A 129,291-nucleotide genomic window follows, 5' to 3' on the forward strand; every position below is an offset into this window, starting at 1 on the left:
GAATGAGATTCACATTGAAATCAGTGGCTGAAGCAGATTGCTCCCCCCATGGTGGGTGGGTCTTGTTCCATCAGTTGAAGGCCCAAATAAAACAGAAAAGGAAGTAAGGGAAAATTTACTCTCTCTGTCTACCTGACTTCAAGGTGGGACATCAGTCCTTCCCCGCCTTGGAACTCAGACTCCAACTGGAACCTACACTATCAGCTCTCCTGGGTCTCCACCTTGCAAATGGCAGATGGTGGGACTTCTCAGCCTCTATAACCATAGGAGCCAATTCCTTGTAACACATTCTCTTTATAAGTAGGTAACTAGAGATGATACAGCAATAGATACAGGTATCCTATTGGTCTGTGTCTCTGGAGAGCGTGGATTAACACCAGGCAGATAGACTACCTTCCAGAAGCTTCCACCCTCTGCTTGGCAAAAACAAAAATCAAGAAAATGCAAAGGGCTGGATAGTGTCTTTGAAGAGGGGAAGGGAAACAGACAGGGTGAATAATCACCAGGGAGTCTCGGTAAAGAATCCTGCCTCAGGCTAACAACGTCATATCAGGTAGCTGAGAGCTGCTGAGAGGGTAGATCTAACAAGTTCTCATCACAAAAATAAGTTAATTAAATAATTTGTAACTATGTGAGGTGATGGGTGTTAATTAAACTTACGGTGGTGATCATTTCACAGTGATACACACATGTATCAGATCATCATATTGTATGCCTGAAATTAACACAATGATGCTATCTGTCAATTATATCTCAATAAAACTGGGGGGGGGATTAAAGTTTTTAAAGAAGAACCCTGATGCAGAGACACCGACACCAGAGGAGTGGGTGGGGTTTGAAGGATGAAGGGGCAGTGCCTGCATGCAGGGCAGGCGGCACATGAGGTCCGGCGCCGGAGAGTGGCCAGCACGTGGCACTGGTCCCTGGGGCAGGGGTGCGGGCCGGCTGCCTTTGACGTTTCCCAGGACGTGTCATCTTGGGGCCGTCATTTTACAACTGTGACGAGTAACTATTGAGTGCTTCCTGAATGCCAGGCGCTGTTCTAGATTCTGGGGACACAGTGGGGAGGGGTCAGAAATAACTTCCCAGCCCTCTGGGCCCAGACCGGCTTCCTTGGGAAGTGCCGGGTGTTCTGAATGCCAGGCCGACTCGCTTTATGGCTTAGCAGAGGCATGGACGCCCGTCCCCAGAAGACAGAGGGACATGGAAAGGTGGGGGCGGGTGATGAATCTGGCTGGGATACACGGGATGGACCAGAAGCAGGAAGAGTGTCCCCAGAGCGAGAAGAGAAACCCTCTCCTCTGTGACGGCTCAGCAGAACTGCTCTGAGTAAATGATAATAACCCTGCTGGTCTTCCTGCTAGCAGTCACAGAGCGGGATTTTTCTTCGCGGCTCCCACCCCAACCGGAGTCAGGCATGGCTGTGTGACTTGCCCGGACCAATGGGATGTGAGCAGAAGTAATGTAAGTTGCTTCTGAGAAGCAGATGGAAGACCCAGCACAATCTGCACCACCCCACCCCACCCAGTGATGCTCGTCTTGGGGGTGGGATGCTCCACTTGTCTGGGTCCCAGAGGAGGACATGACAGGGCAGAGCCCCCAGACTACCCACCTTGGACATGCAGCATAAGTGAGACGTGAACTCTGGCTGCTATAGGCCTTGAGATTTGGGGGCTGTTACTGCACCATAACTGAGCTGATACTGACCACCCCGCCTCCACTTCACGGATGAGGGAACAAAGTCTGGAAGAGATCACACAGCTAACCCAGAGTCAAATGTACGGGCACGGCTAGGGCTCAAGGCCTGGTGTGCCCACGGCGATGTTTCTGGAGATGGGGTGTCTCCATCTGAAAGGGCACAGCCAAGCCCCTGGTTGCTAACCCCTCCCATGAAAGCCAGTTTCAAGGTTTCCCTGTTTCTAAGTGAACAGCCCTGATTGCATTGGTAAAAGGCCCTGTCTGCTCAGGCTGCTTGTGGTATCAGAAGCCACCGACAAGATAAATGGCCCTGTAACTTCCCGTCCCATTGCAGGGCACCACACTGCACGCTGCCAGGAATAAATCATACCCGAGCTCCCGGGAGCCAGGCAGCGCTCCGAGGAGGCACATTGGAGGTGGGGAACGGCTGGGAGCGGCCGCGGACCCTGGGGGACTTCACCGAGGACCACAGCACTGCTGCAGGGTCCTCGTGGGACCCCAGAGGTCTGGGTGACAACTGCTGGTCTTTTCTCCACCCAGCATCCACTCCCCCTTCTCAAGATTTAAGAGCGGCACTTCTTCAGGACAGCCGTTGCTCCTTTCCTGGGAGGCTTCAGGTGGGGTCCCGCTACAGGGCGTGGACATGCGATCTCGCCCAGCCAGCCAGAGCCCCGTGTCCTGTCACTGTCATGATTAGTTCACTGTGGGTATGCGTCCCACGGTGTCAAGACCCGATTCTCTGCCTTCTGTTGAGACTCTAGGAAAAGAGAATCTTTTTTAGCAGAGGGTGCTCACAAAGGGAATGTCTTTTTCATGGTGGTAGCTCCAGCTTCCCACACAATTACAGGCACAGAGCAGGAGAGGAACAGAACAGTGCTGAATGAGTGAATCCGCCAGCCGGACGCAAGGCAGCTGGGTCCTTCTCTGGGCTCCACCACATGAACTCTGCAACATCCAGAGGTCTCTGTATATCTCTGGGCCTCCGTTTCCCTGCCTATGGAGAGGGCTTAATAATAGCTGGTTGTATCAGTGAGCTACTGCCAAGCACAAAGCTGCATAACAAATGACCTCCCCACTCGGTGGCTTAAAACAACAGTCATATGTTAGCATTTACACACCTGCCAGCTAGCTGATCCACCTGTCCCCCATCCTCCTTGGATCAGCAGGGTCACCCAGGGCGTGTTTGTCTCACACAGACGGCAGAGGTGCAGAACAATACAGGGTCCGTAGAGGGCCACGTACAGAACTAGCACAGCCTCACTTACACTTGATTCTTTTGACCAAAGCAAGTCTCCTGGCCACACCCAAAGTCCCAGGAAGAAGTGCCAAGTGACACAGCAGAGGGGACATCCGCAGGAAGGGTGAAGACAGAGACCGATGCACTTTCTACCACCAGATGTGACTGTCTCTGTACGTCCCCTCCTTCGGCATCTGCTTCTCCTTGGAACAGGACCTCCCCGACCGAGTGCATGGCCCTCCATCTGCTCTGTGCACCACAGTCCCTCCAGCACCCAGCACAGGGCCTGCGACAGAGGATGTGCTCAGCAAGTTGGCTCCCAACCTCCCAAACCCAGCCCCTTGGGTCAGGAAGATCAGGTTCAGCTCAGTGTTGAGGACACAGATCTCTCCCAGGAGAGAGGGACAGTATCCTGTGCCTGTGGTTGGCCCACAGTTCCTGAGGTCACAGCCCTGCCTGGTGTGGCTTTCTCGGGCCCTCTCTCTTAACCTGGAAATGCTGAGGTCGCCGGTTCAAAACCCTGGGCTTGCCCAGTCAAGGCACATATGGGAGTTGATGCTTCCTGCTCCTCCCCCCTTCTCTCTCTCTCTCTCTCTTCTCAAACATGAATAAATAATAAAAATAATTAAAAAAAAGAAAAAAGAAAACAGCAACATCACCCACCCCACGCCCCTGCATGTCTGCCCTTCCCTGAGGCGCTGCCCCACCTCCTCCCTCTGCATGGCCATCCCTCCAGGGGACAGGGCCCCAGCTCAGCACGGCATGCTGCTCCAGCCACCTAGCACTGCACACTCCAGCACAAAGCTTCCCCCCTCCGCAGGCCCAGCCGAGAGAACCAAATGTTCCTGTTACACGAGCTCCTGTCTCTTCCTGCCGCAGAGCTGCAGGCTGTGTGTGCGGGGGAGTGTTCTGGCTGAGTCAGGGCGCTGGGCCTCTGCGGCCGGAGCCTCTCCCACCTGCCCTGCTGCCCCGGGCTGCACGGGCACCTGTCACCAAACATGACCCAGCCACCCTGAGGTCTGCCCAGGGCGGGCCAGCTAGGGTCCCCTGGGACAGAGATGGGGCCTCACTCCTGCCCTTGCAGCAGCCACGAGACTCCCCGCTGTGGTGGGGGCGTGGGGGAGGCAGAGACAGAGGCAGGACCCTCAGGCTAGAACTCTGCATGCAACCGCCCATAGGGGGCACTCACTGGGCACAGGCTGAGCCAGGCAGTGGGCCACACACCTCGTCACTCCAGGTTCATCGTCTATGAACAGATGCTGTTCTTATCCCCAGTTCACAGAGGGGAAACGGAGGCTCAGGGCCCGGGACTCGGCTGAGAACTTTCCAATTAGGAAGCGACAGCTGGGCTCCAAACCCAGCCGCGTGGCCCCAGAGTCTACGGCTCTGTCCAGCGTGCGGAGCAGCTTCTGTGTCCCACAGGGTTTCCCCAGCAGGCTAGCCCCCCGCCCCCCACCACCCAGCCACCCCACTTTGGGGGTTGGTGTTGAGTGAACGGGTGGAGGCCTGGGACAAAGGGCTGTGTTTTGAAACAGGGTCTAAAGAGGCATCTGCACCCCTATGTGCACAGCAGCCAACAGGGAGGAGCAGCCCAGGCTTCCAAGGCTTGTGAGGTCAGGGAAGGCTTCCTGGAGGAGGGGTTGTTAAAATGGAAGCCTGAGAAAGTAAGACAGCCAGGCAATGGGTTGTGTGTAGCAAGAGCAGAGGGTGTCTCAGGAGGAAGGAAGGAGCGAGGGGAAAGGGACAGGCTGGCTGCAAGGACATCGGGAGAGTTGTGCCGGCCATTTCGGAGGGGAGACTTTATCCTGAGGGCCCCGGGAGCAGATATTTCATCCGCACAGCCCGATCAGACATGTAATTCAGAAAGATCACTCGGGGCAGCAGTGCAGAAGCCGTGTCTGCCAAGCCTGTGATTGAGCTCGGCCGTGAGGGCTGCCCTGAGAGCGGGGGTCCCTGTGCCAGAGCGCACCGCCGTTGGTCCCCGGCCGGCTGGCCGGCTGGCCGTCAGGCATCCCCAGTGGCCTGTTGGCTCAGCTGCCTTCTCCCATGCCGGCTCCCTCCTGGGTAGCCATGCGGAAACGGAGGTTGTCCCTGGGTCTCCACTCCATCATCATGCCGACTGCCCAGGGACCTGTGTGGTGGCAGAAAAGAGGACCTCTGCCAGATGCCCACCCTCCCCCCCAATCAACTGGCTGTCACCGGCTGCAGGGGCCAGGACACCCCCTTGCAGGCCACCTCCAGTGCAGGGGGGGATTTGCTGATTCTGCACAGTGACTGGGGGCAGCCAACCCCACCCAAATGTGGCCACATGGCCCAGCTCCCAGCCCCCCCAACCCCCCCCGGGGGGTCCGGTGGACCTCCCCGTGGCTGTCAGGACCTCCATGCCACGCCGGTCAGACAGCACCATCCGCTGGCATCCATCACTCCAGGGAAGAGAAATCCAGACACCGTCAGTCGTCCTGGGATTAATGTCCCTGCTGTGAAAACAAACCTCGCGTCTTCCCGCCAACGTTTATTTTTGATAAATGCTGTGACTTTGCCTTGACATTTCAGAAGCAGCGGGAGGCCATTACCCGGTGACAATGTTCTATTCCACTGACATTATCTCTTAATTATAATATGCAAGTAATGCTGGAAAAAATGGCCCATAAATAGCTCATTTGGAGTGGCTGCATTCTGCCCTGTCGGGAAACGCTGAACGATTTCATTCAGCCCTTGCAAATGAGGGAAGACAAATGGAGCAGGGGAGCCTGCGTGTGTCCTGCGTCTTCAATGACAAAGCTCACAGATGGGCGGGCGGGTGGGCCGCAGGACCTGGCGAGCAGGCGGGGATCTCAGGTCATCAGCTGGGCGTCCACCCGCCCCCAAGCCCCTCTCCTCCCTCCTCATCTCAGAGATCAGAGGGAATCTCACCCACATGGACAGGAGGAGCCGCCTGGGTCAGCCCTGCACAGGGGTGTGCTGTTCAGCACAGAGGGAACAGGTGGAGTTGTTTTGTTTTTGTTTTCTTCACCAGGAAATTAATTCTGTCCCAGGGCAAGGAGGTCAAGGGAAGAGCTTCTGGAGGAAATCCCACTTTGCAACTCCTCTGGGTCCTCAAGAGCGGAATAAACATTGCCCGAGTTCAGAGGGAACGGTTCCAGGGGACAGGCCAACTGCGGCTTTGGAAGGCGAGGGGGAAGAAACATGAGCTCACCTTTAGAACTGGTGGGTGGGCAGTGGAGCAACCAGGAGTCCCTCCCCCCCCCCCCCCCCCCCCCCCCCCGCCTCGCTCCCTGCTGTGCTTCTTGCTCCCTGTTGCTTCTGCTGGGCTGAGAGACAATTGGAGGGGGGGCACACATGGCCAATGGGTCCTCAGCATGTGTCCCTGCATCCCTGCGGCCTTCCACCAGCTCCCAGAAGTCTGTTCCAAGAGTTCAGGCTCAGTGCAGGGTCGCTGGCTCAAATGCTACCAGGACACAGCGGCATTCCGGGAGGAAGGCCAGCCCGGGAAGTGACATGGAACATAGGATGACCCTTCTCAGACCCGCAACCGCCCTGCAGGCAGCTGCCAGGCAGGTGTGAGGCCCCAGTGTGACCGCCTCTTCTGATTTTGAAAAAGTAGCTGAAATGCAGATTTACTGTGAAATCCTTCAGTTTTTAAATATTGGCCACTAATTTAGGGTCCCCCCCCTCTTTAAACACCGTGTGAGCCAGAGTCAACAGGTCGATAGGCCTCTAGCTTGCACCCTCTGGCCTGGCCCAAGTCTCATTCCTCTACCAGGGGAGATGACCCCACACAGGCCTGGAGTTACCCTAGAACTCATCATGCTCCCGTGGCCAGAGACAACGAACCATGACGCCTCCCTGACAGCTGGCCCCCAGGGGACAGACACCTAAAGTTCACGAACACTTTTCACTTGCCTCTGACTCCGCTCTGTGCACCCAGAGTTCCACACCAAATCCGTTCCGCAAAGCCACCCCCAACCCGCTGGTCACCTGTAGTGTCTGTATTTCTCTCAGGTTCCCAAGGAGGTCACGAGGAGTCAGCATCGGTGACACACAGGTTTGGGAAAAGACTTGGGTTTGAATCCCAGCTGCCTAACTATGTCACTGTGCAGCTTTCAACAACTCGCTCAGCCTCTCTGAGCCTCAGTTTCCTCATCTGTAACATGGGGTGAGTTCCTCCTTGTAAAATGTTTGTTGGGGACTGAAAGACAGGAGGCAACGGCAGCATTGGGCCCACAGGAAGGCACTTATGGGTGCCAGAGCCCTTTCCAAAGTCCCCCATGCCCTCTTCCTGCCTCAGCTCCTGGTTGACGCATCTATGGGGCTGCGGCCTGAACTGTGAGCTTCACGCCCCTAGGCTTTCTGAGATGTGGGTGCCTTCCTGCTCACCTTCTGGCCGATGCTTCACAGAACAGCTCACCAGGCAGAGTCAATACTGGCCTCCGCTAGAGGCTTGACTCGTAACTGCCGTCACTGTTACCGTGGACAGCCTGGGGTGATCTGGCCTGAAACACTCCTGACTGCCACAATCTGCCTGCTGTTCCCTCCGACGGGAGGGGCTCCCCCAATCCTGCCAACCACTCAGACTTGCCTCTCAACCCGCAGGGAGCCCAGAGCAAAGTCAACGGCTCTGCTGTCCTGCAGCCGCTGAGGGAGGAGACAGCGCCATCGTGTCCCTACAGTGGAAGGTCCATGGGTCAGGGACTAGGGTCTGCTTGTTCCCTACTCTATCGCATACCAGCACAGCCTAGACACCCAATAGGTACTTGTTGGATGAATGAAGGAGACTCCATTGTTTACTGAGTGCGCGTCATAGGACAGACACTGTGCTATGCCCACTGGATGCGTTATTTCCCGGAACCCTCATCACACGCCAGGAGCTGAGCTGTCTCAGTCAGGGCGGCCTGGGCTGTGCTGCATAACAGATAGTCCCCCAGGTCTCAGCAGCTTAACATAACAAAGGCTTCCTTCTTGCTCACCCCACACAGGTCCACATGGGCTGTGCTCTGGAATCCAAGCGGATGGAGCAGCCAGCACCTCTGTTACTGCCTATCACCATGGCACAGGGACAGGAGCTCAGACGGTTCTCACCACAGCAGTTCAAAGCTGCAGCCCAAGGAGTCAGACAAGTGCGCCCAGAAGGCGGAAGGTAGGTCCAGTGTACACACCGCTCAGGGCTACCACATTGGCATCTTTATTATCCCCACTTTTTACAGATGAGGATGTCGAGGCACAGAGAGGTTAAGCGACTTGCCCAAGGTCACACAGCTAGTCAATTCATACCCAGCTCCCACTGACTCTAGAAACTGGTGTCTCAGCTGCGACCGTTCATAAGCCCCAAAGTAGGGTCTCTGTAATCCTGTCTGTGCATAAGATAAACACACTCAGTCGATTGGGCTGATGAGCCCCCACCTCCACAGCTCCTGAAGGAGGTGTGTCACTCAGACGCCTGTACCGAAATCACACAGCTAACCGGCAAAAAAAAGTCCTGGCCCAAAACTGACAGACGACATCCCATCCAAGAAATGTTTCACTTGGCCTGCGTACTATTTTATTTCATTGGGATTTGTTGCCAATAATTAAAAATCAGTAGATTTCATACTTTTAAAAGCCATCTTCCTTTAAAAATTAAGAAGAAGAAACCCGGAAGACTTGGCGACAATGGCCTGCCTCCCCACAAGGCCGCCATCAGCATGAGGGAAGGCAAAGCCAGGTTCTCAGGGGACAGAAAGGCGGCCAGGCTGGATCCTGGAGGGGCCGGTGTCATTAATCCCAGAATCCCAGAATCCAATGCACAGAACGCTGCTTCCTTGAACCAGAGGTCTAACGGCCTCATTTTTGCACTTGAACATATTTTCATCACAGTCTTAACAATAACGGTGTCCACTGTGTACCTCTGAAGTGTTGAAGAAGTGTTGCTTTGGGGGGAGGCGGAGCATCGACCGCATCCGCCCACCCCCACAGGCTCTCCTGCCAAACCTGGGGCAGGACGGGCTGCTATCTCTAGCTCACACTCGGGCCACCCCACCACTCAGTGGACAAACACCTGGCCTCCACACATACTTATGTTGTTGCCTCTTGGCTGTTTGGGCATTTGAATTCACCTCTGCTGAGCTACATGTATCACATAAAGAAGATAGTTTTACACATACAGGAGAGCCACACAATGACCACACTGGGGTGGGGGCAGGCAGAGATGCCCATGAAGTGTTTGATGGCAACGCCACCTGGTGATGTTTGGTATCACAGCCCAGCTCCAAAAAACCTCATAAATACAGTAGGTCCTTGTTGTTTTTTAATTTTTATATTGATTTGAGAAAGAGAGAGAGAGTTCAGTTTGTTGTTCCACTTATTTATGCATTCATTGGTTGATTCGTGTATGTGTCCTGATCTTGGACTGAACCGACAACCTTCATTTATCAGAACAATGCTCTTACCAACTGAGCTTACCCGGCCAGGGCAGGTCCTCATTATTAGTAATGTCATGTTGTTCAGTGTCATTTTGTTATCATCTTGATGAGATGCTGTAGCAACGTATGCCTTGTTTATACCAATGAGCCTACAATAAAACTGGTGTCACTGTTTGCTTTGAAGTAGCAAAACTTATCAACGCCTTTAAGTGCAGACTTACTATACTTAAACTGTGTCCTGGGCATTGGGGTTGATTCCCCAACTACTTTGTGACACATCTCCAGGTCTTCACTAATCATTTCCAGCCTGGAGTGCATAAAACATCCTTCTTAAAATCCTCATGAGGACCTGTGAAATAAATGAGGCGGGAATTGGAATTCCTGTTGGAGACAGAGGGGTCAAAGAAACGTGTCTGAGGGACACGGGGCGTCCAGGTCTCTTCAGCAAACAGCCCTGGCTGCCAAACCCTGCCTCCCACCTAATCGCCGAGGCTGATATCATGGGAGAAACCACGTCCTCCACTCAAACAGCTGTCTGCGGGAGTCAGAGACCACAGGGCTGGGGGCAGCAGCACGGAGCAGGACCGGAGCTGTCCCATCTGGGAGTCTCCACCCGCCCCATGAAATGGAAGAAATTCCTGCGGCCTAGCGAAGGGCAGATGGGGCGGGTCAGGGAAACAGACAGAGCATCCCGGAGGCCGGAAGCATGTTCCCCTGTTCTGAAAATCTGCTGCGGGCCTGGCCGCCACGTCCGTGCCTTCCGCACCACGCTGTTCCCATCCATCTGCCAGGATGTGTTCCCAGGGGAGAGGAAGTCCCATTTCGTAATGGAAGCTGAGGAGGTAAATGAGATCTCATTTGTGGAAATGTGCATTGTGGCAAACAGTGCTCAAACATCTGTTCCTCAAAGCAGACGACGAACAGCTCAGTCTTGGAGGCCCCCTCTTCGGCCTCAGTCGGGGACTTCCGGATGTTGTGACATTTGCCACGGCTAAGGCTGTGCCCTGAGATCTGGAAACGCTCACGACTCCAGACTCCAGGACACTGCCATTTGGTCTACACCCTCAGGAAAGACACGCCAGGCCTGGGGCCCTCAGGTGCTGTCTTCAGAGACAGCGGAGAAGAAAGTCAGAGAAACAGTCCCCAGCAAAGCGGTGGACCTTCATCAAAAGTCTGGACAGCTTCCTCCCATCTGGTCTGCCCTCTCTCTGCAATTCTGTTGTGGGTTCTGGAGAGCGAGGCACTGCTCTGGGATGTTTATTCCCAGTCCGTTCCTTCCCCTCCCATTCTCAGCCTCTCTGGAAAGAGCCTGGATGCTCCCCTGCCAGGGCCTTTCCAGGGCAGCTGGGCCCTTGCCTGGCCCGGTGTGCACAGCCTCATCCTAGAGCTGGGACGACGTCTGAAGGAGACAAGTCTTGCGATCTTCCATCTCCCAGATGCCTCAAATCCTCCAGGATCAGGACCTGCCTAGGCCTCCGGCTGGGGTCGACGCTGCTGGAAGCTGGCCTCCCCAGTGCAACTCCGAAGGGACAAGAGGAGGCAGGGGTCTCTGGTGGCTGGCGACAGCCTGCTTCTTGCCGGGGGTGAGCTACAGTGAGCCACATGGAGCCCTGGCTGAGCACACATGCCTGGGACCAGCCGCAGGGGTTCAACTCTAAACTGGGACACTCAGCAGCCATAGAACCCTGTGCACTGATGTCCCCTCCCCATGCCTCAGCTCTCTCATCTGTAAAATGGGGGTGATAGTCATCACAGCCCTTACCTGGGTTACGAGGAAAACAGCAGGCACCCACGGCAAGCAAACCAGTGCACGGCCCTCCTAAGCACTGGATGGGTGTCAGCGAGGCCCGTTTCAGGGGAGGGAGCCTGCACGCCAGGGCCCAGCTCAGCCAGCCTGGTGGGGCAGGCCAGCCTCTGAGATTTTACAAAAGTGCTGCAGGGCATGCAAAGTTTGGCCAGGAACGGGCTAGCCCCTGAGGGAGCAAAGGCAGTTGCCTGGGCATTTGTTCGGGTAACTCCACCATCAGACTCAGGGCCGTACTCAGGACAGAGCTGAAGGTACTGTCCTAGTGCCCCACCACCCAGAACCATTTCCTGTCGTTACCATATCCTGCCCCCACTGGAGGCTGTTCACTGACATTTCTACAAACGCCATAACTTCACACAGGTACACCGCGGGGCACTTTTATGTGTGCAACCTGTTAACTCATTAAACGTAAACACACAGGAGAGCAGAGTGTGTACGGCCGTGGTCCACCAAATTTTCATTTCTTACTCTTACTACATCTAGAACCTCGGCACAGAGCCGCCGCTCAGCAGGCTGAAGACCTTGGCATCCGGGACCCGGAAAGCCCGGCGGAGGGCGGGCCCACAGCTCCCCCTGGTGGCCGTGACTGCAGGCAGTCCTGGCCTCCGACAGGTCCTGGGCGGGACTCCGGGGGCCCAAATACAAGATGGGGGAGGGGAGAGAGGGAGCAGCTGCGGAGATGCCGGAGGGGAGGGTTTCAGGCCCGGGAGGTGCAGGGAGCAACAGCCACACCCAGGCGGGCTCTGCGTTCTCTCCTCCTGCAAGTCACGTCCCAGAATTCCTCGGCTCCCCATCCTTTACCAACAAAGGCTTGTTGGCACACACACGGGAGGAGCCAGGCACCATGCCAGGCGCTGGGGTCGCCGGGGAGCCCCCTAGAGGACGCCGGCCCTCAGAGCATCCAGTCTAAGGAGGGAGGCTGAGCACAACCAAGTAAGGATCAAAGTGCCAGAGGCAGGTGCAGGGGCTTGAGAGGGAAAAGCAAGGAGCTGCAACCTCCTCTAGAAGGGTCACTTACGAATAAGGTGACCGACCAATCGTCGTCCTTTAGGGAGGACAGTCCTTCTTTTATAAGTTCCATCCTCCCTCGTGTCCTCCTACATGTCCTCCTTTCTGATATTGGAAGACTAATCTGTAAATGTCTGTATTCCATTGATGCAGAGTCGATCCATTGCATGTGATGTGACATATTTGTACTTGACATGACAATTTGTCAAGGATCGGTACAGTGTGGCCAGACACGTGCGCTCCGCATGGGAGACCTTGAGAGGGCATGCGATTATACTAAGCGCACAAATGGCTTTGTGTACTTACTGAAACACGACACGGCACATACGACATTGTAGACTCACGATTATTTCTTTCTCAGTGAGTATTAAATCATAGACAGGAAAGCACAATTCATGTAAAATTCAATATTAAGAATATTTCTTGTTCAGATATTTCCAATATATTGTTACAAGAAGATACATTGACAAAAAATATTCATTCAGTGGAAAAGTACTCATTTAGATAATATTACCTAAATTTCTTACAATTACTATTAAAAATAAATAGGCATGTAAGCATAATTACAATATAAAATATTACAAATGTTTTTATTATGCATTTATTGTATCATACTGTATTATTGTTGCAATGAAAAAAATGTTTCTTTTATTTACAATATTGTTTTGTTCAATTTTTGTCTTCCTTTTCTAAAAAAGTTGGTCACCTTACTTAGGAAGCAACAAGGAAGGTGAAGCAAGGAATGTGACTCAGTTTCCTCACCTGTAAAACTTGCCTCAATCTCCTGCCCCAGCCCTCTCCTTGGTGCTCCGAGGGTCCCTGGGCAAAAGCAGAGGGCAAGAGAGGCTTTACAAACTGTAGAATACCTCCTACTGGATCCCTCTGCATCCACACCTGCCCGCAATGCGGCTCCCATACAGCCAAAGAGCCATCCAGTCCCCCTCCCGCACACACATAAAACCCTCCAGCGGTTTCCCATTGTATTTAAGATCCAAACTGTAGGACCTGCAGGTCTAGCCCCTGCCTCACTCTGCAGTCTCCTCCGACTGCACTCTAGTCATGCCCCCACTCGTTTCTGCTCTGCAGATTGCTACCTTATGGCCTTTGCACATGGAGTTCCCAGTTCCTAAAGTGCTCTATTCCCAGTTCCTTCAAATCCTTCAGGACTCAGCATAAACAGCACTTTTCAGAGAACGTGTCTAGAAACACTGATGGAAGTAGCCCCTTCACCCCATCACACCCCCTCACATCACGCCACTTGGCTTTTCTCTTCCCTGGCTCCCGCTGTTCTCTGCAGTTGTCTTCCTCACTCATTTACCTGTTCACTGCCCCCCCCCCCCCTGCCACTAGAATGCAAGCCCACGAGGCAAGGACCACTCCTGCTTTATCTGCCACCTTACTTCCCAGGTGGATGATGGCCAGGTGGATGATGCTGGGGCCCTGTCAGATCCACAGAGATCCTTTTGACTGTTTCTGTACACCCTGTGTGCTTTCACATCCAAAACCCAGTACCTGCTGGTCTTCCTTGGAAAACTGCCCTGCTAGGACACTCCTTGGCCAAGAATCTTTGTCTCTGCGTCTCCAAATAGAGGACCTACCCCAAAACAAGTCCCATTATATACACAGGGGCCTGATACACGATCGGCACCCAGAAAACATGTTGAATGAATGCATGGACACAGCCCTCTCAGAGTTTGACTCTGCGGGGCCCAGCAAGCACTCTGCACACAGTAGGTATCTCATAAACGCTTGCTGGAGGCTCAGCACCTGAGTATCTTTTGGAATAGTCCTTGAACCCACAGAGAGCACTCACACATCCATGGCTATTCCACCCTTCCAGGGGTCCTCTGAAAATCACGGAGCAGCCACCTTTACTCCCGTGGGTGGAAAACGGGAGACAGAGAGGGGTTCCGGGTTTCCCCGGGCTACCCAGCGGCTGCAGTGGGGGCAAGGAGGAGCAGGCCGTCACCTGCCTCCACAGCCACAGTCTTTTCCCTGACTCGCTACTAAAGAGCCAACATCACACGGCTCTGGCTTTTATTTTCCGGCTGTTATCCTTGACCACGAGGTCCTTAAGAAAACAACTTCCCAGTGGGGAAAAATGCCCAGACATACACATAAAATGTAATGTCTTAAGGTTACCAGTTCCTAGAGCCAATCTGTGACCTCAGGCAACATCCACCCCTAACTTAAGGAATAGTCTCGAGGTCACCCACAGCACCTCTTAGATGGTTGGCCTGTGACAACCTGTGTGCACAGTGCGTCCCCAAGTGGCTGAGTCAGGAATTGCCCAGAATTACAGCACCATGGCTAGCCGGAGAGGGGACATTTTCCCAGCAGCCTCTGAGAAGGGACCTGATTTTCAGGTTGGGGAATTCCAACCTGAAATTCCCTGTGGCGGAATTTCAGCAAGGGGTGAAACCTTGTAACAGCGTACATTTCAGAAGGCCCCCTCAGGTCACTGCATGGAGAACGAACTACACGAGACACATGTGAGAACTGGGGACCCGTGGGCCAGACTGGCAGATAGTCTAGAGGAGAGACCCTGGGGGCATCTACCAGGACAACTCCATAACACAATGGTGGCAGGGCTGGAATGCAGAGTCCCTGTCCCTGAACCCATCCTGAGGCACCACCAACCTGGGGAGCTCCATGCTGTCCCAGGGTTGGGGGTGGGGGGCTGCCTGCAAAAGTTAAAAGTTTGATGAGAAAAATCAGTATTCCTCCCTGTGGATACCTAACTAAACTTGAGAACACTGGAACTTTGTCCTTTTTCCAAGGACAAAGAAGGTAGGGACTTTTAAGGAAATCATCTTCTAAGCCTGGACTCCCTGAGAGCCTGTGGCAGGCTGATGATGTCCTCCAGGGCAGGCCCAGGCCACAGTCCTGAGCCCTTCATGAGGCTGCCCACCCGGCCTGCAGCAGACAGGCCAGCGGCAGACAGGCCTGCGGCAGACAGGCCAGCGGCAGACAGGCCTGCGGCAGACAGGCCAGCGGCAGACAGGCCAGCGGCAGACAGGCCTGCGGCAGACAGGCCAGCGGCAGACAGGCCAGCGGCAGACAGGCCTGCGGCAGACAGGCCAGCGGCAGACAGGCCTGCGGCAGACAGGCCAACGGCAGACAGGTGCAGCGCTCCCCCACCCTCTGGTCTCCCAAACACGGGTTTAGAGAACTGACCGAAAGATCGGGTAATCCTTTGGCAACCAAGTCAGCTGTTTCCACTTTCCTGCTTTCTGTACAGATGTGAAGAAAGGTCAGATTCATCCACTGACAGATCAGTAAAAACGCTTTTTAGAAAACAGATATGATTTCTACCCGTGACTTGAGTGGGACACAGCTAGCAGGACATTCCTTCTGCTCCCCGCTACTTATCTATAAGGCTTCTCTGGCTTCTATCTACAGACGTAAGACTAGAAATGATGACAAGCTTCGTCTCATCCTGGCAGTAAGATTCATTCATGGACACTGGCACTAACGCGGGGTGGAGAGGACATCTCATTCATCTCCTGGGGAGAGGTGTGTCCACACAAATAAAAACCACAATGAGATAGTGACAGATGACTAACATGTTTAAAAACGGAAAATACCAAGGTCCCGGTGAGTACCCGGAGCATGTGAAACAATCATACCTTGTGGGCGGGAATGCAGAACAGCACAGCTATGGCGAAAACAGTCTGGCAGAGCCTGTGAAGGTTAAACACAGAGTTACCGCGTGACCCAGCAGTCCCGTCCCATTCCTAGGTATTTGACTTAAACGAAAACTGTGCACAAAAACTTGTCATGTGTATACCAGCTTTATAGTCATCATTACCCCACACTAGAAACCTTTTAAACGTGCACTCCTGAGTGGCTAAAAAAGAAAACACTGTAATACGTGCATCCAGTGGAATTCTACTCAGCAACAAAAGGAAACGAACTAGAGACACAGGGGACAATATGTATGAATCTCACAGTATTATGTTAAGTGAAAGAAGCCAGCCAGCCTCAAAGGGCCACATACTGTATGATTCCATGACCCACAAAAATCAGATCAGGGAATGTGCAGATACTCCAGTACTTTCAGCCTTTTGTACAGTGCATTTTCACTAATGAAATAAAAGTTGGTTTTGCATCTCATTTGCATAACTGAACAACTTTCTTTGACTTGTCATTTGCTTTTCTGATGTTCTTGTTTAATAAAAAAAAACCTCAAATGCTTCTTTTTTTTTATTGCTTCATATTCATGTTGAAATATTCTCTAATTTTTGTGAGCAGTGTATATGACATCCTGGAAAAGGCATAACTACCTGGTTGCCAAAGGATAGGTCTTCCTTGAGGATTTGATTACAAAAGGAAAGCAGAAGGAAATTTGGGGGGGGGGGCACTGTTCTGCACCTGGACTGTAGGGGCAATTGCTTGGATCTGTGCATGTCCTAAAAGTGCTAGAACTGTACACACACACACACACAACAATTCTACTTCGTAAATTTAAAAATACACATAAACAGAAGGTGCAGTCCAATCAAGTTTTACTTTTTTTTTTTTTGACACAGAACAAAACATGGAACATACCGATATTGTTCTGACCAGTTGTGTACCTAGAATCGAATGACAATCCCGACCCAAATACGTTTTAACCTTTTATAGTCACAAGAAAAAAAACCGCACAAATCCATTTCAACTTAGGCATTTATTTATTTATGTTACAGAGAAGTGCAACAGAAGGGTTACTAAGACCGGAAGGCATCAATTATAGGACATTTGGCTAAAATGTTCTAGAGGAAAGAAGAAAAGACACGTTCAAGGGTGGGAGGCTAACACTTCTGACGACTACAGCTTGTCCGTGTATTATTTTTTTTAGTAGGACTATTCTCTCCCCATCATATTTAGATCTCATTGGGCCCATTTTTATTAAAAGAGTGATGACGTGTTTTATTTTAAAACATCGACAAGAACAGGCAGGCGGTGGCACAGTGGATAAAGCATCGGACTGGGATACAGAGGACTCAGGTTCAAAACCCCAAGGTTGCCAGCTTGAGTATGGGCTCACCAACTTGAGTGCAGGGTCGCTAGCTTGAGCGTGGGATCATAGACATGACCTCATGGACGCTGGCTTGAGCAAGGGGTCACTTGCTTGCTGGAACCCCCTGGTCAAGGCACATATGAGAAAGCAATCAATGAACAACTAAGGTGCCGCAACGAAGAACTGATGCTTCTCATCTCTCTCCCTTCCTGTCTGTCCCTATCTGTCCCTCTCTCTGACTCTCTCTTTCTGTCAAAAACAAACATTATAAAACATCGACAAGGACAGACGACAGTAAGCAGAAAATCTTACCCACTGCAACTATGCAAGAGTGCTTCCGCATGCATTCCAACGCGGTGTAGGAGGGCGCCCAAACCCCGCAGGTCCTGCGTCCAAACGCACCGCCGAGGAGCCACCCTGACACTGGAAGGTTCCAGGCAAGGCCTCCCGCCCCAAGGCTTTCACCTCACCACAGCACCTCTTGTGTCAGCAAAGGGCCTCTTGTGTCATCAGGGAACCCCTCTGGGTTATTGCGGTGCCTCTAGCATCATCACAGAACCTCGCAAAGTAATCACAAGCCCCTAACGTGGCCTCAGCGCCACCTCCATCGCCACTACACGGAACCTATCACCGCATGCTCCGCGTCCCGATGGAGCAGCTTTTGTCATCACGGCTGCGCCCACGTACACACAGCTGGCGCACTTGCGTCATCATAGCAGGGATGCTTGAGTCATCACAACGATGCTCACGTCATCTTGGCTGGAGACGCTTACGTCACCAGAGTGACACACCTGGTACAGGAACGGATATGTGATCACTATGTCGACACACACGTTGTGTCTGGTGATGTTCACATCACCATGGCTACCTAGTTACCAGGGCGCTGCTACATCACCAGGCCTGATGACGTCTGCATCAATACAGCGACGCTCATCATCTCATATCATATCATATCGACACTAAGTCCCACAATGACCCCCTACGTTACCACAGTGACGCTTACAGCATGACAGCTGGCGTCATTTACGTCGCCATGGCAACACCTGCATCCTCACTGGGCTTCCGAATGGAAATGATTTGTTTTTCCGGACCCCCTGAGGACACAGCACCGTTTTTTAATAGCGCGCCCCGTGTTTTGTATTAATTAAATCCTGGCCAACGGCACGGGCCGTGCTAAGAGCAGGACCGTTAAACTTAAACAAGGTGAAGCGCTCAGGTGCCCAGGAGGCGGAAGCTTAGCGGCTTCCTCAGGCCCCTTCCTATATTAACAGTATTTAAAATTACACTTAACAACAGCGTTGGTGTAAACAGGAATATATTAAGATTTAAAACATTTTTTCCAACCTAAAACTTTGAGGTTTCTAAAAAGACGTGGCCATATTTTTGTGGGCCCCTGAAAGCACCGTGGGACCATGTTGTGTGCCTGCCCTGCCTTGTGGGTGTGTGACCCTGGCGCATGGCCTGGAAATACATCTGTTGGTCAGCAGCTGGGAACCCATCCTGTGGATGTAAGAAACGTCCAAACCTATCGAGAATTTTTTAGTTTATCCGAGCCAAACTGACGACAGCTGTGGGGGAAGCCACCTCAAGGGATTGAGAGAAGGCTCCCAAGAATCGAAGTTTTTCAGCTTATTTTATATTATACATTAGAATCCAAGGAGAAGTGTGGAGGAGGGTTATGAGAAATCAATGGGCGGTAGATGAAAGGGTGCTAGCGAAAAGGAAGGGGGAGGAAATGTCTAGGATACATAAAAAGTAAAACGGGGAGACACGTACTCCTCTTTTACACAGGTCGGTTGATAATTAGCACTTACAGCACACAGTGATGGCATTCGGGCAACAAGGTGACGAGTGGTTCTGTGGTCTCGGCTCTGGAGGGAGATTGTGCCATGAGGGGTCTGGAGAAGGAGATTATTCATTTCAAAGGTATGTTAGTATAGAGGCAAAAAAATAATAATAAAAGAGGCCATGTGAAGGTAAAGATTGACCTTTGTTAAGGAAGATATGGGCCTGGGACATGACTTTCTGCCATGACTCACTTTTTTTTTTAATTTTTAATTTAATTTAATTTAATTAATTAATTTTTTTACAGAGACAGAGAGAGAGTCAGAGTGAGGGATAGACAGGGACAGACAGACAGGAACAGAGAGATGAGAAGCATCAATCATTAGTTTTTCGTTGTGCATTGCAGACACCTTAGTTGCTCATTGATTGCTTTCTCATATGTGCCTTGACCGCGGGCCTTCAGCAGACTGAATAACCCCTTGCTCGAGCCAGCGACCTTGGATCCAAGCTGGCGAGCTTTTTGCTCAAGCCAGATGAGCCTGCGCTCAAACTGGCAACCTCAGGGTCTCGATCCTGGGTCTTCAGCATCCCAGTCTGACGCTCTATCCACTGCACCACCGCCTGGTCAGGCCATGACTCACTTTTAATTAGCACTTTTTATGTTCAGACCACCCTCCTATGTGGTTGCTTTCTGTCTCTGAGTTTGTAAGACCTGCCTTGCGGGCCTCCCCTGAGCTTGTTAGGTTTAGTATGTGGCTCCTGTTTCATCCACCGTCCCAGCCCCATCAGTTCTGTAAGGAGCTGGAGGCAGGACAGCTGCTGCAGGGTCACTGGCTCGTGTCCAGTGAGGCTGAAATGTTGTGTCCAGTGAGGCTTAAATGTTGTGCCCAGTGACGCAAAATTCCACTTGTGTACCTGCCCTAAAGAAACTAGTCCAACCAACTGTGTTTTGGTCCTTGACACATCCCAGGTCCTGGCACGGTGCCTAGTGTTATAGTAGTCAAAGAAGGAGAAAGAACGTTGAGTGTGTTTGCAGTCAACAAGCTGGAAAACTGGAAACCATTTAGATTCCATCAGGAGGAACTGTGTGATCACCTGTCCCTATGCGGCCATTGAAAAGAATGCAGTGACTTGATATGTAGGAGCCAGGAACAATTCCAACAGGAAGAGATGAACAGTGTCCAACTTGGATGGAAAAAGATGCTTAGTCGTAACAACAATGGTGGCAACTTTGTATTGCCCCCACCATGTGCCATCTCTAGTCTAAGCGTTTCATGTATTAACTCACTGAATCTCATTATGCCATTCGAAGAGGTGGGTACCATTATCTTCATTTTAGAGGCGGAGCTGAGGTACAGGGCAGTCAAGTGAGTTGCTCAAATCACAAAACTAGTAAAAGGCAGAGCTTAGATTCAAACCCTGCCCCTCCAGCTCCTATCCATTCTCGTAACTACTTCTTTTCTGCCATTTATGTTACAAGGAAAAGCAAAAGCCCAGAACATTATTCTGTGTGTCCTACAGGCATCACGATTTGTATATAAAAGCACAGAGAAAAAGTCCAGCAGATTCTACGCCAAAGTGGCAAAGGTACTTACCTTAGGAGTGGTCAGAACGGCCCTGGATTCTACTCTTCCTAAACAAGGATTGCATTTATGCAGCATTTATTTATATAAAATGGTAAATACATGCCACATTGAAATTGTAAAGCAACAGAGAGGCAAGTCAGCAGCCCAGCCCATGAGACTCGTGGCAGCTTCCGGAAAGGAGCTATTGACTAAGAAGAGCCCAAAACTCCCCAGGAAGCAGCCCTCCCGCCCTCCCCACCCTCCCCAGAAAACAGGCTGTCACAGACTCAAGTGTTCACTTTTTAAAAAGATTTATTAATTCAATATTTTTAAAAGATGATAAAACTCATTTTTTTTTTCAGTAGAAAAGAGACAGAGGCTTGCCCCAGAGACCAGAAGCCCGCAGGTGGATGGGTCTCCTACCCGGCCAGATACCCAAGCTGACAGGGCCCAGACCCCTCCACCTCTGGCCCAGCACCTCACAGATGAGGGTCCTCTCGGGGGGCAGCTCGGGGCAAATCCTCCCGCCACCCCAGCCAGGGAGTGGCTGGCTCAGTGTACAGGATGATGTCAGTTTAGCTGGAGGGGAGGGGCCCCAGACACCCAAATCCAGTGCCTGTGAGACTTTGGGAGCTCAGAGCCCTGTGAGGGGTGTGGAGACAGGGCGGTCATGTGGGGCGTCTCTCACGCTGGTGGGTCCAGCTGGGCCCTGAGCCCTGGGCCCCCTGCCCACCTGGCTTTGGCACGAGAAGTCTGCATTCCCGGGCTGGGTTTCAGGATGATGACCAGCCCCTCGGAGTAGGAGCCTCGTTGGGTAAGCCACCAAGTGGGGGCTGCAGTGTTTCCAAACTGCTGGAGAAGGGCCCAGTGGCTGAACAGGTTCACCCCCGGGGGAAGGACCCAGTGCCCACACGTCCGCGGGTGACTCGGAGAGAAGGTTCCGGAACAGTCCTTGTTGGTAAGCCTCTCCATGAGTCCCCTCAGCAGTATCTCCATCCCTGAGTGCGTCTGCACACACCTGTGCGCGCCCGTGCGTACAGGTGTTGGGGGTGTGTGCAGTGTGCAGACACGTGAGTGTGACGAAGGTGAGGCTCAGACTCTGGGACTGGCAGGCCGTCCGCTGAGAGAATCCTGGAGAAGCGGGGCGTAGGGGCTGGGCAGCCAGTCTGGCTGAGTGGCTGGGCGGGGCTGGCTCTCAGCATCTTCGGGTCCCTATGGAGAAAGGGGGAGCTGGGTCACCACACCCGTCACCAGCCCCACCCTGCTCCCACATCCTCCAACAGTTCGGAAAGCTCCCATCCCCCTCCATCAGTGACACCCATCCATCAGGCTCAAGATGAGAAAAGCTATCGCTGGCTGGCTGGTTCAGTCGGTTAGAGCGTCATCTGGAAACGCCAAGGTTGCGGGTTCGTCCCTGGTCAGGGCATGTGTGGGAAGTGATCAATAAGTGCACAACCAAATGGAACAATAAATTAATGCTTCTCTCTCTCTCTCTCTCCTCTCACTACTTCTCTCACTCTCCTCCGTCCTCTCTCTCTAAAAATCAATCAATACATTTTAAATTTAAAAAAAATTTTAACATTGATTTTGAGAGAGAGAGGATGGGGTAGGGGGAGAGACAGGAACATCAATCCGCCTGTGTGTGCCCTGACTGGGGACTGAACCAGCAACCTCTGCGCTTTCACATGATGCTCTAACCAACTGAGCTAGCTATCTGACCAGGGCAATAAACAAAATTTTTAAAAATTATTAAAAAAAAAAAAGAGGTTCTTATGACCTACAGGTCCCTGCTGTGCAGTTCCAAAGGGGCCCGCCTCTCACCAGACTCCACTTCCCCAGGCCTTGCCCTCCTCTCATTTTAGAAAGGGGAAACAGAGGCCTAGGGGGACCTGCCTACTTCTGCGATGGGTGGAGCAGCGGGCCCAGGGCTTAGGGGCAGTACTGTAGAGACAGCAAAGCTGGAAATCACCTAAATGCCCATCGAGAGGAGAAGGCATTTTAAAATAGTCACAAGACGCCAAGCAACCTGGACAGCTGTCACACACACACACAGAGAACTGGGGGGGAGGGGGGGAGAGGCCAGCTGCCGCGACATGCCCAGAGCCACTGCCGAGAGCGGGTGAAGCAGGACAGAGCCCTAACGCTGGTGTGAACAGTGTTCACAGAACTGCTGACTTGGGAAACGCAGATACCACTGTTTATCTAGGTTTACATTTTGAAAAGAACTTCTCACTTTAAAAAATATATATAAAAGGAATTGGGGGCTCTTCTTCACCCTCTAAGCTGTCTTCCTCCCCCTGAAGAATACAGAGGCCCCTTGCCCAGCGGCTGTGGTCGGAAAACCCTAAATGCCCCTGCCCACTCGTGCCCATTCACAAACCCCGTGGGCATGTTCTGTCAAACCCCCCACTGTGGGCAGGACAGAGGGACAGTTAGGACTCCTGGCTTCTCTGCCTCTAGGACAGATCCCAAGCTTCCTGGGTTGAGCCACATTCAAGCAGGGACAAGGAAGGAGGTGGGACCACCGCTCCCGGACACACACCACCATACAGAGGCTGCATGGGACACCCAGGGGCGGCCAGAACTTCAGCTGCGTGGCCCAAAGAGCCGGGACATTCTTAGGCTTCCCTCAGAAGTCAAAAGGGGCAACTCTATACTTTCCCAACAGACATCCGCCACTAACCCTCAAGGAACCAGAATGCAAAGTGGGCGCCTGCCCCTCCCGCTCCCTTCCACGGCTGGAGGAGTGAGGACTGGGCGCGGAGGAAGGTGGAACGAGAGAGGCGAGGAAGGACCAGGAACACTTGCCTGATGGGCTGCCCCGCGCAGTCGGCCTGGCTGGCCACAGCGCAGGGGCACCTAGCCAGAGGGCCGCAAACGGTTGTCTGTTGTCCTGTTAGCCGACCCTCCTCGCTTGGGCTGCCCGTGTCTGCACACCAGGCCGGCTTTCCCTTTGCCACAGAAAAGTGCCCTTCTGGGCTGGGCTGGCGGAGGCCGCATTTCCTGCCTTCTCCCAAGCGAGGCAGCCCACCCCGTGCCCAGGTGCAGGGCAAGGTGTGGGGCCTCCGAGCCCTGCAGGGAGGGACTTCAGGTCTCCAAAAGCAGTGGCCACTTCCCAGGTGCCTGAGCCTAAACCAAAGCCTGTGGACACTACAGGACCTTCATTTCCCAAGTACACATAACTAAGGGGTGGGGTGGGGGTGTCAGCTGGGGTGGAGGCTGAGCTGTCTTCCGGAAGGCAGGGCAGTACAGTCTCTTTCAGTCAAACCCTTCCCTGATAGCTTGAACACGGGATTCTGTGGCCCAAAGAAAGAGAAGAGCCCAGTTTAGTGTTTATTTGGGGTGGGGGAGGTGACAGGACATCCTATCTGTGTCCAGGGAGGTACGGCCTTGGGGCTCTGACCTCACAACTACCAGCTTTCTAGGCTGAAGCGAATGACCCCCGTCTCCATGCCTGACGGCCCCACCCCGCACCCCAAGAATACTAAGCAAGTTGCTGCAGAAGGGAATCGTGGCAGGAAGGGGGCAGGGGTGCCAATGGAGCCAAACCGCTCACAACAAGGTGTCCCAGAGGGGTTCCTGGGAGAGGAAGAAAAGGGGGGGTGCGCCTCCAGCGAGGGTGCCTTGCCCCCAACCTGGGGACCAGGAGCTCATCTCCTTAACGCTCATCCCTGACGTGGCTGGGCCCTGCCTTCTTATTCCCAGACTGAAGGAGTAGCCCCCAGAGCCTGGTTGGGGACACAGCTGTCTCCCCCTCTTCGCCCCCCTTTCCCTGCGCTCCCTCCCTCTCCCCTCTCAGGGCCGGCAGCTCCGGCCAACACAAACAGCACTTCACATTTTCTGTTTTGTTTCCTCCTCCAGCCCTGGAAGGGGGGGGGGGGGAGAAAGGGAGAGAGAGGGAGAGAGAGAGAGGGAATGGGGGAGGAAGAGAGAGAGAGAGAGAAGGGAGTGGGGGGAGAGAGAGAGAGGAAGGAAAAGAGAGAAAGAGGGAGAGAAAGAGAGAGGAGAGAACTGGAGGCAGCCTGCTGGCCCCAAAGAGCAGGGTTGTTGTCTCACCTGGGCCCTCTGGCTCAAGAAAGCTATTTAAACCCAAACAGGCCCAGAAGCTCAAAGGGGCAGCACACATTTTTCAGAAACCAAATAATAGCTATTATCAGAGGCACAAGCCTGGAGCAACCAGCCTGGGCCCAAGCCCAGACGGCAGGGCCTGGAGGGCTGCCTGTCACCCCCTGGCAGTCAGACCTCTTAGCAGAGCGTGGGCCCAGCCAGAGGGCTTCCCACGGCCTGGCTGCTTCTCCGCAGACAGGCTGCCAAGCAAACTCGGGGGTGTCCAATTCAATTTCATTTTCAGGTAAGCTGTGAGCAGGTTTGCAGGATGAGCCCCTCTTGATAATTGCAGGAGACACACTTAGCCACAACATTCTTCACCGCTGACCCAGAATTCAAATTTAACCGAGCGACCTCTTGTTTTTCCTTCATTTTTGTGTGTGTCCTTGACTGTATTTGCTCACGCGGGCTGCTGGCGGCCCCACCCTCGGGCCCAGTCCTGGGCAGTCAACGTGCGCTCAGCTGATGCCTAAAACCTTTCCTCGTGGCCAGTCACCCCAGATTTATGCAGACCCATCTACATCAGAATCCCCTTTGGGGTCCGTGAAAACACTGATCCCTGGGCGCCCTGTCCACAAATTCTATGCCAGGAGTTCTAGAAGGATCTGCATTTTCTGCAGATGCCCCCCGGTGAGGCTTCTGCAGCAAAGGTTTGAGAAGCAGCTGGCCTACCCCCTACATACACCTTGCCTTTTCTAACACAGTCTCGCAAGTAAGACACCAGCCCAGAGAACACAAAGCATGGCCATCCTGGGCGGAAGAAGTCACTGTGCTCTCGGAACGCGAGAAGGGTAGTCCCGCCAAAAGCCAAAACACACCAGCGGGCAGGTCCAGCCAGCTGGCACTTCAGGCCCAGTCCAGGCCGAAGGAATGTATCAGATCTGAAGGGGGAAGGGAGGTGGGGAGGGCGGGGTGTTACCTGGTACCCACCTACAGTCTTGCTTCTTGCAGCACTGTCCCCTTGGGAGCTGATGTCATCAGGGATTCAGAATAGGCCTGCATGGCCTCCTTATCCTTTGAGCCCTTTTTATTACTACTCCAAAATAAATAGCATCTCTCCTAGAAGATAACCAAGCTAATTTGTAGTTGACGTCGCAGCCAAACAGAGAAGGTTTTTTTTAACACGGTTCTTTGACTTTCGGGAAAGCACAGAGCAGGGCACAGAATTCCTGGGTCTGACATCGTGAAACGAGAAGGGCTGAGATTTGGGGAGCAGGGTTGCCCTGCCCTGCACTGGAGGAGACTGGACTACCAGTATCTTCAGGAAACACGCTTGGTCACCCGGACAGGCCAAGCTGAATAGAGTTTGCCCACTTGGAAAATTTTGGAATCGAGGTTGGGTGGGTTTGCCAGAATTCAGTGGGTCAAGCAGGCAGCATATTAAATCAACTAGAAACAGCGATATTCTTTTTTTTTTTTTTTTTTTCTGGTAAAAAGGTGTTTGAGTCTTGGTTAAATACTGACGAGAAGAAAACTTCTCTGAAGGGAAGTTAAAATGTATTGAGTTCACCTGCACATGACCCTTTGTTTTTTGGGTTTTTTTTTCTCCATCAGGGCGAACACACAGAAATGCTTAAAGCCTGACCCTGTAGCTAAACCGAATCACATATTATGGGATTGATTCCGATTCCACGGCCTCCAGTGAGACCAGAGGGGAGGCAGCCCCAACTGATTCCTCCATAGGAACAGGAACAATGGCGTTCTCGTTGAGTTTGGGGGCCAGACACGGATCTGGAGGGGGGGAGTAAGGCAGGGGAGGGGCCCAAGCCAGCATTTCACAGGGTGTCCTCGCTCTCCTCTGGGCCCCCCTGCCAATGGGCAATTAGGAGAGAGAGCGAGGGGACAGAAGGCAGAGGCTGCCTTGGTCCCCTCCGCTGGCCCCGCCCCTCACCAGCCGGTCCAGGAGCCAGCTGTGTGTTCACTAGTGGAAACAAACCCAGGGAGGCAGGTCCGGCTGGGAGCTCTGGCTTCTGGTCCCTTCTGCCCTCCAGCATAATTTAAGTAGAAAATACTGCAGGGAATTCCCTTCTGTTCACTGGAGTGTCAGCCCACTCAGGCCAGCTGTCACCGGGACAATGACAGAGCACGGGGGCACCCAGCCATCTTGTTGGGCCCAGTGTTCATCCTCCAACACCAGAGGCTGCGACACAGCGAGAGCTGGCACCCTCACTCACGCCAGCATGCCCCTTTTCCCCCATAGGGAGGGGAATCTGGGTCCGAAAGCCCAGGTAAGGCACCTGGAGAGGTTTATTACTGCCACGCAAGCAAGCGAGCGTGCAAGCTGCCCCAAAGAAAGAGAAGAAAGAGCTGTTTCCAAAGTGAAGGCAGAAAGCAGGTGTTGCAGAGTGCCCAGGGACAGCAGGAGTTGGGTGGAATCCCCCACCAAGGCCCCCAACCTGGGGTCACCAAGGCAAGGTGGGGGCCACCAAGGTGGCTTTCTGGTTCATGGTTCTGGTTTCATGGTTTGTCCAAAATGGTTTCTCAAGACTCCCTGCATTGAGGAGTGTCCCCTCCCCATTGTGCAGCTGTTCACCCATCCCCACTGCCCCTGGAGTCCCAGGATCACAGGCCTGTCACCATGGGACTACAGGAACTCTTTCAAGTCTGTCTTGCCCCTCTGGTCTGCAGACTCATGGCTCTAGCCATTTCTGTGTCCCCCAAACTGTGTGTGGTGCCTCGAAACAAGTCAGCTGCTCACCAATGGGCTGTCAGAGCCTCGGATGGATAGATAAATGGATGGATGGATGGATGGATGGATGAATGGATAGATGGATGGATGGATGGATGGATGGATGGATAGATGGATATCATCAAGTCAAGAATGGGTGTTTGTTGTCACCCCCTCTTCTTCCTGCCTCTAGAGGTCGGATGCCTGCAGAGCCCTTCTCCAACTATACTTCCTTCCAAAAATAAACTGTGCTCACCCTGGTCCCAGCCACCTCCCTCCCTCCTCTGGCTCTCCTCAGGGGACCCCTACTGCTTCTGTTCTTCCCACCAGTGACCTACTTGCCACATAGCAGCTGACCCAGTCACTCCTCTCCTTAACTGCCTCCCAGGAATCAATTCCAAGCTGTTCACACTGTGAGACAGGGCCCAGGGTCACTTGCCCCTGGCCCCTGTCAGACACCATCTTCCTTCCTACCGTCCTCCTTGGCCCTGTGGGGTCTCTTCTGAACTCCTCACTCACACCTGCCTCAGGACCTTTGCACCGGCCATTCTTTCCCATGGGGAACTCTTTCTGTGACTCTGTGCTGAATGCCTCCTTAACATTCACATCTAAGTTTAAATTCTACCTCGGACAAGAAGCCCCTTTCCTGACACTGTCTCTGTAGTGGTCCCCAATCCCCTTGGACGCTGTGCTGTCCGGTCCAGGAGCCACAGATGACTATTGAGCCTTTGAAATGGAGCAAGTCCAAATCCAGACCTGCTGTAAGAGAAAAATACACACCACTTTCAAGGCTTCACATGAGAAGAATAGTGCAAAATATTTATATTCTTATATTGCTTACATGTTGGAACGGTCGTATTTTGGATGTATTCAGGTTCAATAAAATGCTTGATTAAAATGAATCATTTTTACTAAATGTGGCTATTAGAAATCTGAAATTTTAAATCACACACATGGCTCGGGTTGTGTTCCAATCGGACAGGATGGTGCTAGCCCGTCACATTCTCTCATCTGTCTCATCAGTAAAATTCCCTGTTGCTTATCCACCTAGTTTTCCTATGTCTCCCTGCCTGGAATGCCAGCCCCCACCCCATGGGAGCAGGGACTGCGTCTGTCTTATTCACTGTGCTGCATCCCCTGCACCTGACACAGAGCCTGGCACCCAGCAGGCGCTCACTTGATGAACTTGCTATTCAAGTACCAAGTCTCATAGCCCAAAACCCACCAGCAGCTCCTCCAATGGAGGTTCCCCCCAGGACTCCCAGAAGAGGCAGAGAAATGGCCATGCAGGATGCAGGAGATGACAAGGGCCCAGCGACAGCTCCCCCGCCTCCGGCAGAGAACCAGGACGGCTGCCGGAGGTGGGCTCTAGGCTCAGAGTGTCCACACGGACACCAGGAAGAGACATCTGGGAGATCCCACGCAAACCCCTCTTTCCCACAGCAGGCAGGTCACAGGCCGCTCCACCTGGGCCATGCTCTGGCCATCACTTACTTGGCTCCGGATCAGGTAGATGACAGGGACGAGCAGCAGGACGCAGCCCAGGGCCAGGAGGACATACTGGGCGTAGTGTAGCACCTTGGGCATCAACACCAACTGGGTGTAGAAGGTCTGAAGGGTCTCACCCTCCATGGCCCCTCTCTGGAGAGGGAGAACGACAAACATGTTGGCTGGTGCCACACAAAGATGCCGCTGCCCCATGACACATCCCTCCGTCCCCTCACCCTTTCCCCATCCCAATCCTGCTGGCGCCACCCTTTCTTCAAGAGCCATACACAGAGACTACATTTCCCAGACTCCTTTGCAATTGGCAAGCCATGTGATCGCATTCTGGCCAATGGGACATGGGCACAGTGATGTCAGCCCTTTCAAGCCTGGCTGGTGAAAAACTTCCCTGGGGGATTCTCTCCATCATTTCCCCCACCCACTGAACCGGGATAGATTCTGAGGCATCTCCAGGAGGGCAGGCCCGCAGGATGAAAGGGAGCCCAGCCAACCCCGAATGGAGAAGCAGAGTTCTGCCTCCCAGAAGCCCACGTCAGGCTGTGCCGTGAACTTGACATCCGGAGGCTGCCTGTTCTGGCTCAGAGCTCACCCTAGTTTAAACAGAGCTAGGCCAGGAGGAACCCCGAAGAGCTGGGAGAAAAGAAAGTTCATGTGAAAAGCTGACACCCTGAAAACCAGCTTCCCTTGTCTAAGGAGAAGGGGTCATGGCACATTTAAAAAATGGCCGCACCCTGGGGCTGGAGTCTTCTACTTTCAGGAAGCTTGTGCCTGCCCCATCTCAAGTGACCCTTCTGATTTGGTGTGGTAACTGACAAAGTGCTTATGGAGTGTGGCGTTCCTGGTGGGGTTGTTCTAGGTCACACAGTCCGGCTCCCCTGGCCCAGCCTTCCTCCTCCACAAACGCCCCCCATCGCCCGCCTCAAATGCCCACATGGGCTCCCCGCTGGGGTACCAGATGCCACGCTCAAGGGAGCCCAGCACAGGGACAGCGAGGTGGCCTTACCTCCTCAAACCACAGCAGCGGCAAGACCACCGGCTCAATCTTCCCGGTTTGTCTGAAAATAAGCGAGACAAAGCCAGTGGGACGTGTCATCAGGGTGTTTTTCCATCAGGCACATTTGGACACGCAGCCTATGAGCTCCAGGGTCTGGAGGGCTTTGGCGGAGCCACACAGCCACTGGTGGGTGCAGGCTTGAGGGGTGGGCACAGGCTTGAGGGGTGGGTGTGTCCTGGCAGGGAGCCACCTGACAATCGCACAAGTCCTCCTTCAATCAAAAACACCTAAGTGGCGGGGGCTGCCCGTGACCCCACTGATAGCCAGTCATTCCTTTAGAAACAAAACCCCGATTTTCTTCAGAATGGCAGTGCACCCAGCATACAAAAGAGTGTGGTTCATGCTGACACCTGCCTTCCTCCAGGGAACCTGGCATTTGGGTCCCTGCCAGGCAGAGGGTCCCCAGGTGACCAGCCCCTGATAAACATGCTGAGAGCACTGAGTCTCTAATAGGCTTGCCTGGTGATGACATTTCACATGTGTCATCTCAACTTGTTGCTGAGGAATTTTAGTGTGTCCCCTGTGACTCCCCCGGGCTCCGGTGCCTGGTTCTGCCAGACTTCACCCCGGGCACCTTCTCCTTGGGGGCTTTCTCCTACCCTCTCTGTCCCCTCCTCCATAAAGTGGGGATAATAACAAAACTCCTCAGAGGGCTCTAGCAAGGACTAACCCAAGCAAAGTGCTTAGAAAAACACCCAGCACTTAGAAAGTGCTCCAAGTTCACTACTGCTGCTGTTATTAAATGCCACAGCGGGGGACGGGAACCAGATTCGGCAGACAGCCAGATTCTAGGTCACAGCTCTCAAAAACCTCTCAGGCCATCAATTAAAAAAAGAAATCAAATCTCTCGGGCCATCCATTGCGTCGCATTTTGTGCTGTGCAATGAATTTACACAGCTTCACCTGCAGAGAAGACACACTACAAAAATCCACGTTGGCCTCTTTATCTGCATTTGTAAAAGCTGTTATGAGTTAAATGCAAATAGCGTGTCATCGCAAGATAGAGATCTTGTGAGCAGACAGCACGGACGTTTCTGAAAATGTCCCAGTTTGCACAGCTGGGCGGGGCAGGGCATCTCCACACCTGCTCCGTGCCCATTCCTCATCTGCCCTGCAGGTGGCGATAAGCACCGCAGTTGAGACCAGGGTTCCAGAGGGCATGGTAAGCAGCCCAAAGTCCCCCCGAAGGCAGCACCCAGCCCCATTCATGGTTTCTGCTGGCTTCAGTAGCATTTGAATTTGAATTCTCTCCTAACAGGTGAAAATTGAGGGAGCTCCTATGAAAAATCCAGATTTTGAACAAATGGATTTGAAAAGGTGTAGAGTGAGACTGCACTAGGCCCCTTCCCCTGGCACTGGGCAGTGGTTGGTCCTCGCCCCAGCCCAGCCCCATCTCCAGCCCACCCAGCCTGCCCTCTCTGCTCCATCACCTGCCCACCCAGGTGCATCTGAACTACCAGAGCAGGTGCTGAGTGCCTGGGCCGTGGAGCTCGAGCCTGGGCAGTGGATGCGTGTGGGGTGCTGTTCTCAGCCCACGGATCCCTCAAGAACTAACCCACTGAGCAGCCCCCATATATGCAAATGAAAGCCGTGGGAGTGAAGATGCATGCACTTTTTACCCCCATCCCCCAACCCCCCACTGCTGTCTGACAGTGTTTTTCTTTCCAGCTGAGAGGAATTTCACAAAGCAGCATAGAAGCCCACATTCCTGCAGCCCAGGAATCCTTCTAGGGGATCATTTTTTAAAATAAAACTATTTCAAACATGCTAAGAAGGACGGACATTGACAACATGATGAACCCGGGTCCTCCTGTACTCCAGCTCGGTCAAAACATAACAGTTACAACAAGAGTTGACGAGGATGTGGGAATGTAAACGGTGCAGCCGCTGTGGGGAACGGCCTGGCAGTTCCTCAAACTGTGCTAGACAGAGAATCGCCATCTGACTCAGCAATTCTGCTCCTCGGCATCTACCCAAGGGAACTGAGGACCCGTGCCCACAGAGAAACGTATTCACGAATAGTCATTGCCGCACTCATCACAATGGCCAGAAACGAGAAACAACCCAAAGGTCTATCAACTAATAAATAAGACGGGGTCCATCCGCCCAGTGGAATATGGCTCGGCCACGAAAAAGGAAGGAAGCACTGACCCCTGCTACAACGTGGATGAACCTTGAGAACATGAGGCTGTGTGAGGGAAGCCAGACACCGAAGGGCCACATGCTGTAGGATTCCATTTACAGGAAATGCTAAGAACAAGCAAGTCTATTGAGACAGAAAGTAGTAGACCGGTGGACCGGTGGCTGAGGGGAACAGGGCGGGGAGTGACTGCTCACGGGGAAGGGGTTTCTTTTTAGGGTGGATGGAAATGTTCTAAAACAGCGGTGGTGGCAGTTGCACAACTCCGTGAATATACTCCAATCACCGACTTGTACATTTTTAAAGGGTGGGTTTTATAATATGTGAATTAAACCTCGGTAAAGCTGTTATTCCAAAAAAAAAAAAAAAATTGGTGCTTAAAAAATTCGTCCCGCAAAGTGAATTGTCACAGGGAAGAATGCTGTCTGGGAAGTTTCCACGGTCAGACACTTGGCATTGCCGCCCGGGAATTAATTTGTGCCACTCTACTGAATGGCGAACAGCTCGGATGGGACGTGCAGCCTACGCTAAGTTAAGAGAGAACAAGGGGCAGAGATGTCAGGATGCAGGTGGGGCCCTGGCACAGAGGGAAGACTCCTGTTAGGGGAACAATGGCCGGGACCAGGTGCCACATCCAGGAGGGCCAGCTCCGGTCCTGGGGGAGGTGGCTGGAGTCCCGAGTCCTTGACCTCCGAACAAGCCCCACTCACCCGATGCCTTTGATGGCCTTGATGTACAGGCTGAGCTGCAGCTTCACAGAGCAGTTCATGGGGATTCCCGTGACCTGTGGCAACACACACAGTGAGCACCCGGCCTCCCTGGAGCCCCGGGGACACCTGCTGAGTCCCCTCTCTCTGGTCCCCGGTCAAAGCCCATGCCCCGGGGTCTCTTCTACTCACTCTAAATCCTAAAGCGTAAACACACGCTTCCCAAACGGCCTCAAGAGGCCCCTCCAGATAGTGAGCCTCTCCCTGGATGGAAAAATCCTAATCCTTTTCGTCTGCCCTCTTATAATCACGCTGCCTCAAGTGCGGAATGACACTTGCAGTCACCGCCCCTCCCTCCACCCTCCAAATTAAATAAAATAGATGTGCAGGTTAAGATAGTCTCTTCTCGATTCTCTCCCAATGTTTCCAGATCATCTCCAAGCTAATAACATTCTTTCTTTGCGTGTATTGTTAACTGTTTTATTTAATGATTGATTTGAGAGAGAGAGAGAGAGAGAGAGAGAGGAATCGATCTGTTGCTCCACCCATCCATGCCGTCATTGGTTGATTCTTGTATGTGCCCTGACCAGGGATGGGACCCACAATTTTGACGTATCAGAAACAATGCTCTAACCAACTAAGCTACCTGGCCAGGGCCCTTGTGTTTCTTTTTATGGGCCTTCTTCTTTTTATGGAGAATCTCTAACTTTCCAAGTTGAGGGAGTGATAGGAAGCTTCCTTTATGCAGAAGCTGTTTTTCTTTAATGAGACCACTTTTAAAATAATAAGAAAACAATGGAAGTGACATACGTGTAGGACCCAAATCAGGAAGGTGTGAGCCAGGTGTGAGGCCAGGGGACCCTCACTCTGCTCAGACACACTTGCCCAGCTGTTCGGTGGACATGCCCTGACCACCTCCCAGGATTCTGCAGGGGCACAGTAAGGTCTGCAAGCTAGCCACACTGGAGCCACGAATGGCTGTGTTATCATCATGCATGCCGGTGGGAAAGCCCGGCGCTCTGACCACAGCCAGGGCCCCCGGTGGCACAGAGAAGCAGGTAGACGGCTGGGCTCTCTGGACCTGGGAGAGTTTGAATGAACTTGAGAACCTGGCAAGATGGGAAGGAGACCACCCTGTGCAGAAGAATTAACACAGCAGCCCAGGGCCACCCTCCCCACAAAGGGTGGCAGGCCCAGCTGGCCCCCGCCTGGCACCCAGGACCTGGATTTTGGGAGGGCTCCCCCCACGCCCTAACTGATAAGAGGGGCTCTCTGGGCCTGGACTGTTCATACAAACAGTGTGGTTTATGCTGACACCTGCTTTCCTTTGAGAAGTCTGGGATTTGGGTACCTGCCAGGCAGAGGTTGCCTAGGTGACCAGCCCATGATAACACTCTGGGTGCTGAGTCTGTAATAGGCTTCCCTGATAGATGACATGTCACATGTGTTGTCAACTCATGGCTGGAGGAATTAAACGTGTCCTGTGTGGCTCAGCTGGGAGCCTTGCCTGGTCCCCGAGACTCCACACCGTGGGCTTTTCCCTTCCATGACCTTTCGCTGGACAGGACCCTGACGGGGACTCTGCTGAGGCTCAAGAGTCTTCCAAGCAAATCATCCAACTTGGAAGTGGCCTTGGTGGCAGCTGCCCCCGCCCCCTACAACAGACTCTACATCCTGGGTCTCTGCCCGGCTCTCAGTCGCCTCTCCTTGGTACTTCCTCCACTTGCTGCCGGGTCATGTCTCAGCGGGCAAAGCCCTGCCTGATTCCTGGCACCTCAGGGACCAGAAATGCGGACCCAGGAGCCCCCTGCGGTCACATACCTTGCCCCGGAGCACAAAAGTCACCACTACGGAAGCAGCTTCCGCAGACGTTCTGTTCAGGGGCTAATGCCTAACAGGCAGTGAACTGACCCCACAGCCATCCTCCCCAAAGCGCCCCCAACAACAACAAAACTGAAAGGCCATTCCTCTCCCTGCCTGCCCCGCTGACCTGACACGAGGGCCCGCCGTGGGCAGCTGCGGAACAGCTGCGAGCTTCTCTCTGGCCTCCTGGACGGAACTGCCTGTTTCTCATCGTGGGGAAGGAGAGCCCACGCACTGAGATGAAACCCACCAGGGAGCCCTGATGGGGAGTGCGCTCTGGCTGGAATTCCCCAAAAGCCAGCAGGCAGAGAGGCACCAGGAGGGAAGAGGAAAACAGCCCAGCCATTAGCTTTATAATAAACACCTCCGAAAACTGGTCAAAATTTGGGGTGGGGGTCTGGGTGGGAAAGGAGCAGGGATTAAGAAGTACACGTTGGCAGTTTATAAAATAGTCACATAAGTAGAGCAGAGGGAACACAGCCAATAACACTGGTAATGATTAAGTAGGTGCCAGATGGGTAGACTTATCTCCCCAATAAGTCTAGTATATGATTGGCTGACTGCTGTGCTGTACACAGGAAACTAATACAAATTAATACTGAATGTCAACTGTAATTGAAAAATAAAAGTTTTTAAAACTGGTTGAAATTTTAAGACGGTATAAAAAGTCTTAGCATTTCTAACAACGAAGAACGAATTGCCCTGGGCCGGTTAGAGTTGTCTTCCCGATACTTCAAGGTTACAAGTTCGATCCCTGGTCAGGGTACATATAAGAACCAACAACTAATGAATGCCATGAATAAGTGAAACAACAAATCGATGTTTCTCTCTTTCCTTTCCTCTCTCTTAAATCAATAAAATTTTTTTTTTTTTAAAGATCTTTATGGTATGTTGGTGTAACCAGAGGGCTGTCCCAATGTAATTTACAGGCTGATAATTCCTAATTAATTTACTGTCTAGTGATCTTTTATAGACACAATTCCCTTAAAAAAAGATAACGGAGTTCCTGAACTATGGAATCAGAGCAAAGTACAGACCTTTGATGGTTTGAGAGACTAGAAGTGATCAGAGCCAAAGGAAGCCTGGCTTCTCATCACCCTCCCCTACAACAGCTCGGTGCCTCAGAGGAGAGGTGGGGACCGGCTGTGCACTAATCCCCCCACCCTCTGACAGGCTGACCGGCAAGGGCTCACCGGGTGGACGTCCAGAAACAGGGAGTGCTCCTTCTCGTTGGGCTGGAGGCCGAGCACTGCATCCGCCAGGAGGGGGTCGGCATTGTAGAAGTGAGGGTGGGAGAGAAACAAGGGCGCGTCTGGAAGGCAGAGAGCAGAGCGAGGGTGTCAGACAAGCAGAGCATGCTGGTACATCCAGAGGCTCCATGCCAGGCCCAGAACCAGACGCAGGAGGACGCACAGATGACAAAACACAGCCACTGTCCACAGAGCACCCTGAGACGATGACGAGATGCAAACAACAATAACTAGACAGGAAGAATTCCTTCATTCAGTCTGAAAAGTGCCCCAGAGGCACCAGGCACTGGAACCCAGCAGGGGACAAGCTCTGTGCCACGGGAACAATGACGCAGCAGGGAGCTGCGGGGGTCTGTTGCTGGGACGATCGAAGGAAGGGACAGGAGACGCCACAGATCGCCAGGCAGAGGTCAGGGCACAGCATTCCAGGACGAAGGGCTGGTGGAAGCAAAGGCCGGAGGTGGAACGTGCGTACGGAGCGGGCAGTGTGTGGAGGGAGTTGCAGGAATTGAGGATATAGAGGTAAGTCGAGGCCAGGTTTGAACTTGAGCAGGGGGTGGAGCAGCTTGGTTGCCAAGCCACGCAGCCCAGGCTGCCTCCTGCAGGCAACGCGGCAACGCTCAGACAGGCTCAGGTGTGCACACCTGCGGCCAGGCCTCCCTGACGTCCACGGGAGGGGAGAAGACAAACACACCTGCTTTGCTCTCGCCCAGCAACCGGTCTACGGGATGAACGCCAGGAACAGGGACTGACCCGGGCCCCTGAGTGAGAAATTCAGACCCAGAGACATGAGGTCAAAGCTCCCCATCAATCGACAGAGTGAGGCAAACACCAGTGCGTCCTTGTGAGCTCGGGACAACGTACAGGGCGGGGAGAGGGGGGTAGGCCGATGGCCAATGAATTAACGAGGCTGTCACCGACTCCCAAGGACCCAGAGCAGGGCAATCGTCAACAGAACGCAGACTTGGGGGGGTGGCCAGGGGCTGGGCATGGGGAGAAGAGAGTGATGGCTCGTGGGGCCCGGGTCTACTTTGGGGGTGTTGAGAATGTTCTGGAACTAGATAGAGGCGGTGATGGCTGCCCATCATCGTGAACGTGCTGAATGCCACTGAACTGTACATTTTAACACAGTCACCTTTATGGTACGGGAACTTCGCCTTAATAAGAAAAAAAAGAATGAAAAAAAAAAACTTCATAAGGTCTCATTCCCTAAGACCGGGCCCATCGGCTACCAGTCCGGCGTTCCCATCCATGTCTGGCAACCTCAACCATCTGATTCTTCCTGCTTTTCTTTGCAGAACCGAGCATTGGTTTCAGAGAAAAGCTGGGACTTGATCAATGTCCGGCTTCATTTTTTCCCAGAGTCCTTCTAAAACCATTGCCTTCGTGTTTCCCAACATTAACTGGTCCATCCTGGTAATGCTTCCTTTCTGGTGTATCCAGATTACTTACACACACACACACACACACACACACACTGTTATAGAATGGGCTTCTTAGAACCAACAGCCATTGCTTCACGTAAACAGCTATACTTGACCGCGAGGCGCTTTGTCTCTGAGCCGCAACTAGCCAACACTTGCCCCAGTGAGAAAGTAATTACAGGAATAAACACAATGGACACCAGTCAACGCTGTACCTTCTAACTAGACACTGCTCCCTGCACTGGGCTTTGACTCTGAGACCCGCTCTTTCTCCATTAACAAGAGAGACAGGTGCATGTTAAAAGAATGCTCGAGGCCCTGGCCGGTTGGCTCAGCGGTAGAGCGTCGGCCTGGCGTGCGGGGGACCCGGGTTCGATTCCCGGCCAGGGCACATAGGAGAAGCGCCCATTTGCTTCTCCACCCCCCCTCCTTCCTCTCTGTCTCTCTCTTCCCCTCCCGCAGCCGAGGCTCCATTGGAGCAAAGATGGCCTGGGCGCTGGGGATGTGGCTCCTTGGCCTCTACCCCAGGTGCTAGAGTGGCTCTGGTCGCGGCAGAGCGACGCCCCGGAGGGGCAGAGCATCGCCCCTGGTGGGCGTGCCGGGTGGATCCCGGTCGGGCGCATGCGGGAGTCTGTCTGACTGTCTCTCCCTGTTTCCAGCTTTAGAAAAAGAAAAAAAAAAAAAAAGAATGCTCTAGCCTGCCTGGCACAAACAACAAACAGAGATCTCCTGGAGGTAGAATCAGAAAGACAGAAAGAGAAGGAAAAACAGAAGCCCCTCTTCCGTAGTGGAGATCCACGTGATTGAAGTGAAGGCCACTTCCTTGTCCCTTTGAGGTCATCTTCAGCATCCCAAGGGACAATGTCCCACAGTTTGGAAAACTCCATTTCCCATTCTCCTGCCTCCACCGTGAAAGAAGACCATCAGAGCAAACATGGGGACCCCCATTTTCACAGGTGGAGCAAGTCTAGGGCCTCGGTGAGGGAGGCAGTCACCAAGCCAGGCCCTTGAAGGTGGCAACTCTCAACCAGGCTGGGGGAGGGGGGGTGTGAGACGGAAGGGTGCTGGATCAACATGCCAGCACCTGTCCTGGCTCCACGTGACTTTTTAATACACTGCTCAAAAAACTGAGGGGATCAGGGAACGTGCAGATACTACAGTACTTTCAGCCTTTTGGACAGTGCATTTTCACCAATAAAATAAAAGCTGGTTTGCATCTCATTTGCATAATAGAACTTTCTTTGACTTGTCGTTGGCTTTTCTGATGTTCTTGTTTAATTTTAAAAAAATCAAATGCTTCTTTTTTTTTATCACTTCATGTTCATTTTGAAATAGCCCCTAATTTTTGTGAGTAGTTTAGCATGCATGCAGGCGTAGGTTTCATCCCATTTTATCTTCAAACAGGCTGAGAGGAACCCGCCCAGGTTATACGTGCTAATTAATTTATAGCTTTATGGTACATCTCGCCAGATCTAATTACTCAGAATCATCACAGATTACGATGAGGTGGCTCTGCTGGGCAAGTCTGAGGTCCTTACACGGCACAGAGGTTTGAGGGGAGAGAGTTCCCTGGGTTCAAGAAGTTTTCAAGAACCAAGAAAGGGAGACAGGCGGGCATTTCTTATCTTCAGATTAGATGCCACAGAGATGCAGGAACAGGTGCACCGAAAGACACGCAGAAGCATGTTTCCAGCAGCACGAAGACAATGTTCAAACAAACCAGAAACGCAGGTGCCCGCGGACAATAAAGAGGGTAAGGCCACAGAGATGCGTTCCCAGGACGGAATACTACACAGCAATAAACAGGGCGCCCACAACATCCACATCAGGGATGGACCTCACCAACGCCAAAGTGGGGCACAGGGGCCAGAACGAGAGAGAAATGGAGGATGTATGTTCAGATTCCATTCATGCAGAGACCAAGGGCAGGCAGAGCTGCAGCACGGCAGCTTGGGCCAGTGACAAGGAGGGGGCATGGGGTGGGAGGGGCGTATCTGGGGCTTGTCCTGATATCTTTGTTGATCAAGACGCTGGTTACAGGGGTGCATTCACTCTCTGGAATTTGCAACTGTGCGGGCCATTGGCATACCTCTCCGTACAGGCATTTATTTCAACGCAACAGAAAACACCTTGTGTGAACATCCTTAAATCCCCCTCGCACTTGTGCGGTCCTTCCGGCCAGTGTGTGATGATGAGGTCACGCAGGTGTGAAGAACAGCTCGCGGGGGAGTATGGGGAGATGTGACCTTGAGAGGCAGAGGAGGCCAGGTCCTGCCGAGTTCTGAGCAAGGTCTTCGTTATACGTGAGAGGGCGGGCTGGTGGGTTGGGGGGATGGGGGGGATGGAGACATTTGAAGCAGGGACTCAGGTAGCAATCATGACTTTGAAAGGCCCCTCGGGCTACTCTCAGGCACGGTGTCCAGCCAAGCTTTCTGTGAGGGTGGAATGCTCCCTTTCTGAGCCGTCCACCCCATACGGGAGTCACTAGGCATGTGTGGGTGGCAGTCACTTGAGACATGGCCACTGTGACCAAAGAACTGCCTTTTTTTATTTGATTTCAGTCAAGTCGATTTCACTTTAGAAAACCATAAGAGGTCAGTGGTGACCGTGCTGGACAGTACCGGGGATGGATCGTACTAGAGCTGCAGCAATAAAACAGGGGTGCGAACTGGAGAGGCTCGGACCCACGGTCGGAGACACGATGGCCGGGACAAGAGGGTGGAGGGATAGGAGGGGAAGGACTTGGGATTTCTCTGGGAGGCAGAGCCGGCCAGGCTTGCTGACCACCTGCATGACGGTGAGGAGATGGCAGTGGAGCTAACCTCTCGGCGTCTACATGGAGCAACTGAGGCCAGGCATCTTGGGGACAGGCACTGAAGAACACCGATGATGCCAGAGACCACGGTGCCTGCACACAGATCATGCCCGACCCCACGCCGCACACAGCCGAATGCGATTTCACGGAACCATCGGGCCAGCTTCTTGTCCTCCCGAGATGGGACGAGCACCCTTCCCCAAAGCCCCATTCTCAAGCCGCACGCCACGGTGTGTGTGTGTGTGGGGAGAACCGGGCCCTTCCCCAAGTGCCTGCATCCTCGTCCCTGGAACCTGTGAGCACGTGAGCCCAGGGGACTCAGGCTGCTGGTCAGCAGCCCTCGCAAGAGGGACGACTGTGGCCTAGATGCCACGGTCTCTAGGGACCTTCAACTGCAAGAGAGTTGGAGAAAGAGATGTGACCACCAGAGGGGGTGCAGAGAGACGTGATGGATGTCGGGCTTCTGAACCACAGAACCGTTTGCCACTGTGGTTCTTGTTTTAGGTCGCTGGGTCTGCGGGGGTTAATTAAGACAGTGGCTAATATACAGGACTTATTTTCTTTCCAAGTTATCTTTCAGTTGCCCTGGTTATCTCTGGGCTGATGGGATTACCGAGAGTGCAGAGGACAGAGCAGAGCACACAGCAGATAAGCCGGCCAGCAAGTTCCACACCACCCCCACCCCCGACCCGGCCCTCCCGCCGCCGGGGTCGGAGTGACACGTACTGAACCGGCAGGTGCTGACGTTCTGGATTCCTGACTCCAGGCACGGGCAGAAGCCTTCATTGGGCGGGTAGACGGACCCATTGGCAAACAGGGTGTCAGGGGCTTTGAAGCGGAAGGTGGGAATGCCTTCGAACATGCCTGACTCCTTGTAGACGAGCTTCATGGACCTGCGGGGGGAGGGACAGGAGAGGCACTGGTGACACCCAGGACGTGGTTCTGCTGAGGATAACCCACACTGAGCCACTTCCTCCACCACACCTGCACTGCCATCCCTTGGGTCCCCAAAGCCATCACAGAAAACAAGAACAGAACGTGTCACATCCCTATGTGGCACGGTGATCTCATGCAGTCTCATCTACAGTGAGATCCAACGTCCTCCACATGGCCCAAGGGGTACTATGGGGCCCTGCAGCCCCCACCTGCCCTTCATGGCAGCCCTCAGCCTCATTGCTCCCACCTGCCCCCGGGCCTTTGCATCTGCTGCCCCTGAAACATTCTCCCCTCGAATCCTTACAACTTCAGCGCCTCGTTCAGGCTCCACTGTCACTTCCTCAGGAAGCAGCTCCATGCTGCCCACCGGATCTCCCTCCACCCATTCCTCCAGCTGCAGGCACACCAGAATTTGAATATGGACTTTGGACCAGAACGGCGCTGCTTCCGCTGTGTCCAGGGCAGCCACTTATCACACATGGTTCCAGAGCCCTTGAAATTAGGGAGTCCACGGCCCTGGCTGGTGGCTCAGTGGATAAAGCGTCAGTCCAGCATGTGAACATCCTGGGTTTGATTCCTGGTCAGGGCACACAAGAGAAGCAACCATCTGCTTCTCCTTCCTCCACCTCCCTTTCCCTCTTCTCTCCTTCTTTCCCTCTCGCAGCCAGTGGCTCGACTGGTTCCAGGCACTGGCCCCAGGCACTGAGAATGGGTGCATAGGAGCACATCAGTCTCAGTTGCTAAAAATAGCTCAGTACTCAAGCATCAGCCCAAGACAGGTTGCTGGGTAGATCCCAGTCAGGGCACATGCGGGAGTCAGCCTATCTACCGTCCTCTCACTTTAAAAAAAAAGGGGGGGGAGGAAAATAAGAGAAATTAGGGAGTCCATGCAAGAATGTCAGGTGCAGGACACATCCCAGGCTTCTAGGACTTGCTGCCGAAGAACATGTAACACGTCCCTTCAGTAACATTTTACATTGTTTACACACTGAAACGATCGTATTTTGCACATACTGGCTCAAACGAAACATACTGTTAAAATTAATTTTACTTATTTCTCATTACTCTTTTTTAACATGGTCAGTAGTAAGTTTAAGGTTGCAAATGGGACTTATGTGATATTTTTATTATAGCACCAGCCAAGCTGGTGGTATTATGCTGACGCTAAATTTCCTCATTATGACGGGAATGCGGTTGTGAAAGAAAATGTCTTTATTTTTTTAGAAAACATCCACTGATGTGTGTAGGCGTCCAGCTTACTCTCAAACGGCCCAGGATAAATCTACCCCAAGAGAGAGACGGGGCAGGAGAGAAAACACGGGTGGAAACTGGGGGGCAGGGGGTATGGAGGGGGCTCATTACACTCTTTCTTGCAGTTTTTCTCTAGGTTGAAATTTCTACATGTAAAAAAGTACATACACACAGAGCAACATCTCTCCCTGCTCTGACATGCCCTGTGGGCCCGCTGGTCCATGCCCCCCCCCATCAGGAGGACATGTGCTCCCGGGGATCAGGAACGCAGCCCATCTCATCACTGCCGTGCCCCCAGCAGCCCCTCGCACGGAAGGTGAAGGAGTCGAAGTTCACACTGGAGCATTCCCGCGTGGAAGAGGACAGGCTGGACCCAGCGTGCTCACCCTCTGCCGGGGCCCCTGGAGTCGTTCGGCCCCATGCCACGCTCCGAGGCTGCAACTCCAGAGACGGAGGGGCCGGGAGAGAAGCAGGCATCCGGGTATCTCTCTCAGTGCCCGATGGACATCAGGGCGGCCAGCCGCTGCCGCAGGGCTAGGCATCGTGCCCTCACTTCACAGCTCCCCATGACCCTGATGGTTTCCTGCCCACCACCACCAGCACCCCAATCGCTGCACGCGGCCTCCCCCTGCATCCTGCAAAGGCTTCGGCAGCTGGGGAGCCCGGCTCTTCCGAGTGCAACCAGAGAGTGTTTAAGGGGGCGCTGAGGGCTGGTGCATACGCAGAGAGCCAGCACTCTTCCCCAGGGCCCACAGAAGCCACCCATGTGGGCTGGGAGGTAGCCCTCGCCCCCCCAAGAGGCCCCAGATACCGCTTACCGGCAGGCCTCGGGGCTGTAGAACTCCAGAGAGGATTCGGGGGTCATAAACGGCGCCCACATCTGCCCGGACGTCCCGTTGATCATATTGCACTGATCAGAGTGCCAAAAGTTGACCTGCGGGGAAGAAGCGTTGAGACACACGGCACTTAGGACTGCCGGGCCACGAAGGAATGCCCTGGGTGCCACACCCCTGGCAGCTGCTGCTGTGACTTCACAGGCCATTGCCCTGCAGTGGACAGCACCGCTCAATTACCAGTCCTGCCCCGGGCAAAAGCCGGTCCCCTCCGAGACGGCCTGGCACGGTGGGAGGAGAGCGGCCTGCTCCCTGACAGTAGGCCCTGGAACGTGCGACTTGGCTGGAGACTCAGTTACCTCATCTGTAAAATAGGCCTATCACCCACATCTCCAAGGACAGAGCAACCAGGTGAGATGGGAGGTGGGGGGACACTGGCACCCTCCCCGAGAGGAAGTCATCAGACACTTCCTAAAACCAGACAAGGGCAGCAGGTGGCCGAGTAGAGAGAAACAGTTAAAATCCTAACAATGGCCACTAGGACAGCTCAAAACAGTAGCTGCCTCTGGGTAGTGAGACTTGAACACAAAAGAACCAGACATCTCCCTTTCTATGCCTCCATACTTCCGACTGTGTCGATCATGTGCACATGTGTGTTTTTTATATTGTAAAAACAAGCACCAAGAGAACTTGAACAGTCTCCATGAAAACAGGTGTCACCAGTGACAAAGGGTGTACTCCTCTGCTCTGGGCACGCAGGGGGTGGAATCTGTCCCCAGCCTGTGTGTGTCGGCCCTGGTGCCCACGTGAGCCCCTAGAAGGCTTGAGTGACAATCATATTTACGCATAACGTGGAAGAGCCACCACGGTGTAAAAAGCAAGCTGCCAAACCAACGCTCGCACTACGGCCTCGCTGCGTTCAGAGAAGTAAAAACCCCACCAAAGCTCTGTGTCTACGTAGAGGAACCTCCGTGGGTAAAGGCAGACCGGAAGAACAGCCTCCGACCCTGATGACGGAGGGTTCCCTCTGCAGTCAGTCGGGAGGTTGGTCGTTCGGGGGTGAGGGGAGCTGGGAGTGTAAGGAGGTATCGCGTGCGCTTTGTACCTACCTCCATTGTTTCATTTTTAAAATGTGTCTTCTGGTGTTTCTAATGTAACTTTTTTTTTTTTTTTTACTCATGAACATCTTTCCATGCAATGGATGATTATACCATCAGTGTTTAATATTTTTGGAATGTTTTTGTGAATTCAAAACCACAGGAAAAAAAAAATCATGAAACCTTCCCCACCAGCGACAGCATGGATGGACCTAGAGGGTACTGTGCCCAGCGAATGATGTCAGACGGAGAAAGATACACACCGCCCACTTTCACCTGGGCGTGCCATCTAAAAAACAAAACAAATGAACAAAAATACGCTGCTTACAAATATGAGGGGACTGGGGCATGTGCGGATAGTCCAGTATGCTCAGCCTTTTGTCTAGAGCAGTGGTAGTCAACCTGGTCCCTACTGCCCACTAGGGGGCGTTCCAGCTTTCATGGTGGGCAGTAGCAGAGCAACCAAAGTAGAAATAAAAAGATAGATTTAATTATAGTAAGTTGTTTTATAAAGATTCATTCTGCCAAACATAGCAAAAATCAGACATAAAGTACTTGGTAAGTAATTATTATTATATGCTTTAACTTGCTGTAACTCTGCTTTATAAACTTTATAAAGTAAAGTTACTTCCCTACTTTATAAATCGCCATTACTGTGGAACCGGTGGGCAGTTAGAAAATTTTACTATTAACAGAGATACAAAAGTGGGCAGTAGGTATAAAAAGGTTGATCACCCCTGGTCTAGTGCATTTCCACCCGTAAAATCAAAGTAGGTTTAGCGTCCCATTGGCATAATCAAACAACTTTCTTTGACTTGTTTGCTTTTCTGATGTTCTTGTTTAATAAAAAAAAAAAAATCAAATGCTTCTTTTTTTTTATCACTTCATATTCATTTTGAAATATTCCCTAATTTTTTGTGAGCAGTATAGAAATGGGACTCAGAGACAGAGAGGACAGATTGATAGTTGCCAGAGCGGAGGTACTTGGGGGGTGGGTGGGTGGGTGCAAAAGGTGAAGGGATTGAGAAGTACAGACGGACAGTTACACAGTAGTCACAGGGATGTAAAGCACAGCACTGGGAACATAGTAATAATGTAACAACTATATATGGCGCCAGGTGGGTACCAGAAATATTAGGGGAGTCTCATCACTATGCTGAACACCTGAAATAAACACGAATAATATTGAACATCAACTATAACTGGAAAAATAAAAAAGAACCACAGGAAAGAAACTCCGTTCCCAGCGCGTGCTTGATGCTAAATATGTGGGCTTCCTGCCACGCCCACCAGAACCAAGAGCTCTAGGCTTTCACTGCAGCTGACACCCCCAACTCCCAGTGCTCCCCCTCACAGATGTGGCTGCCCCTCCGAGTTTTAACAGGAGGAAAGTGTGCTGGGTGGTGGCCTGGGTGGCCCCGCCATTCCCTCCGGGTCTCACCTTGCTGAGCCCGTTCCACTTGTCCACGAGGTGGATCCGGCTGAAGTTTTTGATCCCCGTGAACACGGTGAAGAGCCCAGAATTGGAGTTGTTGAGCTGTGGGCATGGCAGGAGAACAGCATCGTTAAGCCTCAGGATGGGGGCCAAAGGACACAGGGGTTGGGGGAGCAGCCCTCAAGCCTGGGGACCTCGAGGAGGAAGACTTGGGAACTTTCTAGAAGGGTCACTCTCCTGATTACAGCATCCCTCCTAGAAAGTGTCCACCTTCCCTTCCCGGCTCACCAGCTAAAAGGGTACACTTTCCAGCTTCCCTTGCAGCTAGGTGTGGTCACATGACTAAGTTCTGGCCATGGGAAAATAAAAGGAAATTGGTGTTCTTCCTCAGAAAGCAGAAGACAGCTGGGATATGCTGCTTTGCCCTCAACCATCCCTACCTGCCCCCGTCCACCCATGTTTTTTGAAAACATGGATGGACATAGCTAGTCCATCCCCCCTGAACCCTACCATGTGCCAGGGACACAACCATGATTCCTCCATCCTACTCCCCACCCATTTATCAGCAGAGCCCAAAGAGGAGGTTGAAGCTAGAGCTACCCCAGGGGCTCATTAAAACCTGCTGTTGAGGGAGCCACGGTCAGGGTGAGAGGTCAGGAATCAGACCCTACACCAGGTCATGGCTCAGGAGATCAATCACTGATCCTACCAGGTTACCACAGATAAAGATTAAGATAGCCTGACCTGTGGTGGCGCAGTGGATAAAGTGTCAACCTGGAAATGCTGAGGTTGCCGGTTCAAAACCCTGGGCTTGCCTGGTCAAGGCACATATGGGAGTTGATGCTTCTAGCTCCTCCCCCCTTCTCTCTCTCTCTCTCTCTCTCTCTCTCCCCTCTCTATAATGAATAAATAAAATCTTTTAAAAAAAAAAGATTAAGATAAATCAGCCAGCTCGTATCAATGCCGTAGTCGACATTTATGATCCCCCTCAATACCCAGTCCCCCTTTGTGTGTGTGTGTGTATGTGTATGTGTGTCACAGAGAGAAAGGGACAGACAGTAAGAGAGAGAGATGAGAAGCATCAATAGTTCATTGTGGCACCTTAGTTGTTCATTGATTGATTTCTCATATGTGCCTTGACCGTGGGGCTACAGCAGACCGAGTGACCTCTTGCTCAAGCCAGCGACCTTGGGTCTAAGCTGGTGAGCTTTGCTCAAACCAGATGAGCCCGCGCTCAAGCTGGCAATCTCGGGGTCTCGAACCTGGGTCCTCTGCATCCCAGTCTGACACTCTATCCACTGCGCCACCGCCTGGTCAGGCCCAGACCCCCTTTTTCCAGCAACAGATGCCAACTGTCTAGGTTCAGTCCCAATCACATCATTTGAGCCCAGATCAAACTGCACTTAACCCACCCTTAGAGTTTTCAGTTATATGAGCCATTAAATTCTCTGTTTAGCTTAAGCCAATCTGAGCTAAGTTTTCTGTCAGTTTGTAGCTCACAGCCCCCATGGCTTCCCAGCCAGCTCCAAAAGCAAGCTGGTCATTGGTTTCCGGGATGTGTCCATGGAGGACAGGACACAAGCCCTGAACGTCTCTCTGGGCCATACTTACCTCGGCGAATAAGCCGAATTTGCCCTGTGAGGGGAACGCTTCTGGGAAGAATCTATTGACGATGTTCACGAGGGGGTCATTGTAGCCCCACATGATCTCGCCCACGGTGCGGTTCATGAAGGCACGCTGGCCAAGGGTCCCGAATGTCAAGGTCAGGAACAGCTTCGTGCTCAGAGGTTTATGCTCCATCATCATTGCTGCGCTCTGCAGAACAAGGGGACAGCATGGGTCACAGGCTGGACATAGCTAGGCCATTCCCCTGGACTCAAAGCCGGGCCTCAAGGGGAAGAGGTCATCCAGGAAAATGTTTGGGCCAAGAAAGGGCCCCTGCAGTGGACACGGGGGTGTCTGGGGCACCCATACCCATTCCCTGATCATCTGGGAATAGGACTGTGTGTGCCCTTGGACTCGTGCTAAGTTAATCTACCCCCAACCCCAGAGACAGACACGTGGCTCAGGCCTGGCCAAACAGAAACCTTCCTCCCTCCAGCTGTGATTGGTTTGCAAATGTGTATGTGGCCCAACAGAACCAATGAGCCACAAGGCAATGATCTGCTGGGGCTGTTGTGTAGAGAGGGAAGGTCCCCCTGTTGCCTTGAACCTGGGATGTGCAAGGCTGTAGCCACCCAGACGGGGCAACCTTCCAGAGCATAAAACCAACACATCTGGGCAACACGGCCCCTGGATCAAGCCGCACCTGGAGGGGGAAATGGGGACGAGGGCGGGTGTGAGGGGCACGGCCAAGGGGCAGCCTCACCAGGACCAGGATGTTGGGCATGAAGATGTAGTCGCTCTCTGAGCCACTGGACTTTTCGGGCTGGAACTGGAAGTTGCGGTACTCAAGGAAGGATACCGTGTCATTGTCGTTGAAGGTGATATTTCTCTTGTGCCGGTACTCCCTGTGGAGAGGAGGCTGGTGGGTCAGCAGGCCCCCGCCATGCATAGTCGCAGACCCAGCTGGGAAGTGGGGCGACTCCAGGCTTCCTGGGAGACCCTCAGATATACATGCACATCTCCAACCTGCCAGCACCACAGCCAAGCCCGATCACCCCCCAAGCCTGCCAGCGACACCTCTCTCCACGGGTTACTCTCTTGCATAAAAGGCCAGGCGACCTCACCAGACCTGACCACAGATGCACACACGTGTGTGGACACACGCACAGTGTCCCATCACCCTGCTGGGTTCTCATAGCATTTAATACTCACCACTTGCCTTCATATGGTACATTTATTTCCTTATTAATTATGTGTATCCCAACCCAGAATGTCAGCACAGAGGGCAAGGACCTTTGTCTTAGTCCCTGTTTGCGACAGCGGTTGGCACATAGTAGGTGTTCAGTAAATGTGTTGGATGACGCGGTGACTAGGGAAGAGCTCTGAGACCCTCCAAGGGCTCAGGTTTGGGGAGTAGGTCCTTGCTTGCTTTGTGGTGTATGTGTGTGTGCGCGTGTGCACGTGAGTGTGCATGTGCACATGCGTGTGCCCCTCCTCCCTCATCCACATCACGGCTGCCTTGCTTCTCCATACAGAACTTCTCAGCAACCTCATTTCCCCCTGCACCTGCCCTGCTCCCAGAATAATCCCTGCGGCTCAGCACGACAGCCCCCACCACCCGTCTGCTCTGAGACCCCTCCCACACTGCCAGGGCCACCTCCGTCCTTACCTGTATACATAGGGCCCACGCACGACAGCCCCCACCCACCCGTCTGCTCTGAGACCCCCCCACTGCCAGGGCCACCCTCGTCCTTACCTGTATACATAGGGCCCATGCACGACAGCCCCCACCACCCGTCTGCTCTGAGACCCCCCACACTGCCAGGGCCACCCTCGTCCTTACCTGTATACATAGGGCCCACGCACGACAGCCCCCACCACCCGTCTGCTCTGAGACCCCTCCCACACTGCCAGGGCCACCTCCGTCCTTACCTGTATACATAGGGCCCACGCACGACAGCCCCCACCACCCGTCTGCTCTGAGACCCCCCACTGCCAGGGCCACCTCCGTCCTTACCTGTATACATAGGGCCCACGCTCCCGCACCCGCGGCTTCTCGCCCTCCAGGATCTCTTTGGGGTTGACGATGTCGAAGAAGTAGACGGAGAGGTAGAAGGGGACGGGGATCTCCTTCCACATGCTGAAGGACAGGCTGCTGGGGTCGATGCGCACGTTCTGGGGGAGGAGAGACCAACACCCGTGAGGAGGGCGACCGGGGCTCCTATACCCGCCAGCCACGCAGCTCCAGAACAGCTGCCCGGAGCCGGCCTGCTCCACTGGCTCCCACAGCACGTCGGGGCCGGGGGGTTACGTGATGCAAGTTAACAGGTAATCTAGTCACGTTGGTGTTTTACGTGTTTTAATGACAGCAGCCTGATCAGGGGACCCTGGCACACGGGGGGCCCGTACGTTATGGAAGTTAGGTGACTGCTACTCTATGGCACCTGCGGCCAAATGTATTCTTCATTCATTCCTTCCTTCAATGAACATTCATTCATTCCTTCAACAAACATTCATTCCTTCATTCAACAAATGTTCACTGAGCACCCACGACCTGCCAGGCACTGGTCAAAGCGCTGGGGGTAGGGGAGTGAACAAGACAGACCGAGATTCCCCGGCTCTGCGGGCCTTTTATTCTACTAGGCCCTAGTAACTAGGGGAAAGGAAGGGATTAAACAATCACAGCAACACACATGTTTTGTGGTCTGTGACTGTGAACAGAGGAGTCGGTGGAATGTACACAAAAGCAAAACACCAAACCAAAATAAAAACTAAAGGCAGTGAGGGGGAGCATGTGGATTGGATGGGGCGATTCCATGTAGGAGCCACGGCCAGAGCAAAAGCCTGAGGCAGGGAGGCGCCGAGACAGAGTTTGGAGACAGCCAGGAGGCCTGTGTGGCTGGAGCACAGCGGTGAGGCGGAGAGCAGGAGATGAGAACAAGAGCCGCGTCCCATGAAAAGCCAGAAATACAGGAATCTACGTCAACTCTACTGATGGGGGAAAGCTTAGCAAAAACTTGATTTTCCTAAAAGGTCAAAAGACACAGGCCTGAAGCTCATGCAGCAAGTCTGACTGTCCGATACACCAGCCTCTAATCTCTGCTTCGCCCCTCAGCTCTGTAGTCCACAGTGCCATGCAATACACCCACCCCTGTCCTGGCCACATCACCAGCCCCCTCGGAGGCCCGGGCCAAGTGGAGTGACCAGCCCATCAGATAGATGACAACGTCGTAAAGCCAGGCATCCAGGGAGGCTTGCGTCACCCTTTCCAACTTCTTTTGAACATGGCCTTCCAGGACAAGGACAGCCACCCTCACTGTCCCAAACAGCCAGAACCAATAGGCAGAGGTTCTGGAAGAAGCAGAAGGAGCTAGAGCTGGCCGGTCCAGCTGGTCTCATGTCCTCGACCGGCAAACTGTGGTTAGAAGCCAGAGCCCGGAGCCAAGTCGGTCACCTTGGAACCTCAGCTTTCCGGACGACAGAAGGGGCTTGTGACTCTGTCGGCTCAGCTGTGGCTCGTCTGACCGACACGGCATTTGCAAGAAGGAAAGTTGAATTTATTGCCAAGGATAAAACCCTGGAGGATTTCATATAAAAATACTGTATGAACTTCAGGGTTGTCTTGAAAATAAGCAGAGACTTCCCTTCAGGTGCCCTAGTCATTTACGGATAAACACATCTTTCTGCCCACATGTGGGAACGGCAAGGATTGTGTTTATAACCTGAGCATCCACTAGGGTATAAACAAAGGGAACTAAACAATGAGATATGAACAAAGCAACAGAACAAGCCTTGCTCAGGTGTGCCTGCGTGCTAGGGGCTGTTCTCGACTCTCGGCGACGCTGGCACGTCCCGGACTAGCGCCCTAGCCGCTCGAGGCCACCACCGGGAGCGTTATTACTGTGTTTGTTTCCTCATGGAGATGTGAGTGAGTGAGTGAGTGAGTGGCCGGCACAGCCTCCACCCCGACCTTTGTCCAGGAAGGTCCGGCTTCGGTGTGGGGTGGGGAAGGGGGAGCCGGATTCCACAGGGACGGACTACTGATGACCCCTTCAGCGTGAGGCAAAGGCCACCAGATTGGGGGTGGGGTGCAGGGAGAGAAGCCGTGGTGGCTGTGGGCCAGCTGTGGGCCGGAGAAGGCTTGTCCCAGGCTCAGCTCTGACCTGCACGTGGTCTCTGGGACCCAAGAGAACAAGCACTGCGGTGGGGACCGTGGTGAGCCACTGGGGGTCACCCCCAAACGCAAGGCGGCAGCTGCTACCCCACCCCCAGGCCTCTGCGGTCCTGAGGGCTCAGGCTTTCCAGCACCCCCCGCCCCCCGCCACATTTCCTGAGCTCCCGGAAGGCCAGGTCCTTCTATGGAACCCCCAAAATATTTTCAATGTCAACAGCTTATCTTTCAAAATCAAGCACACACATACTCAGGAGCCAAATCGCCCATCTGCGTGCCACCGCCGGCCCACTGGCTGCCCCTACACTGTGCAGGAGTCACCTCCTAGGGGAAGGGGTGACCTCCCTGTGTGACAGATGGGGAAACTGAGCCCAGCGAGGTTGGGTGACTCTCGCCCAGCCCCCAGGCACAGACTTGGCAAGCAGAATTCAGACCTCAGCCTGGAGGCTGCTGGCGGGGCTGGGTGTCACCCAGGATGGAAATCCTCAAATTTTAACCACAGGCCCACGGAGAGAAACACCAAAGGGAGGAGGTAGTCCCATCACACCCTCTCCACCATCCCCTGAACACAACCCCAGTCTGTGTGTGGGTGTATGTGTGTGTGTGCATGTATGTGTGTGTGTGTGTGTAATATGAAAACAAGGAAGATCTATCCTCTCAGCAAATATTTAAGCACACAGCGTGAACTGTAACCCATAGGCACTACGCTGTACAGCAGATCTCCAGGCATCGCTAAAACAACAAGAGTGACACTCGTAAAGAGTGTGGGAGGAGATCCAAGCATAGACCGCGGCGATGGTATCACGGCTGTGCGCTTATCTCTGACCTCATCGAGTTGTGTACATTCAACAGGTACAGCTTTCCTTTATGTCTAACAGACCACAATAAAATGGTTTAAAAAAAAAAAAAAAGGGTTGCCTGACCAGGCAGTGGCGCAGTGGATAGAGCGTCGGACTGGGATGTGGAAGGACCCAGGTTCAAGACCCCGAGGTCTCCAGCTTGAGCGCCAGCTCATCTGGTTTGAGCAAAAGCTCACCAGCTTGGACCCAAGGTCGCTGGCTTGAGCAAGGTGTCACTACCTCTGCTGTAGCCTCATGGTCAAGGTACATATGAGAAAGCAATCAATGAACAACTAAAAAAGTGCCACAACAAAAAACTGATGATTGATGCTTCTCATCTCTCTTCGTTCCTGTCTGTCTGTCCCTGTCTCTGACTCTCTCTCTGTCTCTGTAAAAAAAAAAAAAAAAAAAGGTTTCTGGTCCCTGCCCTCCTCCCCTGGCTGCATCTCTCAGCAAGGGCAGCTGGGCCTGGACCAGCCCCTGGAATCCCAAAATCCTGCTGTGTTTTCCTCACCTACCGGCCTTCTTACCTGTTGAGGGATAAAACAGCCAACCCAGTAAGTAAGTCGCCAGAAAAAGCCACGTGTCCCTCTCTCTTTCTCCAGCAGAAGGGAATTTGGGGCGGTGGGGTCCCCCTCACATTGTACGGCTCTTGCAAACAGGGACTGTTTGATGACCCAGTGCTGGGCTGGGTGACGGTGGAAGAATCATTGTTCCCCTGTGCGCCTCAATTTTCTCACCCATAAAATGGGTATGATAGAATCCCCTCGAAGGGCTGGAGTGAAGTTTAAATGAGTTCACAGAAGTCCAGTGCTCAGGGCAGAATCCAGGGCCTCTTGGTCAGCCATGCAGTCACCAGACATGAAGGAACTGACCCCTTCTCCTGTCCTGTCACTGCCCCCCCCATGGGAACCGGATTTGGCAATGCTCTTGATTCTCAGGAGAGCTATCTGTCAGTCACACCGAACAGAGGCACCAGGACCAGGCACCTGACGAGATCGCGGTGTGCTGGCCGGGGTCACGGCCTTCTACCGAAGCAACTAATTCTACCCCCGCCCCCCGCCCCCATGGTCAGACAGATCACAGCCCAGAACACAAAGACCGAGAGAGGGGGACAAGGTGACCCTTGTCCACTCTTTCTTATCCAACCCAGTCCTGGACAGTCAGGAGGGCTGCCCAGCAGAGGGGCCCTGGGAGCTGGACACTGGACAAGGGAGCAGAGCCCTACCAGAAAAAGAAGACAGGGAGGGTGTTCTTGGCCGGGGACACCGCCCGTGCGAAGGCCAGGAAGGAAGCCGGCAGGGGCATGACTTACCTGCATGTCCGCCAATAACAACTATGTTTTTAAAACATGTCTTAAAATAACCTGAACATCCACCAACAGATAAACTACCCAAACAATGGGCTGCTACTCAGGAATAAAAAGGGCTGAGGTACTGAGAAACCTCAAAAGCACACGGCAGGTCTCATAAAAAAGGCAGCTACAAAAAACTACCCACTCTATGATTTCTACGACATTCCACAATGAGGAGAACCACAGGACAGAAGCCAGGTCCACGGTTACCGGGGGCTGGGGCAGGTATAAGGGGACTGCCTGCGAAGGGCATCAGGAAGGTATTTGAGGTGATAAAAACGTCCCACATATTGATTTTGGTGGCCATACAGGTGAGTTGTATACATTTGGTAAAACTCATCAAATTACGGATGTATCTTGACCACATTATGCTAACATTTTTGATGGTTTAAGATATGATTCAGACCTGAACAGGCAGTGGCGCAGTGGATAGAACATCAGACTGAGACGCGGAGGACCCAGGTTCAAAACCCCAAGGTCGCCAGCTTGAGCGCGGGTTCACTGGCTTGAGTATGGGATCATAGACATGACCCCATGGTCGCTCACTTGAGCCCAAAGGTCACTGGCTTGAAGCCCAAGGTTGATGGCTTGAGCCCAAGGTCACTGGCTTGAGCAAGGGGTCACTTGCTCTGCTATAGTCCCCTGATCAAGGGACATATGAGAAAGCAATCAATGAACAACTAAGGAGCCACACAAAGAATTGATGCTTCTCATCTCTCTCCCTTCCTATCTGTCTGTCCCTATCTGTCCTTCTCTCTATCTCATCTTTGTAAAAGAAATGATTCAGACACCATGTAATTCACCCACTTAGAGTGGACAAGTCAAAGGTTTTAGCATATTTTTTTTTCTGTATTTTTCTGAAGTCGGAAACAGGGAGAGACAGTCAAACAGACTCCCGCATGCGCCCGACCGGGATCCACCCGGCACGCCCACCAGGGGGCGACGCTCTGCCCACCAAGGGGCGATGCTCTGCCCCTCCAGGGCATCGCTTTTCTGCGACCAGAGCCACTCTAGCGCCTGGGGCAGAGGCCGAGGAGCCATCCCCAGCGCCCGGGCCATCTTTGCTCCAGTGGAGCCTCGGCTGCAGGAGAGGAAGAGAGAGACAGAGAGGAAGGAGAGGGGGAGGGGTGGAGAAGCAGACGGGCGCCTCTCCTGTGTGCCCTGGCCGGGAATCGAACCCGTGACTTCTGCACGCCAGGCCAACGCTCTACCACTGAGCCAACCGGCCAGGGCGGTTTTAGCATATTTAGAGCTGTCCAGCCTGCACCACTATTGAGTTACAGAACATTTTCCTCACCCAAAGCAAAACGCTGTCCCCATTAGTGGCCACTTCCCTCCCCTCACAGAGCCAGGCACCCACAAATCTTTCTGTCTCTGTGAATTTGTCTTTTTTCAGATACACAGTATCATACGAGTCTTCAAATGTGTCCACAGTATTCTGTGTCTCAGAAACAAGCAGGGATACAAAAGGCCACCCATGGCTTCTTTCACTTAGCATAATGTTGTCACGGTCCATAACAGTCATCTATTATAAATGTAGGTTGTGGAGTTTCAGCAAATGTATACATACCCTCACCAGCATGGTGACCAAAACCGAGACACGGAACATTGTCCTCATGCCTGTTAGAAAGAGGTGCGGATGAGCATGCCCGTGTTTACCACGGCATTACTCACGGTGGCCAAAAGGCAGAAGTGACCACATGTCCGTCAGTGGGTGAGTGAACACAATGTGGTACACACACTCAATGCGCTACGATTCAGCCTGCAGCAGGAAAGACATTCTGACACCTGCCACAACACCGATAAGCCTTGAAATCATGATGCTGTGTGAGAGAAGCCAGACACAAAAGGACAAATACTGTTAGGGTTCCACTTGTGCGAAGCGCCCAGGGCAGGCAGAGCTACAGAGACAGAAAGCAGATTGGGGTCGCCAAGGGAGAAGGAGGACTCATTGATGAGTGTGTATGGGTTTCCTTTTTTGGGGGGGTTGATAAAGATATTCTACGTCTGGGGAGTGGTAATGATTGCATTACACTGTGAATGTGCTACATGCCTCTGAATGGTACACTTTTAAATGGTGTAAATGGTTAAGGCAATCTACCATGAGTTTTTTATATAAAAAAACAATCGCAAATTAAAATGAGAAAATCAAGTGCGGGCAAAGATATGTGGAAGTGAGCACACCCATCTGCGGCTGGGATCAGCACCCTGGAGAGCAGTGGGCGCCGTGGTGCCCTGCTCCACCCAGGGCACAGAATACTGGCTCTCAGAGGCTGCCAGGCACCCCTGGGACCTCTGCCCGCACCCCTGGAGTGACTGAAACGGGAGCTTCATCAAAGCTTCCAGTGTGATGTCACCTACACTCGAACTATATTACATATCCCTCTGATAGTCTATCCTGTTCCATTCTGTTTTTTAAATGCTGGTCCGCATTCGCCACAATCATTTCACGACCCACTATGGGATCACACCCACAACCTGACAGCTCTGCCCTAGAGAAATCTGTACACGTGTGTGCCACATCTGCAGAAGAACTGCCCAGGCTCAAAAAGGAACAGACGGAGTAGCGGGTCCTCAGCAGAAAAAGCGGGACTCCCACACACAGCACCAAGGGCAGATGAATGGGCCAGACCGGCCTGAAGACGTCTCCAAGATAGAACTGTGACTGAGAAAAGGCAGGCTGCAGAAAGACACAGATGACACTGGCCTCTTGGTTTGAATTTTTCAAACACAAAATAATATGCAACCTTTTATTTCTCGAGAGTCAAGATAAAACCTGCTGTCTCAACATTGGCCTGCCTGCAAGCCTCCCTACCCCAAATCTGGTCTCTCCAGGCCCCACATCCTGCCATTGACCCTGTCACTCAGCCCAGTCATGCTGGCCTCCTTGCTGTCCCTTGTAGATGCAGGCATACCCCTGCCCCAGGACCTTTGCACTGGCTTTCCTCTGCTTTCATTGTTCTTTCCGAAGTAGCCGCATGGTCAGATCTCTCACCCCTTCCGATCTCCGCTCACATGCCCCCCTCCTTGGAGAAGACTCACTCTATTCACCCCCAAATTCCTGAACCTCCTTAACCTGTTGTTTGTTGTCCTTGTCGCCTTCCAGTGTGTACATTGTAATTAATTGTGTGTATTGTTCTCCACCTGTCTTCCATGCTATATCAGAAAGGACAAGGACAGCGTTCTTGTCTGCTTTGTTCTGTGATGTGTCCCAGCATCTACTCAGCAAATATTGGCTTATAAGGAGCAACATGAGTTTGGAAACAAACATAACCAACCAGGAAGCGCCCTGGGAGTGGTTCGGCTTGCTTACTCCTTTGTATATGTTTTAATTTTTATTTATTTATTTATTTATTTTACAGAGACAGAGAGAGAATCAGAGAGAGGGATAGACAGGGACAGACAGACAGGAACGGAGAGATGAGAAGCATCAATCATTAGTTTTTTCGTTGCACATTGTGACACCTTAGTTGTTCATTGATTGCTTTCTCATATGTGCCTTTACCATGGGCCTTCAGCAGACCGAGTAACTCCTTGCTGGAGTCAGTGACCTTGGGTTCAAGCTGGTGAGCTTTTGCTCAAACCAGATGAGCCCACACTCAAGCTGGCAACCTCAGGGTCTCGAACCTGGGTCCTCGGCATCCCAGTCCAACGCTCTATCCACTGCGCCACTGCCTGGTCAGGCTTGTATATGTTTTAATAGCCCATATTGAACAGTAAATTTTTTTTTTAAAGACAGAGAATATGGCCAGTTTGGGGCCCAGTTTGGGCCGGGGCAGCAGTCTGGTGAAATGTGTGATGAAAAAAATAAAATTTTCATACAAGTTCATTTTTAGCTCTTAGCCTATTTTACAAAGAAGTAAATCCTTGGCCTTGGCCAGCTGGCTCAGCAGTAGGGCATCAGCCTGGCGTGTGGATGTCCTGGGTTTGATTCCCGGCCAGGGCACACAGGAGAAGCGCCCATCTGATTCTCCCCCCTCTCCTTTCTCTCTATCTCTCTCTTCCCCTCCCGCAGCCAAGGCTCCACTGGGGCAAAGTTGGCCCAGGTGCTGAGGATGGCTACATGGCCTCCGCCTCAGGTGCTAGAATGGCTCTGGTTGCAGCAGAACAACGCCCCAGATGGGCGGAGCATCGCCCCCTAGTGAGCATGCTGGGTGGATCCTGGTCAGGCACATGCGGGAGTCTGTCTCTCTGCCTCCCCACTTCTAACTTCTAAAAAGTACAAAAAAAAAAAAAAAGAGGCCCTGGCCGGTTGGCTCAGTGGTAGAGCGTCGGCCTGGCGTGCAGGGGTCCCAGGTTCGATTCCCGGCCAGGGCACACAGGGAAAGTGCCCATCTGCTTCTCCACCCCTCTCCCTCTCCTTCCTCTCTCTCTCTTCCCCTCCCGCAGCCGAGGCTCCATTGGAGCAAAGATGGCCCGGGCGCTGGGGATGGCTCCTTGGCCTCTGCCTCAGGCGCTAGAGTGGCTCTGGTCGCGACAGAGCCACGCCCCAGAGGGGCAGAGCGTCGCCCCCTGGTGGGCGTGCCGGGTGGATCCTGGTCGGGCGCATGCGGGAGTCTGTCTGACTGTCTCTCCCCGTTTCTAGCTTCAGAAAAATACAAAAAAAGAAAAGAAAGAAAGAAAGGAAATCCTTAAAAAAATACAATTTTATTAACATTTTCTGGCTTGATAAGCTGCAACTTCACAGGTTAGGCCACCAACCCAGCAAGGGTGGTCCCAACAGGCCCCTCCACCCCATTCCCTGGCCAGGTCAGGCAGCGCCCGGGAGGCGCAGAACCGCAGTCCTGAGGCCCGAAGGACCGAGGTGCGGGCAGCCCTGAACTTCATGGGGAGGCCCGAGGAAGGCAGTGGGGAGACGCCTGGGGGGAAACTAAAGCCAGATGGAGAGTGACGGGACTGTTATATCAGAGGGCACAGCCCAGGAAAGCCTCTTGGAGGAGGTGACATTTGAGCTGAGGCTTGGAGAAGTTCTAGTCTCCAGAAATGACTGACATGTTAAGAAAAACTTTAAAAAAAAAAAATATCCCACTTTAGCTATTCTAGATATGTGTGCCATTTTCAGTCGCTGAATCTTTCTTACATATTTTACACTCAGTCAACACCCAAGTGTCCTTTTTCTCCGTTTAAAGAAGCCCTGGGTAGGGACGCTCCAAGCGGGACACCTGGTCACCCCGACATTTCATGCTGACCACAGGCAGAGTCGGGACCTTGGACGTGTTGGGTGAGAAAGGGGGAATACCGCGGATTTCTCCCGTGATTCCTTTCTTTAATGTGGCTGCTAGACCATTTCAGACCACCCACTTGGCTCACTGTCAAGGTTTGCACACTGTGTCTGTGGTCGGCACCGGTGTGGACAGATCTGACCAGACCTCTCCTCCATCACTTCCTGGCTGTGTGGTCTCAAGCTAGAGGCTGCCCGCTCACTGCCTCAGTCCCCTCATTGTAAAGTGGGAGTGGGGATGGCTCCCGCCGGGCAGGGCCCTGGGTGAGACGTGGAGATGGTGCATGGCAAGTGCGCACAGTAGGTGCTTCATGTGAGGGAGCTGTAATGATCACTGGACTCCCGACCACCTTCAGGTGTGAACTCCTGTCCTCAGCATTCGAGGTCTCGCCTCGGTTCTCCGGCCTGAACGGCTCGCCCCTGGGAAGGCCGGCATCCATTCGCTGCTTCCCTTGACTCCTCTCTACTCCTGCCTCCCACAAATCCAAGACTCCCCACTCACCAGGTGCTGTCTCCTCTGGGAAGCTTTCAGGAACTAGCTACAAAGAAGCTACTCTGATCTAATGAAGAACCTAGTTCATTCTCTGCCAAAAGGGTTCCCCCGCCCCCAAGAAGCCTGGGGAGACTCAGGGAGCCGGAGAATCGTCTCAACCAACTGTAGAGCTGAGAAAACACTTCTTGCCTGCTTCAGTTTCTTAGGTTTAGTTTCTTATCTCACAGATGTGGCCACTGAGTCTTGAAGTTCAAATGCTTCCCCGAGGTCACAGGTGCAGGGAGGGACCGTGCCGTGGGTTCTGCACCCACGTGCGGACCTATGTCCTCACTCTTCTCTGCTGGGCCTTCCCGATGGGCTCCGAGCACCAGTTAATCATTACCTTGACCTGGACGTTGAATTATAAAACTGAATTCGTCCCCCAGTGATCACAGAAAACATGCCTCCAACCAGATGAGCTGAGGGCCCAATTTGCCCAGATGAGGCCCCATTCTACGACAGGACCAGACCCTGCCCGCCCTAGACCGGCCAGCATGTCACTCACTTACCTCCCTTGAGGGGCTCGTCGGCACAGGGTCACTGGCAAGACCCCGGCTTGGCCCTGGCAGAGGCAAGTAAGAGGAGCAACCGGCCTGCAACTGAGGCGACCTCAACCAGCAGAGCTACGAGCTGATGCTTCTCACCCTCTCTCTCTCTTCCTGTCTCTCCCTCTCTCTCAAAAGAAATAAACAAAACATATATTGACCATGTCATTCCCAAGGCTCCCCGTAGCTACTCCGATTGCACTTCCCTTTACTGTCCACCTTGCTCACTCTGCTCCAGCCACGCTGGCCTCGCTGTCCCTGAGGCCACCAGGCATGCTCCTGTCACAGGGCCCAACAAGGCGTCCCATTGACTCTGAGCCCTGACGCTGTCGCCTGCCCCAGGGAGAACAGTGAGGAGACGACTGAGGGACCTGGGAAGAGACGAGAAGCCTGGGGACCCTCCCTGCACCCAGAGGGTCTCCACCCTGCGGCCAGGATGCTGGGCCCACCCACACCCCTGCTGGAACGTTCTCACACCTGCAGCCTGAGCCTTAGATGAGATATGGGGCAGGACATGCCCTGGGTGGCTTCCTTCAAGGTGCCTAGCGGGGACACCTTTGTTCTCGCCCTGGGAGCCCGGCAGAGCAAGCCCCTTCTGGACCACTTGCCACAGCCCCCTCCTGACTTCTGAGACCAAAGTACAGAAAGCCTGGTTTGGCGGTGACAGGAGGCTGTCAGAACACAAACTGAGGCACACCCCGAAAAGAGCTCAGCCAGAACACCCGGAGGGCCGAGGAGCCTGCGAGGCCAGACCCAGCCCCCGTCCACGACTGGGAGGTCTCACCAAAGCAAGCCTCAGAGAGCCGACAAGTTCCCGTGGACGGAAAGGGAAGAGCCAAGGCCCGCGGTCACAGGGATCTGGGAGTCCTAGAGGGTCTTAGGAAGCTTCCAACCTGGGCAGGAACCAACTAACCACTGAACCCCATCCCCTCAGCCCCCCAAAAAGGGACCCAACTGCCAAGGGGCGGGGGCCCAGGCAGAGGCCCTTGGGGGTGGAGCTCCCCAGAAAATTTCTCAACAGTTGAACAAGTTCATCATTTTGAAAACTCATCCCTAGTCCTCAGAACCGCTCCTGGTGTGACGACAATATTGGGGCAACTTTTGGGGGGAGGGTTCTTTCGCCACCATGTGTCACTATCAGACCTGTTCAAACAGTGGTTTTCAAAGTGGGGTCCCCAGGCCAGCAGCCCAGCCCCAACATCGCCGTGGGAAGTGGGTAGAAAAGCAGGTTCTCGGGCCTTGTTTCAGACCTGCCGACTCAGAAACTGGGGACGGGACTCAGCCATCTGTGTTGTGACATGTGCCCCCCACCCAGCCGCTGCCCGGGGAGTCTGCTGTGAGGTCAAGTTAGGGAACCCCTGTGTCAGAGACGGAGATGAACCTGGGCCACTCGCTCGGGAAAGGGAAAAGGGGAAATGGACAGGGCGTGGGTCCAGAGGGCATGTGACCTCGCAGCTGGTGAGGGGCACGTGGGAAGCAGCAGACCAGACCATTCTCTTGGTTTTCCTGCACATTTGAAGTTTTTCATAACAACTTATTTTTTTAATCACTTAATACCATATTTACCCATGTATATAAGACGCTCCTGTATAAGACGCACCTTAATTTGAGGGCCCGAAATTTGAAAAAAAAAACTACTACATAAAGTGATTAAACTCAAGTGTTCATCGTAAAATTCATGCAACTCCTCATTACAGTCAAAACTCCCATCCGTTAGCTTGTCCTCATCTGTGTCTGAGGACAAATCACTGTCTTCATGTATTGCCTTGTCCCCCGTTCCATTGACGGCATCTGAAATGCCACAACCACTGTGTAAGGCGCACCCAGTTTTTAGACGCCAAATTCTTCGAAAAAGGGTGCATCTTAGACATGGGGAAATACGGTATTTCCTAAACAACCCTCCCACCTCCCCGCACAGACACACACACAAAACAACACAGATGAATGGGTCTTCTGTATTCCTGAGGCCAACTCCACAACCTATTAGCCCATGCGTCAGGTGTGTCCAGTGGGTGAGTGCTAGACCACGTGGTGTTACAAAATATTTGAATTTGTTCATAATATCTTGAAAACAGCAGATAAATTCCAGATTTCCAGCTTCTCTGAAAAACCGGGAGAGGAGCCAGCACTGGGCCTCCTTACCCACGGGGTCCCAGCCTGAGCTGAGTGGCAGCTGCTCCCTGGGCGGGGTCTGCTCACCAGCTTGCCACAAGCCTCATTGCTCCCTATTGCCTCACACCAGACTGCCTCACTCATTTCCGCAGCCTGCAATGCCCTTACAGTTATCTGAGTTTGCAATCCCTGCCCCGCAGTAACACAGGATGAGAACACAACATACATTCATTCATGCATGCATTCATTCTTTCATTCATTCCAACCCTGCATAAGCATATTAGATGCTCAAAGCTGATGCTTAGTGCTGTGGGGTGTGGGGGGTGCAAAATTAATCCCACAGGAGCTAAGCAGCAAGTGGAGAACAGGACATGTTATTCACAAATGACTCGGGCACACAACAGGGAGAGCTTAGGGGCATCAGACATCTTTCCTGACATGCATAGGGGAGCACCAGGACACTCCTGTACCACCGGCAGGGGTGTCCATTGGGACCAGTGCTCTGGGGTACTGTTAGACCACATGTACTACCTCCCACAGCAATCGCATTCCTAGCTGGGACCTAAGGGAAATGAAAACAAAGGTCCATCCAAGGATGCATGCACACACGTCCCCAGTGGCTTTATTCCTGTTAGCCCCGCACTGGAACCAACCCAAATAGGAGCTGGCACACCCCAGAAGGACACTCACACAGCCAGGGGAAGGCACGCCACGTGCAACGTGGCCGACAACTCTCACACACAGTTCGGACGCCCGGCTCCCAGGCACATCAAGAGCCCACCCCCAAAACCAGGCCCTCACCTGGACCCCCCAATCCCGCCACTGGGATAGACACTCAGGGAGTCCACCTGTCCGTTCCCTGTGGTAGTAGGCACTGTCCCTCTCCATCAGCCCAGCTCTTGACCAGTCCACCAGGGAGAAGAGAAACCCTGCAAACATATTAACTTCCCTCCAAGTAACAAAAACTGATTGTTTTCAAGCAACAACATGTTCAGGAACCTACATCCGTGGGCCCAATCTGGCCTGATGCCTGCGTCTCTTCATCCCAGAATAGAACACGTGTGATTCATTCACGCCAGAAGCTTGCAAGGGTTTTTACACTTTTAAACGTTTGAAAACAAAACAAAGAAAAATAAACGTAAGGATGCTATCTCATGACATGCGAGAAGTATGCAAAATTTTTATCTATTCAGGGTCCATAATACAGAGGCAGTGGACACAACCACGCCTAGTCAGGGACTGAGTGTCCATGGCAGCCACGGAGCTGAGCAGTGGAGACAAAACCCACAGAGCTGAAAACATGGACTGTCTGTCCTGTTGCAGACAGAGTGTGCTGAGCCCCGTCCTGTCCACCTCGGTCCTCTGATTGGCCACGTGGACATGTGGGCGTCACCCCCTCCTCCCGGATGGCACCGCAGAGAGAAGGAAAAGACCTAGGACATGCCGGCTCTGAAGATGGACCCGAGTGTCCCTGCGCCACCAGGACGATTGCCCAATAAGCCTTTCTCGGCTCACCGCAGCCCTGGTTCGAGAACACACGGCAGAGCTTGCCAAGGACGTATAAAATAGGGCAGCTGTGGCTCGGCCCGCAGGAATGGAGGCTCAAGGGCCGCCTCCTTCAAGGGCTCACCCCTTGCCTGGGGCACGCATACCACCAAAATTCTGCCTCACGCCCAAGAATCTATTTTTCGCCCATCTAACAACAACAACAAAAACAGGTGTGATTTTGTTTCGTTCACACCGGGCGATCATTGGTGTGCTAGCAGCTGCCATGTTTTTGTTTGACAAACTAAGGGAAAAGAGGTCAGTGCCTCTGATTAAACAGGTATTGCATTTTTTTTTTTTAATTCTTATGGTGCACCAAGGTGCCATGACACACCGGTTGGAAACGGCTGGCTTAACCTTTTGCTCGGAGTGTTGTAACTGCCCCGCGGCCATGGGTGTGTGCAGTCGGGTCCATCATTGACAAATCCGACCCCTCCCCCCAGCACAGCCAGTACTGACTCCCTGTCATCTCAGTTTTTTTTTAAATTGTGGTAAAATAGCCAGACCCGTGGTGGCGCCATGGATAAAGCGTCGACATGGAACGCAGAGGTCGCTGTTTCAAAGCCCTGGGCTTGCCCGGTCAAGGCACATTCGAGAAGTAACAATGATAAGTGGATGCTTCCCGCTCCTCACCAGTCCCCTTTCTCTCTCTCTCTCTCCCCCATCTCTCTCTCAAATCAACACTTGTGGTAAAATACTCATAACACAAGATGGCCATTGTTAAGCACACGGGTCAGGGGCAGCAAGGACGTTCATACAGTTGTGCAACCATCACCACCATCCACCCATCTCCAGAAGTTTCTCATCTTCCCCCAACTGAAACTGTGTGATCATTAAACAATGACTCCCCAGCCCCTGGAAACCACCATTCTACTTTCTGTCTAGGAATTTGGATCAGAATGCCTCCCTTTTTTCCGCCTAATGTTTCCATTGATTTGGGGGGCGGTAGAAGGGGAAGGAGAGAAAGGAAGAGAGAGAGAAAAGCATCAACTTGTTCCACTCAGTGGTGTGCTCACTGATCGCTTCTTGTTCGTGTCCTCACCAGGATCAAACCCAGGATCTCGGCCGTGCGCCAGGACCGTACTCTGTCCACTAAGCCACCCAGCCATGCCAGAATCGCCTCTATTTTTATTTTTTTTTTTTTGTGGGAGAGACAGAAAGAGTCAGAGAGAGGGACAGATAGGGACAGACAGGAAGAGAGAGAGATGAGAAACATCAATTCTTCGTTACGGCTCCTTAGTTGTTTATTGATTGATTTCTCATATGTGCTTTGACGGGGGGGGGGGGTGCTACTACAGCAGACTGAGGGACCTCTTGCTGGAGCCAGCGACCTTGGGTCCAAGCTGGTGAGCCTTGCTCAAACCCAATGAGTCGCGCTCAAGCTGGCGACCTCAGGGTCTCGAACCTGGGTCCTCCGCATCCCAGTCCCACACTCTACCCACTGCACCACTGCCTGGTCAGGCTTGCCCCACTTTTTAAGGCTGAATAATATTCCACTGTGTGGACCGTCCACGTGTTGTTTGTCCATTCCTCTGTCCACAGACACCTGGGCTGCTTCCGCCCCTTGGCTGCTGTGAATAATGCCACTGTGAACACGGGCATGCAAATATCCCTTCTCTTGTTTCCTCTGGGTGTGTGCCTACGGGTGGGCGTGCCGGCTCACACAGTAATTCTACTTTTATAGTGTCTGGGGACCCACCACACTATTTCCCACCAATAGTTGGCACAGGTGCCAACTTCTCCACGTCCTCACCAGCCCTCATATTTTTTTTTATCTGCTCGTAGCCATCCTGACGGGCGTGAGGTGTGGCTTTGTGTGTGCTTTCCTTACGACTGGTGATGTTGAGCGTCTTTTCACGTGCTTGTCAGTCATCTGTCTGTCTCCTTCGGAGGCATCTCTACTAAGTCTTCGGACCATTTTTCAATCAAGTTTTTGTTTTCTTTTCTTTTCTGTCCTTGAGTTGTCCTGCCAAGGACTTAAGACCAGCTTTAGAGTCCCCACACCCCATCTGCTTGCACTGACACCCCTCACGAGCCGTCCTATTCCTGGGCTTCCTTCACACCCCACATCTTGTCCCTTGGTGCCCCATATTGGCTCTCCCTGTAGAAGAAACTCCAAATCTGTTCCCTCCCTTCCACTCCGCTGCCCGCACCCTGGCCCGAGCCGCCCTGGCCTCTGTCCCCACAGCCGCCACAGGGCTCTGCAAGACGGGAATCGGATCACGGTTCTTCCCTGCTTACCACCCTCCAAGGGTGTCCCAAGGAACTGAAAGCCAGATCTAAACTCCTCACCTTGTCCTCCATGGCTCCGGCCTGCTGTCCCTGTCACCACCGCCCCTGTCACGTCTCCCTAGCCTCATCGGCCTGTTTCCTCTCCTTTCGATGCACCAGCAACCTCCCATCTTCAGGCCTTTGCACATGCTGTGTCCTCTGCTGGGCAGGCAGTGCCTCTGCCTGACTACCTCTCAGCTCAGATGGCCCCTTGTCAGAAAGGCACCCCCCAACCACCCCACCGGTCACTCAATGTCAACGTGTCTGCCCTGTGCCCTCCGTAGTGCACGTGAGAAACGTCTTTGGTCTTTTGTGTGTGCCTTTGTTCACTTGTCCAGGGTTGTCCCTCCTGCTGAGAGTAGGATCTCAGGTATGGTTTGCCCATGATGGCAGCCCCTACACCTGACACAGTGCCTCGCACAGAGTACCTGCTTGCGAAACTGTGCCAAAGGAGTGGATCGCCTCCCCGACCACATGGGTATTCCAGGGTCTCTCCTTCTCCTGTCTGGAGTTGACTGCCCATGGGGGTTGCTCCCATCTGTCCCTGGGGACTGTCAGTACGCCCACCCCCTTGGAGTGTCTATGGAGGAAGCTGGTGATGGAGGCAGCTCGCTGCTCCTGCTAAGGCTCACTCCTGTGCATGTGACAGGGACACCTGGAGCCTTCCCGGCCCCACCTGCTGCAGCTCAGCCAGGCCACCAGCTACCGAGAAGCTGAAGAAATGCAAGGCGACCTATACTCACGTCCAAAGCCGTGAAGAGGGTTCAGAGGAAGCCCCCGCCCCCAGAGTTCAAGGATATCTCTGATCTCAGCTGGACTCTGTCCCAGCCAGCCCCTGTCCTTTCTCCCTCCCTCCTCCAAGGACGCAGGTGGCCATGACTGCTGACGGTTTTGCTGCACTTATCTGGGCTCTCTGGCCACATATCACGGTTGTCGGTGCCCAAGGAGGCATGAGGTCAGTGACGTCAACCTTGGTGTCTTGCAGGAGAGAACGGTGAGGGCCAGTCTGCCCCCCACTAGGACAGCCTCCTCGCCCACGGCCATGGCCACCTCCACTCCCCTGCCCCAGGCCACACTGGGTTTGCCACCCGCCCTGTGCCAGGTTCCTCGAACATGTCTTTTATCGCCACCCACACCACCAGGAGTGGGCCACGCTCACAGCACTTTGCTCACTGAATCCTCCCACGACCGCTCCACAAAGTGGACACACTAACATCATCCCACCTTACAGACAGGGAAACTGAGGCTCGGGGAAATTAGGCCGCTGCCCACGTATGGGTAGAACTTGGGGCTGTTTCCTTTTTTTTTTTTTTTTTAATTTTTAATGTATTTATTAACCTTTAGAGAGAAAGAGAAGGGGGAGGGGTAGAAAGAGAGAGAGAGACGTGGATTCATGGTTCCTCCCATTTATGCACTCATTGGTTGACTTCTGTATGTGCCCTGTCGGGGGATCGAACCCGTAACCTTGGCACGTCAGGGCGACCCTCGAACCAACTAAGCTACTCGACCAGGGCTTGGGGCTGTTTTCTTCATTCGCAGCTTATACGGCCATGTATACTGCTCACAAACATTAGGGGATATTTCAAAATGAATATGAAGCTATAAAATATCCCCTAATGTTTGTGAGCAGAATAGGTTAAAGATAATAATTACTATAATAGATGGTATTCTTTAAATGCTTTTCATCAATACCTCCCTTGACCAGGTAAAAGAACAGGTGCTATCCCAGATGAGGAAAATGAGGCAGCAGGTGGTACAACGGGCCGGAGGCCTCAGATGTCTCCCAAAGGCCTGGATCTCCTCTGCAAACTCCTCCACGACCCGGGACCCCAGACAGCCTCCACGAACACACTCTAAATTCAGTCCCCCAGAAGAAGACGTGATTGACATCCACACCACCCCCGGCTGCCGGAGCGCCAGCAGCGTCCGCTCGCTTCCCATAGCAACCGTTCCACCCGCACAGCAACCTCGGGGAGGCTGGCTTCTTGCCTCTGAAATCATCCCCATTTTACAGATGAGCAAACTGAGGCCTGGAGCCGCCACCACACTTGCTAACGGCTGGAAAGCACCCCTAAAGAACCGAGCTCATTTAAGGGGGCCATCCCTGGCTGCCAGCTGCCAGACAGATCTTCCAAACTGTCACGAAATCTAGATTTGGATGTAAATCTGCTCATTTAAATGCAGGCGACCAATTTGATTTTTTGTTTGTTTGTTTTAATAATGGCCACATGGGCCACACAGAACACCTCTGCAGTCAGATCTGGGTCTGTGAGTGGCTGGGCCACAACCTTGGGACAAAAATGGGGCAAAACCCAGGCTCTGCTTTTACCACCAGCTGTGTGACCTCTGGCAGGTGCCTCAAACTCTCTGAGGCTCCACGCCCCCACCTGGAACACAAGCATAACCGCACCTCGAAGGTGGGCTATGAGGATCCTGTGCCACACACAGCCTGGTTCCTACACACAGTAGGTGCTCAATCAATGGCAGCTTCCTTTCTGTAGGGGTTGAGTGGTAGCCTCTCCAAAGATATTGTCCACCTAGAACCTATAAATGTGACCTTATTTGGAAAAAGGGTCTTTGCAGATGTAATTAAGATTTTTTTTTTTTTAAGATGAGAGGAGGGGAGATAGTGATGCACTCTGACCAGGATCCATCTGGCAACCCTGTCTGGGGCTGATGGGGCTGATGCTCAAGTACCAAGCTATTTTTAGTGCCTGAAACTGAAGTGCTCCAACAGAGCTATCCTTAGTGCCTGGGGCCATGCTCAACCTAATCAAGCCACTGGCTGCAGGAGAGGAAGCGGGAGAGAGGGAGGGATGGAGAAGCAGAAGATCACGTCTCCTGTGTGCCCTGACTGGGAATCAAACCTAGGACATCCATACGCCAGGCCAATGCCCTATCCACTGAGTCGCTGGCCAGGGCCTAATCAAGGATCTTAAAATGAGATGACTGTGGATTGCTCGGTGGGCCCTACGTCCAATGATAAGTGTCCTTATAAAAGAAAAGAAGGCACAGAGTAGATGACCATGTGGGAACAGAGGCAAAGATCAGAGTGATGGGGCCACCAGCCGAGGGAAACTGGGAGCCACCAGAGGCCAGAAGCAATGAGGCAGGAGCCTCCCCTGCAACCTCTGGAGGGAGCACAGCCCCACTGACACCTCGTCGGACCTCAGACCTCCTGGACGGAGAGCGAATACATTCTGTTGTTCCAAACCAGCCCGTCTGTGATGCCGTTATGACGGCCCACCCCAGGAGACTACTGCACTCCCTGTGAAAGACCCAGAAGACACACAGGTGTGACCAGAAGGAAGGTGTCTCTACAGTGGACCCCAGCCTGCAGTCTTCTTTCGGGGCCTCCCGGGGACTGATCGCCCCTGGCCCTCCTCCCAGCTCTGGTGGCGAGCGGTGCCGTGCAGACAGGCACACAGGGAGGCCCCCCAGCCCACCCGCACGAGGGTAACTTATGTGTTCAGAACGAGACCTCCCAGATCCGGCCACTGTGCCAACCCAAGGTGGGGACAGGCACGAGAGACGTGGGCCGTGTGTCCGGGGAGGGGGAGGTCCTGGCCCCTGTGGACACAAGCACTGTTTCTCAGGAGGACACTGTTAACCATGCTACCTTTTGGGCAAGGCACCGCTGAGGGGCGAGAGAGTGGTGACTTTTCATGTTGTGCCTTTTTTTTTGGAGATTATACTCTTTTGTATACTTTCGTGTTTTTTTTCATTGTACTTTATTTTACTTTCCTTATCTTATTTTTGATACCAGCAGGGGCTTATTAGGAGGGAGCTGGCCCATGCTGAGCACATCCGGTCAGTCCAGCTGTCACAAGTGACGTGACCATCTGAGGCCACTCTGACCTTCTATGTGTGAAAGCTGAGAAAACTGGCCCCGTTTGCAGAAGAGGAAATTGGTTTTTAGAAGAAAATCAAGTTCCCAGGGAACTCAAGCACCAGGGGTCCGGCTGTGTGCACTCAGAGTCCTGTTGGTCTGAGGGTCTGCCACACACGTGGCAGGGGGTGGAAACAGTGTCCCCAAAATTCATGTCCACCTGGAACCTCAGAATGTGACCTTATCTGAAAACAGTGTCTTTGTAGATGTAATTAGTTAAATATCTCAAGATGAGGTCATCCCGGATTTAGAAGAGGCCCTGAACCCAATGACAGATGTTGTCCTTATAAGAAGAAAAAGAGGACACAGAGAATCACAGAGGGGACAGCCGTGTGAAGACAGGGCCCTAGGACATTAATACCCATGTATAGTTACACAGCAAGGTGGCCACATCAATCGCTAGAGGGTCAGCCACATTCTTGCCCCATCCCAACAAGTGCTGATCTCTCACTGAGCCTTCTCAACAGAAAGGAAACTCACATCCTCTGTCCTCTCCTTGCCTCTGATCTTGGTCATGGGGGCCAGAGATTTCTCATTAGACCAAGCACGAGGCCTGGGGTCTCTCCCTGGATTGCTGTGACTCCCAACAAGACTCTCAAACTCTCTGAGTCTTGGAACCCTGCCGACTGCCAAAACTGACTGACAAAAGGAAAAAGGCTCAAACTCACAACTCAGAAATGCAAATCAACACCAAAACACACCAGACACACACCTATTGCAACCGCAGACATTCTAGAAGGCCAGATGGTACTGGGCTGGAGCAGACGTGGGAGGAAATGTCAACAGCCCTCCGGAAGGCATGTTTAATGAAACGCACCCCACCTCCGTGTCCTACGACCCAGCACTTCCATCCCCAGCACATCCCAAGGAAACCCTGAGGACTGTCAGGTGGAAGGCTCCGAGAAGTTTGCTGTTTGTGGAGGCAGCGTGAACGGTACCAGGTGCCCATCATGAAGGGAGTAAATAAAACATGTGAACTTAGAAATCCAGGCAGCAGCAAGAAGCACCGAGCCAGGTACACACACAGGACGAGGGTCAACTTCAAAGAGCAAGGCCCGAGACAAGCAGGCCGCAGGGCAGGAGTCTGGCCCTGAGCAGAGGCAGCTCTCGCCCCAGGCCACCCAGCCGCTGGGGTGCTGCCCAGCCACACCCAGCTCACAGCACACGCCACCTCCGAGCCCGCGTGATCCTCACCTCACCCCTGTGGGAATGTGTTGGTTTGTCCCAGTTTATAGGACCCACAACAAAGCCCAGAGACTTGAGGAACTGACCCAACGTCCCAGAGCGAACAGGAGGCAGAGCAGGGATTCGACCCCATGCCCGCCTAGCTCCAGACTGGGCGCTCGTCCTCCGTCCTGCGTACAGGCTCCCAGCAGTGCGTGCCCACCCAGGGGAAGAAGAAGAGGAAAGAGGAGACCGTGGAAAGCTGGTGTTCAAACGGCCGTGCGTGCACGTGTGGCCACAGCAGCACCGTCCACGATCACCGAAAGGCACAAACGGCCCACATCCCTCAAGTGACAGACAGACAAACAGAACGTGGTCTGTCCCTACAATGGTTACAACACAGCCATGGAAAGGAACAAGGCACCTGCTACCATGTGGATGAACCTTGAGAACGTGACGCTAGTGAGAGAAGCCAGACACAGAGGGCCACATGGTGTGTGACTGCGTGTATATAAAGTATCAGATCCACAGAGACAGTCACAGGTGGCTGGGGGGGGATGGGCAGTGACTGCTAAGGGAAGGGGGGTTTCACTCTGGAGCGGCAGAAATGTTCTGGAACTAGAGAGAGGTGTCGGCTGCACAACACCGTGAAGGGGCTAAGGGCCGCTGAACTGGCCGCTAGAAGAAGCTTGACATTATGTCATGCGAACTTCACCTCTATAGGTTATGAACTAAAAAGCTGAGGACAGGGCTGAAAACCGTGCAGCCATCTGGAGCACAGCCTGGCCCTTCCGGGTGAAGGTGAGGACGCACACGCCCAGACCAGCACTGCCATCCTACATGCGGCCCTAGGGTGTGACTCGAGGGTGCACACTCAGGGGCCCCGGGGCCGACCGACAGCGTTCATAACCCAGAACCTGGAGATGCTGACAGCCAGCATGACTAGGACGGATCAACTGTGACTGCCCCGTGGAATATTATACTGCCACGAAAGTGGGGTGCAAAATAATGGAAAGCCAGAAAAAGGAAACAAACAAACAACAACACGGGATATGTGTCTTACACGTCCAGGCTGGGTCGCTGTAACAACACCACAGACTGGGCGGCTCGGAAACAACAGACGTTTATTTCTCACAGTCAGGAGGTTGGAAGTCTGGGATCAGGATGAGGTGGTCCGGTGAGGGGCCTCTGCCTGGTCTCGGGCTTCTCGACATCTCCTCCCACTGCAGAACGGGCAAAGGAGCTCTGTGGGGTCCCTTTCATTAGGACACTGTCCCATCCGTAACCCTTGTCTCCCCCCCCCCCGTGTGACCACATCGCCTCCCAAAGGCCCCGCCTCCTAATAACCATCCCCTTGGAGATCTGGTTTTTCAGCATATGAATTTGGGGGGCACACATTCAGACCACAGCTATGACATTCCATTCAAGTCAAGTTCAGAATCAGATGAAACTAACTCAGCGTGTGGGAGTGTAGATGCGGGGGTGGGGTAGGCGGAGGGGGTTAACACCACAAAAACCAGAGCCAGCTGAGACCCACATCTCTTCCTCTGCAGTGACTTCCAGGGGGCGGGTGAGGTTCCGCCCTTTTGCCAGGGCGCGACCACATGGGTGTCTGTTTTAGTTATCGATTGACTTGCACGTGTCTTGGGTGCAGCCCTGGACGTGCCTTCAGGGAAATGTTCAATGATGGTAAGTACGTCACAATAAAAAGAAATTAAAGACTCTGAGTGGCTCCTGCGAGGTGGGGGCTACAGCAGGTGGAATGGAGGGAGGGGGGAACTTGGGCACAGATGGGTCAGAGAGGCCCCTTCAAGGTGCCCAGGGGTTCAGGCTGCAGCTGGTGAGCTGAGGAAAGCCAGCATGACCTCCACTACCCCCCCACACACACACACACATACATGGAGGCCAGTGATCAGGCACAAGAATTCCTGCAAAGCTCAGAGGAACTGGTAGGGGGAGGCGAGAAGCCTCTATGTGCCACTCACCAGACGGACCCTGGCACCCCGGGCCCCGGCACCCTTCCAGCCCAGAAGATGAGGCGGGCATTGACCCGGCCTGCACCCCGTCCCGCTTCTTCGGCGCTGGGTTAATCCCCAGACAAGAGGACTGAGTGGGTGCGTCCAAGGGCTTCGACGAATGGCCGGCCGGGGACAGGGGTGGGGGGTGGGGACAGAGGGAGGCTGCCAGGCCGGTGGGGGGGGGGAGTCCAGATGCCCACCCCAACTCAGCCAGGGCAGCTCTCTCCCATGTGACTCGCACAAGGAGACTTTTGTGTGGGAATGTCATTAGAAAACATGCACTCATGAGGGAGGGGAGGAAGGAAGACAAAGCACTGCTAGAACAGGTGCTGTTCGGACAGGAAGGGAAGGTAGACATAAACCCAGTGTGAGATCAAAGCAGGGATTGCCACGGACCTCCCTGAGCATGACCATGATCTGTGTCAGGATGTCTGCAAGCAAGGGACAGAGACAGAGAGAGACAGTGACAGACATCGGCACAGAGAAAGAGAGATGGAGAAAGCTATAAACACAGAGATGGACAGACAGATGGACACAGCAAGCACATGCGGCAAACGGGGAATGACCCATGAACCTGGGGAGAGGGCAGCCCTGCTCTTACGATTTTCCCACAATGCCGTTTTCAGACTCAAAGCTTGAGGTTTGGGATGAGGGCACGCGGCTGCTTTGGGAGAGTTGTATGGGTCTGTAGCTCCCTCGTGGGAATGGCTGTGGGAGAGTCACAGCCAGCTGGCCCGTCAGGGCACCCAGGTGACTGGAGGAGATGAACTGAGACAAGCAAGGGGCAGGAAGTGGGCAGGTAGGGTCCCACGTCAGGCCAGCCTCCCACATGTAGTGTTTGTATGTCTGCAATAACAGACGGTGCGACAGACACGGACGTGACACCTGCCAAGAGGTCCTTCTGGGTGCTCCGACATGCCAACTCCTCCCCCTTCATAAGAGCCCTACACAGCAGGTCCCTTTTATGAATCCCCCTGTCAGAGGGGAAACGGGGCACAAAGAGGTTAAGTCACTTGCCGAAGACACACAGCAGCTGGGAAGCGGCAGAACCAGGATTTGAACCCGGGCTAGTTCTCAGGTCTACCTAAGCTCCTGGATGCCAAAAACCCTGGCCCCAGGGCCGGAGAGAAGCCTGGGGACTTGAGGACTCACTCACACCCAACCTCGATGGTGACAAGACAGAGCCGCCTCCTCGCACCGTCTTCCTGCTCCCCACGTCCCACTCTGCCCCCACACCTCTCGCCCAGGAGGAGTGTTCGTGCATGCACCCGGGGCACTCTCTCAGCTGCTCTCACAGAGGGAGCTGCCCAGGTGGGCCCCTCTCTGCCACTCCCTGCCACATGTCCTACGTAAAGAAGGGTGTGCCCTGGGATTTGGGGCAAGGGCCAGCAGGCAAGCAGGCAGGCCCGCAGCCACTCGATCAGGACTGTTGCTGATAGGTGTGCTGGGTCACAATGCAGAATATACCTGCTGCTGGCTGACTCCAGAGCAACTCCTCCACATATGTACCTGAGTGGTTCTGCTCAAGGCCAGAGTCTCAGGTTCATCCCTGCCCCCACCCCGGACACACCCCTCGGTGGCAGACAAAGCCTGAACTTTGGCACACCCCAGCCCTCACACCTCTCCCAAGTTTCTAGAAAACACCCCCCCTTCCCAGTCCTGCCAGTGGGCTGTGGGTGGTCTGGGTGACAAGCGCTGGTTAATGACCTGCTCCTGCAATGACTCGGCCTCTTCCAAGTCCTGCTCTGCAGGCCCATCTGGCCTCCACCTCGTATCCCTCCCACCTCACAACCCCCTCCCCCTGCTTAACAGTATGCCCTGCGTCACCCAATGTTAATTAATTTGCTCCGTGGTCTGCTCCCTCTGGGCTTCGGTTTCCCCCAAGGGAAAAATAAAAGAGGGCACTGAGTTAAACCCAAGTTCTAAATCGAACCCATCTGAGAGTTTGTGAAACCTTCCCTGATAAAAGCAATTAGCTACCGCCTCCTCAAGAGGTCTTGGATAGAGCCAAACAAAATAATCTCTAATACTGCAGAGCAAGAGTCACTGAGGAGATGTGAGAACATAAAGTGGGGAAACAATTTTGGAGCAAAGGGTCCGTCAACCCTTCTTATGGCTTGTCACCCTTTCCTACTTCTGTTAACATAAAGCAGGAACCAAGCATAAGAGCCAGGGAAGAAGCACTCCAGGGAGAAAGACAAGCTTGTGCAAAGGCCCTGAGGTAGTAAAGAACATGGTGTGTTGGAGGAAAAGGCCTGTTAGGTACCTATAGGCCGTGGGGCCAGATGGGTTTTATATCACATGCAAGGTTTTAACTGGGGTCGTGAAAAGTTCCAATCTGCATTTTTAAATTTTTTTTCCATTGATTTGAGAGAGAGAGAGAGAGAGAGAGAGAGAAAGAGAGAAAGGGAGACAGAAGAAGGGGGAAAGGGAGAGAGAGAGAGAACGAGAGAAGCATCAACTCATTGTTCCACTTGGCCGTTCCATTCTTTAGTAGTGCACTCATTGATTGCTTCTCATGCATGCCCTGACCAGAGATCAAACCCGTGACATTAGCGTGCAGGGTGAACACTCTATTCACTGAGCGAGCCCCCTGGCCAGGGCCCAAGCCACACTTTTAAAAAAGCATGCTCGCTACAGCAGGGAGAACTGACTGCCGGGTGGTCAGCTGGTGAGAAGCAGGGCCCCCGGGTCTGGAGCAGGGCCCCGTGCAGGGGGGAGAAAGAAGCCAGGCCCCACGTCCCAGCACCGGACCACAATCTGCCACTCGTCACGAACCAGCCTTGTCTTCTAAACGCCCATCAATCAATATTTGAGAGCCGACAATTACGTGCTAGGCATCTTTCCAGGAGCTTGGGACACAGCAACAAACAAAACCGAGGTCCCTGTCCTCACAGGCCCCCCGTCCTCACAGGGAGAAATAGACGATAAACAATCAACGCGATGCACAGGTCAAGTACGCGTTATCTCCACTGGCGACAAGGCCACAGGAAAAAAAAAACACATACAAAAAGGCAGCAAGGTGGGTTCAGAGCACAGGGGATACGGGGAGGGAACTGGCAACATTATAAAAGGGAGGTTGGGGTGGGAGCTTCGGAGAGCAAGTGAGATGTGAAGAGAGGCCTCAAGGTGGTGGGACAGGACACAGACCGGGAAGAGTGGTGGGCAGAGGGGACAGCTGAGCAAGGGCTGGACAGTGTGCAAAGGGCAGGGAAAGGCCAACAGGGGACAGGGCGGACCCCTTTGTTTCTGTGCCGGGACAACCTGACCGGGGAGACAGGTGGCCGCAGGGAGACTGCAGGAACCCCTGGTGAGAGCTGTGGATGCCGCAGATCAAGGTGATGGCCACAGCAGAGTGGCCAGAAGTGGCTGGACTCCGGACATGAGTTGAAGGTGAAGCTTCAAATCCTCCTGATGGTTCAACACGAGAAGCAGAGCAGAGAGAGTCAAGGCTGAGCCCCAGACGTTCGGCCCGGGGAAGCTGGAGAACGGAGCTCCAGCTGAGATGGGACGCAGGCAGGACACCGGCCGGCCAGCCAGCCAGCCAGCCAGCCGGAGGGACGGGGCCACGAGGCAGCGAGGAGGAGTCGGGCCTTGCCCAGGGCGAGCTGCCTTTGAACACCCAGTTGAGATACGGAGTTGGCCGTTGGAATTCAGGGGAAAGGTGTGGGGCCCAGGATGCCGCTTCGGAAGTAGCCAGGGCAAAGATGGCGTGTAAGAGTGCTCCCGGGCTGAGCTCACCGGGGACGGCGTGACCACACAGAGGGCATCGGGGCCCTGAGACATCCCCGTGCCCAGAGGTCAGGGAGACAGACAAAGGAGACCCCGAGCAGCCGGCCAGAGGGGCAGGAGGAACAGGTCAAGTGTCTCAAGAGTCCTCTAAAAGCGTCAGAAAAGGTGGAAGGAACCTCGCTCAGAATGCCAGGAAGCGCACAAGGGTCAGGCCACTCCTGTTCCTTCCCCTCCCAGGAGGAGCTAATGGCGAACAGGAAGAAACAGTGGGGTGAGGAAGGAGGGGCAAGAACATGAAGACAGTGTGCCCGGGCCTCGGGGGTCCTGGGCCTCTGGGTCCAGGGAGGCTCTGGGCACAATGACAGCCACAAACCAGGACCAAATCACTCCAACAGCCAACTATCTACATCACCAGCTCCCATGCTCTCTGAGGCCCCAAAGCCAGAAATGAACTTTTTTGTGCCGTTTTGTTTCTCTTTGTATTTCGGCTCCGCCGGCCACTCCCAGGGCCAGTGAAGGCCAAGGTTGCCCTTGAAGGAGAAGGAGGGACATGAGCTACATAAAGGGTCTTGTCCTTTTGTTGTGTCTTGTTGTGCTTTTTGGCTGAGCTGTCTAGTTGAATTCTCTGCATAGTAAATGTGTTTCTGGGCTGAAGCTGCTAGATCCTCACGGCGAGGACGGCCGGGGGCAGCACGCCTCTGACCCAAACCCTCTAATTCTAAGGCTGGGAGAGTCCATCAGTCCCAGCTTTGGGGCAGAAGCCAGCCTTCGGGGGGGGGGCGGCTTATGATTCCCAGGGGTCCCTCTTCCACTGACCGAGGAGATGGGAACAGCCTTTGGGGCACTAATGACCGGCAATGGGCCCCACAGGTGTAGACGGAGCAGACACGCCTGCGCTGTAACATGTCCTAGAAAACTCCTCACAGAGGGAGCCCTCCGCAGCAGCCCCCGGCGCCCGGCCTGCTCCAAGTTAAAGGTCAGAGCGAGAGAGTTCCAGGTAGCTGGGTTTAGCCAACGAGTTCTAGATAATCAGGGGATCACCCAACAGGAGCCCAGAGAGTGCTAGTCATCCCAGGAAGCACAAGGCAACTTTTCCTGGAATGAGACGCACCAGCCCTGGGAAGGTCCAAGTGGGGTACACCACCATGGGTGTGCACACACAGCCCAACACATGGAAATGTGTCAACACACGTGTCCATGTGTGCCCCATATGTGATCAGACATGCCAGCATGCAGCCCTGTTAACATGTGTGTGTATGTGTCCACAATGTGACCATACATACCAACGTGGTCCATATTAACATGTGTATACACATGTGCAACCATACAGCCACATGCAAGGCACACATTGCCACATGGGATACACATGAGCCCATGCCTGCAAACACACATGGGCTCGTGTATGCCATGTTGCCACATATGGGCACATATCAACATGTGTATATGCATACCCACATACACAATACAGAGACACGTGTTGTGTACCTGTTGACACATGTCAACACGTGTGTACATGCTTCAGCATGTGGTCACACATAGGCATATACCTATGCACATACTCACACGGATTCACAGTTCACCCAGTCATGCATGTACAACTGGCACACGTGTGCATGCACCAACACTCATGTGTGCACAGTCTGCATGTGGGTACACACATAAACACATACGTGTGCATGCACATGCCCTCGTGAAGCCAGAGAGAAGCAAATCTGCCAGGAGCAGAGCAGGAAACAAAAATAAACCTGACGGAGGGACACTAAAAATAAGCAGTGTTTTCAGCTGTCGCCATGGAGCAAATTGATGTGGCCCTCGCATGGCCTGCAGGGACAGGTAGGAAAGAGGGAGAAAACAGCAGAGTTGGAGCCAACGGAACTGGACCGCCCCCAGAAGGGAGCACGCCCATCCATGGCCAGATCCGCTCTCTGCCTCCACTGGAAGCGGCCAGATGCAGGGCCTGCAGGGCACAGCTTGTGAGCGTCCAGGCTGCAGCGCAGTCAGTCTGGCTCCGAGAGGCCCTCCAAGATTTGACCTCGAGGCTTTCTGGAGCCCAGATGCACAGAAGTGGCTGGTCAGGCCCTGCAGGGTGAACAAGAGCCCGGCGCCGCCTGGCCGCAACCACAGGCTCAGAAAAGGCGGCCCTCCCCAGCTTCCCTCGGCATCTGCAGGTCTAGAACACATCCTGGCAGGGAGCTGTCAGGAGGCGCTCCGTACCAGAACTTTTGGAGGAGGCGATCCTAAAGAGAAAAGCCTGGCGTGAACCCCGCTCCCCACTGGCCCTGCAGGGAAAGGAAAAGGGGAGGTGAGCCTGGGCAGTGAATACAGGGCGCCCTGCCCTGCCACGAACATCAAGTCAAGCTGCGTGGAATGACAGAGGAGGGAGGACAGGGTCTCCCCAGGCCCCCCAATGGACATGCTGGTTCTGCCACTTCCGCTGTGTGACCTGGGACAAGCGACTTCACAAGTTCCCATTTCCCTTTCCCTCAATACAACAGAGGCAACAGTAGCTGTTCACGCACTAAACAAAATAAATTAACACATGCAAGACACTGAAAACAGTGCCTGGCATGAGTGCCCATCACCGTTATCTATCATTAACCCTCACCTTTTAACTGACGGGCAGAGATTTGCCAAAGGGCGCGAAGCAACAGAGGCTGGAAGAGGTGGTGGGCAAAACACCCGAGGCTGGTTCTGACCTAAACACCAAGTTAAAGACAGCAGGGGGGACTCAGCTTCCCTCCTAGACAGGGGAGAAGGCCACAGGGCCCATTGCCACACACACTGGCCTGGTGAAAGAGTCCCCTCCCCTGTGGCCCAGCTGCAGGGGGGGGGCTTGTCTGGTGGACCAGAGACACACCGTAACTCAAATATGTACCCCCAGGGACCTGGACTGTGCCTTCATTGTCTACTCAAATACAACGGGCCGCACATGGCAGGCTCAGTTCTGCGTGGTGGATACAAAAGTCCCACCCTCCCTGGGTCTGCCTCCAGGATATTTTCTCTCTCACAGACAGACAGACACACACACGCACACACACACACACACCACAGAAAGGTCACCTGAAGCAAATGACTGTCCTTTCTTTTTTTAAGTAAGAGGAGGGGAGATCGAGAGACAGACTCCCACATGCACCCCGACCAGGATCCACCTGGCAATCCCCATACGGGGCCATGCTCGAGTACCAAGCTATTGTTAGCACCTGAAGCCGCCACTGGGACCAGCTGAGCTATCCTCAGTGCCTGGGGCTGACGCTTGAACTAATCGAGCCACTGGCTGTGAGAGGAGAAAAGGGAGAAAAGGAGGAGAGGGAAGTGTGGAGAAGCAGATGGTTGCTTCTCCTGTGTGCCCTGACCGAGGATCAAAAACAGGACATCCACATGCCCGGCAGATGCTCTATCCACTGAACCAACCAGCCAGGGTCACAAATGACTATTTTAAGCTTCTGCTTCCCAACTGTTGATAATGACCAGACAGACGTATGTCACAGAATTCTCCCAGAACTAAAGGAGATGATAGTCACAGAGAGTCTCAGAACATTGCCCAGCACACATGGTACGTGAATATGTTCCTTGGGCCCTTGGGTCTGAACACGTCTCATCAGTTCTGCCCACAGGAGGAAAAGAGAGGAAACGATTTTCACCTCTTCCCAAACCTTCTCCTAGAGACCTCAGGACAGGGCTCCACTGCGTCTCTCTTGTGTTTGGATCTAATCCATTTGGCCATTCTTTGGGGAGAGCTATGGATTCACTACTGATTTCTAATTAAATGCAGAATATACAAAAACATTCCTTTTGTTTAAAAAATAAAGTAGGAGTGGTCTGGCCAGATAGCTCAGTTGGTTAGAACATGTCCAGAAGTTGCCAGTTCAATCCCCAATCAGGGCATATACAGTAACAGATCGTTGTTCTTGTCTATTTCTTCTGCCTAAAATCAATTTTTAAAAATGTGTGTGTGTGTTTTTTTTAAAGTAGGGCTATTACAGATACAGTGTAAGTTGACTTGGGCCACATTCCCATCTCCCTCCCTGCCTTGAGAGCAACCACTTTTGTCAGTCTGGTGCGTGCCCTTCCATACCTTTTTCTGAGCTGTTACATGCATTGATAGTAATCCATTGAAAATACAGAATGTTGTTTTGTGGAGTTGCTTTAAAAATAAATAAACAGCACCAGAGCTTTTCTCAATTAGACATGTGTTTTCTGTGGACCTACCCGTGGCTAAACTGCTTATCTATCTGGTTCCTTCTTTCTGCCTTTTGCTGAGAAGTCCACCAAATGGAGAGCTCCCATTTTATTTCCCAGGATCCAGATCTGGTGATTAGAGCTCCTGCCCAACACTGGCCATAGTTTTGTCAACCCAGCGGGTGGCTGGCCTCTGCTCTGCCTCAGTTTCCTCATCTGCAGGAAGGATGAACACCACCACACCTCCGCCTCTTTCACAAGGCTCCGATGGGATTCAAATGAGCGAGACAGCGCATCCAGGACATTGCCACACACACGAAGCCGCCTCCCTCTGTACCTTACTAGTCTCGCCGGGAGGCATGCTAGACCCGATCCCTGTCTAAAAGGTGAAGTAACCCGCCTGAGGGTCCCCCCCACACCGCCCCAGCAGTCTGGAACAAGGCCCAGCTGGGTCTGCAACCCCAGGCTCTGGGAACTGACTGCGGCTGCCAAACCGCACGCCCCTACTCAACCCCACCCGCAGCCAGGGAAACGGAACGCAAGCCCACCACAGGGCCCAACAAAACACACGGTGATAATACTGCGCGATCTCCGCGACCTGGGGGAAGTGGCTGCTTTCACACTGTTGGTGGAAGTGTAAACCCAGACGGTGCGTCTGTTTGTGACAAAGAACAGTATCAGCCAGTAGAGAAATGGGTAAAGAATTCAGTGTCCATTCAAAGGAATGGCAGGAATCAGTGAGGGGAAAAAACAAACAAACAGAAACCTGGGATAGATGTGTATGTTCTGACATGGAAAAAAGCTTCAAGCTATTATCAGTGACTTAAAAGGCATGCTGTGGGAAATCTGTACATGGTATACAGTTCAGCTTACGTGAAAAAGTATATATATACTGCTCACAAACATTAGGGGATATTTCGAAATGAATATGAAGCGATCAAATATCCCCTAATTCTTGTGAGCCATATACGTTAACGTGTCTGAGTAAAGGCTGGTGATGTATATGATGGTAAAAGTCTAGAAAGAGATATGTCAAGGACAGGTCTTCTGAAGAGGGGAAACAAAATAAGGGAACCTTTTTTTTTTCTCCATATGAATTTAAAAAACAAGTCAAGTAGCCAGAAACATAAAAGCCTCCCATTCAAGTTGCACATGGACATACATAGCCAAAGAAAACACCCATGGGCCACCCCTCCCTCTTCTAGCGTCCCACTGGCTAGGTCCCCTGAACACTGGCATCCTTCTTCCTGGGGAAGGCACTTGGCTGGGTCTCAGGGGGGCTGTCCAAGAAGTGGCTGAAAGGGGCAGGGCTTGCCTTCCTGCCTTCACACCACTAAGCCCCAAACCAATCGCCTTTGAGATAGTCACGCAGGGTAAGTGGGTGGCTCTCTCTCAACTCTAAGCCCAGAAATCCTAGCCGCAGGGCAGGGACAGCTGAGCACGATGGTGCTGTCCCTTTGGAAGCCCAGAGAGGGGGAGAAATATTAGGTGGTGCGTGTACAGTATACACACATACACATAAATGTGCGTGCGCGCGCATGCACACACACACACACACAACACAGAACTGACGTCTTTCACCTGATCTACAGCCATAGGAAGAAAACCCTCTGAAAGAAGCCCAAGAATGACTGGGCAGACAAACTTTCTCATAGGCTTTATATAAGTCCCACCCACCCACCCCACACTCCCCCAAGCAAGATGCTCAACATGCTTCCACCACCTGAGTGACAATTCTCTCCAGGGTGCACACGGCACAGAAACTGCAGAATCGGCGGGAGTCTACAGAAGGCTTTCACTGAGATAAAAGTTCTCAGTTAACTTTGAAAAGTGTGAAAGACATACACCCCTTGGCCGCCGTGGGGGAGGAAAAAGTAACCCTTATGTTCTGAGGTTTCCCCATACACGTTTTACCCCGCCACCCCCAAAGGACAAAAAAAAAGAATACAAAGAGGAACTCCGTTTCCAGTTGTCATCAGACGGGATCTCAGTGCAATCAGATTGCAGGACTTAACAGGACAAGATTTGAAACCCCACCCTCCAAAAAAACAAGACAACGTATAGCCAAGATGACTCAGACAACAGTTCCCCAGAGACCTTGAGAAAAGCCTAACTTTGCCCCATCTTCAGAGCTGGCTGCGTCCCAAGAAGCGTCAGCCAGGTCTAAGCAGAGGAAGCCTTCACTCACTCATTCATTCATTCATTTCCCAAGCCTCCTGGGGCACAATGGGGGGGTACGGAATGTGGACAAGCCCCCATTCTTAAGAAACTCCCCGTAAAGAAGCAGGCAGAGGGGAAAAAAAAGAGAAGTCTACTAACGGGAAAGTGACAATATCCACCTCTCTGGCAGCTCCGTGTCTGGCTGGATCTGGGGCAAAGGTGAGCCTCTGTTTCCCCTCCCATACTGGTGCTGGCTCTGGCTTCAAAGCTTGGACCGCTTATAGCTTCCCAGGCCCTCGCTCAGGAACTCCAGACTCATTCAAACAGGTTTCTGCCCAGACACCCGGGGCAGAAGCAGACGGGCTGAAGGGCTGCCTGGCGGCCTTCATTTGCCTCCTCGGTTAAAAGGGCAGTGCTGTGTAAGTACGGTTCGGATCAGAGGAAAGCCGTCGGGGCTGTGGGCCCTCCAAGGAACCTGCTTTTTTACCCAGCCTCGCCGCTGCGTGAATCTGGGGAGAAAAGCTGCTTACCTTTCTTGATCTGTGTCAGGAAGGCAGTGTAGGGGGAGGGCCGTGCAAGGGAGGGCAGAGCAGCGCATTTCTGAAAAGGGGTTTCGATGGGGAGACCCGGCGGCAGAGACTGCTCTAGTGAGCACCTACTAGGCCTGGGGACCCATAGGAGTCTCTCGGAAGCACATGAATGTCGGGTTCTCGTCCTCGTGGGCTAGTGGGACCAGGCGAAGTGCAGCCCTCGTGTTAGCAGACACTGCCGTGAGCGTGTGAGCGCGCGCCTGGAGCCCTGAGGCAGCCCGCCACAACGCGATCACACTCCAGGACCAGACCGGCAGGCAGACTCCTAAGGGTGAGCTCAGGCTCCAAAGTGGTCTGTCATTCGGCCTCCCCCAACGCTAGCCTCCCGCGAAGCCCCCTGAGAAATCCCTTTGGCTCCCAACGTCAGCCTGGTTGGGGAGGGTACCCGGGAGGTGGGCAGCGGCCCCTCCTGAAGCGCTCCTCCGGGCCCAAGCCCTTCAGCCCCCAGCCGGCGCACCTCACCCACCTTGTGGACTTGCTGTTTGATGATGGAGGGCACCGCTACGATCATCACGCCTCCCAACACAATGCACAGTAGCCCGGTGAAGCCCAGCAACGCTGCCGTCCAGCGCGCTTTGGCGCGGCTGCCCATGTCTGCGCGCCCGGGTGCCCACGCGGCGCTCCCCGGGCTACGCGCCGAAATGGAACAGGGTCGGGAGCGGAGACGACAGAGGCGGCGACTCCGGGGACGTGGGCCGCAGGGGCACGGAGGGCGTCGGACGGCGGCGCACGGAGGAGCGGCCCGGCAGGTGGCCAGCGGTTTTATGCGCCATCGCGGGCGCCTCCGGACCGCCCCCTGGACACACAGGGCACCGGGAATCTGGCAGGCGCCTGCAGGCGGAAAGAGGGGCGGGGACTGGGGGGCGGCGGGCGTGTCCGGGGGCGGGGCGCGGATCGGACGGTCCGAGGGGGCGGGGTCGCCACGCCCCCACTTTCGTTTCCGCCCGGCGTCCCGCGTGCTACGGTGTTGGTTAGCCAGGCTGCCCTCCCCCTCCGTTTCCTTCTCTCCCCTCTCACTTCCACCTGCTCCCCGTTCACCCCTTCCCTGCCCACCTTCTCCCCCGCCATCTTCTCTCCCTGCTCTCTCCTGTCTCCCCTCCTCCCCCCTCCCCTCCTCCTTCCCCTTCTGGCCCCTGGCCCTCCTCCCCTCCCACTTCCCCTGTCGTGACCGTCATCATTGTTCACTTTTAGTAGGAGTTTCCCAACTCAAGCCGGAGCACCAGGGCCCCCCCTCCCCGGGCCTGTGCGACCTCATCTCCCCCCACACACACACCCCACACACACGCAGGCGCGGTCTCTTCCAGTCTCACTCTAACTCACAAGCCTAGGACTGCTGCCTCGGGGTCTTGTACACCCCTGGACTTGGAATTCTGTTCCCCTAGATATCTGCCCGGCTCCTTCCTCCTTGCCTGCTGGGCCACCTTATCAGGCCTTCCCCAGCCAGCCGGAGTAACATGGAAAAGCGCCAACTGTCCCAGCTCACCCCTCACCCCTTATCAGCGAGCAGCACCTGGCCGGGGTACACTTTTCATTTCTTCTTTACATTGAGACCATGGTCCCCAACAAGAATGCTGCGGGCAGAAGCTGGCCCCTGCCCTGTCCCCCAGCAGCTAGAACCCTGCCAGGAAGGGCACGCTTGCCCACCATGAACAAACCAACAAGTAGCCCTCTAGGTGCTGGGCCCTGAGCTAAGGGCCTTGCATACAATGGCTCCATATTACAGACACGGGAACAGATACACGGGGAGGTCAAGTCTGCACATCTAAGTTTCTGCTTTCTAATGAAGAGGTCATAGACAGTGAGAAAGTGGGCAAATGAAGGGTAACTAATTGCAGATAGTCAAGTGCTTTCTACAGGAAATGAAAACCAGTAGGGGCCTATTCTCCTGCAGTCTTACACCTGGCCTGCAGGCCTCCCCCTGCCCCCAGCCCCCCACTTGCATTGAGTTCTGGACCCCAGATGTAGGCCCATCCTCTCATTCTCTAGGTGAGGTCACTAGGAGGACAAAGGATTCCCCGGTTCCAGGGGGAAAGCAGGGCAGTGTCCCTAGGCCCTAGTTAAAGCAGGCCAGTCCCTGAGGCCTCAGAGCGAGGCCTTCTGAACTCTCAGTCAGCCCTGGAAGGGAAGGGCAGCAGGCACCATGTCCTACTGACCCTGGCCCCGGCCTTGAAGGTGGCAGCCCCAGAAGCAGGCCAAGGAGATGGAGGAGGAAGATAAGGCCTTTAAGCAGAAGCCAGAAAAGAAGAAATTCGTAGAGCTAGTGTGAAGGCTGCAGGGAAGGGCGCCCTGGCCACAGGTGGAATTAGAAATCTGGCAAAAATGTGAGCTGTTCCTTGTGCCTGAGGCAATGTGATTCTCAATTCATTCCTACTTTAACATCTGGATTCCTTGTTAGAACGCTTCTTGCTACCTATAGCTAGAATGAAGTGCTATTGTCCTGGAGCCTGTCATATATTTAAGAATAAACATTTGAGCCCTAGCTGGTTGGCTCAGTGGTAGAGCGTCAGCCCTGCATGTGGAAGTCCCGGATTCGATTCCTAGCCAGGGCACACAGGAGAAGAGCTCATCTGCTTCTCCACTCTTTCTCCTCTCCTTTCTCTCTATCTCTCTCTTCCCCTCCCACAGCCAGGGCTCCACTGGAGCAAAGTTGGCCCAGGCGCTGAGGATGGCTCCATGGTCTCTGCCTCAGGCGCTAGAATGCTCCCGTTGCAATGAAGCAACGCTATAGATGGGCAGAGCATTGCCCCCTGGTGGGCATGCCGTGTGGATTCCAGTCAGGCGCATGTGGGGAGTCTGTCTCTCTGCCTCACTTCTCACTTCAGAAAAATACAAAAAAAAAGAACAAATGTTTGTAAGTCATGACTATAATCATAATCGTGCAGCGGCTCATCTCTCTAGTTCTTCCCACTGAGCCATTGCAGATTTCTCCCAGGTCTCTCCATAAGCAGTGTGTCCTGGCCTGAGTCAGTAGTTATGGAGTACCCACTATATATTGACCAGAGAGCTGTGCCTGGCACTGTCTTCTCCTCAAGAGACCCAGCAGGGTCGAGGGTGCCAGGAGCAGGGCCCACCCCTGACCTAGATCAGGGTGGCTAGTGCCAGGCTGTGGCGTCAGACGGGAACGGCTTCCACGAAACCCGTACTCCAGGGGTTCCCACCCCAGAGTCCTGGGGCAAGGGGCCTGACCCCCCTCTGTGTCTCAGTTTCCTCACCTGTCAAACAAGGATAATAAAGGCCTTTCTCCAAAGGCCATTGTGAAGACTAAATGGGTTAGGACATTGCTAGTACTAGTACAAAGCATCTGGTCATTTACTCAATAAAGACTTGAAGTCAGGCCTGACCTGTGGTGGCGCAGTGGATAAAGCATTGACCAGGAACGCTGAGGTCACCGGTTCAAAACCTTGGGCTTCCCTGGTCAAGGCACTTATGAGAGTTGATACTTCTTGCTCCTCCCCCCTTCTCTCTCTCTCTCTCTCTGTCTCTTTCTTCCCTCTCTAAAGTGAATAAATAAAATCTAAAAATATATTTATATATATTATAAAAAAAGACGAAGTAATCAGTTAGCTAATTAATTCATTAATTAATCAAGTAACTCATTGAATAATTAATGCATGTCACTGCATTTCTTAAGGCCTTCAACAGCCAGCAGCTACGGGGGTTGTCTTATTTACTTATTTTTACTTGTGGTTCTCTGGCAGGAACCCGTTAACTAAGATCCAGGCTCCGCACAGGCCCGGCCCCTCCCCGCTTCCCTGACGCCCGACCTCCCTCGCAAGGACTGGCTCGCCTTGACCATCTCCCCCAATCTAACTCTTGTTTATGACCAAGTCTTCAAGGTCTCAATGTACGTGGTGCTTACTCAAGACAGCCCAAGGCCACCGAGGAAGTGCCATCAGGTCACGCCACGCCGTGGCCTGACAAGAGAGGAAGGCACAGGAGAAAGGACGCTGGGCACACGTGAGCACCCGTGACCTCCAGGAGAGGGGCACTTCCGACGGCGGGGGGCAGGGGTGGGGCAGAGTCACAACCTATGAAGGAAAGGACTTCGTCATGCTTAGAGAAAGACCTTGCAGAGGGGGTAGGAAAGACAAGGATGCAGGAGAGGAAGAGAGATTCATGACAGTAACACATTCCCAACGTTGATGTCAGAGGGGTCCAGCAAACGCCATGCCGGATTGCATCCCCCCCAGCTCAAAGCCGCCCTGTGATCAGAGGCAGCTCCAGCAAAGGAGTGCGGAAATTGGAACCCTCCGACACTGCGGGGAGTACAGGGTAAGAGAGGTGCGGCCCCTGTGGGAAACAGTCTGGGAAACAGCCCCTCAGAAGGCAGAGCCCTGAGCTCCCAGAGGACGCAGCAGGTCCACTCCTAGGAATATGCAAGAGAAATGGAAACTTGTGTCCACACAAAATTTTGTACACGAATGCTCATTACCACACTATTCATGGGAGCCAAAAGGTCAAAACAACCCAAATGTCCATCAGTGGAGGAACAGATAAGTAAAATGTGGAATTTTGATTATGGTTCAGCCATTAAGCACTGACAACTGCTACAATGTAGATGAATCTCAAAAACATGATTGCTGAGTGAGAGAAGCCAGACACAAAAGGCCACATAGTGTCTGATTCCCTTTATATGAAACGTCCAGAACAGGCACATCTATAGGGACATAAAGCAGGTTAGTGTCTGCCTGGGCTCGGGGCGGGGAAGGGGAATCAGGAATGTGCTAAGGGGTACAAGGCATCTTTAGGGGTGATGAAAATGTTCTGATACTGATTGTGGTTGTGGCTGTACAGCTATGAATATGCTAAAATCCACCAAATTGCATGTTTTAAATGAGTGATATTATTTAAAAAACAACAACAACGGGCCTGGCCTCTGGTGGCACAGTACATAAAGCCTTGACCTGGAAATGCTGAGGTCCCCAGTTCAAATCCCTGGGCTACAGCAATCAATGAACAACTGAAGTGAAGCTACTCTAAGCTGATACTTCTCGCTCTGCCACCTCTTCTCTCTGCAAAATCAAGAAAGAAAATCTTTAAAAAAAAAAAAAAAAGAACAATGGTTTCCTATGGCTCCTACCTTTTACCAGAGTAAAAGCCAACCGTCACCACAGCCCACAAGCACACCCTCATTTCCTCAACCTCGTTTCCCTCTTCCCCTGCCCACTCTGCTTCACCTCCTGGGTGTTCCTCAAACCTGCCACCTTGCTCCTGCCTCAGGGCCTTTGCACTTGCTGGTCCCCCTACAGGCCCACTTATCTCCCAACACCCCCCCCCCCCCGCACTCACTCGCCCCTTAAGTCCTCCCTCCAATGTCATTTTCTCTGTCAGTACTTCCTTCCTATCCATCCTTTTTAAGTTACAACCACAGCATACGATACTCTCTATTTCCTATTTCACTTTCTTTTTCTCCATAGCACTTAGCACCACCCAACACGCCACATAATACACGTATTTATTTGCTTTATTGGCTCCCTTCCCCTCTAGAATGAAAAAAACTTCACGAGATCAGATATCTATACCTGCCCATTGCTGTATCCTCAACTCCCGGAACAGTGCCTGGCACACAGTAGGTCCCTAATCAATGTTGAACGATAGCTGCCAGTGCTCTGTGGTTAAGAACCTGTATTGGCATCCGCAGCCAGGGCACGTTGCTTAACCATGCTGTGCCCTAGCTCCCTTTTATCTAGGCAACAGGGGTCACCTCCACAGCGCCCACCTCCTGGGGGCGTTGCTGAGGATTACACGAGTTAACCCTGGTTACACACTTAGCGAGGTGCCAAAGTCAGATGATATCTTCACTCCTGCAGGCAGGCACATGCTGTCCGCCCCACCCGGTCCCAGGAAGGCCGATCACCAGCCCTGCGGGCAACACACTGAGAGGTCTTGCATTGGAAGTTAAAAGACTTGATTCACAAGAGTCAGAGCTGGTGCACCCTCCCTGAGGCACACCCACTCATGGCTCCTTTTGAGAATTTTCTTTCTCTTAAGAACTCTAAGGGTCTCTACCATAGTTGCAACCAGGGCAGCAGTGGGCAGTGGCAGCTTGTGCCCCACTAACCCCTGGGGCCTCCGAGACCCCCTTTTCTCTGACTTCCTGGGAAGCTACAGCAGCCCCGCCTCAGCTCACTTCCTCCCTGTGACTTTCCTAGAGGCAAAGCCGCCCAGCCTGGGCTTTCCTGTTGCTTCTTCTATCCTAAGACCTTCCTTGTTTCACCATCCCCAGCTTTAATACACATGCTCCCAAAACTTAAAAAAGAGAGAGAGAGAGAGAGAGAGAGTCATAGCTTATTCATAGCAGAACAGGGACTTGAACCAAAAGTCACTCGGCTCCAGAGCTCAGACCTAAACCAGTACTCTCTTCACGGAAGAGAAGGAACAAGGGGAGAAAGGGGAAAGAGGAAGTGAGTAGAAGGAAGAGAGGCGTGAGGGAAAGGACAGGAGTTAAGGAAAAGCCAATGAAGAAGAGGAAAGAGTCGCCTTTGGCCACACCTGCCACCAAGGTGCCAGCTGGCCAGGGCTCACATGTTCGCTTGTTTGACTCATTCGGCCTATACCTGACTGAGCACCTACTGTGCGCCAGGCACTGAGCTCGTGAACACAGCAGAGCTCCCTGGCCTTGCAGATTTTACGTTCCAGCAGACAAGCGAGATCAGCCGACGATAAACACCGTCATTAGTGACTTTTACGACATGGCAGAGCTGGGCTGTGCAGTCCAGTAGCCATTCGTCACGCGCAGCGGCTGGGCGCCCGTCCCAGGTTAAAGGTGCTGCACCGTGCACACGCCAGGCTTCAAAGACTTCAGGTGGAAGAGAGCACATAAACTATCTCATTTTTTTGTATGGATTATATGTTGAAATTGGATATGTTGGGTTAAATAAAATACACTATTAAAATTAATCTTGAGAGCCTTGGCCACTTAGCCCAGTCAGAGTGTCATACCAAAACACCAAGGTTATGGGTTCAATCCCTGGTCAGGGCACACACAGGAAGCAACCAGTGAATGGCACCACTAAGTGGAAAAACAAATGAATGTTTCTCTCTGCCCCCTCTCCCTTCCTCTCTGCATCTCTCTCAAATCAATCAATTTAAATATATATATTTAACATTAATTTTGCCTGTTACTTTTTTTACTTTTTAAAATTGGCCGCTAAGCCTGACCGGCACAGTGGATAGAGCATCAGACTGGGATGTGGAGGGCCCAGGTTCGAGACCCCGAGGTCGTCAGCTTAAGCGCAGGCTCATCTGGTTTGAGCAAAAGCTCACCAGTTTGGACCCAAGGTTGCTGGCTCAAGCAAGGGGTTACTCGGTCTGCTGAAGGCCCGCAGTCAAGGCACATATGAGAAAGCAATCAATGAACAATTAAGGTCTCACAATGAAAAACTGATGATTGATGCTTCTCATCTCTCTGCATTCCCATCTGTCTGTCCCTGTCTGTCCCTCTCTCTGACTCTCTCTCTGTTCCTGTAAAAAAAAAAAATCGGCCACTAAAAATGTTTTGAATTGCATATATGACTCGCCTTGCATTTCTGTCAGACAATGCTGTTTGAGGATGATGTGTGCTTCAGGGAGGGAAATAAGAGAACAGAGTAAGTACCACTGGCTGGGAGGGGGCCTCAGTTTAAATGGGGTGGTTGGTGAGAACCTCTGTAAGAAGATGACATTCGAGTAAAGACCCAAAGGAAGTGCAGGAAGGAGCCATGCAGAAATCTGGGGAAGAAATTTTGAGGCAGAGGGAACAGCCAGTGCAAAGGACCTGAGGCAGGAATGTGTCCTAATAGACTTTGTTTATTATTGATTGATTTAAGAGAGAGGAAGGGAGAGAAACACCAGTTTGTTGTTCCATTTATTTCTGCATTCATTGGTTGATTCCTGTGTGTGCCCTGACTGGGGATTGAGCCCACAACCTTGGCATATCAGGATGATGCCCTGACCAACTGAGCTACCCAGCCACGGCCTTGATAGACTTTAATTAAGGTGCTAATTTTTCATGTTGATGCAAATGACTTCTCAGCAACTGCTTTTCATCAGCAAGTGAAAATGCCCCCTATAATACTGTGACTATGCCTGACCCATGGTGGCACAGTGGATAAAGCTTCAATCAGGAACACTGAGGTCGCTGGTTCGAAACCCGGCCTGGGCTGACCGGGTCCAGGCACATACGCACATATGAGAAGCAATAACAAGTTGATGCTTCCCACTTCTCTTCCCACCCCCGTTCTCCCTCTCTCTCTCTCTCTCTCTCTCTCTAAATCAATATAAAATCTTTTAAAAAAAATATGGGGTGCCTGACCTGTGGTGGCGCAGTGGATAAAGTGTCGACCTGGAAATGCTGAGGTCGCCGGTTCAAAACCCTGGGCTTGCCTGGTCAAGGCACATATGGGAGTTGATGCTTCCAGCGCCTTCCCCTTCTCTCTCTCTGTCTCTCCTCTCTAAAATGAATAAATTTAAAAAAAATTTTTTTTAAATATTGGGACTATTCAGGGAGGTCAAACACTCCTCCCTCGGTGCTGCAGCCTAACCCTCATGAAGATGACTTCCCAGAAGCTCACGCGGCAGCCTGCATGTCCCCAGCTTCTGTCCCTCTCTAAGAGCTGGCAGTGGACCATCAACTTTGCCCCCAGCTCTCAGTCCTTGAGACATCACCTCTCTGGTGAGAGCTAAGCCTCTAACACAAAACCACTTTCCAGGACAAAGGTGCCAGTGCGTGGGAGCCCTCAGCCCACAGCCATGGGCAAACGGCAGCTCTGTGCCTGCCAAGCCCTGAGAGGAGAGGCGCGCTCTCCGTTCCCACAGCCCACAGCAGTGGGAGACCCGAGCAGGTTCCTGTCGCTGTGGGACCCAGAAGCCACCACCAAGGCCGCCTGGCACTACTGGGCCTCCGCAGAGAAGATGTGGGCACATTCGTTCATGATGCTCAGTACCCACTCTGTGCCAGGCCTACTGAGGGCAGGGTCCAGCATGGTGAGCAGGACGGACAGGTGCTCCCTATATCCCACCCTCACTTCTCAGTGTGTGTGTGTGTGTGGGGGAGATTTAGAGGCAAAATAAAACAACACCTCAACAAATACAGGAGGACTTGAGCTGGCCGGGGCTCGCTCACGCGGTGTTAATGAGAGAAACAAATGAAATAACACCACAGAGAGATGAGGGGGTGGAGGGTAAGACCAGAGGGGTAGGAGCAGGTGGAGGACGCTTCTGGCAAAATAACCGGTCAGTACAAAGGCCCTGGCCCTTGTGGCCAGGGGAAGGAGATGTTCAGTCTGCTCAAGGAGCCGACAGGCAGAGGGGCACCATGAAGGACCCCGTGGCTAGCATGACCACCTCGGGTATGCCTCTTGTCCCAACAGTATCATGGACAGCACAACAAGTCACCTTGTCATCTTTTTTCTCGGGCCACGGGAAAGAATTCTGATGTTGGTCTCGGTGGCCCTGCAGCTGAAGAGCAGCCTGCTCTGACTGAGGCTCTAAAGCAGGGGTCCCCAGACTTTTTACACAGGGGGCTGGTTCACTGTCCCTCAGACCGTTGGAGGGCAGGACTATAAAAAAAACTATGAACAAATCCCTATGCACACTGTACATATCTTATTTTAAAATAAAAAAACAAAACAGGAATGAATACAATATTTAAAATAAAGACCAAGTAAATTTAAATCAACAAACTGAACAGTATTTCAATAGGAACTATGCTCCTTTCACTGACCACCAATGAAAGAGGTGCCCCTTCTGGAAGTGCAGCAGGGGCCGGATAAATGGCCTCAGGGGGCCGCATGCGGCCTGCAGGCCATAGTTTGGGGTCTTCTGCTCTAAAGTATCTTTCAAGGACGGCTAATCCACTGGTAGCCCGGCCTGTGATGGCGCAGTGGATAAAGCATCAACCTGGAACACTGAGGTCGCCAGTTTGAAACCCTGGGCTTGCCGGCTCAAGGCACATATGGGAATTGATGCTTCCTGCTCCTCCCCCCTTCTCTCTCTCTCTTCTCTCCAAAATAAAATCTTAAAATAATAATAATAATATAATAATAATAATAATAATATTGATAATAATAATTCACTGGTAAAATGTCAACCTGGAATGCTGAGGTCACCAGTTCGAAATTCCAGGCTTACCTGGTTAAGACACATACAGAAGCAACTACTATGAGTTGATGCTTCCTGCTTCTTCCCCCTTTTTCTCTCTTTTTCTCTCTCTTTCTCTTCTCTCTAAAAACCAATAAATAATTTAAAAAAATAATCCACTGGAAGAGAAAAGAATAGATGAGGCAACTGGGACAAAACACTTGATAATTGTTTAATCTAAAAAGTGGGTATATTGGGGTTTAAGGTGCCATTTTCTCTATTTTTGTGTCTTCCTACTATAGAGCAAGTGTCTGTGTGTGTGTCCCCAAATTGAGTATGTTGAATCCTAACCCCCAGTGTGATGGTATTTGGAGACAGAAACTTGGGAATATGATTAAGTCACAGGATAGAGCCCTCATGAATGACATTAGTGCCTTTATACAGGAGACCCCGAGAGATCCCTCGCCCCTCCCACCACCCGAGGACAGAGAACAAGAAACCACCGACACAGCACACCGGGAAGTGAGGCTCTCACCGGATCCGGAACCTGCCCACACCTCGATCTTGGCCTTCCAGCCACCAGCACCGTGAGACATGAGCGTCTGTGGTTTCTGAGCCATCCGGTGTCTGTGACATCCAGGTATGACAGTCTGGATGGACTAAGTCAGACAATTCAAGTCTCACAATTGTCAATTTTTTTATATACAATTTCCATTTTTGTTGCTGTTTAGAATCAAAATATATCCTCCTGGCCGTTGCTTAGGGATCAAGAGTAAAAAGCGTGGCTAAGTCACAACACAATGTGGTTGTTCCACATGGCCCAGGCTGCGGTGACTTGGACTGGGGAGCCAGGCAGAGCTGGCTTCAGAGTGCAGAACCCACAGCCCGAGCAAGTGGATCAGGAGTGAGGGGTTAAGGGGGACAAGAAGTCCAGGCTGGCTCGTGTTGGGAAGGGCTGACTCATTCAATGAATACATATATGTGAAGTGCCCACCCTGTGCCAGGCCCAGTGCCGGGCCTGGGGGTCCAGTGGCTGGCAAAGTGATCTCGGCCCTCTCGGAGCTTGTGGTCGTAACAGGGAGACTGACAACAAATCATCACAGAAGCCCATCATCACACATCGCACAGTAAAGGGAGATTTCAGTCCTAGGAGAGCTTGGGAGTGGCCAGGACCGTGAGAGAATATTCTTGTCTCCCTCTGCTTTGCCCACCCTAATTTTGTCCCTGGGAAGGTGACCCCCCTGGGAACCAGGTCAGCAGCCTCCCTGTCCCCTCCGGTTCCTAGCTGGCTCTGGCCAGTGAGGTCTGAGCAAGGAGAACCCAGAGAAAGGGAGCTCTTATCCTCCAGCTTGCTGCCAGGGGATTTCCTTAGATTACGGAAGGTTGCTAATCCTCCTTTGCCCTTCGGTTTATGAGAATCTACGTCCCCTCCCCTGGGCCATGGGTTGACAGGGTGACCTGCTTCTACCAATGGGAGGTGTGGCCGAAATGACACTGGGTAGCTGCCTGGAGTGGACTCTCCCACAGACAACCTGTGCAGGAGGAAGGCCATGTGGGCCCGCCAGGCAACCTAGCATCCCAGAACTGCCGAGCCAACCCCACAAGATGGTGAGAAGGTCTAAATGTACATGCTCTCAGCCTGACCTGTGGTGGCGCAGTGGGTAAAGCGTCGACCTGGAAATGCTGAGGTTGCCGGTTCGAAACCCTGGGCTTGCCTGGTCAAGGCACATATGGGAGTTGATGCTTCCAGCTCCTCCCCCCTTCTCTCTCTCTGTCTCTCCTCTCTCTCTGTCTCTCCCTCTCCTGTCTAAAATGAATAAATAAAAAATAAAAAAATAAAAATAAATAAATAAATAAAAATAAATGTACATGCTCTCCAGTCCCCACGTCCCGGGTGGTTTGTTCTGCAGGCACAGGTCAGGGGCACACTCAGTTTGCCCGGGACCGTGTCCCCACAGCCTCCAGCCCGAGGGGTGATGTCAGCGTCCCTACCTTTTCGTTCCCCTGCCCCTTTGTCAGCGGCTCCTCTGTGAAACCCTCTGCAAAGTCTCCTGTTTGAAGTGTGTCCTCCACTTTCTCCCCAGACCCTGGTGGACACAGAAACTTGGTCTGTGGTGAGAAAGGAAAGAGTCACAGTAGAGGAAGGGGGACCTCAGTGGCAGAGCTTTGGGCAGAGGGAACAGCTGGGCAAACACCTTGTAGTATGAATGCGCAAGATGGCTGGATCAGGCGGTGGCGTAGTGGATAAAGCATTGGGCAGGGACGTGGAGGACCCAGGTTCAAGGCACCAAGGTCACCAGCTTGAGCATGGGCTCATCTGGTTTGAGCAAGACGTGAGCCTGGGGTAGCTGGCTTGAGCAAGGGGTCACTTGGTCTGCTGTAGCCCCTGGGTCAAGGCACATATGAGAAAGCAATCAATGAACAACTAAGGTGCCGCAACAAAGAATTGATGCTTCTTATCTCTCTTCCTTCCAGTCTGTCTGTCCCTATCTGTCCCTCTCTCTGTGACACACACAGATACACACACACACACACACACACACACACACACACAAAATGCACAGGATGACTTCCAGAAGAGCTGCTGCTGCTGCCCGCCAAGCTGCCCGTGCAGAGGGGCCGCCTCCGGGGGGTAAGGGCCTCTGTCAAGAGAAAGTCCGTTCTGCCAACAACCTCCCTGAGCCTGGAAGAAAGCCCTGAGCTCCAGGTGAGAACGTAGTCAGCTAACACCTTGATTGTGCCATGCCTGGACCCCTGACCCACAGAAACTCTGAAGTAATTGACGTGTATTGCTTTCAGATGCAAAAGGAAAAAAAAAAAGCCCTGGCTGGGTAGCTCAGTTGGTTAGAGCCTTGTCCCACTACACCAAGGTTGTGGGTTCAATCCCCAGTCAGGGCACGTACAAGAATGAACCAATGAATGCGTAAGTGAGACAAAACAAACCAGTGTTTCTTTATCTCTAAAAATAAAAAATAAATTAAGATGCTTAAAAAAAAAAAAGAATGCAGAGAATAGGGGTTCCGCCCCCCCATCTGCGGGAAATACGGTCCCAGACCCCCAGCGATGCCTGAAACCACGAATAGTGCCGAACCCTGAGTGTACCATGTTTTCTCCTCGAACCCTGCGTGTACCATGTTTTCTCCTTGAACCTTGCGTGTACCATGTTTTCTCCTCAAACCCTGTGTGTACCATGTTTTCTCCTCGAACCCTGAGTGTACCATGTTTTTTCTATACATACAGGTCTGTGACAAAGTTTAATTTACAAATTAGGCACAATAAGAGATGAGCAACAGTGACTCATTGTAACAATAGGCTATAATAAAGGATGTTGAATGGTCTCTCCCCCCTTGTCCTGGGATCACCTTTCACTTAAAGGAAGTACTTTCTGGCCTCTCTCTCTCCCATGCGTCCAAATGACCCTTCACTACTCTTGTGCTTTGGGGCCATTATTACATAAAATAAGGGTGACTTGGACACAAGCGCCGAGATACCTGGACAGTCCGTCTGATGAGGAGGTGGTCACTGCATGACCAAGGGGCGGGACCTTCCTCAGCGTGGAGATGCTGGACAAAGGGAGGAGTCATGTGGGGGGTTGGGGGGCCGTGAGATTTCACTCCACTGCTCAGAGCGGTGGGCAAGTGAAAACCTAGGAATTGTTGATTTGGGGAATTTTTCAATTCAAGATCTTTGGACCCAGGATGACCACTGGTATCTGAAACCACAGAAAGCAGAGCCACAGATAAAGGAGGCCAACACGGCAGCTAAAAGCAGCCAGTCTAGAAGGCCAGACAGTCGGGTTCAAATCTCTGCTCTTCTCTGGGCATAAGACTCGCCCCTCCCTGGACCTCGGCAGCCCTATCTGCAGATGGAGTTAATAAGGCCTATCTCAGAGGGCGGTGGTGCAAGTGAGCTTCTATCTGCGAAGCCCTTGGCACTCTGTGCTTGTTAAACAAACTGGGCAGTGCCAGGCTGGCGGAGGGAAGACTGCAGAACAGGAGATATGGGGTGGAAAGTAAGCAAGGACTGGGCCCCGAGGCCTCGGGCAGAAACTCCCTGAGCAGGGCAGGCAGAGGAAATAACAGAGATTGAGACAGATTGACTTTAACCACCCCCATCGATTCCCCAAAGTGCTTATTCTGAGCACCTCTCCTAGTTCATCAACCTCGGGACTGTTCAAAGCGCACACACACACACACACACACACACACACACAGCTAATATTGTTGAGAACTCACTACACACCAGCACCACTCTAAGGGCTTCAGAAGTGTACTTTGCTAGGTCCTCACGTAGGCCTGGGAGGTGCGTGCTCATATCCTTGCTCCTATTGTTCAGATGGGAACACTGATGCCCCAAAAGAGCAGCCACGTCCACGATACCGGAAGACCAGACTCTCAGCAGAGACAGGAGTCCAGGGAGGGGTACATAAGGGGTCCCTGAGGCAGGACCCTAAAGGCTGAGCCTTTACCTTACTAACTTAGGGAAATCCCAATCAAAGCCACCTCACACCTGTTAGGATGACTACTCGTAAAAATAAAACACACACACATAAAAAAAAAGAAGTATCTGTGAGGATGCAGAAAAAATGGAACCCTGTGCATGGCTGGTGGGAATATGACACAGTGTAGCTGCATGGCTGGTGGGAATATGACACAGTGTAGCTGCATGGCTGGTGGGAATATGACACAGTGTAGCTGCATGGCTGGTGGGAATATGACACAGTGTAGCTGCCATTCAGAACATGGAGGATAGTCTGGTGAGTCCTCAACAAATTAAACGTGGAGTTACCATATGACCCAGCAATCACACCTCTGGGCATGTACCAGAATTGAAAACGGGGACACACACAAATATTTGCACACCGGGTTCTTAGCAGGATTATTCACAGTAACCGAAAGGGAGAAGCGACCTAAATGTCCGCCAAGGGATGGAAGTATAAACCAACTGTGGCAAAGCCACATAACGCAATATTGTTCAACCTTAAATCGTAGGAGATTCTGACATGGGCGACGACATGGAGGAACCTGGAGGACATTATGCTGAGTGACATAAAGCAGTCACAGCAGGACAAAACAGGCCCTGACCAGATAGCCCAGTTGGTTAGAGTGTCGTCCACATACACCAAGGTTGTAGGTTCCATCCCACACCAGGGTACATAAAAGACTCCACCAATGAATGCTCAAATAAGTAGAAAACTTGATATCTCTCTCTCTCTCTCTCTCTCTCTCTCTCTCTCTCTTATCAGTCAATAAGTAAAAAGTTTATAAAGGACAAAACTGAATTATTTCATTCGTATGAAGGACCCAGATTAGTAAATTCATAGACAAAAATCAGAATGGTGGGGCCAGGGGCTGGGGGAGGGGTGGGGGAGTTAGTGTTTGATGAGGACAGAGTATCAGTTTGGGAAGATGAGAAAATTCTGGAGGCTGTGGCCAGTTGGCTCAGTGGTAGAGCGTTGGCCCAGCATGTGGAAGTCTTGGGTTCAATTCCCGGCCAGGGCACACAGGAGAAGCACACATCTGCTTCTCCACCCTTCCCCCCTCCTTTCTCTCTGTCTCTCTCTTCCTCTCCCTCAGCCAAGGCTCCATTGGAGCAAAGTTGGCCCAGTCACTGAGGATGGCTCCATGGCCTCTGCCTCAGGCACTAGGAGGCTCCAGTTACAAAGGAGCAACACCCCAGATGGCAGAGCATTGCCCCCTGGTGGACATGCCAGGGGAATCCTGTCAGGTGCATGAAGAAGTCTGTCTCCCTGCCTCCCCGCTTCTAACTTCAGGAAAAAAAATAGTTCTGGAGACGGATGGTGGTGATGGCTGCACAACAGTGTGAGTATATTTAATGCCACTGAACTGTTGAACTGTACATTTAAAAACAGTTATTATGATTTAAAAGAAAGAGAGAAAAAGAAAGAAGGAGAGAGAAGGAAGGAGGGAAGGAAGGAAGGAAGGAAGGAAGGAAGGAAGGAAGGAAGGAAGGAAGGAAGGAAGAGGGAAGGGGAGGGGAGGGAAAGGGAGGGAAGGAGGGAGGGAAGGAAAGAGGAAACCTATGCAATAACAACCGCAATTTGGAGCAGCGAGGACAGTCCCCAATCTTTTTTGGGCCACGGACCGGTTTAATGTCAGAAAATACTTTCACAGACCGGCCTTTAGGATGGGAAGGATAAATGCACAAAATAAAATTATGCGACCAGCGTAAAAACTATGGTATTTTTAAATATATTTGTCAAACTTACAAGACAAGCGTCAAGAGTGAGTCTTGCCCTGGCCAGTTGGCTCAGTGGTAGAGCGTCGGCCTGGCGTGCAGGAGTCCCAGGTTTGATTCCCGGCCAGGGCACACAGGAGAAGCACCCATCTGCTTCTCCACCCCTCCCCCTCTCCTTCCTCTGTCTCTCTCTTCCCCTCCCGCAGCCGAGGCTCCATTGGAGCAAAGATAGCCCGGGTGCTGAGGATGGCTCTGTGGCCTCTGCCTCAGGCGCTAGGATGGCTCTGGATGCAGCAGAGCGACGCCCCAGAGGGGCAGAGCATCGCCCCCTGGTGGGCATGCTGGGTGGATCCCAGTCGGGCTCATGCGGGAGTCTGCCTGACTGCCTCCCTGTTTCCAGCTTCAGAAAAATACAAAAAAAAAAAAAAAAGAGTGAGTCTTAGATGGATGTAACAGAGGGAATCTGGTCATTTTTAAAAAATAAAACATCGTTCAGACTGAAATATAAATAAAATGGAAATAATGTAAGTTAATTATTCTTTCTCTGCGGACTGGTACCAATGGCCCACGGACCGGTACCGGTCTGCAGCCCAGGGGATGGGGATCCCTGCCCTAGGAGACCTAAGGAAGTCGAGCTACGAGAAAGTGGACGGGACAGTCGGTCCTGATCAAGAACTAGGGGGCAGTAGAGAAGAAGTGGGTGGGAGGCTTAAGGATAAAAGGCAAGTCGGGGTCCCAGCAGGACAAGGGAATGAACCCCAGGACAAGGGAATGGAGCACTGGGAGGCCTGCAAGGTGGCTGTGGGACTCCACACTGTCACCAAGCCGGCCTTGGGGACTTCTTTCCTTCCCAGCCCATGCTGGGCTGCTCAGTGTGAGAGAAGAGCCCCTTTCACTGAGCCACACAGCCCCCTCCACAGGGTCTGTCCCCACAGAGGCCCTGCCTCGAAAGGAGGCAGAAAGGAGAGATATACCAGCCTTGGCAACTCTCTGGCATCCCGGCTGCAGGAAAAGGAGTGAAGTGACCAGCCTGGATTCTCGGACAAGTGGCTTGACTCCTCCAAGCCCCAAGTATCCCCTAACAGCCCTGGGTTCCCCTCTAAGTCCCAGGAGCCCCCCTGTAAAACAGGAATCAGTACCAAGGACGAGACAGTATATGTAGTCCTACCCACCCCCTCTCAAACACATGGTATATAGATAGTTTAAAAACAAAAATAAAACCCACACAAAGTCAGTTTGTTCCTTATTACCACCATGCACCAATAACTCTTAAAAAAGGTCCATGATAAAGTAGTCCCTCTTTAGAAATCTGTTATTGGTCTGAGTTCTGAACCAGGAGTTGGCAAACTACATACAGCCCACAGGCCAAATCTGGCCCTCAAGCCTGTCTTTTTTTTTTTTTTTTTTTTTTTGTATTTTTCTGAAGTTCAAAACGGGAGGCAGTCAGACAGACTCCCGCATGCACCCGACCGGGATCCACCCGGCATGCCCACCAGGCGGCAATGCTCTGCCCCATCTGGGGCGTTGCTCTGCCACAATCAGAGCCATTCTAGCGCCTGAGGCAGAGGCCATGGAGCCATCCTCAGTGCCCGGGCCATCTTTGCTCCAATGGAGCCTCGGCTGCAGGAGGGGAAGAGAGAGACAGAGAGGAAGGAGAGGGGGAGGGGTGGAGGAGCAGATGGGTGCTTCTCCTGTGTACCCTGGCCGGGAATCGAACCCCAGACTCCTGCACGCCAGGCCGACACTCTACCACTGAGCCAACCAGCCAGAGCCAAGCCTGTCTTTATAAATAAAGTTTTATTGGAACACAGAGACACCCATTCGTTCCATATCATCTGTGGCTGATTTCCCACTTCAGTGGCAGAGTGGAGTAGTTGTGACAGAGACCTTGTAGCTGCAAAAAGCCTAAAATATTTATTATTTGGTCCTTCACAGAAAGCTCTTTCCAATCCCTGAGCTAAACAGTTGCTGTGGTTACTCTTGAGAGTTAATTATATATGAAAACTTCAAATCAGCACATCTGCATTAGTTACCCTGGAATAAATATCATATTCTACATGAAGTTTAGTTCAGAGAACACCATATGCCCTCTACACACACACACACACACACACACACACACACACACACACACACTCAGTCACACACATAAAATATTTTAATAACTACCTTTAAAATAGAAATTAAATATATTCTTTTTGTTTGTTTTAAAACTATAGAAGGAGGCCTGACCTGTGGCAGCAAAGTGGATAAAGCGTCAACCTGGAATGCTGAGGTCGCCAGTTCAAAACCCTGGGCTTGCCTGGTCAGGGCACATATGGGAGTTGATGCTTCCTGCTTCTCCCTCCTCCTCTCTCTCTCTTTCTCTCTCTCCTCACTAAAATAAAATTTAAAAATAAATAAAAATAAAACAATAGAAGGAATCTAAAAAAGAATGATTCTTCCTGAAAGTAGTTTTTGTTTAATAGGTGTAAGAGAATTATCTACTCAGGGGTAGATGTAAGGTATACCACTGACAGGGTTTTTGTGAGAATGAAATTAAAAATTAAATATGTGAAACCTGGTCAGTTAGTTCAGTCACTTTGAGCATTGTCCCGAAACACTAAGGTTGTGGGTTTGACCCCCAGTCAGGGCACATACGGGAAGCAACTAAGTAAGTGGGAAAACAAGTACCTATAAATGCTTCTCTCTCTGTCTTTCTCCCTTCCTCTCTGTCTCTCTAAAATCAGTCAATAATAATTTTTTAAAAAGTAAATGTGTGATGTTAGACACCATTGGTTGCCTCCCCAGAATGCGTCCTCTCCCACCCCCTTCTTTCCTGATGGCAGGAGGAGTGCTTACCTTCCTCCAAGCAGCCAGAGGTGCTCAGACAAGGGGACCCTGTGCCCCTCCCAGGGAGGAACTCTGACTACAGTAAGGCAGCCTTGGCAAGACCATTCTCCCCACTATGATTGGCTTAGTTGTGGACACGTGACCAGATTCTAGCCAATAAGACATGGGGGTGGTGTGCTGGGGACTTCTGATAGAAAGGGGACTCGAGAAAGAGTGGCTCCCTGCGTGTCCTCTCTCGGACACTGTCCCACCTGAATGAGATACCTGGGTTGAAGGTGGGCCATCGTGCGATGGCAGAACATGCCAGAACAGAGCAATGGGACCAACCTGGGTCCTCGACAGTGTCCATGGCTGCTGAGGCCGGGACCCCTAAGTGTTGCCCCATCTCAGGACTGGCCCTGGTGTGGAGATACTGTCCTCATTGTTAAACCACTTGGGTTGAATGACTTCGTGTCCTTTCAGCCAAAAGCATCTCCATTATGCAGAGATGAAACCTTTTGGCAAGTAGCCAGCAGCCACAGCCATGGGCTTCATTAATGTATTCATTCAGGGACTATTGATGGAGTGCCCTCTAGGTGTTCTAGATAGTTCTGGGCACTGGAGATCAGGAGAGAGGTCCCTTCTGCATGTCTGTGGATGAAGACAGACACAAACACAAGTCCCCAAGTAAGCAAACAAGAGAATTTCAGGTTGTGTTTAATGCCGAGAGAGAGAGAGAGAGAGAGAGAGAGAGAGAAAGCAGCGGTTTGATAAAGAAGTGAGGGAGGGAGGGTCGGGCTTCTCTGGACTGGTGGCAGGCATTTGAGCAGAACACTGAATGGAAAGAGAGCCAGCCACGGGAAAGCATTCCAGGCAAGTGCAAATGCCCTGAGGTGGGAGTGAACTTGGCATGTTCAAGAAAGTGAATGTAGCCTGACCAGGTGGTGGTGCAGTGGATAGAGCGTCAGACTGGGATGCCAAGGATTTAGGTTCGAGATCCTGAGGTCGCCAGCTTGAGCGTGGGCTCATCTGGTTTGAGCAAAGCTCACCAGCTTGGACCCAAGGTCGCTGGCTTGAGCAAGGGGTCACTTGGTCTGCTGAAGGCCCATGGTCAAGGCACATATGAGAAAGCAGTCACTGAACAACTAAGGCAGGCGTCCCCAAACTACGGCCCATGGGCTGCATGCGGCCCCCTGAGACCATTTATCGGGCCCCCGCCGCACTTCCAGAAGGGGCACCTCTTTCATTGGTGATCAGTGAGAGGAGCACTGTATGTGGCAGCCCTCCAACAGACTGAGGGACAGTGAACTGGCCCTCTGTGTAAAAAGTTTGGGGACCCCTAAAAGGTGTCACAATGCGCAACGAAAAACTGATGATTGATGCTTCTCATCTCTCTCCGTTCCTGTCTGTCCCTGTCTATCCCTCTCTCTGACTCTCAATCTGTCTCTGTAAAAAAATAAAATAAAGTGAATGTAGACCGTGTGGGTAGCATGATTCTAGCAGCAGCTTACCCAAAAGGAAAGGTTTGTCTCCTCCTTCCCACTTTCTCTCTCTCTCTTTTTTTTCTTTTTCCTCCCTTTCTTAAGGCTTTTGTTCCCTGGCTCAATGTGCATAAGCTCTGGTTTGTTAAAATCTGGAATGAGTCTTCAGGCACTGCCTCCTCTTAACTGAGAGTGCCACTTAACCTCCCACGGTGCGTGGGCCCAATGTACCCTGGCTTTTTCAGCGAAAGCCAGGTTTAGTAAGCTTCAGCCTAACGAAACAGCTCCTGGGGCAGCAAGTGCCCATCTGTCCTGTCATTTCTTCTGCCAGAGCCACGTTTTCTGTCCTGCACTGTAAGCGGCAGCTCCCATCTACACCCCTCCTCTGCAATGCCCTCTGCCTGGGGCCTGCCAAGGCCTGGGGATGGGTCCACAGCAACAGAGGAAGAGGGTAGCCACTGCACAGCCAGGCCAACATCAGTAGAAGGAATGCATCCGATAGAGAAGGCCCCCGTCCTGAGCCCAGTTGGTTAGAGTGTCATCCCGATACGCCAAGGTTGTGGGTTCGATCCTCGGTCAGGGCACATACAAGAGACAACTAGTGAATGCATAAATGAGTGTAACAACAGATCAATCTCTCTCTCTCTCTCTCTCTCTTTTCTCTCTCTAAATCAATTAGAGGGAAAAAAACTTTTTAAAATTTTCTTTGGAAAGTTATGGTGGTAGTGTCCTTCTAGACACAGCAGCTAGCCTCTGACATGAGGTGCCAGGGGGATGGACCCCTGGACACTCTACTCATAGGGTTGTTTGCGTAACTGAATTTACGGAGCATTTTTTATGGCAAGGGGGGCTTATCATGCATTAACCATGGCCTCACACAGGTCTCAGACTGGCGGAGACAAAGAGATTCCTCTCACATCAGTGAGTCCATGACACCTGAGAAAAAGCTTTCAGGAGAAGGAATGTGCTTCAGTGAGTATAGTTTACAGAGGTTGCAGAGTGGACCTTCCTCAAAGCAAACAGGATCACATTACTTCCTGCTTATACCCTCCTCTGTCTTCCCACTGTACAGGCATAAAATTCAGACCCCTCCCGGGGCCCACAAGGCCCTCACTCCCCCTCCCCAACCCCTCCCTGAGATATAGCCTCTTGCAGCTCTTCTGACATGTGCAGCTTGTATCTACCCCAGGACCTTGGCATGTGCTTGCTGTGCTCACTGCTTCCGCATGGTGAAGGCAGGTCTCCTTTGGCCAGCCCATCTAAAGTAATGCTCCCTATCACGTCATCCTGTTTCATTTTCATCTCACCCTGACATTGTCCAGTCTGGTTGTCCAATGATATGAAAGAATCCCGAGGGCAAAGACCCTGCCTGCCCTCACAACAGGCCCAATGTATGCAGGGTGTGACACCACAAGTCTGTGGAATGAATGAATGAATGAATGAATGAATGAGGACTGACCTCATGTGGGGCAGTCAGGCAGGGCTTCCCAAAGAAGTGGTGTCTTTGATGGACAAGGAGGAATTGGGCTGTCGACTCCAAACTTGGCTGACCATGAGAGTCCAGGGGGCCGTCCAATGAGCCAGCCTTACACCCCATCCTGAAAGGTCCTTGGTGTCCGAGGTCCGGAACCAGGGTTGGTGTAGTTTTTAACTCCCCATGCAGTCAGAGCTGACGGTCATTCATGTCCAACCGTGCCTCCTCGAGTGTTCTTCAAGTTCCCCGGGACTTGGCTAGAGACACAAGTTCTCGCTCCTTCCGCAGAGCTGAGGCCCAGTGATCTGTTTCCACAAGTTCCCCAGAAGGCAGAACCCTGGGCCCTGGGAGGAGGGAGGAGAAAGTCTTCCAAAAGCTCAGTGCTCTGAGCCTGCTCTGGGCTGAGAGGCACTCCCACACAGACAGTCCTCTGGCTCTCCTTCTCCCTGAGCCCGGCCGGAGGCTGTCTCCCACTGTGTTCTTCCCCTGGAGGTTGCTGAGTTCTGGAGCTTCAGAGGTCCCCGGGCCTGGGACCTTGAACTTGATGTTGGCTCTCCAGTGTCACCTGAACCAGAGTTGGTGCAATCAGTGGCTGTGCGTGGGAAGACAGGCCCTGCCCCACAGGGAAGAGAGAAAGGTCGTCAGGTGGGAAGGAGTTTACTTCACCAGTGCTTTTACTGGTCCCAAGATACTTGACTCGAGTTCTTGAAATAGGATCGGTTTGAGAGGCACTCATTCAGAGAGGAACAGGACACCAGTAGCTCTCTGATTTATGTCATCGCAGGGCAGTGGGGTGATTTCTCTCTCCATTCATTCGTCCCGCTCCGCCATCCCCTGTCTCATCGCTAAGATTTCTCCTCTTCTGCTATTCCTTGAGTCTTTTAGCTTCTCCCGCTCTGTGGTGGGCAGAACTGTGTCCCCTGAAAAGATAAGATCACGTTCTGAGCCCCAGCACCTTTGAGTGTGAGCTTATTTGGAAGTAGGGTCTTTGCAGATGTGACCAAGAGAACATGAGGTCATTCTGGACTGGGAGAGCCGTAAATCCAGTAAGACCAGCGCCCTTATAAGAAGAGAGGACAGCCTGACCAGGCAGTGGCACAGTGGACAGAGCGTCAGACTGGGACTCAGAGGACCTAGGTTTGAATCCCTGAGGTCACTGGCTTGAGCGCGGATTCACCCAGCTTGAGTGCAGGGTCGCTGGCTTGAGCGTGGGATCACAGACAGGACTTCATGGTCGCTGGCTTCATCCTAAGATCGCTGGCTTGAGCCTAAGGTCACTGGCTCTGCTGTAGCAACCCCCAAATTAAGGCACATATGAGAAAGCAATCAATGAACAACTAAGGTGCCGCAACAAAGAATTGATGTCTGTCATCTCTCTTCCTTCCTGTCTGTCTATCCCTATCTATCCCTCTGCCACTAAAAAGAAGAAGAGGGGACACACTGAGACACACAGAGGAAAGGAGGCCATATGAAGACAGAGGCAGAGGCTAGAGAGATGCAGCTCCAAGCCTAGACCACCTGGGGCCACCAGGATCTCAGAGGGGTGACACAGGATTCCTCCCCTGGCCCTGGCATCACCTTGATTTCCAGCCCCCAGCCCCAGCGCTGTGAGAGAGAAACCCTTGTTGCTTAAGCCACCCCCCTTTGTTACTGTGGCCCCAGGACGGGAATGCACATTCCCATCGTCCCACCTCTGACCAGCAGTTCCCACACTTGAGCACACGAGCACACGAGCTCACGCACATGGCAGGTGGGGCTCCCCGGGGAACCCCACAGCTCCTACCCCCACCCCCGCTGCATCTGATTCAGTGGGTCTGGGTGGGTTTATAATTTGACATTTCTAGCAAGTTCCCATGGTGGGGGGCTGATACTGTTGCTCCAAGGACCAGCCACTGGGAACTACTGCAACACCATCAGCTTGCCTGGACGGTCTCCACCCCCTATCCAGGCTGCAGCGGTCACTTCCTGCTGCCCCCCCAACCCACCCCAGTCATATTCAGAAAAGTCTTCCAGACTAAGAATTTTTTTTTTCATGTACGTTTTCTTCCAATATTTCAGAGGTCTTTCTTATTTCTGTCACTGCTCTACTTGGAATCAACTTGCTTTCAGCGATGGAATAAGAAAGGAAGCCCATTGTTCCAACCCGATGCATTTCCAAGTCCTTCCCCACTGAAGGAAGTGGCTGTCTCTCACATCTCGGCTCCTCTATACACTTTGGTCTCTTTCTGGGTTTTTCTCTCTGCCCCTGTTGCTCCGTCTGCCCAAATCCTCCTTCAGGGCCGACTGCATCTTATACTCGGCCTTTCTCATTCAGAATGATATTTGAGAAAGCCGGTCTTCATTTTCAGAATGTCCTCGGAAATGTTTATGTATCTGTTTGTTTGTTTTTTTCTTTTTTTAATGTACTTTGGCAGCATTTTCTCAAATTCCCCCAAATTTCCCATTGGTTATTTCACTGGGATTGTGTGGATTCCTGGCTAACGGTTTTAGGGAACTGGGCCGTCTTCCCAAAACTGATTCGTCTGTCCTAGAACAGAGCGCATCGTGGCCGTCATTCATGCCTCCTTTGACATTTAATAGAGTTTTGACACTCTTTTTTTTTTTTTTTTAACATTGCTAGTCTCCACATCTCTTGGGAAGTTGGCCTGCTAAATATTTTATCATCATGGTAATTGCTCATGTAAATCGGGTCTTTTCTTTTGTTATAGGTAAAGTTGTATGTTTACTTATAAGGCAGGCCCAAAGATTGATTCGGTAGGCTTGGATAGAAGACCCCCAGAACTCCACGTTTTAACTCCGTGACTGGGCTCATCGGGATGCACACTGAGGTCTGAGGACCATTTTCATGCAGCCACTACAGCCTGGCAGGCACCGAAATATAACGGTGAGCAGGAGGCACACTTTTATTTCTCACGGAACCCCTATTTCAGTGTGTGTGTGTGTGTGTGTGTGTGTGTGTGTGTATCACTGTTCAAAATGTACAAGTTAAAGTTGAAAAAAAAAAGAGAAAGCCCTCTAGGTTAGGATATAAGTTAAGCTGTTATAAAAGCTTAACAAAGACACCCCAAAATACAGTGGCTCTAACAAATTATAAATACATTTCTGTTACATTTTAAGGGGAAGTAGGCTCTTTAGAACTTTTGTTTCCTGGAAAGCTAACAGTCTGGAGGTGGCCAGTGGCCCAGGACAGGTAGGGGACTCTGCTCCACACAGTCATCCAGGGACCCAGCCTCCTGCTGTCATGACACTTTGTCATCATGACCCCCCTATACTGACTCAAGGTCCAATCTGGCTCACCAGCCCCTTGTCCACATTCCAGCTCAAAGCAACAGGAAAGGCAGAGCAGAGAACCACCAGCTTCCTGGCGAGCAATGCGGCTGAGACACAGGCTCCTCACCTCCTCCCTCTCCTCCAGGTGATGGGCCAGAACCTAGCCTGGAGGGCACACCTGGCTTCGCTGGATCCTGGAGACAGCATCTCTAGCACAGTGGCCATATGCCTGCTGGAGCTCTGAGCACTCTTACCAAAAAGGAGGAGGGGTTCATTCATCATTGGGAAACATTCGAAACCTCCCCACACAGGCCCTGGCCGGTTGGCTCAGTGGTAGAGCATCGGCCCGGCATGTGGAAATCCCCGGCTCGATTCCCGGTCAGGGCACACAGGAGAAGCGCCCATCTGCTTCTCCACCCTTCCCCCTCTCCTTTCTCTCTATCTCTCTCTTCTCCCCCCGCAGCCAAGGTTCCACTGGAGCAAAGTTGGCCTGGGCGCTGAGGATGGCTCCATGGCCTCTGCCTCAGGTGCTGAATGGCTCTGGTTGCAGCAGCACAATGCCCCAGATGGGCAGAGCATCGCCCCCTGGTGGGCATGCCAGGTAGATCTCAGTTGGGCGCATGTGGGAGTCTGTCCCTGCCTCCCTGCTCCCCTCACTTCAGAAAAATACAAAAAAAGAAAAAGAAAGAAAACCTCCCGCCCTACTCCACCTTGAGCCTCCCCTCCACCAGAGGCTGATATCCGGTGGATGCGGATTTGAAACCGAAGGAGAATCTTCGGACAGGGCAGCAGTTTTGTTTTCTTCCTGTTATCATCTTTCACGTGTTTTGTCATTTCTCAGAAAATAAAGAACTGAAATTTTACTTTCATCCAGCGCACAGCTGACTAGAGGAACCGAATTCTTACTGGAGGGAAACAAAACATGAACTCATAGTCCTGCAGAATAGCAACTGAGACCCAGCACAGAACAAACACTTTCTCTTGTAAGAAATTACATTTGAGCCTGACCTGTGGTGGCGCAGTGGGATAAAGCGTCGACCTGGAACACTGAGGTCGCCGGTTCGAAGCCTTGGGCTTGCCTGATCAAGGCACATATGGGAGTTGATGCTTCCTGCTCCTCCCCCTTCTCTCTCTCTCTCTGTCTCTCTCTCTCACTCCTCTCTCTCTAAAAAATCAATAAATAAAATATTTTAATAAAAAAAAAAAAAAAAAAAAAAAAAAAAAAAAAAGAAATTACATTTGACCCTGGCCAGACAGCTCGGCTAGTTAGAGTATCGTCCCCATGCAGTGGAGGTTGCTGGTTCAATTCCCAGTCAGGGCACGAACAGGAATAGACTGATGTTCCTGTCTCGCCCTTTCTCTCCCTTCCTCTCTCACTAAAATCAATAAATAATTTTTTTTTTATTTTTTTTTACTGAGATAGAGAGAGAGAGTCAGAGAGAGGGATAGACAGGGACAGACAGACAGGAACGGAGAGAGATGAGAAGCATCAATCATTAGTTTTTCATTGCGCGTTGCAACACCTTAGTTGTTCATTGATTGCTTTCTCATATGTGCCTTGACCGTGGGCCTTCAGTAGACCAAGTAACCCCTTGCTCGAGCGAGCGACCTTGGGTTCAAGCTGGTGAGCTTTTGCTCAAACCAGATGAGCCCACACTCAAGCTGGCGACCTCGGTGTCTCGAACCTGGGTCCTCTGCATCCCAGTCCAACGCTCTATCCACTGCACTACCACCTGGTCAGGCTATATAAATAAATTTTTTTTTAAATAGAAATCACCTTCCAAGGCAAGACTGGACCTCCAGAAACCTGAGTTGTTATTTAATTAGTTTTGGTCCTGCAAGAGGCTAAAGTTCCGGAGATCTGGCATACAACGTGTGTATATGTAACACTACTGAACTGCACACTTCCAAATGGTTAAGAGAGTACGTTTGGTCTGACCAGGCAGTGGTGCAATGGATAGAGTGTCAGACTGGGATGCGGAGGACCCAGGGTCGCCAGCTTGAGCAAGGGCTCATCTGGTTTGAGCAAAAGCTCACCAGCTTTTATATAATAAAAAAATTTTTAAATGCCTGACCTGTGGTGGCGCAGTGGGATAAAGCGTCGACCTGGAACACTGAGGTTGCCAGTTCGAAACCTTGGGCTTGCCCAGTCAAGGCACATATGGGAGTTGATGCTTCCTGCTCCTCCCCTTTCTCTCTCTCTCTCTCTCTCTCTCTCTCTCTCTCCCCCCCCTAAAAATCAATCAATAAAAAAAATGAAAAATTAAAAAATATATAATAAAAAAAAAAAAAAAAAGCTCACCAGCTTGGACCCAAGGTCACTGGCTCAAGCAAGGGGTTACTTGGTCTGCTGTAGCCGCACGGTCAAGGTACGTATGAGAAAGCAATCAATGAACAACTAAGGTGTCGCAATAAAAAACTGATGATTGATGCTTCTTATCTCTCTCCATTCTTGTCTGTCTGTCCCTATCTATTCCTCTCTCTGACTCTCTCTGTCCCTCCCCCCCAAAAAAGAGAGAGAGACTACGTTTGATGTTATGTGCTTTTAACCACTTAAAAAAAAAAAGGTGGAGCCGATTCCTCTTCCCCTTTATGTGGGTGGCTGTCCCCTTCTCTGCAGCCCCCCAAGGGTCCCGCTGGCTGGCTAGCACCCTGTACACATTCCAGACCATGGGAAGAGGGAAGTAGGGAGTGGAGGACAACCAGCTTCCTTTGTAACAATGTGACTTTGAAGTTGCAACTTGGTGGCTGTACTTGCTCCTAAGGCATAGAATGAACTATTCAGCCTGACCTATGCTGGCGCAGTGGATAGAGCATTGACCTGGAACGCTGAAGTCACCGGTTCGAAACCCCAGACTTGCCCAGTCAAGGCACAGAAGAGATGCAACTACAAGCTGATGCCTGCTGCTCCTCCACACCACCTTTCTCTGTGTCTTATCTCTAAAATTAACAAATAAAATATAAAATAAATAAATACCCAGAGTAGTGGGTCAATCCACAGAAGTGTCCTGTGGCGTGCTCGCTCTTGGAACCGGCCTCCATGCTAGGAGGAAATGCAGACCACATGAAGCTGCTGTGGGCAGTGTTCTGGCAACAGCCCCCACCAGGGACCCAGGCAAAACCAGCTCCAGTTACACATCCTTGTGGTGGGAGTAAGGAAGCCTCATAGATCCCACCCCCTCCAGCCACTTCTGACTCAAATCCATGAGCGGCCCAAGAAGAACTGCCTTGCTGAACCCAGTCGTCCCCAGAGCCACGCGAGATAATTATAATAGGTAGTGTTGTCATCCACCACAACGTTTGGAATGATTTAGTAAGCAGCAATAGATGGCAATATGGTTGAATTGTTAAAATGATATAGATGTGTTAGGTATGCATTTCATTTAAAAAAGATAATTAAGGCCTCCTTGCTGTTTTTAAAGTCTTTCGAAGATTTGCATGAAAGCTAAATGCAATTCTAGATCGCAGTAGTTTTTTTGCCCAAGTCTCCCAAGGAACTACTTTCAGAATTTTTTCCTGATTGTGGAAAAATGTAAATATTCATGAAACAATAGAGAATAATACAAGGAACGGCATGAACTTAGTGTCTAGTTCTATCAATGACATCTTTGCTTCTGCTTGTTGTTTTGGGGGGTTTTTTGGGTTTGTTTGTTTTTTACAGAGACAGAGAGAAAGTCAGAGAGAGGGATAGACAGGGACAGACAGACAGGAACGGAGAGAGATGAGAAGCATCAATCATCTGTTTTTTTGTTGCGACACCTTAGTTGTTCATTGATTGCTTTCTTTTTTTTTAATTTTTTTTTTCATTTTTAGAGAGGAGAGAGAGACAGAGAGGGAGAGAGAGGAGAAAGAGAGACAGAGAGAGAGAAGGGGGGAGGAGCTGGAAGCATCAACTCCCATATGTGCCTTGACCAGGCAAGCCTAGGGTTTTGAACCGGTGACCTCAGCATTTCCAGGTCGACGCTTTATCCACTGCGCCACCACAGGTCTTTTTTAAATTTTTATTTATTTATTTATTCATTTTTAGAGAATTGATTGCTTTCTCATATGTGCCTTGACCGCGGGCCTTCAGCAGACCGAGTAACCCCTTGCTCAAGCCAGTGACCTTGGGTCCAAGCTGGTGAGATTTTTGCTCAAACCAGATGAGCCTGCACTCAAGCTGGCGACCTCTGGGTCACGGACCTGGGTCCTTCAGCATCTCAGTTCAATGCTCTATCCACTGCGCCACCACCTGGTCAGGCTGTTTTTTTTTTTTAATACTTTCAAATGTTTTAAGTGGTGATAAAATAAAAACAAAATTCACCGTCTTAATCATTGTTAAGCGTACAGTTCAAGAATGTTAAATACACTCACATTGTCATGCAACAGATCTCCAGGACTTCTGCATCTTGCAAAAGTGAAACACTGTCCCCAGTAAACAGAGACTCCCCACCCTGCTCTCCCAGGGCCTGGCTACGCCCACTCCACTTTCCCTTCCATGAATACGACTACTTTAGATACCTCTACCTCATATAAGTGGAATCACAGAGTATGTATGTTTTGGTAATTGTCTTGTTTCTCTTCTTTTTAAAAACTTTATTCATTTTAGAGAAGAGAAAGAGAGAGGAGGGTGGGGAAGAGCAGGAAGCATCAACTCCCATATGTGCCTTGACCAGGCAAGCCCAGGGTTTTGAACCAGTGACCTCAGCGTTCCAGGTCAACGCTTTATCCACTGAGCCACCACAGGTCATTCTTGTTTCTTTTTTTAAAGCTGAGGTGAAATAACACAAAATTAACCATTTTAAAGTGAACAAGTCAGTGGCATTTAGTACATTCACAATGTCGTGCGGCCACCGTCTCTAACTCCAAAACTTATTTATTTATTTTTTTTTCTGAAGCTGGAAACAGGGAGACAGTCAACAGGATTCCCACATGCGCCCGACCAGGATCCCCCCCCCCAGCATGCCCACCAGGGGGCGATGCTCTGCCCATCTGGGGCGACGCTCTGTTGCGACCAGAGCCAGTCCAGCGTCCGAAGCAGAGGCCATGGAGCTATCTCCAGCGCCCGGACCATCTTTGCTTCAATGGAACCTTGGCTGTGGGAGGGGAAGAGAGAGACAGAGAGGAAGGAGAGGGGGAGGGGTGGAGAAGCAGATGGGCACTCCTCCTGTATGCCCTGGCCGGGTATTGAACCCGGGACTTCCGCACGCCAGGCCGACACTCTACCACTGAGCCAACCGGCCAGGGCCTCTAACTCCAATACATTTTTATCATCCCAAAATAAAACCCTGGGCCCGTTGAACAGTTACTGCCCATTCTGCCCCCTGCCCACGGCCCCTTGGCAACCACCAATTTACTTTCTGTCTCTATAGATTTGACAATTCTACACATTTCATAGAAACAGAATCATGCATGTGGGTCTTTTTTGTCTGTTTTTTTTTCTTCTTTTCCAAGTGAGAGGAGGCGAGATAGAGAGACAGACTCCCACATGCACCCCGACCGGGATCCACCTGGCAATCCCACTAGGGGGTGATGCTCTGCCCATCTGGGGCCATCTCTGTTTTTAAGAAATGAAGCATTATACACACACTTGAAGACTGAACAATATCCCTACCCAATCCATTCCTACCTTTCTATCCCCAGAAGTAATAAAGTGTTTTTTTTTAATGAATAAGAGCCTGACCAGGCGGTGGTGCAGTGGATAGTGTCAGACTGGGACACGAAGGACCCAGGTTCAAGACCCTGAGGTCGCTAGCTTGAGCGCGGGCTCATCTGGTTTGAGCAAAGCTCACCAGCTTGGACCCAAGGTCGCTGGCTCAAGCAAGGGGTTACTCGGTCTGCTGAAGGCCCACAGTCAAGGCACATATGAGAAAGCAATCAATGAACAACTAAGGTGTCGCAATGAAAAACTGATGATTGATGCTTCTCATCTCTCTCCATTCCTGTCTGTCTATCCCTATTTATCCCTCTCTCTGAATCTCTCTCTGTCTCTGTAAAAAAAAAAAAAAGTTTCGGGAAAATAATAAGACTCAACTATGTAAAAAATCTTTCTCCCCAAGATAGAAAAAAATTATTGTTATTTATTTCACAAATATTCATTGAGCACCTACTATTGTTAAGGCCTATTCTAGGCATGAGGATACAGTAGTGAAAAGACAGATTCCCTGTTTTTAAAGAACAGTGAAGCCTGCACTGTGGCAGTGCAGTGGATAAAAGCCTGACCTGGAATGCTGAGATCGCCGGTTCAAAACCCTGGGCTTGCCTGGTCAAGACACATATGGGAGCTGATGCTTCCTGCTCCTCCCCCCTTCTCTCTCTCTCTCTTTCTCTCTCCTCTCTCTCTCTAAAAATAAATAAATAAAATCTAAAAAAAAAACAACAGTGAAGAGTCAGACAATAAGTAAATATCGGTCGGTAAGTAAAGAGCAAAAGGTGTCAAATAAAACATGGTGTTGGGGTCAAGAGTGACCAGGCGGCCACTTTAGCTTAGATAGGAAGCCAGGGACAGCCTCTGACAGTTAAACTAAATCTGGAATGGTAGAAGGAATTTGTCACTCTAAGGCAGGGCAAAGCATTGCAAGTAGAGGGAACAGCATGTGCAAACATCAGGAGGTGTGAACTAACTTGACATGTTAAAGGAACAGCAACGAGCTACCTGTGATGAGGAAACAAAATGAGGGTGACAGGGTGACATAGACAAGAATGGCTGGGTGGGAGAAGTCCCAGGGGTCTCTCTGAGCAAGCGACTTTGACCCAGACCCAGATGGTGGACACGGGGGGAGGCGGGAGGTGAGGTTGGAAAAATGGGCAAGACCTGACTTTACAGGGTCTTGTGGACTGTGCAAGGAAGCTGAATTTAACTGCACGCACTGAGACGCTGTTGGGGGCTTTATATAACAGAGAGGGGCAGAAATCAGGTGAATGTTTTCATAGAATCCCTGGAGGCTTTGCAGGGAGTGAAGGGTTTGCAAATACAAGCTGAAAGCATTTTTTAAAATTGATTTTAGAGAGGTCCTGGCTGGTTGGCTCAGTGGTAGAGCATCAGCCTGGCGTGCGTAAGTCCTGGGTTCGATTCCCGGCCAGGGCACACAGGAGAAGAGCCCATCTGCTTCTCCACCCCTCCCCCTCTCCTTCCTCTCTGTCTCTCTCTTCCCCTCCCGCAGCCAAGGCTCCATTGGAGCAAAGTTTGCCCAGGTGCTGAAGATGGCTCTGCGGCCTCTGTCTCAGGCGCTAGAATGGCTCTGATTGCGGCAGAGCGACACCCCAAGATGGGCAGAGCATCGCCCCCTGGTGGGCATGCCGGGTGGATCCCGGTCGGGCACATGTGGGAGTCTGTCTGACTGCCTCCCCGTTTCCAGCTTCAGAAAAATACCAAAAAATAAATAAAATTGATTTTAGAGAGAGGGAGAGAGAGAGAGAGAGAGAGATCTATCTGCTGTTCCACTTATTTATGCATTCATGGGTGGATTCTTGTCTGGGCCCTGACTGGGGATCTAACCTGTAACCTTGGTGCATCGGGACGACACTCTAACCAACTGAGCTGCCCAGTCAGGGCCTAAAAGCATTTTAAATTGAGGTTTGCTCATCAAAATAAAAAAGGAAGTAGGGAGAGCCTGGCCTGTGGTGGCGCAGTGGATAGAGCGTCGACAAGGAACGCTGAGGTCGCCAGTTCAAAGACCCGGGCTTGCCTGGTCAGGGCACATATGGGAGGCGACTACTGCAAGTTGGTGCTTCCCACTCTTCCCCGCCCCCACCTTTCTCACTCTCCATAGTCAATAAAATAAAACAATTTTTGTTGTTGTTGTTTTTTTAAAGAAAAAGGGAGAGCCCTGGTCAAATAGCTCGGTTGGCTAGAACATCGTTCCAAAGTGCAGAAGTTGCCAGTTCAATCCCCAGTCAGGGCACGTACAAGAACAGCTCAATGTTCCTCTCTCTCTCTCTCTCTCTCTCTCTCTCTCTCTTTCTCTCTCCCCCTTCCTCGCTCACTGAAATCAATAAATAAAAATTTTTAAAAAGGGTGAGAATTGGCGGTTCTTCAACCAGTTAAACAGAGTTAGCATCTAACTCAGCACTTCTATCGGATAGACACCGAAGAGAACTGTAAACAGGCATTCAAACAAACATATATGCATGCACATTCACAACAGCCCTACTCACAACAACACACAGACATAACCTAAAATTCACCATTTCACAAACCATGTGGGAAACAGCCCAAGTGTCCATCAACAGATGAACGGGTAAACACAGCGTGGCCCATCCTCATGAGGAAATATGACTCGGCCGTGAAGAGGAATGAAATTCTGCCACCTGAACCTTGAGAGGGCGACGCTGAGTGAACCCTTTACAAAAGGACAATATGGTGGAACACCCATCACATGAAACATCCAGGACAGGTAAATCCAGAGGGACAGGAAGCAGACCAGTGGTTGCCGAGGGGTAGGAGAAGTGGGGGTTAGGGAGTGACTGATTAATGGGCATGGGGGGGGGTGCACAATATTATGGATGTGCTCGATGCCACTGAATGGAATATTTTAACATGGTTAAAATGGTGAACATTACGCTGCGTGAAGAGGAAGGCTGCCACTCAGGTGGGGGATGCTGACAGTGGGGAGGCTGTATGTGTGCGGGGACGGGAGGGGCAGGACACACTCAGGACATCTCTGTACCTTCCCCTCAATTTTGCTGTAAACTAAAAAGCGCTCTAAAAAAGTTTATTTTTAAAAAAGGAAGGATGAAACAGGAATAAGGGAGGGCAGGGGGGACAGAAGGGAGGAGGAAAGAAAGGAAAGAGGCTGTCCTTGCTCAGCCACCTCATCACGCCCCCTGCTGGCTGGTGACGTCTTGGGACAACCTTGGAGGGAACTGGGGAGCCAAGACACTCCTGGGCACAGGGAGCAGATAGTACGGGTTTCGAGTCACAGTGCCTCAACTTAGATTGGATAACTATTAACCAGGGTCCTCCTCCACCCCCCGTACCGCCCCCACCTCCACAACGCAGCGTCATGCCCTTGAGCGTGTGATCAGCCTATGGTCCATCTTCTCAGCAACACTGAAAAATCTCCCCCAGTGTGAGGTTCTCTGACCATCTTTTGTTTCTCCACCTGTTTCCGAAACACTTTTCCGTGCCTTGCCGCCAGGCACATAATTTTTTTTTTATTTTATTTTTTTGCCATTTTAACCCTTTTGCAAGTGTACAGCTCAGTGGCATTAAGTACCTTGTTGTACAACCACCACCACCATCATCCCTCTTCAGAGCTCGCTCATCTTCCCAAACTGAAACTCTGTCCCCATGAAAAACGAACTCCCCAGTCCTCCCTCCCTCAGCCCCTGGCATCCCCTTTCCTCCTTTCTGTCTCTATGATGTCTCTTTCCTCCACACCTCATGTAAGTGAGACCATATAGCATTTGTCCTTTTGTGACCGGCTTCTTTCACTTAGCATAATGTCCCCCAGATCCATCCATGGCATAGACTATCAGAGACTCCTTTTTGTGACTGCATAACATTCCATTGTCGGGATAGACCACATTGTGTTCTTGTTTTTTTAAAGACTTTATTTATTGATTTTTACTGGGAGAGGAGAAGGGGGAGGGTCATGAGGAGTGAGAAGTTTCAACTCGTAGTTGCTTCATTTTAGTTGCTCATTGCTTGTCCTATGTGCCTTGACCAGGCTAGCCCATGGTTTCGAGCCCGTGACCTCAGCGTTCCTGGTCGACACTTTATCCACTGCGCCACCACCGGTCAGGCACCACATTGTGTTTAATCATCTATCGATGGGCTGTTTCTGCCTTTTAGCTATGGGAATGCTGCTGCTATGAACAGACTGTGCGCCATTTTTAAATGTTACAACCTTTGCTAAGTCAACAGTTCTGTGTGTCTGCTTCTGCATAAATGTTGGATTCCAAGAGTAAATGTCATCTGGTCACTGAGGAGGAGGGCCAGGTGACAGCCCTTGACTCATCCAGGCAAACGAACAAGCTGTCCTTGATAACTATAGGGTCCTTCTCACACCATACTTTTTTTTTTTAAGTGGACACTTGCCTGACTGGGTGGTGGCGCAGTGGATAAAATGTTGGCCTGGAACACAGAGGACCCAGGTTCGAAACCCCGAGATCACTGGCTTGAGCCCAAATGTCACTGGCTTGAAGCCCAAGGTTGCTGGCTTGAGCAAGGAATCATTCGCTCTGCTGTAGTTCCCCTCCCCCGTCAAAGCACATATGAGAAAGCTATCAATGAATAACTAAGATACCACAACAAAGAATTGAAGCTTCTCATCTCTCTCCCTTCCAGCCTGTCTGTCCCTAACTGTCGCTCTGTTTCTCTCTCTGCCTCTGTCAAAAAAAAAAAAAAGGGGGGGGCCTGACCAGGCGGTGGCACAGTGGATAGGGCATCACACTGGGATGCGGAGGACCCAGGTTCGAGACCCTGAGGTCGCTAGGTTGAGCGTGGGCTCATCTGGCTTGAACAAAAAGCTCAGCCCCTGGCCGGTTGGCTCAGTGGTAGAGTGTCGACCTGGCATGCGGGAGTCCTAGGTTCAATTCCCAGCCAGGGCACACAGGGGAGGCACCCATTTGCTTCTCCGCCCCACCCCCTCTCCTTCCTCTCTGTCTCTCTCTTCCCCTCCCGCAGCCAAGACTCCATTGGAGCAGGGTTGGCCCGGGCGCTGAGGATGGCTCTGTGGCCTCTGCCTCAGGTGCTAGATTGGCTCTGGTTGCAACAGAGTGACGCCCCAGATGGGCAGAGCATCGCCCCCTGGTGGGCATGCTGGGTGGATTCCAGTTGGGCACATGCAGGAGTCTGTCTGACTGCCTCCCCGTTTCCAACTTCAGAAAAATAAAAAAAAATTAAAAATTAAATTAAATTAAAAAAGCTCATCAGTTTGGACCCAAGGTTGCTGGCTCAAGCAAGGGGTTACTCAGTCTGCTGAAGGCCCATGGTCAAGGCACATATGAGAAAGCAATCAATGAACAACTAAGGTGTCCCAATGAAAAACTGATAATTGATGTTTCTCATCTCTCTCCGTTCCTGTCTGTCTGTCCCTATCTATCCCTCTCTCTGACTCTCTCTCTCTGTCCCTGAAAAAAAAAAATGGGACACTCTACCACTTGTCATGGCTTTGGGGAACCCGTATCCAACATTGCCTCTCCCTCAGCATCCACCACGGCTAATAATTATCAGTGCACCGTTCTACCCAAATGATGGATGAGGCAATCAGTATCAACAGGAGACACCCTCCTAAAGAACAAAGTCCCCCAGGTAGAGACAAAAAGCTTCAAGAAGTGTTTTTCCTTTCGAAAGTGATTTTGTCCAATGAAATCATGAATGAGGTCCTTGATGTATTAGAAGAAACCGAAAATAACTTTTAAATTAGAGCTGTTATAAGGTACCATTATTCATCGAGCAGATGAGAGCAATAATCAATATTTGAGAAGCTCGTGTGCCAGCGAGGGGGTAGGGGAGACAGGTATTATTGACTAAGGTTGGCAGAAGTTAAATTTGGATAACCTCTTTGGAAGGGAGTTTTGGCAAAGTCTGTCTAAATTGAAAATGCTCATACCTTTTGACCCAGTAAGTTCCCTTCAAGAAGTTTATCTTTCAGATATACATGTGCACATGGGCAAAGATCTATAGGCAAGAATAACTTTTGTTACCCTGATTGTCATAGCAAAATATTGGAAGGAACCTGATTATGCAGTGGTTGGGGATTGCTTAACTCAACTACGGCCCGTTTCCACCAGCACCGCCCAACAGAACTTCCTGCAGTGATAGAAATGGTCTATATCTGCACTGTCCCGGATGTTAGCCCCACTCAGATCTTCCTGTTGAGTACTTGAAATGTGACTAGTGTAATTAAGGGAATTACTTCATTCCATTTTAATTATTTTAAATTTTGATAACCATGTGAGATTATTGGCTGTGGTATTCATGTAAATCAACACAATGGAATATCTTGCAGCTGGGAACAAAAATAGGCCATATCTATAGGTACTGATAAAAACAAAGTATTGATTTTTTTTCTTTTTTATTCAGTGAGAGGAGGGGAGGCAGAGAGACAGACTCCTGCACGTGCCCTGACTGGGATCCACCCAGAAAGCCCACTATGGGGTGATGCTCTGCCCATCTGGGGCCCTTGCTCCATTGCTCAGCAACTGAGCTCTTCTTTGTGCCTGAGGCAGAGGCCATAGAGCCATCTTCAGTGGCCAGGGCCAACTTGCTGCAATTGAGCCATGGCTGCAGGAGAGGAAGAAAGAGAGAAAGAGAGAGAGAAGCAAGAGGGGAGGGGCAGAGAAGCAGATGGTCACTTCTGTGTGCCCTAACTGCAAATGGAACCCAGGACATACACACACCAGGCCAACGCTCTACCACTGAGCCCATGGTCCAGGACTACAATGTATTCTTTTTTTTTTTTTTTTTCTTCCTGAAGTTGGAAACAGAGAGGCAGTCAAATAGACTCCTGCATGCGCCCGACCGGGATCCACCCGGCATGCCCACCAGGGGGCGATGCTCTGCCCATCTGGGGCGTTGCTCTGTTGCAACCAAAGCCATTCTAGAGCCTGAGGCAGAGGCCATAGAGCCATCCCCAGTGCCCGGGCCAACTTTGCTCCAATGCAGCCTTGGCTGCGGGAGGGGAAGAGAGAGACAGAGAGGAAGGAGAGGGGGAGGGGTGGAGAAGCAGATGGGCACTTCTCCTGTGTGCCCTGGCCGGGAATCAAACCCGGGGCTCCTGCACGCCAGGCCGATGCTCTACCACTGAGCTAACCGGCCAGGGCCTACAATGTATTCTTAAATTAATACTCTTCTTGCCTGACCAGGTGGTGGCACAGTGGATAGAGCGTCGGACTGGGATGCGGAAAGACCCAGGTTCAAGACCCCGAGGTCGCCAGTTTGAGTGCGGGCTCATCTGATTTGAGCAAAAGCTCACCAGCGTGGACCCAAGGTCGCTGACTCGAGCAAGGGTCGCTCGGCCTGCTGAAGGCCCACGGTCAGGGCACATATGAGAAAGCAATCAATGAACAACTAAGGTGTTGCAATGAAAAACTGATGATTGATGCTTCTCATCTCTCTCTGTTCCTGTCTGTCCCTATCTATCCCTCTCTCTGACTCTCTCTGTCTCTGTGAAAAAAATAAAAATAAATAAATAAAAATTTAAAAAAAATAAATACTCTTCTTAAGTGAAAAAACTAGGTAAAGTATGTATGATGGGGGAAGTAAAAGAGGGTAAATGGGGGATAACTGGTGATGGAAGGAGACTTGACTTGGGGTGGTGAACACACAGTACCATATACTGATGTTGCTTTATAGAATTGTACATCTGAAACCTACATGATTTTATTAACCAATGTCACCCTCCCTCCAGAAAATTCAATAAAAAAGGGGAAAAATAAAGTATGGTATGCTTTCAGTTTATGCAGGTGAAAAGGGACATGTTAGTAGTCTCCTGAATACATAGAATATTTAGGACGCATAAGAAACTGGTGACCATGGGGCAAGGGAACAAATACAGTCTGAATGTTTGTGTCCATCCAGAATTCAACTGGGAATTTTACATTAATGGAGCATTTGGGAGTTGATTAGGCCATGAGGGTTGGAGCCCTCCTGATGGGATTGGCACCCTTATATATGAGACCCCACAAAGCCCCCTCGCCTCTCCTGCCCTTGAGGACACAGAAAAGACAGCCATCACATATGACTTCACTAACGCGTGGAATTTAAAGAACAAAATGAATGAAGAAACAAAACAGAAACAGATGCACAGACACAGAGAACAGACTGATGGTGGCCAGAGGGGAGGAGACTGGGAGACGGGTGGGAAAGGTGAAGGGGTTAAGAAGGACAAGCTGGCAGTTACAAAACAGTCACAGAGACATGAAGGATGGCACAGGGACTCGAGTCAATCACACCGTAATGACCACATATGGTGCCAGGTGAGTACTGGCAATGTCAGGGGGAAACACTTTGAAAAGTGTAGGATTGTCTAACCGCTATGTTGTACACTTGAAACTAACGCAAAATGATACTGAACGTTAACTGTAACTGAAAAAAAGAGAAACAAAAAAAGAAAAAAGCTGTCTATAAACCAGAAAGGGGGCCTTACCAGAAACGGATCTGCCGGAACCTTGATGTTGGACTTCCAGCCTCCAGAGCTGTGAGAAACGACGGTTTGTCTAAGCTGTGAGTTTATGGCACTTTGTCTTAGCAGAAGCCCGACAGACAGAAACAGGACTGAGGGCCAAGAACAAGCAAAACACAAAAACTCCTTTTACTCTGTCCCATTCTTAAAATTTTTCACATGCACAACATGCAATACTTTCTAACACTAGTTGTTTTCAGCTTTTGCTGTTGGGTCTTTTGTGTAAGACAGTAGGTTCCTTCCATTAAAGGATAATCTAGTAAATAAATAAGGATACATACTTAAAAGCATTTTTTTTTTTTACAGGGACAGAGAGAGAGTCAGAGAGAGGGATAGACAGGGACAGACACAGGAACAGAGAGAGATGAGAAGCATCAATCATCAGTTTTTTGTTGTGACACCTTAGTTGTTCATTGATTGCTTTCTCATATGTGCCTTGACCGCGGGCCTTCAGCAGACCGAGTAACCCCTTGCTCGAGCCAGCGACCTTGGGCCCAAGCCGGTGAGCTTTTTGCTCAAACCAGATGAGCCCGTGCTCAAGCTGGTGACCTCGGGGTCTCAAACCTGGGTCCTTCCGCATTCCAGTCCGACGCTCTATCCAGTGCACCACTGCCTGGTCAGGCTTAAAAGCATTTTTAAAAATAGTCACTCAATAAATAAATGGAGTTGTTTTTATTCTAGCAATGAGGAGGCATTTAAATCAGTTCCTCAGAGCAGTGACTTGCTTCCCACCCTCACCCCTGAGCAGAATGATTTTCTCTCTCATGTGTCTCTAAACCCACAGATCGGCTCTGGATGTCACCTACACAGTTTGACAATAAACAAGCTGTGAGAGGACACCATCAGATGCTGTCCAGTGGCCTGCCAGTCACAATGACGCACAATCAGATGGTCAGTGAGACAGCTATTACAAAGACAGGGCGTCAGCTCGCTAGGCCGGCTTGCAGCCCCCAAATGCAGCCATGATGACTGAAGAGCTAAGGCAGAGGCGGAACACTCTCATTCCTGTCTCTGCTGCTTTCCTTCAGGCCTCACTGGGCTGCAGAATACATCTCTAGCCGAGGTCTGCGGGTTGTTTTTGTGAATTCCACAGTCCTGCCAAGGGTCTAGAAGGTCTCGAACATTTTTGGTGCATGTTGGGTATTCGTATTCTAAGGGGTCAGGGGAACTAATACACACACACAGAGAACCAGTCAGGAAATGCCAGATACTGAAAAGTGCTATGAAGACTCTACAGGCCCTGGCCAGTTGGCTCAGCGGTACAGCATCGGCCCGGCATGTGAAAGTTGCTGGTTCGATTCCCGGCCAGCGCACACAGGAGAAGTGTCCATCTGCTTCTCCACCTTTCTTCTCCTTCCTCCCTATCTCTCTCTCCTTCTCTTGCAGTCATGGCTTGATTGGAGTGAGTTGGCCTGGGCGCTGAGGATGGCTCCATGGCCTCTGCTTCAGGCACTAGAATGGCTCCAGCCACAATGGATCAATGCCCCAGATGGGCAGAGCCTCCCCCCCTGGTGGGCATGCCATGTGGATCCCAGTAGGGCACATACAGGAGTCTGACTGCCTCCCCGTTTTTTAGGAAAAATACAAAAAAAAAAAAAGACTCTACAAGTGGGTCACAGAACGAGAGAGCAACTAGTTGCGGCCAGTGCACTTGTTTAAAATGGTTGTCAGGAAAGTTCAAGTTGAGACTCGAAACAGGAGAAAGTGCCTCAGTGGGAAGATCCAGGGCAAGGGCATTCCAGGCAGGAGGGCTGCAGAGGTCCTCAGGCAGGAGAGACTGGGCCTGTGCAAAAGCCAGAGGGAAAGTCACGGGCTAAGGGAGGGTGAGTGGGGGCGGGACTGTGGAGACAAGCCTGGTCGCCCAAGGTGAAAGAGTTGGGATTGCGCTCTAAGTGAAATGGGGTCTTCAAGCAGTTTCCATTAAGGGAGGGCTTTATGTTTTCAATCATAAGTGGGACTTGCAAACTAGCAAGCAGGAGAACTCGGACGCAAGGTTGGAGGTGAGTGTGCTAGCAAACGGTCACCTTCTGCAGCTCCGGGGTTCCTTGCCTGCTTCCTTGTGTCCTTCCCAGGTCACGTGCGGTGGCTGTACTTGCCCAGAGAGTCAGAAATAAAGAGAGAGACACAGGAGCTCAAGCCAACAGCTCTCTAGAAATCTGTGCACCCTGTGATGCTGTAAAGAGGGTGGACTATCTACAACCCAAGTGGGACAGAGACCAGTGGCGGAATTAAGATGAGAGAAATTGGTGGCTTAGACCAGGATGTTGGCAGGGAGACAGGTTTCCAATAGTTTGGCTGCAGCCCTAGCCAGGTAGCTCAGGTAGTTAGAGCCTTGTCCCAATATGCCAAGGTTGTGGGTTCAATAAGTGGAAACGACAAACCAGTGTTTCTCTCTCTTCTTTTCTCTTCTCAAAAATTAATTAAGGCCCTGGCTGGTTGGCTCAGTGGTAAAGCATCAGGCCAGCATGTGGAAGTCCTGGATTTGATTCCCAGTCAGAGCACACAAGAGATGCGCCCATCTGTTTCACTTCCCCTCCCCCTCTCACTTCTCTCTCTCTCTCTCTCTCTCTTTCCTCCTCCTCTCCTGCAGCCATGACTTGATTGAAGCAAGTTGGCCCCGGACACTGAGGACAGCTCCATGGCCTCTGCCTCAGGCACTAGAATGGCTCCGGTTGCAACAGAGCAACGCCCCAGATGGGCAGAGCATCGTCCCCTAGTGGGTTTGTCAGATGGATCCTGGTCGGGTGCATGAGGGAGTCTGTCTCTGCCACTCCTTCTCTCACTAAGGAAAAAAAAAAGTCAATCAAGGCCTGACCTGTGGTGGTGCAGTGGATAAAGCGTCAAGCTAGAACACTGAGGTCACCGGTTCAAAACCCTGGGCTTGCCTGGTCAAGGCACATATGGGAGTTGATGCTTCCTGCTCCTCCCCATTTCTCTCTCTTCTCTCTAAAATAAATAAATAAATAAAGTCTTTTTAAAAATAATCAATCAAGCCTGACCAGGGGGTGGCGCAGTGGATAGAGCGTTGGACTGGGATGCAGAGGACCCAGGTTTGAATCCCACCAGCTTGAACCCAAGGTCGCTGGCTCCAGCAAGGGGTTACTCGGTCTGCTGAAGGCCTGCAGTCAAGGCACATATGAGAGGGCAGTCAATGAACAACTAAGGTGTTGCAACACGCAATGAAAAACTAATGATTGATGCTTCTCATCTCTCTCCATTCCTGTCTATCCCTCTCTTTGACTCACTCTCTGTCTCTGTAAAAAAAATAAAATAAAATAAAATTAAAAAAAATAATAATCAATCAATAAAAAAATAAATAAAATAAGCCCAGGCCAGAGCCCTGGCTGGACAGCTCAGTTGGTTAGAACACCATCCCAATATACCAAGGTTACAGGTTTGATCCCTGGTCAGGGCACATACAAGAATCTATCAATGAATGCATAAATAAGTGGAACAAAGTAATGTTTCTCTCTCTGTCTCTCCTTTTCTCTCCATATATATAATCAGTAAGTTTTAAAACATTTTTAAAAACTTGTTGCAAGTTCTCCAGTCCCACTTCAGCCACATTGGTCTCCTTTCTGTTCCCTAAATGTGCCAAACTCTTGGCCAGTCTCAGGGCTCCTGCATTCTTTTCTGCTGCCCCACCTATTGGAAAAGCTGCCTCCACTCATTTAAAAAAAAAAAAAAAATTCACTTATTGAATTTTAGAGAGAGAAGAAGGAAGACACAGAAAGAAAAACTACAATCTGCGTTTCACTTATTCACGCCATCATTGGTTCACTCTTGTATGTCCCCTGACCAGGGTTTGAACCCACAACTGCAGTATGTCTGGATGATGCTCTCACTGAGTTACCCCGCCACGGTCTGCCTCCACTCATTTTTCAGGTCTCACATAAACAGTCTTTTCCCAGAAAGCCTCTTCTGACCATCTGATTACAAGTAGGATCCCAACCCTGTCTCATTCAATCTGATTATCTCTGTCACCTTGTGCAATTACTGTTCATTATCAAAGAGAGGAACAGAGCTTGAGGTGGTGAACACACAATACACTATACAGATGACATATTACAGAATCGTAACCCTGAACCTTATGTGATTTTATCAACCTATGTCACCTCAATAAATTCAATAATAATAGTAAAGTAAAATGATCTAAAAAATAAAGGAAAGAGCTATCTTATTTGAATAAGGAGCTTCAATATGAAATAGAAAGAGCTATCAGATTTCAGGACAGATAATTTCCAGTTGGGACACTCAAGGAAGGCTTTGTGGAACCTTTAAAAGAGTTCTTGACATGGGGTAGGCTTTGTTGTTGAAGTGGGCCGTGGTGGAATTTCAGAAAGAGAAAACAATTTGAGTGAAGAGAGGTGTGAAATGATGGGGAACACATGGGAAAAGGAAGTGGCCAATAGATATTGGGCACCAGGGAAGATATTCTGAGAGATTGGGTCTCCTGAGAACAGGAAAAATGGAGGGTCTGTGTTGAATAACAGCTACATTAGGCCCTGGCCGGTTGGCTCAGTGGTAGAGCGTCGGCCTGGCGTGCAGGAATACCGGGTTCGATTCCCGACCAGGGCACACAGGAGAAGCGCCCATCTGCTTCTCCACCCCTTCTCCCTCTCTTTCCTCTCTGTCTCTCTCTTCCCCTTCTGCAGCCAAGGCTCCATTGGAGCAAGGTTGGCCCGGGCACTGAGGATGGCTCTGAGGCCTCTGCCTCAGGCGCTAGAATGGCTCTGGTTGCAACAGAGCAACGGCCTAGCTGGGCGGAGTGTCGCCCCCTGGTGGGCGTGCCGGGTGGATCCCGGTCGGGCACGTGCAGGAGTCTGTCTGACTGCCTCCCCGTTTCCGACTAAAGGAAAAAAAAAAAAAACAACTACATTAGATGCTATGTATAATTCCAGTTGGCGTGGAAAGGAGGTGTCCACAGGACTGGGGGTGGGGGAGGAGAAAGTAAAAGGTATTTTACTGGTGAGTCAACAAGCATCTGTAAGCGTCAGATACGTGAAAATATTTATATAAATTACCTGGCCAGCCACAACCGCTTGGGGGCACTGCCACCTTCCTGACTAAACCAGTCTGTCCCAGTGGCTCCCTCTTCCGGTAGAAATGAACACTGCAGACTAAAATGACATCCAAGCCTTTTGCCAATCCATAAACAATATGCCTCTATGAAAGCCATATTTATAGTAACTTGGTGAGAATTTTGTTGTACTTTCAGGTAAAACATAAAAAAGGAACACTGTTTTAAATAACAACAAGCCTTGCCTGACCTGCGGTGGCATGGTGGATCAAGCATCGACCTGGAATGCTGAGGTCGCCGGTTCAAGACCCTGGGCTTGCCCAGTCAAGGCACATATAGGAGTTGATGTTTCCTGCTCCTCCCCCCTTCTCTCTTTCTGTCTCTCTCCTCTAAAATGAATAAATAAAAATAATAAATAAAAATAAATAACAAGCCTTGAATTTTCTTCTGGTTTATTCAAGGCTCACACAGCAGCATCTACGTAGGTGAATCCTTGCACAGTACTCATTCAGGTGTGAAACCAAACTTTGGGATGGCTGCAGACTTGACAGGCATTCAATGTAACTAATCAAGTCTAGCATCTGTTGTTTAACTAGACTGAGGAATCCTGATGGCAGAAACCCTTCTCATTAACCACTATATCACTGTAATTCCTGACATTTTTGTATTTGTTGCTTGGAGGATCCTATAAATGTTCACTAGTGTTTGTGGTGTTGCCCTGGTGGCTTTATTCTTGAGAAAATTATATAAAAGGTCTTTTTCCTTTATATAAAATGAAAGGATGTTAGAACTGTCAAAACTATAAAAGATATAAAGTAAAAAAAGTAAGGTGCAGGATACTACCTTTTGTGTGAGGGGGAATAGTTATTTGTATATGCACAGAAAAACTTGGCTACGTAGATACTGGGTGGATGGGAGACAGAATGGAAGTCTTTTCATTATATACTTTTCATCTTTTTCCATACCTGAAATACCTGCAAGTATTATCCATTCCAAGAAAGAAAAACATGTAACAGTAATCATGAATTGGTTACAAAGCTAAGTTCTAAGGCTAGTTTTTTTGTTTTTTTGTTTTTTTATTTTTTATTCATTTTAGAAAGGAGAGAGAGAGGGAGAGAAGGGGGAAGGGGCAGAAGCATCAACTCCCATATGTGCCTTGACCAGGCAAGCCGAGGGTTTCGAACCAGCGACCTCAGCATTTCCAGGTCAACGCTTTATCCACTGCGTCACCACAGGTCAGGCCTCTAGGGCTAGTTTTAATTATGCCTAAGAACCTTATTAAATAGAAATCATATTTATGCTATCCTTTCTAAATAGTATACACTGGGTGCACACGGGAGTCAATCTCCCCTCC

The 129,291-nt window shown here is 51.7% G+C and overlaps 1 protein-coding gene and 1 long non-coding RNA gene across 3 annotated transcripts; one reads left to right on the top strand and one right to left on the bottom strand.

Moving 5' to 3' along the window:
* Positions 1-20,792: 20,792 nt before the first annotated feature.
* SCARB1 (scavenger receptor class B member 1) lies at positions 20,793-84,333 on the bottom strand. 2 transcript variants are annotated; one of them, XM_066260817.1, is made up of 13 exons: positions 83,980-84,333; positions 49,209-49,366; positions 47,955-48,096; positions 47,198-47,401; positions 45,593-45,688; positions 43,040-43,155; positions 40,761-40,927; positions 35,739-35,857; positions 32,686-32,759; positions 29,785-29,836; positions 28,770-28,916; positions 25,538-25,666; positions 20,793-21,712 (listed from the first exon to the last, which is right to left on the bottom strand). In XM_066260817.1, exons 1-12 carry the CDS (start codon positions 84,103-84,105, stop codon positions 25,538-25,540), a joined length of 1,530 nt encoding a protein of 509 aa, XP_066116914.1. In that variant the 5' UTR covers positions 84,106-84,333; the 3' UTR covers positions 20,793-21,712. The 2 variants fall into 2 exon arrangements, with proteins under 2 accessions (XP_066116914.1, XP_066116915.1); XM_066260818.1 differs by lacking the exon at positions 25,538-25,666.
* A 3,274-nt stretch (positions 84,334-87,607) lies between these two features.
* On the top strand, positions 87,608-99,251 carry LOC136323251 (uncharacterized). Its single transcript, XR_010728948.1, has 3 exons — positions 87,608-87,785; positions 94,017-94,212; positions 99,149-99,251. It is a non-coding gene; the product is annotated as an uncharacterized lncRNA (long non-coding RNA).
* Positions 99,252-129,291: the final 30,040 nt, after the last annotated feature.

The sequence above is a fragment of the Saccopteryx bilineata genome, chromosome 2 (assembly GCF_036850765.1).
Source record: "Saccopteryx bilineata isolate mSacBil1 chromosome 2, mSacBil1_pri_phased_curated, whole genome shotgun sequence".
Lineage (NCBI taxonomy): Eukaryota > Metazoa > Chordata > Mammalia > Chiroptera > Emballonuridae > Saccopteryx > Saccopteryx bilineata.

Bases quoted from the DNA above. Each gene is read 5' to 3' on its own strand.
- SCARB1 (XM_066260817.1), bottom strand. From the start codon at position 84,105: ATGGGCAGCCGCGCCAAAGCGCGCTGGACGGCAGCGTTGCTGGGCTTC. The intron at 48,097-49,208 runs GTAAGGACGGAG...TCCTCTCCACAG, and splicing joins CGTGGGCCCTATGTATACAG to GGAGTACCGGCACAAGAGAA. The intron at 47,402-47,954 runs GTGAGGCTGCCC...CTTGTTCTGCAG, and splicing joins TGCCCAACATCCTGGTCCTG to AGCGCAGCAATGATGATGGA.